Raw genomic sequence first — 139,981 nt, forward strand, 5'->3', positions numbered from 1 at the left:
TGTACTTTTACAGGCTGTTTTTAACCACATGCTATTGCTCCTCCTGCCTTTGTCCTATCTCAATAAAAGGGGCTACCAGACCCCCAATCTGGGTCGCTCCATCCCGAGAAAGGTCGTGTCCGTGTCTTTTCTCCACATTGGCCTCATGGACGAACCACGGGAACATTACAAAAGGTTAAAAAGAAGATGAATAAAAACTAAGAGATCTCCTTAATGTTTCTGAACAAAATATTAAGTAGACCTTAGTTTTTTTTTCATTCATATTGTTGGAAGTAGGGATTGGCGTTAACGCCAAGCAAAACTTGACAGATTCTTCTTCGTTTAAGAATATGAATATTCTTAGCATTCTTCTTAATGCTAATAACGCCGCCCTGTGAAATGATGCCAAGCAAAGACAATCCTATTTATGGCTTACCTTTTAAGAAAGCTTCCTGGGGCAGCCCGGTTTAATATTTTTTCTGAGTCTGAAGGTTATGAGCAAACTCCATTCTAGACCAGGGAGGTTTTTAAAGTCAGAACAACACATTCAGCAAAGAAGCCCAAAGCGATAGAGTCTTCTTGCTTGCTCTGGGGCGGGGAGAGGGAGGGACGGCCAAGTGGTGTTGGTGGCTGGTTTCGTATTCTCACAAGCCCTGCTTTGAGACTATTTCCGTGGTCTGCAGGAGGCTAAGGCAGGGGTGAAATTCAGCAGGTTCTGGAGAACCGGTAGCGGAAATTGTGAATAGTTTGAAGAACCGGCAAATGCCACCTCTGGCTGGCCCCCCGAGTGGGTAGGGAATGGGGATTTTGCAGTATCCTTCCCCTGCCATGCCCAAAGCCACGCCCACAGAACCGGTAGTAAAAAAAAAAAGATTTTCATCACTGGGCTAGGTGTTGTAGCCCGGCAGGTGCCGTTGGAGCTGCCGCCATACTCTGACAGCGAGGGGTCTTATGAGTCGGCCCTGGAGGAGGTGGAGGACCCTGGACAGGGTGCCGACACCAAGCAGGGCGAGGAGAGACTGGTTGGCCACCAGGTGGCGATGGAGCCTTGGATCAGAGGGAGTGATCAGGAAAACACTTGTGAGTTGTTTCGGGATGCACGCCGTCGAAGGGCTACTCGGCGGCAGGAACAACTGCGTAATCATAGGAGATGATTACGCTCAGTTGATGCTTATTAAGATCCTCTCCTGATTATAAAAGAGACTGCTTGTGCCACGCAGTCTCTTTGTTTATGTGGCTTGCAGCCAACAAGAGTCTTGACTGATTAAAAGGAACCTTTTTATTTACGTGGATTTTGGCTTTCATTCCTGGACGGAGGAGGGGGGGCAGAACATCTAGGGGTGTGTGTGTGTGTGTTTGTGTTTGCACCAACTCGGGCCTTGAGGCGAAGGTGGGAAGGCAATGAAAACACAGGGATGCAAGCTGCCCTCCCAATATAATAAAGCTATATTACAAACTATACATCACGTATTGGGGAAGGAACGTTAGCGCACAGAGGAGGAGGAGATAGGATACAATTTGATAAAAAGGCCGGATAGAGAAGGACGCCGTGGCCTCTCACGCCGAGGTCGGGCACCCAGACCCCCGCCATGGGGAGAAGGGGATCCTTCCTTCCTCAGGTTCCTGGATGGCCACCATCATGAGGTCAGTAACTGAATGTTCTTCAGCATCTCGTCAAAAGCTTCCGGCGAAGGCGCCTCGGCGTTCTGGAAGGAGACTTTGATCCGGCTGTAGAGGCTGAACGACTGCAGCTCTAACCAGATGAAGCCGAAGCGGTCATCGTCAAACAAGACGAAAACGCCGGGGGTTCGTTCGGGGCTGGTGAAGCCGTGTCCGGCGATGAGGCCCGTCCCATAGAAGCTGCCAGTGGCGGAAGGGAAATAAAGACAGCGTGAGCGTTTCCCACGTTCCATTCAGATAGAAGAAGCAGAAACTTTTCCAATAACTTTCTTTTTGCTTTTTCCAAAAGGCAACTGGATTTTCTTGGGGAGTTTTTTCCCTTTGAAAACATCTCATTTTCAGAGAAGGGAAGAAGAAAGGGGGAAGGAGAGGCGGAAAGAAGAAGGCAGAGAAGGGAGGTTGAGAAGATAGAAGGAGCAAGGTTGTTGCAGAATAAGATGTTGGCATTGGGTGGCAAGAAAGTCACCCATATATATTTGTAAGAAAATAATGATAAAGATTAATGATGAATAAATAAATGCTAATAGCAACTATAAGGATGTATATTTGTGAATGAATCTGACAGAGGAAAAAAAAACTTTATTTGAAAACATTTCGCTTCTCATCCAAGAAGCTTCTGAACGGAACTGGAGATGTTTTTTGGACAAGAAGCAAAATGTTTTCAAGGGAGAAAAAAAAAACAAGAAAGTTCAATTGCCTTTTGAAAAGCATCTTTGGGACAGGACCAGGATGGTTGAGAAACACGTTCATCACAGCCTTTAAGCAGAGACCGGCCACCAATTTGTTTTGATCCTCCATTTCCAAAGCGGTATAAATCCCTCCTCCCAATTTACATTACTAAATCAAAATATTGATGCGGTCGTGGTTAGTTCTGCAAAGTGGGATTTTGAAGCTTTCCTTCCAGTTTTGACACAGAACAACAAAATGTCTTAAGGTAACGATTTAAGAGCTGAACAGCTGCTTTAAGGCTGTAAAATTGGAATGATGATGCAATGAGAAGGAGTCAGCAAGGTTTTTTTTTGGCTGATACGACTTTAAGAGGCTGTATATACAAGAGAGGCCCTGTGAGGGCATCTCTGTTTCTTTCTCAGTGGGTGCTTCTGTGCTATTGCTGATGATTGATTGCCTAACTTTGCCTAGTATGTGTATGTATATATTCCTTGTAGATAAACCACTGTTTGAAAGACAAACCTCTGTTTACTGTATTTTGCTCCTGGGTTGTCTCAGATTACGAGTTCCTGGCAGGGGCAGGAATTTAAAGGACTCTCACTCAATATCAACATTATTCATGGGAATCCCCCCCCCCCTCTCTCCCCCAGCCTTTAACATTACCATGCTCTGCAGGTGCGGGGATAATCCTCGTTTCGGGAGGCGATCCCGCCAGGCAGGACGAAGGGGCAGGGCTCAGGTGGGGAGACAGAGGCAGCTGCTCCTTCTCCCGCTGCCGCCGATCCAGCCCCGTCCTCCTCCTCCTGCTGCTGGCCTGCGGCTTCCGGCCCCGCCTCCTCCGCCGAGCCTTCTTCCTGCTGCTGCTGCTCCCGCCGCACCTGTTCCCGCACCTCCAGCACGATCCGGGAGAGCTCGCTGAAGTTGCTCAGGTTTTCTATGTCAGGCAGCTGGATGGGATGGGCAAGGTCGATCTCGACCGTCTGCTGGCCGGCTGGGATGTTGGGATCGCCCTGGAGATCCGAGAGAGGAGCAGGTGTCAAGCTTTGTATTTGCAGAAGTGGCCGGGCGGGTCTTGGTCCACCTCTCTCCTTGCCACTCTCCCAGAAGTTCCCGCTTAGGTAGCTTCCTCCCAGACACCTTCTGCTTCTCCCCATCTCTCATCTTGAACCACTCCACAGGTAGTTGATTTGATTTGATTTGATTTAATAAATTTATAGGCCGCCCAATCCCGAAGGACTCCGGGCGGCTTACAGAAAATAAATTTTTAAAAAGTAAAAAGTTAAAAAACGGAGGAAAACAGATTAAAAAAACACAACATGCACCCACTCTAATCGGGGCTGGACCTCGGTCAAGAGGTCAACAGCCCCAGGCCTGCCGGAATAGCCAGGTCTTGATAGCCTTTCGGAAGGCCATGAGAGTGGGTAGGGTCCGGATCTCTGGGGGTAGTTCGTTCCATAGGGTCGGAGCGGCTACAGAGAAGGCCCTCCCCCGGGGAGCCGCCAGCCGACATTGTCTGGCTGACGGCACCTGGAGAAGGCCCACCCTGTGCGATCTTAGTTCTCGACTTATGACTGGTCACTTGGTGACCTTGAAGTTACAGCTCACCTGGAAAAGGAGACATATGGCCCAGATTCAAAGTTCTGACAGCCGGGTCTTCTCCGCCAACTTCAAACACTCGGCAACATGGCCCTTTGCAGTGTCCCATTGTCACATGGCTGCATTTTACGGTGGTTTTGCTGGAAACCAGTACTCAAAACCGTGGCCCTGTAGCAAACCACTGGTCCGCTTAACAACGGCTGTGTTCGCTTTATGGCTATCGTGTTTGCTTTACGACCATTGCAAAACAACAACAACAACACTAAAATCTTATAATGAAAGTAATATTAGGCTTATTAGATAAGCCTAATAAGATAATATTAAACTTGGGTTGCCTCGTCTGGTCTGCCTTGAAGGCTGAAAATCTGTGGATCTTATAGGCAAATGGTCAGCATAGCCGGCTGGAGAATTCCACAAGTCTTAAAAGTTGCCACGTTTGGGGACCCCCTGGCCTAGGACTCTGTGAGGCCGGCCCCTCGGTGCTCACCGTGATTTTGGTGCCCTTGGCCTTTTTCCCGTGGAAGCTGAGCATGACGATTTCAAGGCCATGGCTCCCATAGGTCCCTTTGAAAAGGCCTGGCTGGATCAGATACTCCGGGCTGCGCGGAGGGAGGTAAATGCGCCGGTATGTTAAGCAGTTGCTGGAACAGAAAAAGCAGTCCAGGATGACCAACGCAGAGAGGGCCGGTTGGAACAATTCACCTTCCCCTTTATCAATTCATGTATTTATTCTCGTTCATCAAATTTAGGTGCAGTGATTCTAAACCAGATATTGTGGTGTGAGCTTTTATCATTTAAAATAAAGGTGTCCCAAATTAAAGTTTCTAGGCCTTTAGTCAGACAGGTAAAACAAACTAGGAAACAAAAAACTGATGATTAAAATACGAGGAGAAAATTCTCACCGCTGGGCTTAAATTCCCTGAGAACCAGAAAGGCTGCATCCTTCAACTTAAGGGTGGTTCTCCTTCACCTGATGCTTCCTAGGTAGACACGAGTGGGGAAATATGGGAGCTGCAGTCCAGGATTTCTAGAGGGCCTTGGGGAGGGTAGTAGCTTAGGGGGAGGAGGAGAGAGCTGGGGTAAGGAAAGGGAGGAGAGCTCTCGGCTGAGCCCTGAAGAGTTTCCCCAGGTGTCAGGCCTGGAGCCATCTTTCCTTCTGGATCTCTGGCCTGCCACACTTTCTGTTATTCTACTATGCATTTTCTATGGTGGGAAAATGGGAGAGAGGATTGTACGGAGTTAGATGCTATGTAGCCATAACAACATTCTTTCTAGAAAGCCAAGGTCATCTTTTGCCTTTGCACCTCTGCACCTGACCGGAACTGGATGGGTGGAAGCTGCCAGCATGGCAGTGGGAGATTGGACGATGGGATGGACTTGTGGGTGTGGGGGCAAGAACTTAAACTTTCAACTAGGTGGGTTAAACTGGGAAGCTTTATAGAAATCCCCCAAATTAGAAGGAGACTAAAATAACTGGAGGGAGGTGGGGGAGAAGAGGATACGGATTCCCCCTAGGGACACAAGGCTGCTAGTACAACAGACTAGCTCTCTCCCAAAGGTGTTTTTTCAAGAGGCAACTGGACTTTCTCGTTCGTTGAAACCGTTTCACCTCATCCAAGAAGAGCTGAAGAAGCTTCTGGATGAGAAGTGAAACATCTTCAAAGAAAAAACAGAAAGTCCATTTGCCTCTGGAAAAAAAGCACCTTTGGGGCAACCAAGACCTGGACGGCTGAGAATCTCCATCGACATTCCTAAATTAGCACCTTGAAACTGTCCCTTGACTGTGTTTAGCAATAGCACTTATTTATATACCGCTTCATAGTGCTTTTAAGGCTCTCTCTAATGTTGTAATATAACTCCTTGTGTAGGCGTAGCGGTCACCCATGGCCCAGTGCATAACAGGGCATGCATAGCCACGCTGAACCACACAGGAAAGAAAACAAACTGCTAAAGAACATAACATCCTGATAGTACTCCATAACATCCTGATAGTACTCCATAATATCCTGATAGTTCACTCTAGATGTGCCTTACCCAACGATGCCCAGGATTTGACCATATATAGACAGAACTTCCCTGAGCAGTAGATTAGCAATTGTAGTTTGACAGGCTGTCTTAAATCACATGCTGATTGCTGATTGCTTCTCCTGCCTTTGTCCTATCTCAATAAAAGGGGCTCCCAGACCCCCAATCTGGGTCGCTCCATCCCGAGAAAGCTTGTGTCCGTGTCTTTTCTCCACATTGGCCTCATGGAGGAACCACGGGAACATCACATTTGGTAGCAGAGGATGGTTACTTCACATTTGGTGACCCTGACCCCGACTCTAAGCGGTTTACACAGTCAGCCTCTTGCCTCCAACAATCTGGGTCCCCATTTTACCCACCTCGGGTAAAGGGAGGCTGAGCCAACCTTAAAGCTGCTCAGAATCAAACTCCAGGCTGTGAGCAGTGAGTTAGCCCTGTATTAACACCGCATTTTAACCACTGGGCTACTAGGGCTCCTTGAGGGAAGAAACCAGATGGCCCCCTTTCCACCTACTCGTATTGGCTTGTGTAGATGAACTTCATCAAGATGAGCTCCTGCATATGTTCATGGAAAATGTCCTCCAGCGTCCGGCCCCATTCTTCTCGTAGCCACGTCCGGAATTCCTGCAGAAACAGCCGGGAGGAGAAAGTGAGGCCCACAGGTTGGATATAAGCCCCTCTGATCCTGTTGCACCTCCCACTAAGACCTAACCATCTTTTCTTTTGGATCTTTGGCCTGCCACACTTTCTATTATTCTGCTATGGTGGGAAAATGGGAGAAAGGACTATGGAGTTAGATGCTATGTAGCCATAACAACATTCTTTCTAGAAAGCCAAGGTCATCCTTTGTCTCTGCTTCTCTGCACCTGACCGGAACTGGATGGGTGGAAGCTGCCAGCGTGGCAGTGGGAGATTGGACCCTGTGATGGACTTGTGGGTGTGGGGGCAAGATCTTGAACTTTCAACTGGGTGGGGAAAACCAGGAAGTTTTCAGATTCGGGTTTTCCCAGATGTGCCAACACGGCTCTCTTAATAAATTGGAACTTTGAGCAATACTTTGCCTTGGACTCTGATTTAATTTTCGATTCTATTTGGAACCCTGACGAGACCACCACTTAGGGAGTCGTTCAGAAAACCAGCCGGAGGTTGGGTGAATAAACGCCACCATTATTTGGAGGATGCCAAATTAGGTGGCTTTATTTGGGTGCGGGAGGGGGTTTACTGAGGCCCAGCTCACCTCTTGTCTCCCTCCTGGCATACGATGGTGATCTGTCTGGTTGCACTTGGTCGAAAACTCGTCCTTCTTCACAATCTACCCGTTTTGGAGAAAGGGAGGTTAGAAGCCAGAAGCCCAGTTTGGAAATGGAGCCCCCTGCCTGGACGAAGAACCTGGGGCCCCTGAACAGAGGTCTCGTGGGGACGGTGCACTTCTCCTTCCTTCCATGGGAGAGGGAGAAGAGGGAGGGGGAGGGCCTCACCTGGATATGCCCACTGTGGGGTCCCTTGTGCCCATACATGCACTCGACGGTGGCGCTCTGCCTCTCCATGAGGTGAACTCTGAAGAGGGGCTTGAAGCGCATGGGGCCGTCCACGTGAGGGTCATGCGGGGTCAGGTACATCCAGCCAATGATGAAGAAGCCGTCAACCTGCCAAGGGCAAAAGAGGGTAGTGGTGGGTGAGAAAGACCCCGAGAATTAAGGGGGAAGGGATGCTGCCTGCAGACGGATGAGGCCAGGGAAGTTATAGCCTGCAGCTGCGTAAGAGACAGAGAAAGGAGCTCAGACACAAGGGACCCTCCTTCATTTCTCAAGACCAGAAAAGAAACGGTGGGAGATTTCTACTTTCAAACTCTCAAGAAGAGTGTTTCTCAACCATGGCAACTTGAAGATGTCCGGACTTCAACTCCCAGAATTCTGGCTGGGGAATTCTGGGAGTTGAAGTCCGGACATCTTCAAGTTGCCAAGGTTGAGAAACGCTGCTCAAGAATATGTCAATGTAGCCTTGCGATCAAGTAGAAGGTGTCTCACCAGGTGTGGTCTACCTGGGAAGACTGACTATAGGGAAGGGCCTCCAACCCCACTGGAGTGGTACCTTAGCCCCAAGGCCTATATCCAGGCCCAGCTACCACTTCGGCTGCATCCCTGCCTTCCTGCTCAGCTCCCTTCGCTGTAGTTTCCCCAGTTTTTAATCGCTTTCGTCCACTCGGTTCTCCCTGCAAAATGACTCTCCTTCCCAGCTCACCCCCCCCCACTTCCAAAACCTTCCCAAGTGTTTTAAGCTCCAGTGAACATTTGTGCTGCCCAAAAATGCCTCCAGAAGTGGAAGGCTCCCAAAACTGGAAGCAGAAATGAAGACAGGGGAACAAGGATCCGTCCCAAGAGAGCCCTACAGGAAAACTGCCTTTCATCACCGCGGGAGAAACCACCTGTTTAAGTAGGCAGCCACCTGCCTGGAATGCTGCAGGGTCTCCTGCTTGAGCAGGGGGGTGGACTAGGAGACCCTCCCCCTCCCAAGGCCCCTTCGGGTACCGTCAACTGGGCAATGCCGGTTGGCGACTACTTGGGGGAGGTCTTTCTCTGTAGCTGCCCCGGCCCTGTAGAATGATCTCCCCGCAGAGATCCGGACCCTTCCCACTCTCTCGGCCTTCCGTAAAGCCACTAACACCTGGCTGTTCCAGCAGGCCTGGGGCTGTTGACCCCAAAATACGGTCCAGCACCACTTAGAACGGAGTGCATGGTGTGTTTTTAAATCTATCTTTTCTTTCCTTCTCTTCTTTTTGAATTTATTTGTATTGTTAGCCGCCCGGAGTCCTACGGGATTGGGCGGCATACAAATGTTATTAAACTTTAAACTCTTCCAGCCCTATTCTGATTGATTGGAGAATGTCCTTCTTCAGATACACCATGCTCAGGCCTTGGCCGAACCATGAATTCCTTCCAGGACGAGAAAAAGAAAAAAAAATATGATCTTATCCCCAGAGAAAAGCAGAGGAGGAAAGCACAGTGGCCACCTATTCCTGAAGCTTCTGGACTTACCACCACATTTAGGAGGCCCCCATAGGGTCCAATGTCTGGTTGCCAGAGACCTAAGATATGCCGGTACTGGTGAAGGACTAAGGAAAGAGAGAAACAAGGAATCAGGTATGACGGAAAAGGAATTCCTCGGTAGCAATAGCAGTTAGTCACAGTTAGACTTATATACCGCTTCATAGGGCTTTCAGCCCTCTCTAAGCGGTTTACAGAGTCAGCATATCGCCCCCCCACAGTCTGGGTCCTCATTTCACCCACCTCGGAAGGATGGAAGGCTGAGTCAACCTTGAGCCGGTGAGATTAGAACCGCCGAACTGCAGATAGCAGTCAGCTGAAGTGGCCTGCAGTACTGCACCCTAACCACTGCGCCACCTCAGCTCTTAGCAGAACTAAGCAGAAAGCTTGGGAGGGACAGGAGCAGCGCATTCTGCTTCCTTCGTCCATACAGACCAGGGGTGAAATCCTCCCACTTCAGCCCACTTCGGCCGAACCAGTAGGGACAATTGTTGTTGGTTTTGCAAACTGGTAGTTAAAAAAAAAAAAGCTTCCGAGGGATCGCGCAGCTCTGCAATCGTCCCGTCAGCTTTTTAAAGCATTATTTTCCCCTGCTGGTTCAGGCGAATAGGCAGGGGGGAAATGCTTTACAAAGCGGGGGGGGGGGGACGTCTGATGATCGCGCGGCTCACAGCTAACTATGTGATAATGGAAAGCTCTTTTTTTCACTTTTTAAAGCATGTATTTCTTGCCTATTCGCCCGAACCAGTGGGGGGAAAATGCTTTAAAAAGTGGGGCACTGCCCACCCAGCCACAAGACTCCCCCCCCTCTCCCCAAGCCACTCCCACAGAAGTGGAGTTAACTAGTGTTTCTCAACCTTGGCAACTTGAAGATGTCCGGACTTCAACTCCCAGAATTCCCCAGCCAGCGAATGCATTCGCTGGCTGGGGAATTCTGTGAGTTGAAGTCCGGACATCTTCAAGTTGCCTAGGTTGAGAAACACTGAGTTAAGTTAACTAACTAGGAGTTAAAGGCCATAACGCCTCAGAGGTGCCAAGGCCAGGGTTCTAACTGGTTAACTTTTGCTAATTCCACAGTTAGGCAAGCAAACTTCATGCGTTCACGGCACAGAAACCAGTGGTCAGTGGGAGGTACATACGGCGGGCGTAAACATCCCTGTATTCCATGTGCTCGTAGTCAGGAAGGAGTTTCATAAAACGCCCCGACTTCACTCGCGGGTTAATACCTGAGCAGACACAGCAGGGGATGGTGAAAATGCCGCTCACCGCCATCGACAAATAGGCTGAAAAACAGCTTCCACCCCAGGGCAGGCACTATACTGAATTCTACTGTATAGTGCAATATGAACGCAATATCAGGGGTTTTCAATTCAATGGTAAAGAACGTGAAGGATGATGCGTGCTTTTATTTTTTATGCATAATGTACACTGAAGATGGCATTTAATTCCGTTGTACGAGGGGCAATGGCAATAAAGTAAACTTTAAAAAACAACACCAGAAGCTTAGGACTTACGCTTGGCATATACATCTCGACAAGATACGCCGGTGATCTCCAACTTCCGCAGGTTCTCGCAGACGCCATATTCTGAAATTCAAGGGAGGGAAAAAGTGTCACCGAGGATTAAGTTGCGCTCTGATGCCATTCCACCTGCTTTCCAAAGGAACCCTGTGTTCCAATGGAGCCTCCTGACCTCCACTTAAAGCCCGTGTAAGTTTTAACCTTGGACCAGCCCCACGGAGACAGCCTCCGACACCACTGTTGTGTACCTCCTGTTTGCCATTCCAGTTTACTTTTCACGTTGAGGCCACTTTAATCTCCACTTCTGTACTCACAAGCCAACCTCACATTTAGGTATTTCCCCAGGAGAAAAGCCAACGGGGAAGGCTCATCCCTTGGAAGCTCCTGCCAGTGAAGAAAACCTCCTACAATTTCAAAAGCTTGTCCTAGGAATCCATGATAACAATCAGGAAACTCTCTCGAAAAGCCGTTATGATGTTACAAGAAAGAAAAAAACACCCTCTGGTCCATCAGATATAATGCAAGGAAGAGAAAGATGAAAGTGGAGGAGGAGGAGATTAAAAAACAACCTCTCCCCGCTGCAAATTCACCAGAGGAATTAATTATTTAGGATGCTCTAAAAAGTGAATGCAGAGGGAAATATATATATAACTTTGGGCCTTTTTCTCACATTTCGCAATCTAGATGCGGAATGTGGAACCTCAGGTCCCAGCAACAAAAGGATGAATATTCATAAGGAGAAATATCCCAAGATTTATTGACTGTATAAGCTCTAGAAATTCTCTACTAATATTTACTGGCGTGAACTGGAGTAGCTTATCTTGCTGTCACTTTCGCAGGAAGTGGGCGAGGCAGCAAACAAGACAACGTGAAGCTGGGAGGAAGAGGAGGAGGAGGGAAGAGGAGATAGCTGTTAAGAGTAAAGACAGACCTCTTCATCTGACAGCCTAAATTAAAGCTTGCGTTTGGGGGAATAAAACAGCTGCAACCTCGCCAAATCCCGAACCCAGTACTCTGCGCATGGGCTGAGATCATATCCCCATGATATTTCCCAGGCAGTGTTGTTGGAGAGGTGGGAAGCATGTGCCAATGTCCGTGCACAAAGGAGAAAGCAGATTGCTGGATTGCAGCCTGAAACAATACTGGCTGCTCTCCTCAAACACCTCCACCACCACCCCCAAAAAAAACTTTCTAAAGGCAACATGATATTGCACATTATTTATTTGTCTGTTGCTGGTTCCCTGGGACGCTCTTAACATTCAGATTGGTAGAAAGACCCGACGGCTTCCCAGCAGTTACGAAAGGCAAAGACCAGGCTGGCTAACATTGAGAAAGAAAATAAGAGGGTTCATCAAAATAATAAAAGCAGGAGGGTAATTTGCTAATTCAGTCCATGCAGCAGTCATGGGTATCTATTTATAGCCCCATTGCAACCTCTGGGCCCACAAAGTCATATGAGAGAGAGAGAGAGAGAGAAAAGGCTATTTATTCCGAAGACTAAAGGCGAAATCTATTGGGGTTGACAACGGCACGGAGATCGTAGCACACAAACCAAGAAATCTGGAGCCGGTTGGCAAAAATGGCGCCGCCGTGACTGGTAGCCAGCCTGTGTTGGATGAATCTCAATTACCTGCCAATTACCTCCAATAGACCGATCAGATCCCACAGATTAGGCCTCCTCCGAATCCCATCCGCCGGCCAGTGTCGACTGGCGACTACCCGGAGGAGAGCCTTCTCTGTGGCTGCTCCGGCCCTCTGGAACGAGCTCCCTGTGGAGATTCGAACCCTCACCACCCTCCAGGCCTTCTGCAAAGCCCTTAAAACCTGGCTGTTCCAACAGGCCTGGGGCTAAAGAGCTGTTGCCCCCGTCTCAAATGGTATGACTGTTGTGTGTTTTAAATTATGTATTGTTTTGTGTCGTTTTTAATTTTTGTTTGTATCCCCCTTCCCTGGTTTGAGTTTTGAGCCGCCCTGAGTCCCCTTCGGGGAAAAGGGCAGCATATAAATAAAATAAACATTCAAACATTCATCGTGCTGAAGCAAGAAAAGCTCTGTGATAAAAGACTTCATTTCTCATCGTTCCAGAGTTACCGGCTTCCTTGCAGTGTTTCTACAGAGTTAAATAAACTCAGGGTCCTTTCTACATCCCGAGGATGCTGCTTCCCTTAAATACACCCCCAAATAGAGAGCCAGTAGTTTTAAAATGTTTGTTTAATAATTAAGGTGCTGGGCTAGAAGAGAGACCCCAATTCCAGTTTTCCAGGAAGCACAGAAGCTGCCTGGCTGACTTTCCACCAGTCGCTCTCTCTTGAGCCCTAAAACTAATGATCTGTCTTACACATTCCCTTGCCTCTGCACACCCAACCTCTCTTACTTCCTCTTCTCCCCACTTCGCCCCAATTTAAATCTGCCACCGGTTTAGCAATTCCACGCGTCAGAGCTGCAGCTCAGGGAAACATTTTGCCTTTTAATGAAATCTTCGTCGGAGAAAGATGCTACCGGGCCCCTCCTGATTTTTGCGGCTGTGCTAGAAAGCCTGCCTCCGCGCCCTCCGAACGTACTTCAGAAAAGGGGTGGGGGGAAAAAGAGAAGGACCCCCATCAGTCTCAGGATAGGACAGGCTACCTTATCAAGCGGTAGCACCTTGTCGAGCCACGGAGCTGAAAGCTGCTATATCAAAATAAGATAGGAACCCAAAGCAGAAGGTTCAGGAAGCAAATTACATAACTAGTATTTGGCTTGTGACAGTGTTTTTTTTTTGCCTGCTGTTTGCTCCAACAGGCTCTGAACCACAGCCAGGGTCTATAAACAAAATGGATTGGTTTCCCAAAGATTTAGGTTTCGTTTTATTTATATGCCACCCTATTCCTTGCGGGACTCAGGGCGGCGAACAACTCAAAGGGGGAAAGGGAACACAAAAGTACAAGACAGGATTTAAAATAGCCAACAGCCACACAAGTCGAGAGGGGAAGGGAAACTCATCAACCACAGGCCTGCCGACACAGCCAGGTTTTGACGGCTTTTCGGAAGGCCTGGAGAGAGGTGAGGGTCCGAATCTCCGCGGGGAGTTCGTTCCAAAGGGCCGGAGCTGCCACAGAGAAGGCCCTCCCCCGGGTAATAGCCAGATGACATTGGCTGGTAGACGGAACCCGGAGGAGGCCGACCCTGTGCGATCTAATGGGTCTGTGGGAGGTAATTGGCAGCAGGCGGTCTCTCAAGTACCCAGGTCCAATACCATGAAGGGCTTTATAAGTGACGACTAGCACCTTGAAGCGTATCCGGAGACCGATCGGTAACCAGTGCAGCTTGCGGAGGATAGGTGTTACGTGGGTGTACCGAGGTGCACCCACCATCGCTCGCGCGGCTGCATTCTGGACGAGCTGAAGTCTCCGAATGCTCTTCAAGGGCTGCCCCATGTAGAGCGCATTGCAGTAGTCCAGTCTTGAGGTCACGAGAGATATATTACTGTACAGGGGTGGGGGGGAAGGATGCCTTGTTTTAAGAAGACCAGATTTAGAAGAGGTGTGCTTTAAAAAGAGAGACAGTGTGGTTAAAAGGTTAGAAAGTTTTGCAAGGCTGGTCAATGTTTAAATCACCATTGAACCATGTATAGGTTGATTTTTGACCAATGGTTATTTCTCACTTTAATTAATAAACTTATAGCTTTATTCTGTGGGGAGGGAGGGAGGGAGGAATGTTGTCTCTTTGCTTTCTGGAGGAAAGGTAAATAGTGAACTTGAGAAAGAATAAACAAGAAGAGCGAACTCCATTACACCTGATCACAGAAGTGGATATACTACAATGTTAAGGTTTGGATTTTACTTAGAGAGAGAGAGAGGGATCAAGAGAGGAAAAACTGGCTCGCCAGAACTTCAGAGAACCATCTGCCAAAAAAAAAAGGATTAGGCCAGGGGTGTCCAACCTCAACTTCAAGACCAGTGGATTTTAACATGCTGGCTGGGGGAATTCTGGGAGTTGAAGTCCACAAGTCTTTAAAAAGGTACCAAATCTGGACACTCCTGGATTAGACAATTGAATTCCTGGCCATTCAAGAAGCTGAACCTCAAAAACAACGTCTTACTCTGTGTCCAGACCATCGGATGGAGCTGTAGAAAGAAGGAAGAGCTGCCACAGAAGCCTTCTAAAGCAGTGTTTCTCAACCTTGGCAACTTGAAGATGTCCGGACTTCAACTCCGAGAATTCCCCAGCCAGCATTCGCTGGCTGGGGAATTCTGGGAGTTGAAGTCCAGACATCTTCAAGTTGCCAAGGTTGAGAAACACTGTTCTAAAGCCTTCATAAGATCAAATATGGGGGAACCTATGGCACGCCTGCTACAAGTGGCACCCAGAGCCATATCTGAGGGCACGTAAGGCATTGCCCTGTCAGCTCCAGCGAGATGCCCAGCTGATTTTCAGCCTTCCGAAGGACGGCGGGAGGCCGTTTTCGCCCTCCCTAGGCTTCAAGGAAGATTCCGGAGCCTGTGGATGGTGGAAAGTTCATTTCCAAACTTCCTGTAGGCCCGTTGGCCAGTTTTCTGTCCTCCCCAGGATTTAGGTGGTTTTCCCTGAAGCCTGGGGAGGGTGAAAAAATGGCCCAACGGGCTCACATGAGGTCTGGAGGCTTCAGTGAGGCCTGTGCGTGTGTGTGTGCGGGGGGGGGGGAGCGTGGGAGGGAGGGTTATGTGCACATGCACCGGTGGGGAGGGCATTGCATTATGGGTGTGGGCACGCACACGCGTGCTCTTGGGCTCACATGTGCCGAGGTGGCGCAGTGGTTAAATGCAGCACTGCAGGCTACTTCAGCTGACTGCTAGTTCTGCAGTTCGGCTGTTCAAATCTCACCGGCTCAAGGTTGACTCAGCCTTCCATCCTTCCGAGGTGGGTAAAATGAGAACCCGGATTGTTGTTGGGGGCGATATGCTGACTCTGTAAACCGCTTAGAGAGGGGCTGAAAGCCCTATGAAGCGGTATATAAGTCTAACTATTGCTATTGCTATTTTGCCACCCGAGCAGAAAAACATTTTGCCACCACTGCCATATATAGTCTCTTATCGAGAAGGAGAGAAGAAAGGAGGGAAGGAAGGAGGGAATGTAGGAGAGAAGGAAGGGGGGAAGGAAGAAGGAAAGGAAGGGGGAAAGGAAGGAGAGAAGGAGAGAAGAAAGGAGGGAAGGAAGAAAGGAAGGAGGGAAGGAAGGAAGGAGGGAAGGAGAGAAGGAGGGAAGGAAGGAAGGAGGGAAGGAGAGAAGGAGGGAAGGGGGAAGGAGGGAGGGAAGGAAGAAGAGTAGGAGAGAAGAAACGAGGGAAGGAAAGAGGGAGGGAGGGAGGGAAGAAGAAGTAGGACCGTTGTAAGATAAGATGGATCTATGGGATGGTAAGAAAGCAATCTTCAAGTATATTGTCAACTGTAGGGAAAAATTGTTATAAATACATATTATTAATAACAGTTATGAGATCATATAATTGTGAATGTATATATGAAATTGATTTACCTAAATAAAATTTAAAAAAATATATAGTCTCTTATCTTGTTTTCCTGGTAATAACCACCCTGGACTAAGATAGTGCTTGGCCCCAATCATCTCAGGCCGGAAAGGTTAATGCAATTTGAGGCTCAATGAAGTCCCTTTGGAGAGAATTCTGGGCCTCCTCCGGTCCAGGAGGATGAGTCAGTGCTATCATCTTCCCTACCCCGAGACAGAGCTCTCCCCCCCAACCCGCCCGCCCCCAGGAGGAGAGAGCGCGGGCACAGGCATCCTGCACGCATTGCCAGGCTCTGCCTTGGGCAGAGACAGCTGTGCTCAGGCGTCTGCCCCCCAACCTCCTCTCTCTGGCAACTCCAAAGGCATGACTTCATTGCAGGCAGTAGACGCAGCCACCGGGAAAGCAGGGGAAGGGACGGGCTGCATTAAGGGGCCGAAGGGCAACACTCCAACTGCAGTGCTGAAAAGGGAAGAGCAAGAAAATGGGCAGGAGAGAGAGCAGGATCTGGCTGGGCAGGGGCTGCGAAAGGAAAGGAAAAGGTTCCCCCCACCCACCCCCCAAAAAGAAATCTGACTTGGGATCTACGCTTTGGCAGTGGGAGAGTGACACCCATGGCCGTCATCCACTCATCCTTCACGCCGCCTCTTAAACCTGAGCAGGACCACTGAGGCAGGGCACAAATCTACAAGCTACCTGGATGCGCTGTTTTTTTTTTTTAACACGTGCACACTTCGCTGCAGATTCGTTGTGTCGTTTGTGTACATTTACCCCACTACAGCTCTTGAAAGAGGCAATTAATCTTCAGAGGGGGCTAAAATTGGGGTACCAAAAGGAGGTACAAGAGAAAGAGGGATCGTGGGCTTCTTTTTAAACCACTTGGTTAACCACTTAAAGACCTACCAAGATTAATTGTAGTAGTAGTAGTGTGTGTGTGTGTGTATTAGCACACTGCGAGAAGAATGTGACTGTTTCCGATTAGGTGGATTCATAAAACGAGTTCAATCAATCATTAGGTTCAAGATACTCTGCGAACTGCTTGCCACCCATAAGTGTGGAGTTATTTTGGAGTTTATAGAGTCAGAGGTCTGATTATTTTTGGCCACTGGCTTATAATCGCACAGCTACTTTCTACCGGGTTACTAACTGGCTGAAAGGGAAGACTTCTCGGTTTACTTCCTAGAATTGATCCAAAGCAACCTTTACCCAACTCTGCTCGGCCTGCCTCTCCCTGAAAGTCCCCTGCTGCTCCGTTCCTGTCCTTTTGCGACTTTCCTCCTGGGGTTGGTTGGGAGATCCCCCCCCCACCCTGCTTCTTTGCAAAGATCACTAGATCACTGTCCAGGGAACAGGATCTTCTCTGCCACCCTGGCCTGGGAAGGATTTTGAAAGCAAAGAACAAGAAAGGGTAGTAGATTGGCAGAGTTGCCTGGCAGAGGGATGGGCGGCAAATAAATCAGATAGATACAGACAGACAGATAGAGATATGGATGGATGGATGGATGGATGGAGAGAGAGAGAGAGAGATAAAGACAGATGAATGGATGGAGATATGAGAGGTAAAGATAGATAGATAGATAGATAGATAGATAGATAGATAGATAGATAGATAGATAGAGATAGATAGATAAGAGAGAGAGAGAGAATATGGATGGATGGAGAGGAGAGAGAGAGATAAAGATAGATAGATGGATAGATAGATAGATAGATAGATAGATAGATAGATAGATAGATAGATAGATAGATAGATAGATAGATAGATAGATAGATATAAGACAGAGATAAGGTAGAAGGATGGATGGAGAGATGAGAGAGAGAGATAAGATAGGTAAAATAGAGAGACAGTCAGACAGATAAAGATAGATAGATGATAGATAGATAGATAGATAGATAGATAGATAGATAGATAGATAATAGAGATATAAAGAGAGATGACAGAGATGGATAATAAGAGGTAAAGAGAGAAAGATAGATAGATATAGATAGATAAGAGAGATAAGAGAGATGGATGGATGAAGAGATGAGAGAGAGATTAGATAAAATAGAGAGAGAGAGACAGACAAATAAAGAGAGATAGAGAGAGACAGAGAGAATATAGAGATGTAAAGAGAGATGATAGATAGATAGATAGATAGATAGATAGATAGATAGATAGATAGATAGAGATAGATAGATAGATAAGAGAGAGAGAGAGATAGGATGGATGGATGGAGAGGAGAGAGAGAGAGATAAAGAGATAGATAGATAGATAGATAGATAGATAGATAGATAGATAGATAGAAGACAGAGATAAGGTAGAAGGATGGATGGAGAGATGAGAGAGAGAGATTAGATAGATAAAATAGAGAGACAGACAGATAAAGAGAGATAGAGAGAGACAGAGAGAATATAGATATAAAGAGAGATGACAGATAGATAGATAGATAGATAGATAGATAGATAGATAGATAGATAGATAATAAGAGATAGGTAAAGAGAGAGAGAGAAGGATAGATAGGTAAATATATATATATATAGACACACACATATATACACATATATAAATAAAGGGAGGGGGGAGAGAAGGGGGATATAATTTCAGAAAGGAAGAATAAAAGGCAGGGACCTTCTGCGCTCTGCAAGCGACGCCTCCAGGCGACTCTCCCTTGGGGGATCCTTCTCTCCGGAGGCCGCCCGGGGGTCCCCCCCCCTCCCCTTCCCCTCCCTCCCTCCCTCGAGGGACGCCCCCTCCCCAGCCGCCCCCCCTCCCCTCCCCGCCTGACCTTCCTTGCAGCGCCGGCGCCAGATGGTGTCTGTGCTGAGGATGCGTCGGAAGGCGCCGCAGACGAGCGCCAGGCTGGGCAAGTCGGTGCCGGGCAGGGAGCCGAAGATGTGGACCAGCAGCTCCGGCGGCAGCTCCAGCAGCGAGAGCGGCGCCCGGCCCGCCGCTGCCACCGCCGCCGCCCCTCCTTCTTTCCCCGCCGCCTCGCCAGCGCCCTCGCCGCCTTCCTCGGGGTCGGTGTCCGGCTCGCTGCTGTCGCCCGCCGCCCCTTTGCGCTGCGAGCCCCGCCGGCGGCAGCCCCGCGCGGCGCCCACCCCGCACAGCCGCGCGCACACCGCCATGGCCGCCGCCGCCGCCGCCGCGACTCCCTCCGCCCAGGCTGAGCCAGCGCCCGCCGGCCCTCGCGCGGGGATGCGGCGCCGCGCCCAATCGGCGCCCGCCGCCCCGCCACGGACCCGCCCCCCCGCGCGGACGGCCGCCAATCGCAGCCCGGCTCTCTATCCTTCTGCTCCTGGGAGTGGGGAGGGGGGGGTGTCTTGCAGACGTTTCATGACCCAACTAGGGAACCTCATCGGGGATGCAGGAGGAGGAGGAGGAGGAGGGATATTGTCCTTGGTGCTCTCTGAGTTGGGTGGTTTTCTTGCAGGCGTTTCATGACCCAACTAGGGAACATCAGTTTTCAGAGAGGAGGAGGAGGAGGAGGAGGAGGAGGAGGAGGAAACTGCAAACTGATATTACTGATGATAGCAATAGCAATAGTAGTTAGACTTATCTACCGCTTCATGGGGCTTTCAGCCCTCTCTAAGCGGTTTACAGAGTCAGCATATCGCCCCCAACAACAATCTGGGTCCTCATTTTACCCACCTCGGAAGGATGGAAGGCTGAGTCAACCTTGAGCCGGTGGGATTAGAACCGCTGAACTGCAGATAACAGTCAGCTGAAGTAGCCTGCAGTGCTGCATTTAACCACCTCGGCTTTTAATAAATGATGTTACCTAGCTGGGTCACAAAATGTCTGCAAGAAAACAAGCAAGCTCAGAGAGTAGCAAGGACCCCACAGTCGTCGTCCTCCTCCTCTACTCCTCCACTCCATAAAGTCTTCCACCTTCTAGCAGTGATAATGTTGCCTAGTTGGGTCAAGAAATGTTTGCAAGAAAACCACCAAGTTCAAAGAGCACCAAGGACCCTTTAATTGTGGTCATCCTCCTCCTCCTCCTCCTCCTCCTCCTCCTCCCATACCTCTCTCCCTTTTAGCACTGATGCTATTACCTAGTTGGATAGTGGAACCTCTTCAAGAAAACCACCAAATTCAGGGAGCACCAAACACCCCACAGTCCTCCTCGTCTCTGCCAACTGATAGCACTCATAATGTTCTCTAGTTGGGTCACGAAACGTCTGCAAGAAAACCACCAAGCTCAGAGAGCACCAAGGACCCCACAGTCCTCCTCCTCCTCTCTTCATACCCTACCTTCTAGCACTGATGATATTACCTAGCAGGGTCATGAAACACCTGCAAGAAAACCCCCCCACGCTCAGACAGCACCAAGGACTCCACAATTGTTATTATCCTCCCACACCCCCTCCTAACCCTGATGATGTTCCCTAATTGGATGGCGAAACGTCTGCAAGGAAACCACCAAGCTCAGAGAGCAGCAAACACACCACAGTCCTCCTCCTCTCTTCATACCCCTCCGTCTAGCACTGATGATATTACCTAGCGGGGTCATGAAACGCCTGCAAGAAAACCCAGACAGCTCAGACAGCACCAAGGACCCCACAATTGTTATTATCCTCCCCCACCCCCTCCTAACCCTGATGATGTTCCCTAGTTGGGTGGCGAAACGTCTGCAAGGAAACCCCCCGAGGGCTGCAGAGAGGACCCGGGAGGACCCTGCCCTCCTGTCAACGCTGAGCTGCGAACATTCTCCTTCATTATGTCTTAGTTTTCTGGCCACTTAGACGGGCGGGCCCCCCCACCGGGAGCCCCGCCTCCTGGGAAAGGCGAGGGGCTGTTTGCAGCCTTTCTCCCCCCCCCCGCCCCCCGCGCGCCGTCCTGGGGGTCGCGCAGCCCTTCTCCCGCAAAATGCATGGAAGGGGGTCTTCCTCCGGCTTTGCATGGGGAGGGGGGAAAAAGTAATCCAGGCGTGCCCCGTGTGAGGCTCGAACTCACGACCTTCAGATTATGAGACTGACGCGCTGCCTACTGCGCCAACGAGGCTCCTGCCGAAAGCCTCGCTCCGGAGCCTCCTTGAAGCCTAGCCTGTCCTTTCCGGTTTTTTTGCAGGGGGCAGATGGGCTGCGGCGGTCCCGGCTCACCCCTCCATTCCCCCCACTCCCGAGCGCTGCTCCGAGAGACCCCCTTTTCTCCGGGATTCCGAGAAAAAGAGTGCGAGGCAGGTCCGGTCGCTGGAAAGCAACTCGTGGCTGCATGAAATCCTTTGGGAGGGGGGGGAAAAAAACCTCATTTTCATTCATTTCAGCCATGGGACAAGAGTTGCCTTCAGAAGTTGTGGGAGCTTCATCGCTGGAGGCTTTCAAGAAGAGGCTGGACATCAGTCAGAAATGACGTGGGGTCTCCTGCTTGGGTAGAGGGGGTTGGACTAGATGACCTACAGGGTCCCTTCCAACTCCATTCTGATTGATTGATCTGGAAACAAGGAGGAATATTCTGATAGGGAGAACAATCAACCCATGGAACAGAAGTTGTGGGAGCTTCATCACGGGAGGCTTTCAAGAAGAGACTGGGGTGCCATCCGTCAGAAATGGCGTAGGGTCTTCTGCTTGGGTGGGAGGGTTGGAGTAGATGACCTCCGATGTCCCTTCCAACTCTGTTATTCTGTTCTGTATACTAATGCAACAGAAGACAAAATTGCATAATATTTGCCTCTGCGCAACCGGCGTATCGGTGCCCACAGGCCCCAGGGCTTGTTTTTAACGTCCCAGAGATTTTTCTCTTATTTTTACTAATGTTTTGTATTCTGCATAATCCACATATTCTTTTTTTTTTAAGTTAATGGTCTTTTATTGGAAAAAAGACTAGCATTTACAACTTGGAATGGACATAACTGTACTATCTTGAACATCGATGTTGATAGTTGTGCTGAAGTCCACAGGCCCCTCTGCCAGCTCCAAGTCTCGGTACAGTAAATTTTAAAACTGCAAGAGAGAGAGAGAGAGAAACAGGGAGAGATGAAGAGGGAGAGAGAGAGAAAGAGAAAGAAAGAGAGAGGGAGAGGGAGAGGGAGAGGGAGAGAGAGAGAGAGAGAGAGAGAGAGAGAGAGAGAGAGAGAGAATAATCCACATATTCAATGCCTGTTGATTGGGACCTGTTTAATGGCACTGCTTTTAAAAATACAGCTTACGGTTAATAACGTTCTAGTGTGGCCCGGAACTATTGCCAGGCTCAGGAACGGGCTGTGGGTTCAAAACAGGTTGATGCTACACAGCTGGATTGTAATGGATGACAGTGAGTTTCAGAGGATGGATAATCCTTGATTTAGAATGGCTAAACGAAACCTTCGTTTAAGCGAGTTTTGCCCCGTTGGGTAACCATTCTTGCCACAGTCGTTAAATGAATCGCTGCAGTTGTTAAGTTAGTAACACGGTTGTTAAGTGAATCTGGCTTCCCCCCGTTGACTTTGTTGCCAGGAGGTTGCGAAAGCTAAGCGCTGCAACCGCCATAAGTATGAGTCAGTTGCCCAGCATTTGAATTCTGATCACATGACCATGGGGGAAATGATGCTGCAACGGTCATAAGTGGGGGGAACAGCCATAAATACCCCTTTTTTTTTGGTGCTGTTGTAACTTTGGTCACTAAACAAGCTGTTGTAAATTAAGGACTCCTGTACAATACAACTTTTCAGCCGAGAAAGAAAATCACAGCAGTCTGACTAGAATCACTGAACATAAATATAGACAGTGTTTTTCAACCTTGGCCACTTGAAGATGTCTGGACTTCAACTCCCAGAATTCCCCAGCCAGCATTCGCTGGCTGGGGAATTCTGGGAGTTGAAATCCGGACATCTTCAAGTGGCCAAGGTTGAGAAACACTGATATAGAATCTGATGCATGTTCAATTAGGAGTAAGTTCTTCTGTCTTTGCCTATATTCAGTGGGGTTCGCTTTCCTTTTTCCTCTGAAAATGCAATTCCGAGCACTTTTGCTTTGGGATACAATTCCACTAACTCAAATGGGATTTATTTCTGAGGAAGTCATATACATAACGGATGGCTTGTTGATAGGCTGAATCTTGCTTGTTTTATTTATTTATTTATAAAATTTATATGCCGCCCAATCCCGAAGGACTCCGGGAGGCTTACAAAAAAGAGAGAGAGAGAGAGAAAAGACACATAACGAACACATAACGGAAAAAAAAAAGACATTTCATGACCCAAACTTGCTAACATCATCAGTGCTCGTGATGTTAGCACTGACTAACACTGCTGGTGTTACACAGTTTGGGTCTGCAAGAAACGTCTGCAAGAAAACAAGCGTGTTCAGAGAGCACCAAAGACCCCCCCCTCTCATGTCAACCCTGAGCTACGAATATTCTCTTTTATTAATATACAGGTTGAATCTCATGACGTCACCGCCAAGGCAGGCAGCCAAGGAGCCTTGTGGGAATGACTCATCATTGCTCTGACTCAATGCATTTTTAAAAATCGATCGTCATTAAAGATTCACCAGAGTCTGTCACATTGCTGCCACGAAGAAAGAGCCATTGCTATCGGCTTATTATAGCATCTGCAATACAGGACTCTCAATGTTTCAGGTTTAGCCACAATTAAACCCGAAAGATCACAATTAAAACCTTGCTTGATGTCACCTGCACGCTTTGGTTTTCAGGGATGGTCCAAAATTTTGTGGGGGGTCAAATGCTTCCTCCTCACCTCTCCACCCCCTCCCCGACGGAAACGTACACCAAAACAAGTCAAGTGATTTTTAGGATGTGAAGTCAGACAATACTGCAATCTTTTCTTCCCATCACTGGGAAATTAAGCTATGGGAAGAGCTATGGGCTCTCAACCTTCAAAGGTGAAACTTGGTGGAATTTAATGCTAACGTCACAGATGTTTTCCATACTCTCTTTGAAAGCTCAGTATCTTCTATCTTATACTATCCTTAAAAGGATATTTTCCAATGCTTCAGGTCTGAATTCTTCTTAAACCAGGCTTTCAAATAGTTATTTCAATTAATTTATTTAATTTATTTAATTTATTTCTATAAGCCCATTTTATAACCAATGCTGGACAGCTCCCAATCAAACCCTCCTCCTAAAATTCATACCAGTTGATGTCAAACATCTAAAATGTGCCTTTTAGCCCTAATAGATGCTGAAGGCGGGGAAAGGAATTGAGTTTGTAGAGTGCATTTGATATGTAATAATAGATTATCCGATAGGGACAGGAAAGATGGCGCTAAGCCCCAACAAACCAGCTATTTCATGGTTTAACGCAACACTTGCTCCAGGCTTCCTAGTTCAAAAGCAGCTAAATTTGACAGAGGTGTGATTCATTGCAGGTGGTGGACGTAGGCATCCAGGGCAATTTGCAATCAACTCACGTGTGTGATGTGCCATATACATGACACCGCTTATTAGCAATTGCAGTTCTTGCATACGTCTGTCAAAGTCATCTTCCTTAATGTGCACACTCACTCACACACCCATTCTCTTCCTGCCAGATGAATATGCCCTTAAGTAGAAACCGGGTCAAACAGCATCACATAAAGAATGCCTAAGGTTGGATACATGGGAAAGAATATGGGTAACAAATGTGAAATTTACACAAGCTCAAAACTTGAGAGAAAATTTTTATAAGATGTTCTATAGATGGCATTTAGATCCTAAAAAGTTGGCTTCTATGTATCCGAATGTACAGCCTAAATGTTGGAGGTGTGGTTCTCTCGATGCTACATATTTTCATATATGATGGACCTGCCAAAAGGTTAAGGCATTCTGGATAAAAATATGGTGGATCATGCAAAATATCTTTAAAAGAAGGATAAAGTTTACTCCTCAGTTATTCTTACTAGGTATAAGTACTGACTTTACAGTGGTAGAGAGTAACTTGACTCTGCACCTAATAACGGCAGCAAGACTGTTGGTGGCGCAATACTGGAAGAAGGAAGACTTGCCTACAATTCAAGAATGGGCATTGAAAGTTACAAACTTAGCCGAGATGGCTAAAATATCAGCATATTTTAAAGATCACTCAAATGAGAGATATAAACGAGACTGGAAAAAATGGATTGACTATATACAAAATAAATACGGGACCAAGAAATTCCAGTTAGCCTATGCTTAAGATCAGAAATGATTTAAATTGTTTAAAGTTAGCTCGGCAAGAAGAAGCTAAGGTCAATGTAGAGATGTCATTAATTTCTTTATTTCTTTTTTCTCAATAGATTTTAGACTGTGTTTGTTAAAAACCCATACTGTGTACGGGCTCTGGGAAGTAGGGGGGGGGGGGGGACGGAGGAGGGGGTTGGGGTGGAGGGTGGAGGGAGGGAGGGGTATACATTAGGCTAGACAAGAATTTGGTGGTAGACTAGAACTATTTTGACACACAAAAAAATTGTACTCCGATGTCTTATTGATTGAGGAATGATGAAATGTTTGTTTTAAAAGAAAATAAAACTTTTGAACAGAAGACCTCCGAGGTCCCTTCCAAAAAAAAAAAAGAAGAAGTGATGCCAAGGAGCGGTCCATTTTATGCAGCAATTTCTTTTCGATTCTTCAGATGCGAAGGAAATATGCCAAAGGACTCTTCAAGTCTCTGTGCCAACAACAGCAGCCTTATGGCTTTCGTTATTTGTTGGGTTGTGTAGTCTTCCACTCTTGAGAGGAGTCCTGTAGCAACCTGCCCCTTTGCTCCAAAGGGGTTTGAAGGATGGGCTATGACTCTCTTTGGGACAATCCGGGTATGTTCCCCCCCACCCCACCCCCCAGGCCAGTCCTTGCAATGAGGATCTGCAGGTCCCATGGAAGAAGAAGCAGATGACGAGCATGTCAGTTGCAAGCATTATGGAGCATTATGCGCCACAGGAAATCCTTGGCTTTTGAGTAACCAGGAATGAAGAGCCGGAACATGGCAGCTGCCCTAGGGATCCCCAGTGGGGAGGCAGATGGACGCCAGAGCATCCCATGTGGGCTTTCAGCAGCCAGAAGTGAAAAGCTCTGAATGATGGGCAAAATAAAAAAGCAGAGGTGAACGAAATAAATAACCCGAAAAACAGAATATGCCAAGGAGAGGAGCCTGGGGTGGAGTGAATCTTCCAGCATCTGCCGTAGGCCAGGCTAGTTGAGGATGAGGATGATGGGCTCTGTAGTCCAGGCCCCTGGAAGGCAAAAAAGGGGAGTGCGTATATAGCAGTGTTTCTCAACCTTGGCCACTTGAAGATGTCCGGACTTCAACTCCCAGAATTCCCCAGCCAGCGAATGCGAATGCTGGCTGGGGAATTCTGGGAGTTGAAGTCCGGACATCTTCAAGTGGCCAAGGTTGAGAAACACTGCTATATAGGGACACTTTATGCCAGAGCGATGGGGGTTGTACACTAGGGTGTTGGAAGTTGCATTTGTAACATAATCAACATCCTGGAAACTGAGGGAGGATGGAAAGACATCAGGACACCTAGCCGGTTCAGCACGATGGGCTTGTGGTTCCCCAAAACCTGGCACGTCAAAAGGGCTAGGCCTCTTCCTCCTCTTCTGAGTCGCCATGGTAACCACGGCGGCCGGGAGGAGAGAAGCTTGGGCCCGACCTGCGCAAGCGCGCTGGCCTCCTCCTCCTCCTCGTCTGCAGACGCAGGGCCGGGGACGGCCGACTGCGCAGGCGCAGCTGAAGCCCAGGAGGAGCCGCGGCCTACTGCTTCTGCTTCGTCCTGCCTGTGACGTCAGAGGCCGGGAGGCGGGGCGGCCCGGGTCAGCTGACCGCGGGAGGGCGGGGGGGGCAGGAGGAGGAGGAGGAGGTCGGGCGCCGCTGAGGAGGCCGCAGAGACGCTGAGGGGAGCCGCCGCCGCCGCCGCGATGCCCTCGGAGAAGAGCTTCAAGCAGCGACGCTCCTTCGGTGGGCCCGGGGGCAGGCGGGCTGGGGTGTGTGTGTGTGTGGGGGGAGGCTTTCCCCGTCTGGGGCGGCTGCGGGCGATGGGAGTTGGAGTCCTCCCTGAGGAAGACCGGGGGGAGGGGGAGGAAGGATTGAGGAGGGGGCTCTACGCGTAGCTCTGGCCCCGCTTTCCTTGGATCCCAGGCCCCCACACAACAGCCCTGCGGAGTAGGCCGGGAGGGAGGGGAGGGAGGGGGAGAGAGGCCTCCCCCCCCGCCCTTTTTGCCTGGCTCCTTGACTCCCCTCCCCCCCCGGCCAGAAAGGACCGAGGGGGGGGGGTCAGTGGAGGAAGGATCCCCCCCACTGGGCATCCAAAAAGACCCTCCCGCCCGCACGACCCCTCCTTTTCTCCAGGAAGCCCCCCTCCCCCCAGCCTGGCATCTTCTGCCCCCCCCTTCGCTCCCCCTGAGACTATTGAGGACTGCAGCCCCCTCCCCAAGACCGACTGCCCCCCCCAACTTCTCTTGGTGTGATGGGGAGACAGATAAAAGCCCTCCCAATGTCCTGACACCCCCCCCCCGCCCACTGTGCCTCTCCATGAAGATCCCCCCCCCACTGGGCATCCAAAAAGACCCTTCCCCCCCCCCACGACCCCTCCTTTTCTCCAGGAAGCCCCCTTCCCCCCCCTTGGCATCTTCTGTCCCCCCCCTTCGCTCCCCCTATTGAGGACTGCAGCCCCCTCCCCAAGACCGTCTCCCCCCCAGCTCTCTTGGTATGATGGGTAGACAGCTAAAAGCCCTCCCAATATCCTGACACCCCCCCCCCCCCGCCCACTGTGCCTCTCCATGAAGATCCCCCCCCCACTGGGCATCCAAAAAGACCCTTCCCCCCCCCCACGACCCCTGCTTTTCTCCAGGAAGCCCCCTTCCCCCCCCTTGGCATCTTCTGTCCCCCCCCTTCGCTCCCCCTATTGAGGACTGCAGCCCCCTCCCCAAGACCGTCTCCCCCCCAGCTCTCTTGGTATGATGGGGAGACAGCTAAAAGCCCTCCCAATATCCTGACACCCCCCCCCCCCGCCCACTGTGCCTCTCCATGAAGATCCCCCCCCCCACTGGGCATCCAAAAAGACCCTTCCCCCCCCCCACGACCCCTCCTTTTCTCCAGGAAGCCCCCTTCCCCCCCCTTGGCATCTTCTGTCCCCCCCCTTCGCTCCCCCTATTGAGGACAGCAGCCCCCTCCCCAAGACCGTCTCCCCCCCAGCTCTCTTGGTATGATGGGGAGACAGCTAAAAGCCCTCCCAATATCCTGACACCCCCCCCCCCCCCGCCCAGTGTGCCTCTCCATGAAGATCCCCCCCCCCACTTTCAATTAAACCAAGCCTGGAGCTGGCGGGGGGGGGGGCATGCCAGTGCAGGGCCTGTTTGTGCGGCTTCTTGGCATCCAGGCGTAAACAGGTCTGGTGCCTGTCACTTCCGCCTGGCAGGCGGGCATCATGGGCTGCCTGGCACACCTTCCCTGGGAGCCTGGAGGGCAGCGGGTTTGCAAGTGCCGGTCAAGGTTAGGAGGATGTGTGGGTCAGTCGGGTCATCTGGGTTATGGGGCGGGTGGCAGGGGCTGCTCCTGGCACCTTTTATTTGCTCTCCTTCCTCTGCGATGGGGGGCGGGGAGAATAGTCCTGCAGTTGCCCAGGGGACCATCTGCTTCCTGGGCAATGCCAGGGCTCCATGAAGCGAATGCAAATCCTTTCCTAGTAAGAAGACCTGATGGGCACCTCTGAAGCACTGGGTTAGTTGTTGTGGTTGTGGAAAAGTTGAATCACAGGTGATTATTTCACTAATTGCCTGGGTGACGGCAATACTCAGTGGCAGGTGACTTCTGACGGGGATCAGAGGCTGAAAAGCGGAAGAAAATATTGAGCGTTATACCCTCCTCCCTAAAAGTAAAAAAATGGGTTTAACGATTGGGAGGAGAAAGAAAGAATTCAACACCTGCAAGACTTGGGAATTGGTTTGTTTTCCACCGGAGTTTGAATTTCAGCTGCTAAATGGCATAATCGATGCTTTAAATGTGATTTTCTTTCTCTTCCTCCCTCTCTCTTTTGCATAAGAAGACTCTGTTGTGAGCAGTTGATTTTGTTTTTGTTCTGCCTAAACTGGTTTTCCTGCTTGTCTGGCAAGGCGGAAGAAGGGCTGGCACTTCGGTTTGTTTTTGTGCTGCTGAAAATGAAAGTAAAGGTCACATTTGCTGTTTGTTTTCTTTTAGGAAATGAGCAATGCAAATAGGCCCATATCAGGGGGCGGGGGAGGAGGAAATCTTTCTTAGAATCTCTGGGGCAGTGTTTCTCAACCTTGGCAACTTGAAGATGTCCGGACTTCAACTCCCAGAATTCCCCAGCCAGCATTCGCTGATCTGGAGCATTCGCTGCTGGGGAATTCTGGGAGTTGAAGTCCGGACATCTTCAAGTTGCCAAGGTTGAGAAACACTGCTCTGGGGCATAGCAATACAAATAACCATTAGCCACCTTTATTTTTTGAAGAGGTTCATATGTTAAAGTGTGCAGTTGATTTTAAACAAGCTTAATTGGTTTCTTTTTGAGGGGTAGAACTTGGCAATGACTTTACTTTTTCCCTTTTAGAACAAAGAATAGAAGATGTCAGACTTATTCGCGAACAGCATCCAACAAAGATACCGGTGAGTTGGCTTCAGCCTGGTCTGCCTAATGGTGAGACTCAATTAACAGTATCGGCAGTATTTGGGGGGGGGGGGCGGAAGGGGTTAACACTTTCAGTTGATGTAGTCGTAATTAGTGGAAGATACTTTGCCCCTGCCTTGTTTATCTTAAAGAAGGATATGCATTTGTTTTGCTCCAGAGCTCAATATCCGATTGCAGCTGGCTTTTCTTTTAATGTGTAACTGACTGGAGAAAGGAAATGGACTGAAATAACAGGGAGAACTGCATTCACAAGCTTCTGATTTATTTTGAGAGAGGACGATCTAGGGGTTCCCAACCTTTTCCATGCCCCACACCCCTTGAATGCTTCTGATATATTTCTCGCACCCCTTACAAAAGTAAATAATTATACCCATATAATTATGCATATACGCTATAATTTTGAAACTTCTCAACCCAAGTTTTTCCACCCCCTGGAATGTTGTCTCACATCCCTGGTGGGGGAACCCCTGATCTGGAGCAAGAGAATCATCCCTTCCTGTCTTTCTCCTCCAGGGCAGTTTGAAGCTCCTTTTTGCTAATTCAGTAAGACGTTCTTGATCATGTTTCTGTGGACTTTTGAGTGAAAACTCAAAGATTGCGTGCCACAAAGGGACCACAAGTATTCTTCTATAGAACCATCGCAAGACAGCAGCAGAAGCATCACTGCAAAGTAATTTTTGTAGTAGCCCATCCAAATGAATAAAGCCCTATTAGGTGTTGAAGTGTCTGGGAAAGAAGCGATGCCAATGCTGAAAACTGGTAGCCCTTCTCAATAACAACATTCCCAAAGAGCTGTTGCAGATCTTCAGTAGTTGGGAAGGAAATACAGAAGACTTCCAAAACTTTGAGAGCTTGTGTGGGAAATAAGGAAACAATGCTAAGGACTGGGCAGGTCAGGCAGAGGCAATAACAGAACAACATGAGTTGGAAGGGACCCTGGAGGTCTTCTAGTCCAACCCCCTGCTTAGGCAGGAAGCCCTGTATCATTTCAGACAAATGGTCGTCCGGTCTCTTCTTAAAAACCTCCAGTGTTCTTGAGCACTGAATCCGAAGCTCCAAATAGTTCTGTCCGCAAGGATTTCCCAAAGACCTTGGGGCCCCATCCGCTTCTGTTGACTTCGGCCTTTTGCTTGCCCCTGTGCCAAGAGGGGCTTGGGCAGGCCTTGGCAGGGGCAGAGCATCGGAGTTAAGGGTATTCTCTGAATGGATTGCCTCTTTCTGGGTTAAACTGGCCCACATTTCTGTGCTGTAGGTTTGTGTACCTAGCATAGAAGTGGGCCGCTATGTTACCCATTTTATCCTGAGCCTGTTTCAGGGAAGGGATGCAGCTGCTTGAAAGAACATCTGGCGGGCTTTGTTAAGAACTTGCAAATGGAAGGACCACAACCAGCAAGGACAACATTGAAAGGGGGGAAATTAAAAGGGGGATTTCCATCCTCCTTGCCAAAGCAGAATGCCTCTCTGGTCCACTGACAAGCCCATAGAGGGTGCATCTGTGCTTGCCTGATAATGCTGGCTCAAATGTTTGTGCAATTCTTGGGTAAATCCCATTGCTGGCAGTGTGCAATTCAGGGAACCAGAAAGTGGCCACTATTTTTAAGTTCCCCTGCTCACTGCAAAATATGAAACACTCATTTTCCAGTCATGTTCCCTATCAGAGCAAGGAGCAAAATCCAGAATAGCCTGACTGGCGTTGTCAGCATTGTAGACCAGCTGGGGGGGACTTAACCTCCACCCCCTTCCTACCCTTCTCTCTGGATTGTCCAGATCAGTGGCTGATTAGGCTACCCCTCCCCCCCCTTAAGGGGGGTCTTCCATGGAGACCAATCTGCAGAGTCTTTTGCCCCTGATCTGTTTGCAATTTCAAGGAAGGAATTCAGGTCAAGCTGCATGGAGAGACTCCTGAAAGGCCATTGGATGCAGCTGCTGAGATGGGCCTTGGCAAGGTTTAAAATTTACTGACCTCTCCATCATAAAAGTAACCTAGCAGAATCCGCCATCTTTGAGAATAGCTTGCTAACCGAAGAGTGCCTGGAGTTGGATGAGGGAGTAATTTTCTGTCGAATAAAGCAGTAACTAATTAAGGAATCACCGTGCATTTCTTCATCTTCTTTGTTAACACAGTACTTAGAATCCACCCCATCTTCAGGGATCGTGGGCTGTTTGCAACATCAAATGGGGGGAAAACAACAAAAAACTCTAGATGAGAATTAGTACAAGAAAACAAAAATCAAAGCCCGGTAAAATTCAAGATAGGTATCATCATCAGCCAAAATTAAAATCAGCTTATTTAAATTTTTCCTTTTTTCCCTCAGTGCCAAACGCAGCAGAAAATTATCCAATTCTGTTTCCTTTCTAAACACACAGCCTTTGTATAGAATCAATGAAAACTGTTACTTTACAGAACATTGATCTTGAGGTTTGAAGCCCAAATAATCTCTTTTTGTTTCCTTTTCTTTCCAAAAAGAACTTAACAATGGAAGAAGGAGTTACATCTAGTTCCATTTTTATACCTGTCATATGATCTCTTTAGTCAAATCAACACTGGCCTATCTTAAGTAATGGTAGCAGTTCTGCTTTAAATAGGCTTGCATAATCTCTTTCAATGGCACTTTTCTGTTTCTCAATGACAAAAACGTAAATTAAGACAGCCCCTCTTTTGCTTAACCATTTATAAGGAACAAGCATTGTCCTGTTAATAGCATTCAGATTTGATTTTTCTTCTGGGGCTGTATTTATAAACGGCATCATTTCCTCAGTGGCCTCAAAGTGCAAAGATAATTTCTTTGCAAATGTTGGAACGATGAGGAAGATCTGTGGTGCTTTTGATTTAAAACTGTGGTGCTTTTGATTTAAAACGTCACTTTTGCTACTTCCATGGTTTCTCCTGCAATCGCCTCTTTCTTCTCTTGTTTTAAACCTATTGTGATCATTCTGGACACACTTTAGCAGTTTTCATTAAAATAAAGGCAACTATGTAAATTCATGAATATCAATTCACTTTTTGTGTTGTTCAAGGTGTTGGTTTTAAATACTGCTGTGTAGGAAATCACAGAAAATATGTAGTACCCATTGGCATGGTTTGGAAAAACGTCGTTGCATTTTGTGCCAACCCAGATATAAAGTGTGAATTTAAAGTGGCACGTCTATCGCATTCCAACGTTTGTTTCTACTCTTGGCATCTTTTCCAGGTAATTATCGAAAGATATAAAGGAGAAAAGCAGCTTCCCGTTCTGGACAAAACAAAATTTCTGGTCCCAGATCACGTCAACATGAGTGAGCTTATCAAGATAATCAGGTATTTAACCCGTAATCATTTGCATGCAGATTCACTTTTTGCGAGGCCTAAGAAACAAAAGGCTTCCTTACTTTGGGACCATCGGATTTTATTGGGACTCTGTTGTCTAAGAACTTTTAAGAATTGTTGTTCCACACTATTAAGCCGGTGCTAAGCCAAGACCAGCTACCGTAGTGGATAACCCAGCTAGGATTCCACAAGGCTCAGCTGACTTGCAGCAGAAGCCAGATCTTAAACACGGCCTATCCTCTGCTTACTCAGGGGTAAAGCTGCAGAGGCACAGGGCTTTGATTTTAAAAAAGATTTTATTTAGTTCATGGTTGCCCCCAAAGGGGCTTTTTCCCAAAAGGCAACAGGACTATCCTTGGTTTTTTTCCCGTGAAAACGTTGCACTTCTCATCCAAGAAGCTTCTTCCGCTCTAACCGAAGAACTGTTCCACACCTATTTACACTCAGATTGAGGTGACTCTGAGGATACAGATAAACCCCCAAGCGGCCTCAACAACTCCCAGAGAGCCAACACACCCCTTCGGAGCAGATGACTGCGAAGGATATAAATCCTTCCATTTCCCCACCAGAACTGAAGAAGCTGCTCGGATGAGGAGCGAAACGTTTTCGAAGGGACAAACCAAGGAAATCCATTCGCCTTTTGGAAAAGAACCTTTGGGTGCTAAACAAATAAGCTGAGCTAAATAAAAGCTCCACAGACCACTGCTGCTTGGGATTGAGAAGGGACCCGGGGGTGGGGGGGAATCTATTCCAACCTGAGTGAACAAGATGGAATCTGGGGGAAAAAATCCCAGGATCCATTCAATGTATTGATGGGAAAGGGAAGGATTCTGCTTTATCAGCCCGTTCAAAATCTAGTGAGCGGCCTTTGTGAGCCTGCCTGGCTTTCGTCCTGGCGGTGGCAGGTACCGAGGTGGCGCAGTGGTTAGGGCGCAGCACTGCAGGCCACTTCAGCCGACTGCTATCTGCAGTTCAGCGGTTCTAATCTCACCAGCTCAGGGTTGACTCAGCCTTCCATCCTTCCGAGGTGGGTGAAATGTGGGGGCGATATGCTGACTCTGTAAACCGCTTAGAGAGGGCTGAAAGCCCTATGAAGCGGTATATAAGTCTAACTGCTATTGTTATTGCTATCTGTCTGTCTATCTATCTATCTATCTATCTATCTATCTATCTATCTATCTATCTGATTGTTGGGGGCGATATGCTGACTCTGTAAACCGCTTAGAGAGGGCTGAAAGCCCTATGAAGCGGTATATAAGTCTAACTGCTATTGCTACCCAGTCCCTGGAGGGCCACTAAAAAGGGAAAGGCTGAGAAATGCTTGGGAAGAGCACCTTAGTTAAGTGGTCATTTCTGGATGCGATAAAGCGGAGGAGGCGGTGGTCATCCTCTCGGGAGTTCCCGAGGCCAGGCCGAGCGCTGCTGGGGCCGCTGTTCAAGGCCCACTTCTCCTCTTCCCTTCCAGACGGCGACTGCAGCTGAATTCCAACCAAGCGTTCTTCTTACTGGTGAACGGACACAGCATGGTGAGCGTCTCCACGCCCATTTCGGAGGTGTACGAAAGTGAAAAGGATGAAGACGGATTCTTGTACATGGTCTACGCCTCTCAGGAAACGTTTGGCATGAAGCCCTCCGTGTAAACACCTTGCCCCCTCGGCCTTGTAGCCTAGCCTAGTTTTTGCCCTTTCCCCTCCCCTGCCCCTTCGCCCAGGAAAAAGAAAGGGATGTCGCGCCACTGATCTGCTCAGAGTAGTTGTGCTTTGCGGGATGCTCTCAAATGTCTTTTTCCTTTTTTTGTTTGTAAATATTTAAGAGATGAGCGCCAGTACGGACAAGCGGCCCGGCTTCGTAGACTCGCTATTCCTTTGCACAGGCATACTTGCTTTTTAAAAGCCTCTGGAATTGGAGCAAGATTCCATAACCTGCATGTTGACAATAGTAATAATAATTTTAAAAAATATGTTGGCGTTACTCTCAAATCATAGGAACTGGGCTAAGTGTTAAAAAAAAGTAGCCAACTGAAAATACATCTGTGTGATATTATCCTGTTAATTTATGTTTCAGCTCCTTAAAAAACTGCTTTTCCTCAAAAGGTAGGAAAGTTTGCCTCTTCCGGCTTCTTGGTGTTTGGAAAAATCGGTGCACGTGGGGGTGGGAGGGGGGGGGAAGAAGAGAGAGAGGGGTTAATTCCCTGGTATTGCTACTTCAGTCAATATCAGCAAAGCACCGGATTGCTAACTATAACTATAAAGCAAGCATAGCTTTAGTTTAGGAAGTGTGTATTTTAAAAAAATTAGGCTATGTATTTAACAGTTAAGAACATTACTCTAATATATTTGTATTCTGTCATGCATCTTTTTTTTTTTAAACCGAATCCGCCCATCGGGCCCTCCCGAAGGGGGCTTCCTTTTATCCTTCAAATGATGATAACAGATGCAAGCCATTAGGCGCAAGCTTTTTAGCCATTACAATTGTGTCTTTTTTGTGCACATCTATGTATCTTCATCTTTTTACCCGGAGTTCTTGAACTGGGACAGGTAGAAAGAAGATTGAATCTGCGTTGCATCCGTCACTGAAAAAACCTTGGTTTCCTTCAGCTTTAATTTCACACTGAACATAATTTCACTTTATTAAAGTCTAGACTGTATCTAAAATGACCCAAGAGTGCGTGTGGATTCGATGGCTACAACTACGTACCTGAGGCAGGTTAACTGGATTTCCATTTTGTTGTGGAGTCCTGTGCGGAATCATCTGAGAGATCCGCTTGGAATCCTCAGAAATGGCAAGGTTGGTGGGGGTGCGGGTGGGATGGGGCTCCAGAGAGCTCACTTCCATCAAGAAATCCTGCTAAAATCTCAGTCCATTGAAAGACTCGGCCTTCTAGCCAGCTTGGGATTCACCTATTCAGGCTTTGGTTTCAAAGCCCGTGAGATCTCATTGTGAACATGCGATGCCTCCTGCGCAACCTAGGTTCTCCATACAGACGGCCCTTCACAAGTACGGGACGGCTGCGTCTTGTTGCTTTCTTTGGAAAGAGAGCTGTCGTGGGTGCTGCACCCCAATTGGTTGCAAGGTGGTTTTGAAGAAGCCCACCCAATATCTGGCCCCGTTGTTCCTGTGTTATGAATGTGGCTGTGGACTTTTTCAAAATTGAAACCCAGTTATGTTATTTAACACGGCACCGGGAAATTGGCGCAGCTGCCTCTGGCCTGGTTGCTTGGAAGCAGGACTGCTCAAATCTCTACATGGGGCTGCCCCTGAAGAGTGTTCGAAGACTGCAGTTGGCCCAGAATGCAGCCATGCGAGCGATATTGGGTGTACCTAGATACACCCATCCTCCGCGAGCAGCACTGGCTCCCCATTGGTCTCCGGACGCGCTTCAAGGTGCTAGTCGTTACTTTTAAAGCCCTACATGGTTTAGGACCTGGCTACCTGAGAGACCGCCTCCTGCCATTCACCTCCCAACAACCAACAAGATCGCACAGGTTGGGCCTCCTCCGGGTGCCGTCGACCGGACAATGCCGGCTGGCGGCTCCCCAGGGGAGGGCCTTCTCTGTAGCTGCGCCGGCCCTGTGGAACGAACTACCCGTAGAGATCCGGACCCTCACCACTCTCCCGGCCTTCCGTAAAGCCACCAAGACCTGGCTGTTCCGGCAGGCCTGGGGCTGTTGATCAATATCCAGCCCCACTTAGACAGAATGGATGGTGTGTAATTTTAATAATTGTATCTTTTATCTTAAATTGTTAAATGCTTCTTTTATCTTGCCTGTAAGCCACCCAAAGTCCCAAGGTAGTGGGCGGCATACAAATTTTATTAAATTGAAAATTGAAATCTCGGGCCACTGTTGCTGCTAACTGGGCTGGGTGGGATTTCTGAGCCACGAGTCCAATGCAACAAGAAAAAAGTGGACTCCCAAAGGCTGCAAGGAAGGACACGCCAGGCCAGAGGATTCCGGCAGGGGTCCCACTTCCTGGGCCACGGATTGGTACGGGTGCGTGGCCTGTTAGGGACAGTGCCACACAACTGGAGGTGAGCAGGCGGTGAGCAAAACTGCACACGTGGACTGCAGGTTAAGCCCTCCTCTCCCTGTCTGGTGGTCTGTGGTGCCCAAAGGGTTGGGGGCACCCGCTGGATTACCGTACAGCCCAGGCTGCAGCCTGGCCTTGCCTTCTCCTGGGGAAAGCAAAGCCAAGTCCAGTGCAGTTTGCCTACAAGTCCCACTTGTGAAGGTGCCCTCTGCCAGTCTGTGGCTGACAGCAATTAGCCAGCTCCAGGCGTTATCATCTTTCGCCCCACGGGGAGTCGGGGGGAAAAACCCCATCAACAAGGATAACTGGAAAGACACTGCGGTCTTTTATTTGTTTTTCAGTACATTAAATTTACTCGGATAAAAACATTCTAAAAATGTACAATTTTACCTTTTAACAAAGTATAATAAAACATAAAAATCCCAATACCAGAATACTTGACATTTACAGTTCAAAATCATATTAGGTAAATATTAAATATTTACAAAACTTTTTGATATTTATATAAAGTTCCGTGCACATTTTGTAATACTAGGAGTAAAAGAAATGGCTCGAAATGGGCAAAAGGCGTCCCTTTTGCTCCAAACGGAAAGTTATAACTGGAAAACATGTTAACCTGCCATTGGGGGGGACATAAAATGTTTCCTATTAACAGTTAGAATTCAGTTTACGGAGAGAGATAGTGGATAGTGGTAGCGTTCTGAATTGCTGGCTTCTTTCATTCCTGCTCCCAGGTAGAGCCCATTAATAAGAGGGTGCAGATACGTCATAAGGAATCTGACCGTTTCAGGGCCAGAATGAAGCGCATCTGCTAAAGTTTCTCCTCTGGGTGTCTGGGAGTGTTCGTTTCAGGACAATGTGGAAGGCATTGTTTTCAACAGAAATTAGAAAGCTGCTCTCGTAATCGGAGGCCAGCTCAGAGTCTTGTAGTGCTCCATTAGGTTCTCATTAATTAAACCCCATATCTGGCAGGTATCCTACAGTACAGTCAATGAAAATACTCTTCCTTCAGTGGAGAAAGTCTGGTTTTTGTTTTTATTTTCTTTCTTTTTTTAAGCAAGGAAAAGCTTCGTCCCCCTCTAGGCCAGGGTTTTGGGCAATCCTGCACGATGTGCTGTTTTCGTTAACAACATGAATTGAGTCACATTCCTTCAAGTCCTTCAGTGCAAAGTTGCAACCAAACTGAGGCACGCGGTTAGTTACGTTCTAAGAAAAGTGTTTTTAACTGTTCTTGCACGCGAGGCCTGCTTGTGGGCATCTATTCCTATATGACACACTGCCAACCGCTTCTGAATACTGGAGCACGTGAATGGAGAACTACAAGGCAAAGCTGATACTTTCAAAGCAAGAAAAGTCAGAGCAGATTTTTTCTTCTGGGGATTCCGCTGCATTTTTCTCTGCAATTATATTATCAAAGCGGTTCTCTCTGAAAGTTGGATAGCTGAGCGAGAGGGTCTTTTTTTTTCCCACGGGAAAGAAAATCACTTTTTTTTTTAAATGCACAGATGTAACAGAGGCAAATTCCTAGGACAGTGGCTCCCAAACTTGGCAACTTTTAAGACTTGTGGACTTCAACTCCCAGAATTCTCCAGCCAGCAGAGCTGGCTGGAGAATTCTGGGAATTGAAATCCACAAGTCTTAAAAGTTGCCAAGTTTGGGAGCCACTGTCCTAGAGGCTTCCCAATTAAGAAAACCAGTAAGGTTTTTAGCCTGCTAAGCTTGTGGGATGATAGGGATTCCTTTTTAATGGACATTTGGCTCTTAGCGTATATTTCAGACTATTAAAGATATTTTCAGCTTTAAAAGTAAACATGAAAGATGTAATAACCAAGGCAGGTCGCTTCCACTCATGGCAAGATTAAGGCCACGTAAGTTGCTGACTTCCCATCATCTTTGAATACAGTCTTATTTCCCTAACAGGTGACCATGTATAGCAGCAGCCTCCGTCATTCAGGGCAACTACAAAATGAATTGTACACGTTACGATCTCGGCACACTGATTTTAACCGCAGCCGCGTTACTACCCCAGAGTTCGGAGCGAATAACGTTCAACTAGCTTAAGTCTATCTCGCCCCCATCTAACTTAACCCTGTTTTGGTGAAGCCAAAAGTGAGGAGATGGAAACTGAAATACTCCATTGCATAGAAATAACGGACGTCAGACGCAGGCCGGTTGGAATTGACCAGTGTCCAAGGCAATAAACCAGCACAGGAGGGGAACTCGCCACTGCTTTACTGAAAGCAGAGAGAGACTTTTGACCCGGCCACTCCTGCTGTTCCGAAGGGGGGGGGGGGCTCTCTTCTACTATAAAGCAGCACATTAAAAAATGTGGAGACCCAGCCAGTCCTGTCCTGCGTGACTAAGAATTGAGGCAGCCCAGATCATGAAGCAAAGGAGTGCAGCAGGGAGAATGGATTCTTTGAAATAAAAAAAACATTGCCTCCCTTAGAGAGGTAAAAATCCACATTGTTTCAGCCCCCTTTGGATAAGCATTACTGGTTGCTACTTAGCTACCAAAGCTAAAAAAAAAATTTTTTTATAGCCCACATCAAATGGAAAAGAGGCAAACTATAAAACTTTCCTAAATAACGGAACGGTAGGCTACTGTACTTCGTATTTTGACGCCTTCTAAACCCAACAAATTCCTGGAAGAGTCTGAATTTTAAAATTTATTACAGATGCAGAACACTATTTCCTACGGCAGAAACCGCTGAATTGTTAACACTTCCTTAAATCGTAGAAGAGAATTTTTTAAAAAAAGAAACCACTGAGTCTCTGGCACTAGACTCTTGTGAGACTTAAGTTTAATCCACTGCTGGTTAGTCCTACATTAAGAGGAATTCCTGACCAACGTGGTACATAAAAACTGTTTCCAGAATGAAGCGTTCACCTCTGTTCTTTGGGGAGAAAAAGAGGGTTACGTTTGTTTTGTTTTCCTTTATGAGACGACCACGTAGCCTGCTTCCAATCTCTCTTCCCCTGACCTCAGTTCGCTAGAAGTGCAGATAGTCAGAACAGAATTATACATTCTTCCGTAGTGCAACCCTTTAAAAATCCCAGAGTGTAGTGCCTGATTTATTTTGAGAGGAAGAAAATTTAAAGAGGAGATAATACGTTTTAACTAGCTTCCGGAGCGTCCAGCGGGCGAAATGGCAACGGTTGCACCACCGGCCTTTTAGCTCTCACTCCAACTCCAGGTTATAACGTAGCTGCCCAGGAGTTTAATTTTCCAGCATGGAAGGTGAAATTATGGCAACATTCTTCGGCAAAAGTGCAGCAGTTTCTATACAACAAGAAAAGAGAGTTTGGCCAGTCCCGCCTATCTTCGGGGAGATCCAACGTTAAAATCTGTTTTGGCAATTCAGGAAAAAAAAGGGGGGGGCTTGGAAACCCCCACCCCCCCGCCCCCCTCTCCTAAAGTTTCAGTTCCTTCCTAGGGTTGAAGTAGAGCACCTTTGGATTAAAAAAATAACATTAATAAGCTCAACAGATAGACTCCCAATCTGAAGTTCCCTAATTATTTCATGGCCATTTTGCCATCACAAAATATTGCATCTGAAGTTAATCTCAGTCCGTGGACTCTAAACTCTCAGCCGGGGGAGCGTATTTTAACCGAAATGTACCTGAAGGAAAAAGAAGGAAGGTTCAATTAGCACAGTTTTTGCAATCCAGGTGGTAAGAATCCCAGTTCAGATTCACAGATTCTTCGGGGTATTGGGGACACAATACAGGCAGCCCCGGACTTGCAACCACAATTGGGAACAGAACTTCCACTGCCAAGCAAGGAAGTTGTTAAGTGAGTCATGGCCAATTTTACAACTTTTAGTTGAGCGAATCCCTGCAGTTGTCAAACGAGACCTGCGGTCGTTAAGCGGATCTTGGCGCCCACAGTTGACTTTCCTTAGCGGAAGCCAGCTGAGAAAGTTACAAGTGGGGATCATATGACCCCAGGAAGCTCCACCACCACCCCACCATAAATACGTGCTGATTGCCAAGCGTCCCAATTTTGATCACAGGAAGGTGGGGGTGCTACACGCATTGTACGTGTGAGGACTGTTCCCAAGTCACTTCAAACAGCCACTAAAGAGCCGAGGTGGCGCAGTGGTTAGGGTGCAGTACTGCAGGCCACTTCAGCTGACTGTTATCTGCAGTTCGGCGGTTCTAATCTCACCGGCTCAAGGTTGACTCAGCCTTCCATCCTTCTGAGGTGGGTGAAATGAGGACCCAGACTGTGGGGGCGATAGGCTGACTCTGTAAACCGCTTAGAGAGGGCTGAAAGCCCTATGAAGCGGTATATAAGTCGAACTGCTATTGCTATTGCTAATTGGTTGTAAGTCAAGGACTCCCTGTAATTGTTCATCTTGTTTTCGAGACATCCTTATGAGCTGCAGTGTGATGCAGGCTCCTGCTGTCTGCAATTTGGCAGTTTGAATCTCACCAGGCTCAAGGTTGACTCAGCCTTCCATCCTTCTGAAGTGGGTAAAATGAGGACCCGGATTGTTTGGGGAACCATAGGTTGACTCTATCAACCGCTTGAGGTGGGCTATAAAGCACCGTGAAGTGGTATAGAAGTCTAAGTGCTCTTGTTATCTTGGGGGCTACACTGACTGCCTTCCCTCCTCGGCCTCCTCAGCCAGACCCTTTCAGCTATTTCTATTTCTATTTATTAAATTTATAGGCCGCCCAATCCTGAAGGACTCCGGGTGGCTTACAGAAATAAAATTTTAAGAAAAAGGTTAAAAAACAGATAAAAGAAAGCAGATTAAAAGAAACACATCGTGCACCCAGTCTAATCAGGGCTGGACCTCGGTCAAGAGGTCAACAGCCCCAGGCCTGCTGGAATAGCCAGGCTTTTCGGAAGGCCACGAGAGTGGGCAGGGTCCGGATCTCTGGGGGTAGTTCATTCCATAGGGCCGGAGCGGCTACAGAGAAGGCCCTCCTCCTGTTTTACAGAATGCTAAAAAACGATGTATTTTTAATATTCTGCCTTCCTTCTGAGTTCAGGAGACTGGTCCTCATGATAACCTCCTGAAGCAGACAGGGCAGAGAATGTGGGACTGGCACCCAGGCTGTGTCCTTCACAACCACACATCAATGCTTCTACTAGGGACATTCAGGGACTGGATCAAATCTGGCAAGGAACGGCAAATTCACACTTGTGTTTTCAACAGGGTTTTTTGTCCCTCCCGGTGCCCAGAACCACAGTCCCTGGCTGCCTTTTTTTTTTTTTGGGGGGGGGGAGCAGCCCCATCCATCCACCTCCGACAAGCCACGTCCCTCCTCACCTTGTCGATTGAAATCCATCGGTGGCTGCTTGCAGTCTTGAGCTCGGTGGCCGCTGGCTCCACAGTTGTAGCAGGAGAGGTTCCCGGGCTTCTTGTGTCCCGAGCCGCCGCTGTTGTTCACCATCCCCTGGGCCTGGTACACCCCTGCGGTGCCGGCCATGAAGCTCTGCATGGGGGGCACCGCAAAGGCCGACTGTCCGCTCATGAGGGAGTCCGGCGTGGGGCCGCCGCTGTACGGAGAGTGGACCATGGGGAAGGCCGAGCTGCTGCTGTACTGCTGGGGGTTGACGTAGCCGTTGCTGCACAGAGGGTTGAAGGGCAGGAAGGGGAACGTAAACATGGACGGCCCTGAAAAGGGATGCTGGAAGTAGTTCGTGTAGCTCACAGTCATGCCGCTGGAGCCGCAGTTCCCGCTGCAGCCGCAGGAACTGCAGACCATGCAGCCAGGCGGCTGCTGATGCTGGTGGTGGTGGTGGTGGTGATTGTTCTGGTTGGGGACGGGCATGTTCCCCGCAGAGCCGCCCCCACCGTAGAAGCTGTTCTCCGCGGCCGAGGAGAGCGTGGGGCTGGAGCTGGGAGGGGGGCAGCTGGGCAGGCTGCCCATGTTGGCGAAGGAGGTGGCGAGGTGGCTGCTGGAAGACGCGGCGGGGTTGCTGTTTGCGCAGAAGGTGCTACTGGGCATGGGGGCCACCGGCATGCCGCTCATGGCGGAAAAGGCCACTTTGGTGTTGGCGGTGTACAGAGCTGTCCGGGGGCTGATTATTGCTGGGGAGACGCTGAATTGCATACTGTTGGAGCAGGACGGCTGCCCCGCCAGGGTGGCATCGGTGGGCACGGATGAGGAGACCAGCAGCTTGATGGGGGGGCGTGCCATGTGGAAGACCGTGCTTGAGGTGACGGTGGCCGTGGTGCTGGTTTCCACCAGGATACCCGGGGGCTGGGGTGGTTTCGCCATTCGGTCCAGGGCGGGCGCGTGGACCAATTTGGATCGGAGGCCGAAATGGATGGAAGGCGTGGAGGGGCCGTTTTCAGGGACCGCCGAGAGCACCTGCAGGGGCTGATGTGGAGGCACCGGGATCCGATCCGCCAGGGTGTTTCCAAAGCTCTTCTCCATCTTGACGCTGTTCTGAGCGGGCCCGCCGGGGAACTTCGTCCTCTCCTCCAAAGGTAAAAGCGAGTGCATAGGCGAAGAAAGGAGCTTCAGGTCCGCATTTCCGCGCTCGGGTTTGTGCATAGAGTTTAATATTCGGATCGGAGTGGCCGTCATCTGCCCTGGCAAGGAGTGGTGAGCCGCCGGACTAGAGCCCGACTCGTTCTGTACGGGCAAAACCTGAGCGGTGGGCCGGGCCGAGCTGGAGCCGAAGTGATTCAGGATCATGACCGGCTTCTCCTTCTCCGAGGGCTCCGGGTGGATCTCCACACCTGCAAGGCAAACGGGATCAGCTGCAGCACGCCGGCCCAGGGAGGCCCGGGGGCTGCCACAGAATGAAAAGGAGCAGCCCTTACGCCTCTCGTTCTCCTCGGCGCTGTCCGAGCTTTCTTCCCGGGGCTGCATGCCCATGGGGCTGGAGGACGAGCTGGAGGACTCCGAGGAACTGCCTTCCCGGGGGGGCGTGGTGGAGACGGCCTGATCCACGTCCACGTGCAGTTCTTGGGGGAGAGAAGCAGAAACCCTCATCAGAAACAAGGAGGGGAGGGCTGCGATTAAGCGAGCTGCTTTCTGAGGGAAGCTCCCCACCTCCCTTAAGAGGCAGGGGAGGAAAGGCTCCAGGCAGCAGCACTAATGGGAGAAGCACACTCATCTGACACGGGGGACCCGTTTACCTGTGGCATGGTTCCCACGAATGCTCTGTATGGGGTTGATGTGAGTGGTGGGAGGAACTCTGGCCACCCCAGAGCTGACCGGTGGGGAGGGGGCTGGGTTCATGGTCCGCTTCTCTGACTTTTCTCTGCCGTTAAGAAAAGGTTGAGAAACACTTGAATACAATCGCCCTGTCGCCTAGCCAGACTGCAATTTTTTTCGATGCGTATCCATGGGTAACCCCTTTCCCAACACCAATTAACAGGTGCTTTTTCTGTGAGCATGAAATCACCCAGAGCTGTTACAGGTACAGATCCTTCAGAGGGCAGTTCAGAGTTGCGGTGAGCCCGCACAAAAGGGACTTCTGACGGGTCCTCATGCTTCCAGATATTATCTCATTCCCGCCGTCACATGACTCCAACTCAGGTGCACGGAGCCTGGCTCACTATTAGGGGCAAACACTGCAGTCATGTGACCCCGATTTTCAGGGTTCCCCACCGGCTTCCCACTCAGTCAACGGAGAAGCTGGCAGAAGTCGGAAGTTCTGGTCACATGATGTCCTCTCGCTGGACAATGGCAACCGGATGGCCAGCATAACCATTGACAAATGCTTTACAACTGTGTTGTTCGTGACAGCACTGCCTTTGTAAGTTAAGGAGTACCTGAACTGGCCACGGAACAATGGCATGCACACACACACACACACACACACACAAATCCAAGATCAAATCTGCCCCAGTTCTTTTTTAAGAATGTACACTACATTCCTAAGTTGTTGGGAATGATGTCTTAAAAAACAAATTCATTTAGTATTAGTTACAAATCACCTGGGGGGGTGGGGGGGACTGCTTGTCTTTCTGCGGCTGATACTTACTTTTCCAATTCCAGCTGCGTCTTGAGTTTCTTCTTCGCTCCCATGGTGAGTGTTTCAAACTTATTAAGATCTTCTTCGGTGAGGCTCAAGAACTTGTGGAGAAAGACAAATAATCAGCACGTTTTCTAAGCGTAAAAGCGGTTTTGGAATTGAGAATACTAAGGCAGGCATAATGAACTGGGATATATTCCAATAAAAAAAGAGAAAAATATTAAAAGAGATTAAACTCAGCCTTGCACTAAATTCAATTTATAGCTAAAGGCATACCAAAAATACTCAGATTACTAGAAGATGCCCGTTGGAGCTGCTCTGGGTCTAAATGGCATAATTCGCCTCCACCAGAGGGCTCCCCACTATCATTTTTAAATCAGAATAAGATGGTCATAGCTTTACAACATCCTTCTGCAAAGAAGTACTACATTTTAACTAGTTCTTACTAAGCCATTTTAAAAGTAGTATTCCTCTAAGTCAGTGTTTTTCAACCTTGGCAACTTGAAGATGTCTGGACTTCAACTCCCAGAATTCCCCAGCCAGCATTCGCTGGCTGGGGAATTCTGGGAGTTGAAGTCCAGACATCTTCAAGTTGCCAAGGTTGAAAAACACTGCTCTAAGTTAAGCCTACGCTGGCTTTACCAATAATTTCCCAGATTATTGAGAAATTCTTCTTGCTAGAAATACAGCCTGTGAATGGTGTAACTGAATCGAGAAGGGAAGAGCAGGGACGGGGAAGGGAGAGGGGAAAAATAGAAACAGGAAAAAAAAGCACTATATGCTTCTGGTGAGGCCTGCATCATACCTTCTCCATCGTCAACTGTTTAAAAACCGGATAGTATTTGTGCAACCGCAGTTTCCGCAGCCAATCTAAAATTCCGTTTTGCTCCTGGGCCTGGGGGTTTTGTGGGCTTGGAGACATTAAAACAGGGGGAGGGTTTTCTCTCTGGCTGCGGCTACATGCTAACGTAGGCCCGGCCCCACCTGAATGAGAGCAGTGGGAGAGGGCAACGGCTGCCGCGGACGGATGAGGCAGGTGATGCTGAAGAGTGTTCTGGGCGGCCTGGACACCTGCAACCCCACAGATGGGCCTGTAAGAGAGGAGGAAAGCCGGATAGGAATGAAGCATTCCCTAGGAAGTCATGGGTACCCCAGATAGTCCTCGGGTTATGACCGCAATTGAGCCCCCGCAATTACTACCATGAGTCGCGACAGTCGTAAAGCAGGCCGCGTGACTAAACCCGAACACATGACCTTTTGGCAATGGCCATAAAGTGAATGCTGTGGTTGTTAAGCGAACCCACTGCTCACTATGGGGGTGTTAAAAGCCAGCAAAAAGGAAAATACCTCAGCAGGGCAGGGAGGGAGCCTTGCTCAAACGAGGGGGACGATGTAATGTGAGCAGTAAGAAGATCTCATATGAATACAAAGTATGTAATTCATAAAAACGAGAAGGCTGTCGGGGAATTAGAATTTATTGCATTTATATGCCGCCCTTTTCCCCGAAGGGGACTCAGCCAAATTAGCCAAAGCCGTTTCCCCTAATTACACAGGAAGCGGAAGAACATTTCAATTTTTCTGCATTCTACCCGCTCCCTAAATTCACCTCACCTTCCAGAAGCACCCAGCGTCGTACCCACTTTGTAAAGGGAAGAATTGCCAGGACCTAAAAACAAGGACATAACAGTATTTAGAGAGCTATTATTTGACTGTCTTTTTACATATACATAAACATACGTACACACCCATTTTAGGAGAGGGTTGAGGTGGCATTTTGCTCTTTAAACTCACTTGAACTCAGATATTGTGGGGAGTGACATGAAGTGCTGAAAAATTTCTTGACGTGGTCATTTTTCCAGATGTGGGACGGTAAGGATGCCAAATACCTGCAAAATTATTGTGATGGATGATATTTTCCCAACTTCAGGCAAAACAAAACTAAGATTGTGAAAGTTGTCAAAAACGAAGTCACACCGCACAGAACTCATTAGGAAATTGCAAATATATGAAGTATTGAAGTCACTGAAGAGACAACTGGGGGCAGATTCCTGAAACAGCCACGATCCTCTTTATCTGTGAGTTAAATCTGCCAAGACAGCTGACTTAGAATTAGAGGCAGACCTCGACTTATGAACCATTTGATCAGTGACCGTTATAAAGGCACCGTTCCTCACACTTGGAACTGTCCCAGTGTCAAGAGATGAAGCTGGAATCTCTTAACGACCCGTGATTCGCTTAACAGAATCACTTAGGGACAGAGGTTCCTATGACCCAGCTGTGGTCATAAATTGAGGGCTACTTATAAGTGGTCAGACTAGAACTTTCTTGCCTATTTATATTTCCTGTAAGCAAATAATACTGCTCTTGTAATTTAATTAATTGCTTCTGCCAGCTATACAGGAGTTTCAATTGTTTCGAGACTGGCTTTCCGCTGATGCGCTACCACTATTATTTTTAAAGCAGATTTGGCTTACCCAATGCAACTGGCCCTCAAGATTTATTTTTTCTGCCCAAGTTATTCATTTTCCTCATTACTCTACCCACGCAATACCTCTTTTTAAGGTCTTTGCAACAGCTTCCTGTCCGCTCCCAAATCTAGTACAAGCTTCTCAAACTCCGCTACATGTACAGTAGGTTAATTAAATAAATAAAACGCTTCAGAGTGATCCGTCCTGTGATTCTCACTTGTCCGGCTCTTATCAGCTTCAATCATCTCAAAGCCTTCTTGTTTCCTGAAATAACCCTCTCTTTTTTTTTGTTCCTTTTTTCGCTCTTCCCATCTGAGGTTGTCCCTCCAAGCTGTTTTTCTTACTTTTATTCCCTTTTCAAAGCTTGCTTTATCTGGGAAACTTCTCAAGTAACTCTCGAGTGCATGTATTTTTGTCGCTTTCCCAAAGCATTGGAATTAAAACAATGGTAGGCACCTCAAAGGGAAGACCTATTAAACCCGATCCTGCACAGCGCTAATTAGGAAGATAGACCTGGGTCTGAAATTATGCACTTCCAAGGAACCAACAGCCCCCCCCCTCCCTCCCTCCCCTAAAGGGACTGCATGAATTCCTACAGAGTAGAATTGTGTGAGGACTCTGGCACAGAATTACAGAACTGGGCATTGTTAATGAAAGCAGGGTGTGAGAACCTGAAGGTAGAGGAGCCATACGAGAATCTAAGCAGGGTTTCATAATTTGTGCTAAGAAACTATTACTAAGTAACTGCAACCGAAGCGAGTGATGAAACAACGGCAATTAAACCAGAGTTATTATTACTTACTGAAATAGTTAAATTTATTAACTGAACAATAAAATAATAACTGAAAGTCACACACACCCGCACCCAGACAAATTTCAGAAACAAGTTCAAAGTATACCTAAGGTCTGATTCCAAGTCCATATGGCTTCTTTCTAAGTAAAATGATTCTGGACCAGCTAGAAAAGGAATGAATTTCTCCAAATTTTCTTCTGGACACAACTGACCTAACTAAGAAAGAAAACGTTGGGTTTTTTATTATTGGTACTGTACCGCACTGCTTGTCAGAATCGAGCAGCACATGGATTACTTAAAATATTCAATATGAAACTGACATACGGCATGCAAAAAGAAATTTATTCTATTTTTTTTAAATAAAAAAAAAGCTGTGCAAGATACAGCGTATAGTTAGTTATATGTGCTTCCAAATGTACCTTAAAAACACCAATTGCACAAAATCATTTTTTACCTTTGAAATGAAATCAGTCACTTCGGCAGAAGACTTTTTTACCACTGTCACTGAAGAATCAGACCATAAGACCTAAGGAAACGAAAAAGGACCCTTTGCTCACCTTCATCAAGCAACTTTAGAATGGACGGTCAGTCAGACGGACGGGGCTGGGCTGAACCCTTATACAGCGGGGCAAAATTCTCACTGCGTTTCTGAAGGTTACAATGTTTTCCCCAAAGTGGACTTAAACTTAATCCCACTGGCATGATGCTTTTATCCCACCACCGCATGAAGCAAAAAAATTGGCTTGGGTTTGTTAATCGGCATTGTTAATGCTCATTTTAAAAACATGGCAATGGCCGGGCCTCTCACGTGTGCCGTGTAAAAATTAGCATAGTGGGATATTCTACACCAATCCTTGTTTTCTTCATTGATTTTTATAGTACTGTAATCAGAAGACGGTGGGCAACATATCCCTTTGTTGCTCTCTTGTATATATTTACTACCCCTGATCCAAGATCAGAACTACAAAACTGTTCTTTAAATTAACAAAATGTACTTTAGAAGCATATTTGATCTCGTCATGGTGAGACAGGACATTTTGGTAGCAAAGTCAACAGGGGAAACCAGGTACGCTTAATGGGCGTGTGATTCACTTAACAACCGCAGTGATTTGCTTATCAACCATGGCAAAAAAAGGTCATAAAATCAGGCATTTAACACTTAAAATAACTGCTTAGCAACGGAAATTTTGGTCCCAATTGTGATTGTTGAAGACTACTTGTATATTGCCCTAACCCTAACCCTTTTCAAAGCTCGCACATGGGCATCTGGTGTATTCCAGACTCCTATCAAGAGATGAGCTGCGTGTGCGTATGCGTATTTGTAAGAGGATGTGCCAAACCCCCTAAATCTGTATCTTTTTCTTCCTGCAAGTTCAACCAGCTGTCTGAGAGCCCCTCTTGGAAGTCCACAGAAGCTAAGTGATGACTTACAATACAAGACAGAGGCGAACCCAGTGTGAGTTTTGCACGTATCGTATCTAGAGGACAGGTGGGGAAATGCTCCCACTATCCTTTTTAAAAACAAGCAGGGGTGAGATGAGCAGGATGTTTCCACACTATATTAACCACCAAAATGCATGCATTTTTCCAGCCCTGAGGATACTGCCAAAAGCACTGATGGGAGGAAAGAGTTTCAAAATACATTACGTAATTCAGGAATTTCCTTTTTCCAGCCTTTGCTTAACTTAAACTGAGAAACAAAAATGGGCAGGCAGCGTCGATTCTTCCTGGGGTTTTGTTGATTTCTTTTGCTTCCCCTGGCGCGCGCGCGCTCTCTCTCTCTCTCTCTCTCTCTCTCTCTCTCTCTCTCTCTCTCTCTCTCTCTCTCTCTCTCTCTCTCACACACACACACACACACACACACACACACACACACACACACAATCACACACACACAGCATGCAGGGGAAACAATAGCACTTTTGGATGCGTTTAACTGTGGTTCCATTTACGTGGCTTTTTGCTTGCTTTTCCAGATATTTACAAGAAAGAAAAGTGCCCTCAAAATCCACCCCCACCCCCCACTTTCTGTTAGCTTTCATAATATTCCTGTTATTTATGTGTCCCTGTGAAGCAAGGTAGTTCTGCACAGAAGTTCAGGAGTCCCTTTTCCTCGGAAATCTGTTTCTGCAGATTGAATTAAAGCTCAGAGCGCACACCTTTCCCTCTTTTAAGCTCTCAGACTAGAGAGAGACCAGTTGGTGCCTGTCTTGCCCCTCAGGCTAGGCTCTCAGGGGATGGAATGTGTAGTCTAAATATATCAAAACAAAATCACGGGAATTACGGGACTTTCCCTATCCTGTGAATAGAGCTCAGTTATCATACTGTATTATTTATAGTTTTAGGTATTCAAAAATCTTCCGATATTTTTCTCGCTGCATTTTGTATGATTAACCTCAAGGCACGGGGACAGATACCCAACAACTTTAATGAGTTATTATTTAATAGGAGGGCACAATTACTGTATCGCTGCTTTATCGTGGTTTCTTTAGAATCGCTTGTTATGGCGTGAGGGCTGCACATTACGTTTTTCCTTGTATGTACGCAATTAGACTGGGCTATGAGCAAATGATTGACATTCTTTTAGCACATCTTAAATGAAAATGAATAATTAAAGTCCTTTCATTAAAAATAGCAATAGCAGTTAGACTTATATACCGCTTCATAGGGCTTTCAGCCCTCTCTAAGCGGTTTACAGAGTCAGCATATATCGCCCCCACAGTCTGGGTCCTCATTTCACCCACCTCGGAAGGATGGAAGGCTGAGTCGACTTTGAGCCGGTGAGATTAGAACCGCTGAACTGCAGATAACAGTCAGCTGAAGTGGCCTGCAGTTCTGCACCCTAACCACTGCGCCACCTCGACAAAAAGATATAAGCAGGCTATTTCCTACAACATGAAGTGGTAAATGTCCGAGACACATAATTTTGGAATCAGAGGTAATGTAAAATTGAATATAATATGTTTTGAGAGGCAAACTGTTATTTTAAAGAAAGCATGCTGAATGCTCCACATCTGGTTTCCTTCATCTCATTTGTATTTCTTTGTAAATCGTTGATACTCACCTCAAAAGAATATTCAACAATCCTATCATTCTTCTTGTGTGACAATCCCTTTAATTCCACCTTTTCGACGCTTACTGTTAAGAAAAAGAAATACGTGTTACATACGGAAGGGCTGCAGGCCTGTTTTCTTTGCTTGAAAAGCAGAGAGGGCTGCAGGCATCCGTGATCACTCCTACTGGCCCACATCTGGATGGCAAATTCCATCCATGATGCCTGGATCCTTTTTGTTAATGCAACATGTGAATAAGTACAAGCAACCCAAAGTCATGGAACCAGGTTTACCGAGGGGTCTATGGAGATTATCAATTGTCCAGGTTACAGTCGTCCCAAAGGTATTTTTTCCAAAAGACAACTAGACCGTCTTGGTTTTTTCCTTTGGAAAAAAAAAAAGCTGCTTGGATGAGAAGCAAAATGTTTTCCAAAGAAAACAAAATCTAGACAGTGCAGGTACCTTTTGGGGAAAAACCACTTTCGGGATAGGTTCACCAAGTGTTTGAATTTGAATGGCGAGTTCTAGCTTCAAAAACCAAGGTGGCTCCTTAGACCTTACAAAACACGAAACAATCCGTTTGCTCTCCTCTTCTGCTGCTTTGTGAAAGAAGACCCAACCAGCAGACCGGATCAGCGAGGGAGCCACCTCGAGATCCCTCAGGTCCCCAGCCGGTCTTGGAGGGGCTTCAGGAGAACAAGAGGTAGAACTGACCTCACTTGGTGGGGTGGGGTGGAGAATGTTCCATAAGGCAGGCGCCATGGCAGACCTCCTTGGGCATGCCAACTTAATTCCTTAACAGATGGGACCCACCGCATGCCTCTTTTGCCAGATCTGATGGGCTAAATATTTTTTAAGGCAGGCAACACACACATGCCACAGTCAGTGCCTTAAAGGTTTTTAATGTGTATAAAATGCTCATCTTTGAAACAAGAGTTGATTATCCCCTGGAGCAAGATTTTTTAACGTTTGCTGAATAACATGCCAGCAGCTACAAAGAACAAGTTTAAAAATACCCATGTGTGTATACTGAATATTAATCTTGCTTGGAAAAGCTAAAATTGTTTAAAAGCACTTTTCCTAACTAACATTCCCATTATGTTCTTTCTCACTTGGCTCAAAACACATTTTCTCCCTATGTGGTAAATTAACAGTTTTAAGGCTTTTAAAGTTCCTATTTATTCTATCTTTCTACAGAAAAGTCATATGAACTGAATCCAGTTGAAGCATCAACTGGATTAATGCTTACATTTGTGTCATAATTAAATGTTCTTAATGTTATTTTTCATCTTTTAATTCATAGGAGGTAGTTTCCACTTGAACCTTTATGAGAAATTGAACTAATAGGCAAACAGATCATGCCCTCAGTAAGCAAGTGCTGTATATCAATTATTATTTCGATAACCACATCATAGGCACCCTAATAATACCAAGAAAGAACTGATTAGTTTTTAAAGAATATAGAATAATTGTTTTATTGATATCAAATAGCTGCTTGATTGAGAGAAAGAGAAGCGTATCCATATTACTAACTTTGCACTAGCTACCCCTAAAAGTGTCACATGGTTTCATTAACACTTCAACACAAGAGAACAGAAAGACAGTTTTACATGGATATATATGAAAATATGGGCAATTTTGAATGTTCAGTAGCTCAGAATTGTTACTAGCCAACTAGTGAACAGGCAACGAGATAACACTTTTAGACTTCTCATAAACTAGATTATAAAATGTAAATAGCTATCCATTATACAGCAACATTTATGGATTATAGCAGGAAAATTGGATAGTATTCTCTAATATTTCAACTTGTTTTATACCTAGTTTTTATAAGGGCTCCACCATAAAATGTGAGAAACAGAAATTTAGCAGCTTTGTAAAATGGCCACAGTAAAGGGCAATATTTTGTCCAGCTCTGATCTGCCAGAATGAATTTTTAATAAAATATTGTAGCAACGGAAACTCGTCACAGTTGCCATTTCTTACTTCTTTTTCTCTGTTCTTACACCAGGAAGATGCTACATATGAGACAACTGCCAGAGAGACCTACACAAGGATGGCAACGCTAATGTATCTAGTTATTACCTTTCTGCCACAAATGCAACCATAGATTCATGAAACACACACTAGAAACCCACTAAACTCCATTCATGTGGACAACATATGGAACATTCGGTTCCAATTTACAGTACTAATAGACTTAATTTCCTGTCTGATTCCACAACTTCATTCCTTTTTGTTTTCAGACTGTGAATAACTTTTTCATGTATTTCCAAAAGCAGGTTCAAGATTAAAAGATCTTGGGCTTCTTTTATTATATTTGGTTTCCTTTCAATATTAAAGAAAGTTAAAATCAAAACAAAATACGAGTTCAGTGACTAGACAAATAGTGAAGTCAGCATCTTAAGATAACCACAATGCCCATTAAGCATATTGGGAATTATGAGAAAAGCATATAACTGCTATTTTAAAAACATGAGTAATCTCTGGGACAGGAAACTAAAACTCAGATGAACATTATTTTTGCACAAATAGCCGGACTTCAATTTATTATGCTCTCAGTTAAATGACATTCTTAAAAATGTTCTCCAGATAACTGGGTTGTATATACTAGTTTATGTATGTAGACTTATCAAAAACCACATATATTTTTTCAACAAAAAAATATTCTACTGGCCTAGATTAGAACTAAGTAGCGTATGTCTTTCAATCTTCAAGGGAAAAAATGAGTCTATATTCACATCATTGTAAACTAGGTCTACAATAGGATATCACCTGCAAGTTCCCACCCTTTACATCAACTACAAAAACAATAATAGGTTCTGTTCTGTCTCTTTTTAAAAATCGATCAGTCAATCAAATAATGTTCTTAGGACGGTTTGATCCCAATATACTTGAATTTCTGTAATAATGCTTGACATATCTTATCAAGTTAATCTGAGCTAGTGACGGTATCTTCACCACAATAGAATTCCAATCTATGGGGTCACACTTAGGCAGTCATTTGCTGTATGTATTGGTTTCACAGTGAAGACCCACAGATTAGAAAGGCCCTAGGGCAGAGGTATCCAACTTTGGCAATTTTAAGATCTGCAGACTTTAACTTCCAGATTTCACCAGCCAATTTTGAGGATTGAAATCCACAAGTTGGTACCCCTGTCCCAGATGATATCAGTACTGTAGTATAATTGCAGAAACACACACACACACACACACACAAAGAAAGCAACAGCCCTCCCCCAAGCTTGGCAACAATTGTAATAGCTGTTAGGAGCAAGTGACTGGACAACCTTCTGCAAATTAGTTGCCCCGACTTGAAGCACTGAGTCACCCATTACAGAACACTCGACCCCAGTAAGCGCCAATGAAAGCTTCCTGTGAATTTTGCAGAGATGAATGTTTTTACCCACTTTGGAGGAGGGTGGGAGTGGGCAGCTTGCACCTGTACCACTTTCGGAAGCAACTGAACTCCTCCGTCTGCTGAAGCAGAGGAGGAAGGAGCCGCGTAGGCCCTGAGCTCCCTCCAAGAGGTGCAAGACTTGCCTCCCCTGTCTCTGTACTAGCAGGCCAACGTTGCCCAAGCTTGGTTTGGAGCCCTATGATTCCTGACAACATCGGGAGAGCTTGCAGAATAACACAGCAGTCCAGAGCAACTTCCTTAGGATCTAGGGAGGGCTTAGGACTGCCTACTTAGCACCTTCGTCACCTGTCATCATCTCTTATTTCACCCGGGCATCAAACCTCTGTCTCTGAACAGCGCACGATTGCATAATTGCATGCGAACTCTTTATTTTGGCATTACTGCATTGTTACTTTGGTCTGTGACGGTCAATGAAGATTGACAGGTAAGCCTCGAAGAAGATGCGGCAGATCGGATGACAGGCCAGCACAATATTATGCAGAAACAAGGACAGTGCCTCCAGGGGTAATCTTTTCAAAATCCGGAGACAAAAGGTGTAGGTGCCACAATATTAGAACCGTGAAAAGACAGGGATTTCATGCACTTCAAATGAACATGGATTTCCTTAGGAAGGATTTCAACTCCTAAACCACCTCTGCTAAGTATTTAACCTACTGCTGAAAACAGCTTTTTCCCCTCCCTAAATATTCTTCCTCTTTTAGCCAATTCTACACTGTACACATTAATTCCAATCTTAACAGCAACAACCCCCCTCTCCCCAAACCACCAATCGTATGCATTAGAGGAAGGGGGGGGATTTATACTCAAAAGAGCTTTCATAAGTAGTACTAAACCAACAATATTCCTTAGGGGTCAGGTACAACAAAGTCCATATTGCTGTTTGTGGGGAAGCAACGGCCTGAAATAATCAGCCACCACCTCTTTCAGATTAAAAGCTGGCTGCTTCCATGTCTCGAGGCAATTCACATCCCCTGTTCAAGCATTTACTTCAAATGCTGGATTCCACTGGTAGCACCTTCTCCAATCACCCGAAAAAGCAGTTGTGGCCATAAGCACAATGAACACAGTAGCTTGGTCTGGTGATATCCTTCCACAGATTATGCGTATTTTGTGGAACTCGCCCTCATCAAAATATAACGTAACTATTCCTACTAAACGACTTGCAAGAAGGAAGTATTTAATCGGTAGCCTTATCCAATCACAACCTGAAAATCGTAAGTAGTTCAACCGAGTCGCGGGGGGCTTTTTGCAAGCAGTCTTTGTGACCATACCGCTTTTCTTTCAGCTGGGAATCAAAATAATGTAATTTCATCAGCACTGTCCCTTCAACTTATTGTTAAAAATAGCACAAGCATGATACACTAATGAAATGGATATGCTCAATGCAGTGAGGTAATGCAATAAATCAATGGTCTTTCCTAAGAGGTGTAACACAAGTGGTTGTACAGAAAAACAGCTGTTTTTTCCCCCCTTGCTTTTCTTTTTTCTTTAGGAAAAAAAAAACAAAACGCTGTTTCAGGGTATAGTTGCAAAATCAGAAATATTTTCCGGTTGGGAGATACAGGATTACAGCTGTTGCTTATTTCCAATTCAGCTAAGCAAGTCCCTTTACTGCCTTCTTCAACTAATGACTTTCACTCCAAAAGGCCTGCTCTGAGGAGAGAAGCTGCAGGAATATGTTGATAGCCTAATCTAAAAGATATTAACTGTCAATGTTACAGGGTGTTTCCTACTGTAGAGTCAGTGAGTTATAATGAAGGCCAATCTTATTAAAAATAGAATTACCTGACAAACAACACTCGTGTTCACATTTTAAAAGTGCAATCATGTGATCAACTTTTATGGCCTTCTGACAACCATGTTACTAACTTAACTGCAGGGATTCAACTGATTAACAACTGTGACAAGAAATGTCATTAAATGGGGCAAAATTCCCTTAACAAATGTCTCACTTAGCAACCAAAATGTGGGGCCCAAATGTGGTCATAAGTCAAAGACTACATCTTTATTAGAATATGGACATAATCCATAAAATCATCTCAATACTTCCAAAGCAGAAACAGATGTCCTTCTCCCACCATAAATGAGCAATTCTAATCTGTATCAATTTTGTAATTACTGCTTGTTTGTTATTCTTACGAAATCCAGTAAGTTTTGCTTTCAATATTTTGGAATAAATGCTAATGGGAAAATGTAGATGAGGCTTCTTCTCTACATAGCATTGACACTGGTGAAATATTTTAAAGGACAGAAAATCGTATATGCTGCCATAAATAAAACCTCAGGTTTCTTTATCACTGTGATTCTGGAAGGCCTGCAGTTAATTCATAAGAACATACGTAGCTACACCTTGGAAATGTCATTTGAGCTTTACACAATGAGATAGTCATAAGGATACTTCCATATGGATTTGCCATTTCATTAAAATATTGTAAGAGCTTATGGAGTGCAGAGTTCATTTCAACATCTGGTTTAATGTATTTTATCCCACACTATGCTTTTGGAAAATATGCTGTGGTCAAGACATCTGGTAAAGTTCTAAAAAGGCATGCTGCACAGAGAATATAATTGTTTGTACAAGAGCTAAGAATAAATAATTGTGATCTTTTCATTTAAGCGGCATTGTTTTCAGGGAAACAAAATAATATAAGAGTTGAAATGTCCATACTTTATCAAATATTGAATTAGATTTCATCCCAGAAGCACGATTTAAGTAAACTATTAACACTGAAGATTCTTTAGATTGTTTAAGCAAGACTGGGGTTTTTTTTGTGTGTTTTGCACATGATCAACATGTCTGAATAATTTCCAATATTTTTGGATGTTAATTTAGTGTTCCAGATAAATCTCAGAACATCAGCACACAGTAAACTTCCTGGTCATAAGTAATAAACTGTCAGATTATTTGTTTCAAAATGTGATTTAGGAAGCCTTTATCCATATATCTAACTAGCAGGAAAAAAGAGTATACTACATTGTCTGTTTTTAAGTAAAACCAAGCACGGTTTTCTATTATGAATGACTGTTTTACCAGCTATATGAATCCTTTTATCTGAATTAAATTGCATATATGAAACATTCTAATCTAGAGGTTCCAAAATATTCTGAGGTGTAGCATTAAAGAGCATTTGTACTGCCGTGTCAGACAGAATGCTAACGCCTCTCAATGCCCTTTTAAAGTGCAAGCAATAAGGCCTGCTTAATGAAATGTCAGATCTCCACACAATAGGACAGTCTAATCCTGAATAGATGAATCAATATCATAACAAAAGAATTACAGCGGAGGTGAGAAATTTCATTTAAGCACTGAAAATTCAACACAACAGGGCTCTGCACTGCATGAGTTACAGGGACAAGCCTATCCGTTGTCCTTTCTTGTGGCGTGGTGTAACTACAGCAGGTAGCAGAGCTTGGCAGTCATGCTACTTGAAGAAAAGAGATTCTTACATGGCCACGAGAATGATCTTCTGAAGGCAAATGGGGAAATGAATGAAACTCGTGTGTAATAAATCACTCCCATCCATTAAACAGAAACTTCCTGCTCAAAGGCTACCATAACTGACAGAGAATGTTCTCTCTCTCACACACATACACACACAAATAGGAATATTCGGCAAAACCTTGGGATGTACCTTTGGAGTGCTTCCCTGAAGGCCTCTTAGGCAATGACTCCTCAATGGAATGTGCTGATGTGTGGAGTGCGTTCTCTAAACTGTTACCCACCACGTGGTTTATGGGGGTCTCAGATCTCGGAGTGACCTAGGTAAGAGAAAAAGTACAAAAAACAAACCTGTCAATTTGGTTTACGTGAGTTAAAAATATTCTTAAAGTCCAGTTATTTCTAAAACAACATTCTTATTTTCAACTTGCTATCTTTTAGAAAGCATCTTCAGGCCCCCCAAATCTCATTACAAAACATCAATGGTCATATTTTTGTTATACCTGTGTTAATTTGCGTTCTATTAAAAGTAATTCTCAAAGCAAAACTACCTGCTGTGTGTCTCAGACAAGCTCCCGAGGTCGTCACATTTCATTTTGTTTGAAAAGGCTTAAATCTGGCCCTAGTCTCACAGACTTCACTAATCAAGTAATTCCGGCGACTGACTAGCAAATACATGGACCAAAAAGCACCAAGTACTTCCAAGTGCTGCACTTAAGATACCAACTATTGTTCTACTTAGCTATCTAAGAACCGCTTCTGCTGAGTCAATAGCCTCAGATACATTGTGTGAATTTTCTCAGCAGGAAATGCAACGAAAGTGTGCTTTATAGCAGGACACGTTTCTTTTAACTCAGTGTACTCCAAATCCTTTTTACTACAGGTAGGTGGGTTTTTTTTTTAAAAAAAAAGCAGACCACTGGCAAAAGAGGTCCCCTACATGCCACTTCCTCTGTAACCGAGCCAGCCTGCCCAAGGTAGGATGCTAGGTGATCTAACCTATGTTTGAAAATTGGCCTCAGGTTGCTGTTCATCATCTAAGCCTTCTTGCTTCTCTTACTTCTCCTGGCCAAGATCAAATGCCTTCCATACAGTACCAAGCCCATCATTTTCTCCCATTCCTCAGCCCAGGGGCAATGCACAGAGCTGCATCTGGCCATTCACTATTACTACACTTTTAATGCCCAGGGCAAACCATTTATTTCCAATACATACTTGACCCTATTGCCACTCTAAACAGACTTTAAAAACAACAACATCGAAGCCTTTTTATCTTTTTACCAAATATACTTGCAATGGCTAAGTAAGTGAAAGTGAAAACAAACTTTATTCCAAATGAGGTACGTGTCCATCAACCATGCAGAAATTGGAATTTATAATCTGGTAGATACCAAGAACTCCAAAGCTTCTTCAACATTGAATAAAAAGAGGCAAGTATGAGATTTGCTGTCAATGTAATTTAGGCTACAAGGTTATCTGCAGTAAGGATTGTTGTGCTAGGCACAAAAATGAATCATGTCAAGGACTATTCATAATCCCCGCAATCATTTTATTTCAACTCCATATAGCACTAATGCCTCTCTGTGGAATAGTAAGCAAACCTACTTAAGACGCTGATTTTACAAACTAATCAGATCAGTTACAGCAGTGTTTCCCAAACTTGGCAACTTTAAAGATGTGTGGAATTCAACATTGTATCAGCTAGCCATGATATAACTACCAAACCTAGGAAGCTAGAGGTGAAAAAAGGAGAAAAACCTATGAAGGATTAGTGAAGAAGAACACTTATCAAATGTGTCAACTCAGCCTGCTTTTGCCTAACATCCCAAACTTGTTTTTATTCACCTTTTTTTCCTTTTGAGACTTTCAGGTTTAGGGTTCATTAATACCAAATTAAGCATGTTCCGCATGCAACCTTTTCTTTGAATGAGCCCATTTTTCCTCAAGTCCTAACATGCGATTTTCTTTATTATTATTTTTTTGTAAACATTACAAACTTTTAGTTATCAAAGTTATCAGGAAAGATATTTTCCCAAACTGTTACATTCAGCTCTTGACAATGAGTATATGGACAAACTTTAAATCTGTTCCATAAAAAACACTGAACATGTAGGTGATCTCTTTCTCTCTCTGTTTAATTAAGTTAGTGCAACTTGGAAAATTAATGCCATCCTTTAAGTTTATTATGATCCAGGAGGACTCTCATAAAGATCTTTAAAACCAGAAATGAATACTAATCTAAAAAGAATTGTAGCACAAAGTCCCACTGAATGCATTTATTCAGTCAAGAGTTAACTGGTGTGTGAAGACATTAGAATTTGTTTTACATAATACCTACAGGGTACTCTTTGTTCAAAATATTACACACCACTTCGGGATTCCCCTTTAAAAGCCACAGTTCATCTCAGTGTATTTTCTGGCTACTCATGCAAGCCCCAGCTCTCATTCAAAATACTTGAATTTGGCAAAGCGTGAAGTATGAATTAGACTTATTTTTTTAATCCCCATAGACAGATTGTTATAGAAACACATAAAGACAGATGCAGATGCTTACAAATGGCATTAAACAAGTATTCAATCAAGTCTTTATATCTACCAGCATCTGAGGCATTGTTGGCCGATTCAGTTGCTTATGTAAATTGATATTTAATTCTGTGTTTTTGTTTGAGAAATGAAAAAATGCCCAGGGTATTAACTTTTGACAGTTTAAGCATTGGAGTTTATACTTTAGCACACAGGATGGTAACAAAAATGTCCTCACACTGAGTTCTGTTTGATGAAATACATAACATAGAATGTATTAACAGTACCCCAGATCTTACTAGATCAGTGTACCCCAATTTAATCATGATCTAGTTGCACTGTTCTTTATTCCAACACTGGAGGTTTTAAAGAAGAGATTGGGCACCCACTTGTCTGAAATGGTAGAGGGTTTCCTGCCTGAGCAGGGGGTTGGACCAGAGGACCTTCAAGATCCCAACTCTGTTTTCCCTATATCCTCAATTTGAACAGCCAGCGGGGGGGGGGGGGGGGATCCACATATGTATCGAAGCAAGACTGTGAAGATTACGTTCAAATTTGTGTAGTCCAAATGCAGTATAGTCTGAAGAGCATTTAGAGGACTGAGACCACAAACGACAAGAGCAACATGCTTGCCTCAAGCCACTTCTGAGGAATTAAACAACTGTACAACTTCCTTCCTTCTTGAATTGTATCTCTGCATCAGCAAATTTAAAAGCATTCATCTCTGCTTATTTTGTAGCACCAAAAGCTAATATGAGGTGCGCCAAAAACATATAAAAAGACTTACTGAAAGTTTTACATCGAGGACGTTTGAAATACACACACTATTGAAGGAAATTAACTTTCGTAGGTCCACGTTGCATACTTCCAATGAACTATCAAAAGTTGTGAAATAGTTTTAAACAATTCTCACTGATGATGGCCAAAACATCTGTCCAGTCTCGATTCCTGGTTACTAACTCTATTTCACAAGACCAGGCTGCTTTTTCAGCCGAAAAGAAGCCCCAAATCAGCTCCTGGGGCCAACATTTATATTACAATCCCTGAACCCAAAAGGCTGGACAGCTGCACAGCTTAGCCACACCAGTATCTTCTTCCAAAGATTGGAGATGCAACTCTTGACTGAAAGATGCCATTTTCTAAGGGGAAAGGCAGTGGGAAGAGGCACAGGGGTGGCCAAGAGACAGTTGCAGACACAGAAGAGGGGACAGGGTGTAGAGCCCAGGACACACTGGGGATCTTCAGGCTACTTCAGCTGATTGCAGTTCTGCAGTTCAGCGGTTCAAATCTCACCGGCTCAGGGTTGACTCAGCCTTCCATCCTTCCGAGGTGGGTAAAATGAGGACCCGGATTCTTGTTGGGGGCGATATGCTGACTCTGTAAACCGCTTAGAGAGGGCTGAAAGCCCTATGAAGCGGTATATAAGTCTAACTGCTGTTGCTATCTTTCTTTTCCATCCCCTCCAGCCACTGTAAACCATGGTTTGCCCTCTAGCCACCATAAAGCATCAGCTCCACCTATCGTAAACCATGGTCCATCTTCTCTCCATCACCTGCAGCCACCATAAACCATGGTTTGCTTCCTCTCCATCCCCTCCAGCCACCATAAACCATGGTCCATCTTCTCTCCATCCCCTCCAGCCACCATAAACCATGGTCTATCTTCTCTCCATCCCCTCCAGCCACCATAAACCACAGTCTGCTTCCCTTCCATCCCCTCCAGCCATTGCAAACCGCTTGGCCTCCACCTCCCAGCCCAGGACCCACCTTGTGGCACCCGGGACAGGTGGTGGCGGCCGCTCCCGCTGTGGTGGTGGCGGCGGAGGCAGCGGCAGCGGCGGGGGGCCCCTTGGCGGTGCAGGCCAGGAGGCTCTGGATCTTGGTGAGCTCCTGCCTGAGCACCTGCTTCTGGTGGAAGCTGAAGGCCGGGTGGTTGGAGGCCATGGTGAAGAGCAGCAGGAACTCATCGCCGGTGCGGCCCTCGTTGAGCTGCAGCCCGTAGTTGTGGATGACCGAGTCGAGGTGCGTGAGGGTGCGGAAGAGCACGCCGGCCGCCTCGCGGTGCGACGAGCCCAGCAGCGCCAGCGAGACCAGCAGCTTGCTGCGCACCACCTCGTCCGTCAGGTTGGTCAGGCCGCCCAGGTCGGCCGCGTTGTTGGCCTTGATCTCCGAGTCGCGCAGCGAGTGGTAGTCCTTGCGGGCCAGGTCCTCCAGGCAGGCGCCCAGGAAGCGCAGCTCCAGCGGGATGCACAGGTCCAGCAGGCCGCACAGGAACTCCACCCGCTGCGGGGACGGCAGCTCCGAGAACCAGCGGTAGACGCTCTCGCGCTGCAGCCGCGGGCAGCGCTTCTCCACCATGCTGGCCCGGCGCACCCGCGGCCCTCGACGACCCGACGACCGCCCGACGAGCCTCCGACGGAGCCCGGCCGGCCGGGGAAAGAGGCGCGGGGAGGGCGGCGAGCGGCGGCGGGGGGGGGGGGGCAGAGCCACGGGGTCGCCCGGGAGGGCGCGAGGGGCGGGGCCTGGGAAGCCCCCTCAGGGAGGAGGGCCGAAGCCTTCGCGGGCCTGGCGGCTCCCCTCAGGGGGCGGCTCCTCCTTCCCGCCGCCGCCTCGGCCCGGCTCCCTCCATCCCTTGCCCGCCGAGGGGGAAGAAGGCGAGGAGGCGGCAGAAGCAGTAGCGGCAGCGGCTTCTCCTCACCTTCGCAGCAGCGGCCGCCCGCTCGCCGCCTCCCTCCTCCTCCGCTGCCCGCCCGGCGCGCGACAAATAATCCCGCGCCAGGAGGCGACGCTGCCGGGCGGTGCTTTTCCCCCGCCGCCGTTATACGTGGGAGGGATTCCGCGTGGCGGAGGGATCCCGATCCGGCGGAGAAGGTGAAGAGGCCCGGCCGGCCAAGAGAGGAGCGGCGGGAGGCCGGATCTTGCCTCGCCTCGCCCACGCCCCCCCCCTCCTCCCTCTCGGGCGCGTCACGATTGGACCGCCTTCCCCTCCGAGGCCCGCCCCTTCATGCTGGCCTCCCTCTCACCACCCACCTAACGGGACTCCGCCGGGCGGCCGCCGCTGTCATTCACGGCTCTTTGCCCCCCCCCCCGCCTCCCACGTCCTCAGGCCCCGCCCTTCGGCGGGTCGCGATTGGCTCTGGCGAGGCCAAAGAGGTGTGGCCTGGAGAGAGGGCTGTTTCTGCGCGTGTTTCGGCCGCGTGCTAACTTGCGCTGTCTGACAGGAGCGGGGGGGGGGGAGCTCGCTGGTCAATCGCTGACGGATGGGGCGGGGCATGGGTAACCTAGCAACGGAGAGAGGAACGGCTACGGAGAGTGAAGAGGGATGGGAAGGAGGGGGGGGTAAAAGCTCGGGTTGCCTAGCAACTGGGTCATTAGCATGGAGGGACCAGGGAAACGGCCTGAGGGCGGGAAATTCCCTCATGGCCACCATCACCCAGCGACCCTCTGGGGCCAGACAGGCCTACCTACCTCGCAGGGTTGTTGTGAAGGCGAAAAACGGGATGCTACATTGTATGCAAGGAAGTGGAGACTCTGGAAAGAGTTGCAGAGAAGAGCAACAAAGATGATTGGGGGACAGGAGGCTAAAACATATGAAGAACGGTTGCAGAAAATGGATATGTCTAGTTTAATAGAAAGAAGGACTATGGAGACAATGATAGCAGCCTTCCAATATCTCAGGGGTTGCCACAAAGAAGAGGGAGTCAATCTATTCTCCAAGGCACCTGAGAGCAGAACAAGAAGCAATGGGTGGAAACTAATCAAGGAGAGAAGCAACTCAGAACTGAGGAGGAATTTCCTGACAGTGAGAACAATTAACCAGTGGAACAGAAGTTGCCTTCAGAAGTTGTGAATGCCCCAACACTGGAAGTCTTTAAGCAGTTGTTGGATATCCATTTGTCTGAAATGGCATAGGGTTTCCTGCCTAGGCAGGGGGTTGGACTAGAAGACCTCCAAGGTCCCTTCCAACTCTGCTATTGTATTGTAAAAGAAAGAGTGCAGAGAAGAGCAAGAAAGAGGATGAGGGGACTGGAGACTAAAATGTATGAAGAACAATTGCAGGAACTGGGGATGTCTAGTTTAATGAAAAGAAGGACGAGGGGAGACATGATAGCAGTCTTCCAATATCTCAGGGGTTGCCACAAAGAAGAGGGAGTCAAACTATTCTCCAAGGCACCTGAAGGCAGAACAAGAAGCAATGGGTGGAAATAATCAAGGAGAGAAGCAACTTAGAACTGAGGAGGAATTTCTTGACAGTGAGAACAATTAACCAGTGGAACAACTTTCCTCCAGAAGTTGTGAATGCCCCAACACTGGAAGTCTTTAAGCAGTTGTTGGATAACCATTTGTCTGAAACGGTGAAGGGTTTCCTGCCTAGGCAGGGGGTTGGACTAGAAGACCTCCAAGGTCCCCTTCCTTCCAACTCTCTTATTCTATATTCTAAAGACAGGCGCCTACGTACAAGTTAGATAAGAAGCCATCTGCTCCGATGAAAGGCACCAGGAAAAAAAAACCAAATAAGAGATAGGCGCCTCTCAAGAAATTGTCAAGTTGACCCCACGGAATGGCGAAAGCCGTGTGGAGGAGAGAAGACGAGAGGAATGCTAGAAACTAATGTGCCAATAAAAGTAAAGACATCAGTAAAGAGCCCAATAGCAATAGCAATAGCAGTTAGACTTATATACCGCTTCATGGGGCTTTCAGCCCTCTCTAAGCGGTTTACAGAGCCAGCATATCGCCCCCAACAACAATCCGGGTCCTCATTTCACCCACCTCGGAAGGATGGAAGGCTGAGTCAACCTTGAGCCTGGTGGGATTTGAACAGCCGAACTGCAGAACTGCAGTCAGCTGAAGTAGCCTGCAGTGCTGCATTTAACCACTGCGCCACCTCGGCTCCAAGGGTGGGAGGGGTCTTGAAGACTCCTCCTCTCCTTCAGCCAGCGATCCAGACTGGCCTACCTAGCAGGATTGTTGTGAAGCTAGGGAAAAAAAAGGGGTTACATCTATCCCAGGAAATTTATTTGACCATGTGAAGGAGGGAAGGTGGAAGCGATCAATAAATACAAATCAATGGAAGCCATAAATGCTTCCCAGGTACCAAAAGATACCACAGTGACCGAGACAGCCGAGTGCTGAACCACCAAGGAGAAAGTCCGCATTGTTTTTTGAACTTGGCACCCTGAAAGGAAGAGGCAGTGTGGGGGGGGGGGGCAGCAGCCAAGCTCTGTACCTCCCCCTCTTGTTTTGAGGAGGGGCTGCTCTGAGTCCTCCGGGATTGGGCGGCCTATAAATTTAATAAATGAAATGAAATGAATGGGAGGATTCTGCATTTCATCCCTGGAGGACTCCACCTGGGCACCGACATTCGAAGAGCCTGCGACCCAGCGGTTCGTGCAAACCAGCGTTCGGGCAATCTTAACCCAAATGGAGGATTCTGCCATCCTGTGCGAATTGAGATTTCCTATTCAAGGTATTCAGCAGTTTCTGATTACTTACCTTTTCAAATAATTCTTTCCTTTCCTTGCTTCTTAACCCTGGTAAGTTTTAGGAGGCGTGGGCTTCAACTCCCAGACTGGCTGGGAAATTCTGGGAGTTGAAATCCACACATCTTAAATTTTGCCAAGGTAGAGAAACACGGATTAAGAATCGAGGAGATCTAACTTTTATTTTAGCTGAACAATTCCCCCCCCCCCCTGCTTAGGCACATGGCTTGATACTGCTACATTCTGTGATCTGTTTCTTTTAAACAGTAATGCAAAATCTCCCTTTCTCAGGAATGTGTGTCTTTTCAGATAATCCCATCAGCGAGGGGGGGAACGGGACTTCCATGGAACAAATATGCTTTAAAAATCTGTTATCACAGATGGGCACTGAGTTCACACATTCCGCTAATCTCCATGTGGCGAATAAACTGCTATTGAGGGTTTGTTCCACAAATGGCCTTTAAAACAAACCAAGGTGGATTCAGTAGGTGGATTAAGACAAAGAATGCTATTGCTTCCACGTGCTCTGTATGTTTGGACTTTTATAGGAAAAACTGTGATAAAAATTGATTAGGTCTGATTGGTAATCTGTGAGTTGTGGTTCCAGATGATCAGGTGTTTGGCTGGGGATTTCTGCTTGCCGTCTTCCTCTTTGGCTACTGTGGGGAAAAAAGGCTAAAAGAATAAGAGAGACTTAGTTTAGTTTTGGCCAAGAACTTGCATTTCATTATCTTAGATGCCATTAATATAATAAACAAGGTTGTGTGTCTATTTAAATCTATATATGCATGTATGGTGAGTGTCCTCTAGCGGCTATTTCAGTGATAACATCATGCTACAGTACAAATTTTCCTTTCCTTGTCCATGAATAGGATGGAGGGGAAATAATAATAATAATAATGCCTGTACTTGGAAGAAAAAGCTAGAGAAGCAAACAAGGTTTTAAAAAATAATAATAATGTTAGCGGATACAGCAAAATACCTAATGTCCCCTAAAATCCATCTATCTGAACGTGGCTGAGATTGAGAAGTAGCCTTAAAAAATACGATGAATGAAATCGTCATACATCTGCAAACGGTTTTCTGACTTGGTGGTACAAATCTTCTTTTAGACTACTACTATTTCAGACTGGCAACCTGTGATTACTGGATAAAAATAATGAGACATTGCTGATTACCTAGGTGTGAATTAAGTATCTGAACATTTCAGTTATAAAAACCTGGTGAGACAATTCAGTCATTGCTTTCTGAAAATAACCGAGTGCATCTCCCAATGATAAACGGAGGCTGCACAACTCAGTGGGTTTCGTCGAGGGTAAAACCCCAGGGAGAAAGACTATGATTGCACAGCATGGCTTTGTTTGAAGAATCTGTTTCCTTTCAGTTAGTGGAACAAATCTTGAGCTGTATCTGGGACTCTTGAAAACAGCTTTGATGTTTGTATTATGTTTTTTTCACGATGCAATGAAATGGTTTTGTTCTACCCTTAAGTGTTTTAGTGCTATACAGGGTGTTTTTTTTTTGGAAAACTATTTCCCGAATCTGATGCTGGGAATTCAAGAATCAATATTTGCTTTATGTATGTATATTCTAATCAGACAACGCACCACACAAACTCACAATTTTGTTTTGACTGTGGTGGACTTGAACGGACATTCAGATATTGCGTCTTGTATGGTTTTAGCGTGGTTTTAGCATGGTTTTAGCCTGTGTACCTTTCAAAAAGTACACATCCACTGACAGACGTGACAGCTCCAAACTGGGATTTAGCCCCCATCGCTTGTCAGTAGCCGGATGGCTTCAGATTCCAGCCAGATTTTGTGTACGGGTGATAACGTCATTGACTATAAATGAGTAAAATTACTCATGAGGCCACCATCTTGTCAAATGCCATGTCATGTCTCAGCAAGCCACCAAATGGAAGAAGGAACACTCAGTCTGGTTATTCCCACCCTCATGTCCAGCAATGCCACAGTCCCTTCTTTGTTCCCCATGTGCTTTTGGGGGGGGGCTGCATTGCTAATAGCACCAATAGACCAAGAAGGTATTTATAATTCTCGGGCGATCACAATGGGTTGCTGCCAGGGAAACAGGAATGCTAAAATCATTCCAACAATTTGTTTGGGGAGATTGAAAACCAGCAGGCCTGAAGCAGCAGGCCAGCTTTCCCCCTAGGAGAGTCCTGAGTTCAAGAGTCTGTGTTTCTCCCCCACAAGGAGCTCTGCTAACTGTAACTAGCAGTAACAATAATATGCCTTCGTAGGATTCACATGTATTCTCAGGAGCAGCGCATTCTTGGCCGGTGCTCAGGAGCCAACAAGGCAGCTGTTGCAGCCCTTCTAAAGAGAGTGTTCTGGCTTGCTTCCCTGCACTCTGCGCATCATGTCAGTCGTCTTTCTCTGGTGTCGCTGGAATGTCGAGAGGAGGGAGCCAGTTGGAAGCGTTTCTAAGGGCCTCCTGGCCAGCTTCGGCCCCTTTTCCAACGACGACATTCTGCTTTTCCTCTGCATACCTCAAACCCAAACTCTTAACTTTGTGGCCTAGAGCAGGGGTGAGAAGAGGTGAGGCAGTAACCCCCAGCATGTGGGGATGAGCCTTTGGTTTCATGATGAAGGCACCAGGGTAGAAACCAGGAGTTCTAGTTCCTTCTTAGGCATGAATGCTGGCTGGGTGACTGTTGGAAGAAATGCCCGTCATGCTAACTTCCTACATGACTTTGGGCCAATAACTAGGAGACAGTGAATTCTGGTCTTGCATAGGCATGAAAGCCAGCTGGGTGATTTTGATTTTGGGCCACTCACTCACTCTCTCAGCCCACCCACTTCACTGTGTTGTGGAGAAAATAGGAAGAGAAAAGAGTATTAGATATGTTCACTGCCTAAAAGTCGGCATAAAATAATCTTTAAAAAGAAAAGCAGAGCTGGGTGGTGGTGGTGGTGAGATTCCTGGAACTGTGGACTGTTGATATTTATTTCATTATGGTAACTATACGTTAGGACTTTCAGGAGCGCTTTCTGTCCAGTGTTGTCCCACAAGAATCAGTAGTCTTTAAAAAAAAAAAACCTTTCCATCCACGACCTTAAACCTAGACATCTGCAAGTTGGTGCTGATTTGCAGAGTGATATTTATTTGCTCAAAGATGCCTGCTCTGTTTGGTCAATTGCAGTGTGAAGGAATGCAATCAGGTGTATTTTGGCCTCTTGGTTTTGCAAACTGTCAGGAGGGTGGTATGGTACCTGGATGAACGCCTGATAACCCATCTGTTTGGGCCCGATATATAGACTTGCCCACCCATAAGGGAGATAGGTAAAACGTAGCACAGAAACGTTGAGGGTAAAGCTTCAAGGGCTTGCAATAGCTCTTTTTCCCCAGGCGGGGGAGCCTGGCTCCTTCCCTGCAAGGTGGTTCTTACAAAACAGGACTCTTAATCTGGAATTATTACCTGCATCCCAGAAGGGAATTGAGCCTCTGTTGGAGGGCAGCCTCCTTCCGTTTACTGTGCCCCCAACCAAGGCCTTAACCAGCGGCCAGACCACAGTGTATTTTGTGAAGAACCTCAGGCTTTATTCCTGAGCTCAAAAATATCTTGAGTTCAGATTTCAGCTTCCCATAAGAGCTTTTGTGTCAAAGATTTCATAGTCTATTTCAATGTTTCAGTGTTTCTCAACCTTGGCAACTGTAAGATGTGTGGACTACAATTCCCAGAATCCCCCAGCTAGCCATGGGGAATTCTGGGAGTTGGTCCATGCATCTTAAAGTTGCCAAGGTTGAACTCCCACGCTCTTAAGATGTTTAAGCCTGTGTCTGTGGACATAAAAGGAGATGGGGAAATCCTTACTTTCCCCCCTTCTTGCTAAGAAGATAAATCTGGGTGAAACCCAACCACTGTTGCCTCTGCTCCCTCCTCACATTCCCTGTGACCTACCAGTGAGAATGACTCACACCATGCTTGTAGCAAGCCCATCCCTTTCGAAACACCTCTGTTTTAGCTGTGGCTCTTAAAAGCAGGAGGAAGAAGGGAAGAGTCTGCCTGGACATGTGCATTCTTTTCATTGATCCTAACTCCTAGCTAGGCCTGCAGTTAAACATCTCAAATGATGACACATCCACGAGAGAAGTAATGGTATTACTTCTGAGGGCATTTGGAAAATTCTCTCTACAGTAAAAGACAATTCATGTAACCTACAGTAACAGTATTCTGATTTTTCTAGTTTTCCCCGGAGCAAATGATTTTATCAAGAAATATTGAGGGTCCCGTCCCCCCAATCAGGCTTCCTTTTGTGGAAAATCCACTTGATGAGTTTATTCCTTTTTAGAGGATGGAGGATTGGCAGCTCTGGTTTGTTTTATCTGGACTTGGTTTGAGAGCCATGTGTGACTTTGTACCTTTTTCTCTCCTGGAAGCAAAAGGACTTCCGGAATATGATAAAGCTTACTAGCCCTTGGCTTGTCTCTGAGCAGGATCAGCTCTCTGCTGTTGAGTTTCTTGATTTCACTTTGGAAACTAGCTGGAATTTTATCTGGCTAAGGAAGATCAGATTTGCAGTGATTGGAAGGATAAACACTACCAAGATCGTACTGAGATACAGCTAGTGGCCAGCAAAGCCCCTTTGGCTAATTTGCTGCACTTATGCAGATAGCAAGAAGATTAAAAGCTTTGATCTCACGCATCCGTTGCATGGCGAGCCTGTGCGAGAGGGCTCCACATTATCTGTCTGTGCACCACAAAGTATGTAAAGAGCATGCAGTTGTCAAGAATAAGTAGAAAGCCATTTGAGGCTCTTACCAAAGCTTTTAGCAAAATGGTTTCAAAGTCAAAACGTGTGTCAGAATTTCACTTTTCAGTTCATTATGTGCTGACTTTCTTAGCCTGAGAAAGTATACACCCCACCATCAGCAAACAGAGATGCTCTTAAGACCATCTGCTCTTCTAGCTTCCAGTTAAGCTAGTTTATTGTCATGCTGGTACACAAGAATCACAGTCAGCACTAAACTGGTGCTAGATAAAAGTCAACGGCATTCAAGAGGGGTTAGTCTTAGTCTTAGGACATTTGTGGGAACATGGGAACTGTGGGCTGATCGCTGTCTTGACTCCACCCCCAGCTCTGCCTGCTCTCGTCCTGCAGTCGATGTTATCTTAGCAGTTATATCAATAGACAGGAAAGAGTTCTCTAAACTTATTTTTCTTCAGATGTCCTGGGCTTCAGTTCCTCTAAGCCAGTGTTTCTCAACCTTGGCAACTTGAAGCATTCGCTGGCTGGGGAATTCTGGGAGTTGAAGTCCAGACGTCTTCAAGTTGCCAAGGTTGAGAAACACTGCTCTAAGCCATATGAAAATTACAGCAGAGAGGAGAAGCTCTCAGGCCTGCCAAGGTCCAGGGGGACATCTTCCCCAGCAATATTTGGAGATGCTGGTGAGCAGTTCTGAAGTTTGCTTCCTCCAGAGTAGTGCTGGCCTGAACCCGCATTGTTCCCTAAGAGAACAAAGTTAACCTTGATCCCGAAGGCCGACCCAGTTTTCTGGATGAGCTTTTTTAGAAATGATCCTTCCCTTCGGTTGGGTATCATGTTGGGTGAGCAGATCCCCAGGTCCTTGTAGAGAGAGAGAGAGAGAGAGAACTTTTAATCTGGTTGGGAAAGGTGAAACAAGCACTTTACAGCGCAACATGGCCTGCATCAGAAGAAGCACTGAATTCTTGCAGTTGTTAGAAACCAAACCTCTCATTAATAGTAGGCAGAGTACGGAAGGGTCTACTCAAGAAAGAATCTCAAACCCTAGAAAGATGTTCCTCAAGTCAGAACATCTTTTTGCATAAAAGCTACACACTGTCTTGATCCCGTTAAGATGTCTCTTGGGCCAAGCCTTTTGCTCTGTTGCCTTGATTCAGCAAATATTCCCTATTTCCACAGAAGATTTAAACCCTGATACACCAGAGCACCATTTTAAAAATGAAAAAGGACTTAATTTCATTAGTTGAACTAACTGCTGGTGAGACGGAGGAGACAAACCAACCCCTCTTGCTATCATATCAGGGTGCTTAAAATGGTCACTTTCATTGGGGCCATCTAGAAATGCCCACCCAAGTCCTTTTTATTTTATTTGAATGACGGCATTGTCATTGCTAAGAAGATCAATGGATTGATTGCTGGGTGGGCACGCATCCCTTCAAATCTATTTCCTCGCAGATTAGGTGGGTTGGGTTGGGACTGCCTCTCCCAGAATCCTCAGACCCGGCCTTTGTGCGTGTGTGACCAGTGAGAGTTGTAGTGCTAAGATGCTTGCAGAGAACCAGTTTTGACTTCTCTACTGCAGATCCATGTTTACAATATTCAGATTTTGCGGGGCAGGTTGTTTTCGTAGCCTTAAAAAAACCCCAGTGTGGAAAACTGGAGCAATAGCCAGACTACAGTTTTAATTGATACTAAATCAATGTTGCTGCTTTCTTTCTTTTTAATGTGGAGACGTAATACTTAAAACATCTTCCAGAGTTGGAAGAAAGAATAAAAAAAGGAAAAGCCGTCCTCAGCACTTAGGTTAAGATTGCAGTCCTAAGCAGGCTCCCTTCTCATTCTCTAAAACCAAAGTCACTTAGGAAGCAGCATGAGCCATAGATGTGAAAATTCATCTCGGGCTACAGTATCTCCTTCCTAGAAACGCCAGACTGCTGCAGGTTGATAAGATTCCACCCTCTCCAGTTCTTTAAACTTAAAAATAAGTATTTTTTTTGTGTGTGTGGGGGCATTGTATCCCTTTGGCCTGATGGAGCTGTTTGGAGGTTTTTGAGCCCTCTGCCTCCAAGGAGGGGGAGGGAAGAGCGGCCGAGATCTGTGTTGGGAGGGGGGAGGGAGGACTCTACCTTCTGCAGTTGCTGTACCTTTAAATACAAGAAGCTGGCAGGGGGGGTGGGCAGAGACAGAGATGCTGGGCTCCCTTCCCCTTAATAAGCCAGTGTCCATCTAGTGGGGAGAAGAAGAGGGCGAAGGGACTCAAGTGAGTCGGGGGTCCAGGGCGGGGGAGGAGGCCGGAACGATGCGAGGCGCTCCTCGCCCCTCCCCGCTCGGAGCTCCAGCCAAGGAGCCCCCTTCCCCCCCGCCGGTCTTCCGCCTCTTCCGCCTCCCGCATCCCTTCCTTCTGCCGCCACCCGGCTGGTGCCAGGGCCCCCTCCCCAAAGGACAGCTCTGAAGGCCGGCATGGGCCAGCTCTGCCCGCCCGCCAGCCGGAGCCGAAGCGAGTGAGCTGCGAGTCGCAGCGGGGTGGGGCGGCCGGGGGAGGCGTGGGGAAGAGAATGAAAACAGTCTTTCGGGGTGGGGGGGCTCCGAGGGAGACGGAGCGCGCGCGGGTGTGTGTGTTTGTCTGTGTGCGAGGGAGGGAGTGAGGTGGGGGGGCGAGAGAGTGCGTGAGATCGAGACGGTCACAGACACTGCATTGCTGCTGACCCGGAGGCTCTCCCGCGAACACGCCGCGGGCAAAATGCTGCTTTGCCCAGGAACGGCGGAGCAATTGTGCCAGCCGAGCGGCAGCAGCAGCGGCAGCAGCAGGTGGAAGGCACCGCGGGGGCTGTGAGACCCTTTGTCTGGTCTGTGGCGTTGCTTTCTCGCTTCCCCCTCTCCCCTCCTGCCGATCCAGGAGCCCCCCCTCCTTATATGTTGGCCGTTGGCCTTTGCCCGCGCCGCCCCCTCCCCTCTCTGACTATTGCCCGGGGCGGCTCGAAAGGACCCCCGCCGGCGCCCCCCGGCCCGGCCCGCTCTGCCCCTCCCGGCCCCCGGAACCCTCGCTGCTCCGCGGGCCCAGGAGGGCTTTCTTCCCCCCGGCAGTAAGGCAGGAGGAGACGGATCCGGAACCGCTCCCCCCCCCCTCCCGCCTCTGGAGAGAATGTGCCAGCGGCCAAGCCCGGCTCCCTCGGCGGCTCTGGGCGTTTGGTGCATCGTTTAAGGGGGCGGTTTTTTTGTCTCCCCGGCTTTCGCCTCCCCCCCCTCCCCGCCCCACCTTTTTGAGATTTTGCGAACTGCGTTACATGCATGTCCAGTGGGGGAAGGTTTAATTTTGACGATGGAGGGTCCTACTGTGGAGGTTGGGAGGACGGCAAGGCTCACGGCCACGGCATCTGCACCGGCCCGAAGGGGCAAGGCGAGTATGCGGGCTCCTGGAGCCACGGCTTCGAAGTGCTGGGCGTCTACACCTGGCCCAGCGGGAACACCTATCAGGGCACCTGGGCGCAAGGGAAGCGCCACGGCATCGGCGTGGAGAGCAAAGGCAAGTGGGTGTACCGAGGCGAATGGACTCACGGATTTAAGGGACGCTACGGGGTGCGCGAGTGCACCGGCAACGGGGCCAAGTACGAAGGCACCTGGAGCAACGGACTGCAGGATGGCTACGGGACAGAGACCTACTCGGATGGAGGTAAGCGGCGGCGGCGGCTTCCCCACCTTCTCCTGCCGGCTGAAGCGCTGCGCGCCGCCCTTTTAGACCCACCTGCTGGGTGGGGATGTTTTTAAGAGGCGGAGGAGGAGGAGGGCATGAGGTCTCCGGCCTTGCCCTGCGTTGCTAACCTCCGTCCAGTCCTTGAAGTTCAGCCGGCGCCGGAATTAAATCTTGCTGGTTGAAAGGAAGGCCTCCTTCCAAGCCGGGTTTGCAGGCTGGAGATGGCTCAGACTCCTCCTCGTTCAGCTGCTAAGAGAATGTTGTCTCTCCACCGAACCCAGGACTAATTGGGCATAGAGAAGGTGGGGACAGCAAATAGGTCTTGTGTGTTTATGTCTGTGCAAAGAGTTCCCCTTCCTGGTTCTGAAGGCTCCCGGATCCAGGGTGGGTTGTGGGAAAGGAGGAGAAGAATTACAATCAGAAATATGCCATCAGGTTCCCCTTGCTGCCCTGAGTCTGGGGCATTTTGGGAAGGGCTGGCATAAATCTCCTTCAAGGGACAGGTGGCTTCTGTTCAGTAGGATGAGATTTGCTCAGGGAAAGCCTCTCTGTGGATTCGGTCTCCTGGACCAGATCTGGGGGGCTGCGGTTTTATTGGCCCCGTTCAACATCTCCCTCCAGAGAGGAGCATTGGGCCTCCATTCACCCCCACCACTAACCCCACATGGGACGGAAGGGTTAAAGTCTTGCTCTTAAACCCCCCCCCCCCCCCGCCTTGGCCAGGCGATTCTCTCCAGGGTCAAACTGTATTGCAAACTCTTTCCCCTTTTTTAATTTCCCTCCAAGTCTGGCGCTCCACTCCATGGGTCCGCAGTTCATTTGATAACCAGTTGCAATTCACAGAGGCTTCTTCTTGTTGAGACTGCGTGGCTGGGTGTATGTGGAGCATCCAGAGGCTGGTAGGAACAGCTGCTTCTTGGCTTCAGGAAGAAGCCCCAGGGGTTATTGCAGAGGGAAGGAAGGTGGAGATGTGGACTGACTAAGCGGAAGCAAAATTAGCCAAGGCCAATGGAAGAGAGAAAAGCATGAGGGCGAATGTAAGATTAAGGTCTCGCTAGCTCGCACAGAGCAGCTTTCCTCTGGAATGGCCTGAAATACTCCACCTCCGGTTAAGTGGCTGTTTCCTCTGTTAACCTTTCGGTGTGCAGGCGCCAGTCCTACTCACCCCATCCCTGGAGGAAAGCAGGTCTTTGGTCTTAATGTCACATATCAGCCTCTATCAACGCAATCCTTCCTTTTGCCTCTCTGCCGCCCTCCCACTCTCTCTCCCTCTCCCCGGCATGCCTGATTTCGAGCCGTGTTCGGCCAAGAATACATCCTCTGCTTTTCAAAGGGCCTGCGGGAAGAGATCCGGAAAAGAAAGGCCAAAGGGAAAATGTATTTCTGTGAAATAGAATTTGCTGATGGGAAGCAAAGAGGGGAGGGCAGGAACTGAGCAAACTTTATTAGATTTTTTTTTTTACAAAGGCAGGTGGCTGCGTCTGGGGATCCGTTTTATGAACTGCACTTGCAATGAAGCAAGGGAGGGAAGCCGAATGGGATACACTCTTCATCTTTTGCTGTATTTACATGGCTTATATCAACTCCCTCTCCCCCCCGCCCGGAAACCTTCTTTCGTTCTCAGTGCCCAGGTTTCTCTGAACTCAGTGCTGAAGTTCAATCTGCATTTAATACCTCTGAGTGAATCCTCTAAAACTGCTCTTCCTGATCTGGTGCCCTGAAGGAATGTTGGGAGTCTGGAATGTCTTTCCACCCGGTGGGTTGCCAGGCTGAGGAATCTTAGTTCCCGAGTAGACGCTAAAAGAAGGAAGGTGGGCTGGAAGTATTCTTGGCCTACCCATGCCTTTACGCAGAAGCCATGCAGGCACGGTGGTACAAGTACTGCAGTGCTGCAATCCCCAATGAAACCTGAGGGAAAAAATGCAAATATTCAACCAAAGAGGAGATAAATGTGCAGAGCCTCCATAACCTCGACGAGGCCGTGGCCTGCTTCAGACTCAGAAAGAATCCGAGAAACAGACCTCAGGTTGATGGTGAAAATTGGCTCTGGGGAGTTGGAAAAAATCTACCCAACCCCATGGAGAGCTAATTGTGGGGAACATTGTTCAGGGCATGGAGTGGTTCTCATCCCACTGGTGTTCAGCCCGGAAAGGGGGCTACACAGAGCCCTCGAATTTATGTCCTGCTCAAATTCTCATCTCACCTATTTTGTTCCTTTATGTTCATGACGGTGGCAAGGGAAAAGAACCCATTTGAATTGTGGGAAAGCGCAAGGGGGGGTCCCGCTGAGCATGAAATCTCTCTTGGTCAGAGCCTCTTCTCTGGCCCTTCTGACAGTGACTTAGCAAACCTCCTACCTCTGGACAATAGAATTCCAGATGTATGAGGGGTAGTTGCATTACACTGGGAAAGGATGGCTCCCCGCCTGCCATTCAAAACTGAGGCAGGTCCTGGAAATTAAGATTCCTGTAGTTCCTCAGCCCATCCGCTGGGAGCCTTGTTGCTTCCTGAGATGTCAAAAATAATCTACCATATGCCATTTTTAAAAAAACTACAGACAGATATCAGTCTAATAAGCAGATCCACCTGCGCTGAGGATTTAGTAATATCAAAATAAAAGCTGTCGTGCCTTAACTCAAAAGTCTAGGAGGTAGACATACCGGCAAACGCCATCCAGAGGCGTTTGTTGTCAAACCAGGACGGCCCACGTCCCTCATCTTGCTGTTGGAATAAAGGCTCCAAACAGCTCTGTTTTCCCCAGTGGCCCTGGGAAAACCTCACGGTCAGGAGGTTTGTATCTTTTCCCACACAGCAATTCTCAATGTCTGGGCATTTGTCTCGCACCCAACCTATTCACAGATGCTCTCATCTCTGTGTTTGAGTTGGGTTTCAGAAGCAAATCGTGGACGACTCTCCTGGAAAGGCGTAAGAGAAGTAGGTTTTTTTTCAGGGGCATCAGTGTAGCACAGCTCAGGCCTCCCCCACCCCCACTCCTCTTTTCCAGACCCAACTTTTGGATCTCATAATATTTATCTTCACTCAAGCCCATCCTGTGTAAAGTGTGTACATAACATCCCATCCTCCCGTTGACTCTTTGGGAAAAAAAGAGAATGGTTTCCTAGACCCACTTCCTCGTGTGTAGACAAAAGGTTGGCTTTGTGACCCCTCCCTCCCTCCTCGTTTCTCGGCATTTCCAGCAGCGCCGTTTCTATCTTGAAAAGTGGGTCTGCATCACCCCAAAGTCAATTTTCACATTTCCAGGACGCAAATCATTGGAGCAGCCCAAACAATAAGAGAGGAAGTGAAGGAGAGCAGGTCTCCCTTTATAGGTCTCAGAATTACAGTCTGCTTATTTAAAAAAGAAAGCCTTCCAGCAGTTCATGTGTCCTCCCAATCTCTATTTTAGCTGCTTTATATTTGGAAGTTCAAGCATAGCTGGCAGAACAATACCAAAGAGCCCCACTCCTAGAAATGATAAGACAAGGCTGGAGTAATTGAGTCAGGCTGATGCAAGCGATTTGGATTAACCGGAGGCCGGATCCCTAGAATATTCAAATCCACTTCAGTTGAATGTCCAGCAATGGGAGCTTTTAAAAACAGGCTTGTTACAGGATTTCCTTCTTTCTCCTTTCAATCCTTTCCACGGCTCAGGACCTTGGAGAGCACCTAACTCCCAGCCAGGCTGGACGGAGCATTTTTTGCCCTACAGCACCTGTAGACTTACAATCCGCACTTGAGCTCAAGAGACGGCTGTTAAGTGAGCCTGCCCCATTTTATGACCCCTCTTGCCCCAGTTGTTAAGTGAATCACTGCAGTTGTTAAGTTTAGTAACTCGGTTGTTAAGTAAATCTGGCTTCCCTATTGACTTTGCTTGTCAGACAGTCGTAAAAGGTGGTCCCATGACCTTAGGGCATTGCAGTCACCATAAATATGAGTTAACCAGCATCCAGACTTTGATTATGAAACCCTGGGGATGCTGTAATGGTCGTAAGTATGAAAAAGGTCATACCTTTCAGTGACTTTGGTCACTGAATGAACTGTTGCAAGTCAAGGAATAACCTGTACTTTCTCTGCTCATTTGAGCCTCCCTTTCTGAAATGGATGGTGGGCGAAGTCCTGTTGGGACAGTGGTTCTCCAGAATTCTAGCCAGCATGGCCTTTATCCATGTTTGCTGCCAAACATGGCAGTTACAGTCTCCAGACATGGCATCAAGATGTGGGAGCTGCTCTCTTTTCAATCAATCTCTTTTCAAGCTGTGACACACCCAGGTGGCAGCTGTGAAGACAGCTGCAATAATAATAATAGCAATAACAGTAGACTTATATACCGCTTCCTAGGGCTTTCAGCCCTCTCTAAGCGGTTTACAGAGTCAGCCTATTGCCCCCAACAACAATCCGGGTCCTCATTTTACCCACCTCGGAAGGATGGAAGGCTGAGTCAACCCTGAGCCGGTGAGATTTGAACCGCTGAACTGCTGATCTAGCAGTAGCCTGCAGTGCTGCATTTAACCACTGCGCCACCTTGGCTCAAATCTATGTCAAGAGGTGTATCGGGTGGGCTTGGGTCCCTTGCAGTCCACATGGTGTCAGTTCCATCCTTCCGTGGCCCCTGGGGGTCCAGAGAACAGCAAGCATGGAAGAAATGGGAGGCATATGAGAGGCAGAGGAGCCACCAGGGTTCGTCCGGTGCTCTTTTTGTAGAAGGTGAAACGAGCAGTTTGTGGGATTTTTGATGGGCCACCATAAATGACCGCACTGAAAGTCACAAGTCACAAGGGTCCTTCCTTCGCATCAGAAGGTGAGAGATTGGGAGCAGAGTCCATGCTCTGCAGACCATAGATGAATGTTTCAAGGGTAAGGTATGGCATGGCGTGTGGTGTCCCAATAACTATGGCTGGGCAAAAAATTACATTGGATTAAAGTCAATTTAATTAAAATGATAAGAAGACTGCCCTTGGATTTAATTCTCCACATCCCCACCCCCACCCCCCATCATGCTCAAATGCTGCAGTCCAGGGTTTCTGGTGGGGTGGTGGGTTGAGAGCCCCCAGAACTCTCCAGCACCATATTGGGGAAGATTCTTGCAAATGACATGCAGTTTTCTTCTTATCTCTCAGCTATGTTTCTTTTTCCAGTAAGGCAGCATTAAAATAAAACCAATGCAAGTTTTTAATGTAAATTGGTGCTTTCCAACTTCGGCAACTTTAAGGTGTGTGGAATTCAACTCCCAGAATCTCCAGAATATTGGGAGTTGGAGGACTGTTTGGGAAAGGATGCCCCATGAGAAGCCCTTGTCTCTCTCACCATGCCTCTTTATATTTCGAGGCTTCTACGGAGATTAAGAGCTTAGTTTAACTAAGAAATGGGGCAAGATTAGAGAGTTTATGATGAGGATTACTGAATTTGATGATTAGCAAAGAGAAAGGGAGAGAGAGAGAGAAAATTAGGCAGATTCTCCTGTACTTTGTACAGGAAGCATATTAGAATTGATTAGCTCAATGGACTGAGAAGCTTTCAGCATTCTATAGCAATAGCAATAGCATTTAGACTTATATACCGCTTCATAGGGCTTTCAACCCTCTCTAAGCGGTTTACAGAGTCAGCATATCGCCCCCAACAATCTGGGTCCTCATTTTACCCACCTCGGAAGGATGGAAGGCTGAGTCAACCCTGAGCCGGTGAGATTTGAACCACTGAACTGCAGATAACAGTCAGCTGAAGTACTGCACTCTAACCACTGCGCCACCTCGGCCTGCTTGAGGATCCAACTTTGGATGAGAAGCCCCGATCTTGGTCTGAAGGGTAGAGCAGGTAGTGGACCCAGGTCATTTCACATCTGGGAACAGGTCTAGCATGTCGCAGTGGACAAAGCTGGTGGGGAAATCAGAGCTTCCCCGTGCAGAGAGGGTGCTTGACTTACAACAGTTTGTTTAGTGACCTTTTGGGGTTACAACAGCATTGAAAAAAGTGACTCATGATCCCTTTTCATACAAGCGTTGCAGCGCCCCCGTGGTCACATGATCAACATTCAGAGGCTTGGCAACTGCCTCAGATTTATGACGGCTGTGGTGTCCTGGGGTCATGTGATTCCCCTTTTTGCAGACCTTCCGGCAAGAAACACCAATGGTAAAGCCCCTTAACAACTGCGGTGATTCACTTAACAACTGGTGCAAGAAATGTTGTAAAATGGAGCAAAACAACTGTCTCACTGTGGTGCTAAGTCGAGGAATCTCTGTACTCACCGGCCATTTAAGTTTATTGCTCTTTTCAGAAAGAACCACAGAAACAATCGGACAATCAGAATTAGAATAGAGCTGGAAGGGACCTGGGAGGTCTTCTAGTCCAGCCCCCTGCTCAGGCAGGAGACCCTGCACCACTTCAGACAAGCGACTATCCAGTCTCTTCTTAAAAACCTCCAGTGATGAAGCTCCCACAACGTCTGGAGGCAACTTCTGTCCCACTGGTTAATTGTCCTCACTGTGAGGAAGGTTCTCCTCAATTCCAGGTTGTTTCTACGTCAGGCTCCAAGCGTGGTGCCCAACATCCCTTCACCCCCCCCCCTCTTCCCCAAGAGCTGCTGTGAGGTTCTTGGGCACAGCTGGCCCATGTGCCAGTGACGTTCCCCTCGGGCACACGGAGCTCCTGGGAATCCGCGCCTCGTGCCCTCCCAGCCTCTTGCTTCTGTAGTATTGCCATAGATACAGCTCGCTCTGCTTCAGCTGCTCCTGAATCATTCTGGCGAGGCCTGCCTGGATCGCCCACATGGCTGCCGTTCGCTGCTCAGCCTCTCCTATCAGGGGGAGGGGACAGGGAGTCCTCGACTTACAATGGCTCATTCAGCGACCGTTTGAAGTTGCAACCGTATTAAAAAAAAGTCAGTTATGACCACCTGACCCTTGCAGCAGCATCCCCAGGGCCACGTGTTCAAAATTCAGATGTTTGGCAGCTGACTCATATTTATGACGGTTGCAGCGTCCCGGGGGTCACGTGATTCCCCGTTTGCGACCTTCTGACAGGCAAAGTCAATGGGGAAGCCCGATTCCCTTAACAACTGTGTTACTATGCAATGGTTCGCTTAACAGCTGGGGAAAGCAAGGTCGTAAAATGGGGCAAAACTCACTTAACAACTATCTCACTTAGCAACAGAATCTTTGGGCTCAATTATGTGGTCATAAGCTGAGGACTACCTGTACTGGTGGAAGAATCTTAACAGTTCGTAGCAATCTTGGGTTGGAACCTGGCACTCCAGCCCATTTTCCCCCTATACCACCCAGTGTTCAACAATGGCTTGTTGCTTAATCTTGGTCACCCTGTGGAAGCCACAGGAGGACTTCTTCAGGGTTCAATTGAGCCATAGGAATTTGTTGACCAGCCTGGAGGCATGGCCACCTGGGGGTGGATGGGGGCAAATGATGGCACATATTTTGGTGATTGTACAACAAGGTCATGATCTGCAAAAGGTGCCATGCTATTTGCCTTGAATCTCCATCAGTGTGTACAGGAGAGGGATGGTGAAGGGCCTGCTCAGCTGTCCTTCACTTCCTTCCATAAATGGCCACTCAAGAATATCCATTCCTGGCTTAGACCTGAAGGGAGTTTCTGGCAGTTTGAACAAGTATTTGCTCACCTTTATGTACAGCTGAGTCTCTCAACCTGAGCAACTTTTAACATGCGTGGACTTCAACCCCCAGAATCCCCGGCCAGAATGAGTACAGTGATGTCCAAGCAGCCTTCCGCACAGGTCCGGGTTTCAACTTTTCGTAACGTCCTGACCTTAACCTTGAGACTATTTCTCAAAGCAGACCTTCCAGACCAAGTTTCCTCATGCAGGAAATAAAATTAAAAATTGATGATCTTGTCTAAAGGGAAGATGGTAGACAGACAGACTCAGGAGGAAAGAAAGAGGGAAAATAAAGCTTAATCCATATTCGGAGGCCGACTTCACAATGGAGAACACTGCGTGGTTCAGTTCGAATATCAAATCCATCTCCCATCAGGCCAGAAACTTTCTAGCTAATCATGAGCAGGATACTCAAAAGCCTTATCTGGTTAATGAATTCGACCATGTCCTCACAGGCTGTGGCAAAAAAAGAGAAAAAAATAGGTGACTCTTCTAGACTCTTCTACAAAAATAGAATCTTTGATTACTGAATTCAGAAGGGCATCCAAACAGGCCTTAAAATCATATTCTGTGTTCTGAAACTTGGATGGTACGTAGTGAGACTACCCAACTGTCCCTTGTGGAAACGGATGCAAACAAACCTCTTCGTTCTCTCTGGAGGGTGCAAAGCAGAAAGCTATACATGTTTCAGCAAACAAAGAAAAGGTGGAAGAATATTGACCCCAAGTACAGTATAGTGCAAGAGACTACATTAAGCAGGGTTTTTTTCCTAATCCAGCTTCCAAGCCCATTAAGGAAGGTTGCAGAAAGGCCTTCCCGGATAGCTACCTCTCCTTTCCTCCCTCCTTCCTCCCTCCCTCCTTCCTTCCTTCCTTCCTCCCTCCCTCCTTCCTTCCTTCCTTCCTTCCTTCAGTGCATCTGTCCCTCCTTTAGCAGTGCTTCAGAGTGAATGTCAGTCCTTGAGTAGTAATTAAATGGCGCCACACAAACATTCACACTGACACACAATATTAGCTAAGCGTGGGAAGAACAAATAGGAACAATAAGATTTTCGGGACTAAAAACAAGTTTAAAAATAATTAAGGGAAAATACACACACACACACACAAACACACACACGTACCTCGGCTTCAGGACAACTCAACATACTCAGTAGAGACTGAATCCTCACTGTGAAGAATCCTGGCTGGGAGGATAGAACAGCCTTGCCTGGCCAACTCTGCTATTTTGTGCCTCGGAAGAGATATTGGTATTGGGTATAGAACAGCTATTGGTGTTATGGCGGAGGGCAAGCCTGGTTCTTGCCATATCTGCTTGCCATGCAAAGAGAGAGAGAGAGAGACAGACAGACAGACAGACAGACAGACATACGCATGTGCATATTTTTACCATCTCTACTTTTCAATGGCTAGCAAGCTCATAGCAAGTCCCCACCCTGTCCTTTCTCAGCCAAGGTGTCCTGGGTTGCGATGCTTCTCAACTGCCCCTTTTCCCAGAAACAAGGCTGGCTTCCCCATCCCCTGTTGGATGCCGATGGAGCAGAACCCCAGCCCTGCCCCTCAAAAACCCAGATTGAAGTTCTGCTAGATTGGCATGTGGTGGTTTCCCTTTGCATGCTCAACAACATTTCAAGCCAAAGTCTCCTGCCATTTTCGTCCTGGCATGCTTTCCCCCCTGGGTTCACCCTGGCCCAGATCCTGGCTTGCTCAGCTCCCCGGTGCCGATGATTTCTTCTTCATGTTCACGAGGGCATCTAAGGTTCTTGCTCGGCTCCCAGAGATATATTCTCCCTAGTTCTTCAGATACTATGCTTTGTTCCTTTACTATCACAGTGTCATTCTTGTTCAGCTCAGGTTCTCTCTTTAATCCTCTCCCACTTATTCCAAGCAGAGAGGAGCCATGCCAACACCTCTGCCTTCGGCGTGAGTCTCCTTGGCACCTGCTGCCCGCCAGCCTCTGGAGGGAGAGAATTCAGTGCCTTGGCCTCTTTGAAAGGAGTAGGTGCCAAGGATATCCCCACCCCTTTCCTTTCCTTCCCATGCCAGGCCAGGTGGCGAGTCACCTGGAATGTAAGTAAAACAGCTAAAAGGAAGAGTAGGAAGAGAAGATAAAGACATTTGGTGGCAAAGATTCATAATTCTGTCCTCTTCATATATGGCGACCCAAGAAGGGGACACCAGGATGGTGTGTTGGACCATCGAGTCACAGGAGAATAACCTGGATCTCAGGCCAACTCCACCCACCATCAAGCCACATTTTGGCTGAGGGTATTGTGTGATCATGGACAACAACTGGGGATGCAACTCTGTTTATGACCTCAGCTCTTGCTTAGCCTTCAATGCCTCAGCAACGCCTTCTTGATGCTTTAGTCGCCCATCTGTTGCTCCTCTTCCTTGCTCCATTTGAATTATCCATCCATGGCTCTTATTTATTTACTACATTTATAGGCCACCTATCAAAACAGAAACAAAGAGAAAGACAACTCCTGGGGAGAAAGGCATCCAGTGGTTTCTTATATGATCCACTTTCTCTGGTTCAGGGATGGCCTGTTGTTGGTCAGCATGGAGGCCCAATGTTGTCCCCATTTCCCGGAGAATTGCTGGGCGCTTGAGTCAACCATCTCAAGAAAGGCTACACATTCCTTCCCACCCACTTCAGGCCACCTGAGAGCCAAGTGCTTCTGACAATTGGATTTTGCCCAATACAGAAATGCTTGTTTTGGGGGGCTTAACATGCTTGTAAACCCAACCATTCGGGGACCCCTTTTGAAACGAGTGTACTGTAAGAACTCAGCTGCCTGTGGCTTATTCATCCAAATCTTGGTGAGGCCGCCATGATGAAGGAACCAATTTCTAAGACTCCCTTAAGATGCACCTAAGAAGGGCCTTTCATAAGGTTAATTGATAGTTTCCTGTGGAGTCCTTGGTGCTTCTTGATCCTTGGCTTCTATTGATAGTTTCCTGTTTAAAGATTCAGCTCGGTTTGTCCTTTCTCTGACCAGCATTTGGGGATTATCCCTAAATTACCCTTTAATTAATCAGCTTTTATCTCTTCATCATCCACTCGGAGGGAAGAGGGACACTGTGTCATTAACATTTTTCAGTTGGAGGCGCATAGATCTTCTTTCTGTTATAGTGAAATAATTTATTTACACACACACACACACACACACACACACACACACACAACCCAGAAACAAAATTCTGCTTTGTAATTGTTTTTACTATGGAACGTGAGCTACAAGTCTCGGGGTCTTATGCTCCAGAAAAGTAGATGCCCAAGCAAGGTTGCAGGTTTTGGGATCCATGAAAGTGCAACAGATGTTGTTATTTTGCCCCTTGTTCTTTGCTAGGGAATAGGAAGAGATAATTTAGGATTTCCTGCTTTTGAGAAGCTTGATTGGATGAAGATGAACAGATGCACCAAGGAGCCATTGCCAGCAACCTGCCTTGTCCCGACCCTGATAAATAAATGTAACTGCGAGTCACAGTAGAAATGTACCTGCCCACCCCTGACTGCCTGTTTGTTGCTGGAATGAATGCTTTGCAAGTTCACAAAATACTCCCGTCCCAGATTTTAAAAACGGCACCATAAAAAGGAGTAGCACAGAAAATGCTGGAATGCAGCGATTAAGTGGGGGGGGGGGAGGAGTCTGGGCATTCTCTGTCCTAAGCAAGTGAACAAATCATGGCATCTCCCAAGACGTGTGAAAAATAGAGGAATTGCACTTTTATTTTCTAAAAGCAGCTTGACCTGGTCTGTGCCTAAAATCAAGCCTGTGTTAGTTTTTTATTCTCTGAGTCTCTCCCTGACAAAAGCTGTCTGCTTTTATCTGTTATTTGACGGTTGAATCTGTACATCTTCCTGTCGTGCCCAGAGGAGACTGAGCAGAACTTTTACATTTATTCACAACACTAGACCTATTTGCGGTTGGAATAATAGCTGGCGGGTGGTCGAAATGTGATAAACGTAAACTTAATTTGAAGCTGCATTGTTTCTTTCCGGGGATGGCCTTACAGCTCCTTGAACTCTGGTGCAGTACCATTTTCGTTTTGACCCAGGAACGCAGCTGAACCTGGCAAAGATTTCCATTCCACTCCCCTTCTGTTTGTCCAATAGGTTTCTGTTGAGAATGGATCGTGGTCCTTTCGATGGTTGCCGGGAAGGGAAAGAAGGGGGGGAGGGAGGGAAGGAAGGAAAAGGGAAGGGATGGAAAGGAGGGAAGGAAGGAAAAGGAAAGGAGGGAGGGAAGGAAGGAAAAGGGAATGGAGGGAAGGAAAAGGAAGGAAGGAAGGAAGGAAAAGGGAAGGAAAGGGAAAGGAGGGAAGGAAGGAAGGAAAAGGGAAGGGGTGGAAAGGAGGGAAGGAAGGAAAAGGAAAGGAGGGAGGGAAGGAAGGAAAAGGGAATGGAGGGAAGGAAAAGGAAGGAAGGAAGGAAGGAAAAGGGAAGGGATGGAAAGGAGGGAAGGAAGGAAGGAAAAGGGAAGGGATGGAAAGGAGGGAAGGAAGGAAAAGGAAAGGAGGGAGGGAAGGAAGGAAAAGGGAATGGAGGGAAGGAAAAGGAAGGAAGGAAGGAAGGAAAAGGGAAGGAAAGGGAAAGGAGGGAAGGAAGGAAGGAAAAGGGAAGGGGTGGAAAGGAGGGAAGGAAGGAAAAGGAAAGGAGGGAGGGAAGGAAGGAAAAGGGAAGGAAAGGGAAGGAGGGAAGGAAAAGGAAGGAAGGAAAAGGAAAGGAAAAGGAAAGGAGGGAGGGAAGGAAGGAAAAGGGAAGGAAAGGGAATGGAGGGAAGGAGGGAAGGAAAGGAAAAGAAAGGAAAGGAAAAGGAAGGAAGGAAAAGGGAAGGAAAGGAAGGAAGGAAGGGAAGGGGAAGGAAAGGGAAAGGAAGGAAGAGAAGGAAAGGAAAGGGGAAGGAGGGAAGGAAGGAAGGAGGGAAGGAAGGAAGGGCAAGTGAGATGAGTAAAAGCTGGATCAGAGCTTTTGGGAGTGGTGACTCTTAGCTTAAGGTTAGGGAGAGAATGCATCAGCAAGGGCAACTGGGTTGATGGGTTGGGGTATTGAGCAGCAGAGGCCAGTGAACGGAGAGATTGAACGAAAAGACCCGTCTCCTTCCAGAACTCTGCCGAGGTTCCTTTGGATTCATCCTTCCTGGACTGCTGGCCGACTGCTTTTGCAGCCCTAAGTTCAAGCCCTCACATGACCCTTCAGCCCAGGGAGAGGTCATGGTGAAAACCAGCCTCCTAGGCCGCAGTCACGGATGATGAGACTAATCACATGGGGGGAAAGAAGCCATGGCTTGATCCAGAATTTGCAGGAAGGCTGCCAGAAATATCTATGTAAGCTGGGCTGAGGGGCTCCTTGGAGACGAAGAGGATGTAAACAGGATGAAGAACTTCTAAGATATTGTTGGTAAGCAGATGCTAGGAGGTGCAGAGTACTGACCCCTGCTGGACTAGCCAGGAAGTGCTCTGCGGTGGGTTTTCAGCAACAGAGCCCTGGCACAACCCCTCCCTCCTCGCCCACCCACAGCCACCTGTCAAAAGCTTCATCCCACGTTCTAGTGGCAAATTATTTTGGCTTCGCTTGCTGAGCCGAATTGCCCTCCCCCACGCCCAGCCTGCAAAAGGAATCAGCAGGCCCTTCCAGAAATGGAAGTTTGGACAAAATTCTTCTCCGCAACTGGAGAAAAGGCAGCTGAGGGGTCCTTGGTTGCTTTCCTGGCATTTCATCACCCAAACTAGGGAACATCCATCCGTGCTAGTTTTAAGAAGAAGCTGCTTTTGAAATAGAAATGAGGAGAGATTTTCTGACAGTGAGAACAATCAACTCATGGAACCCAAGTTGCCTTCAGAAGTTGTGGGAGCTTCATCAAAGGGAGATTGGACTGCCATTTGTCAGGGATGGTGTAGTGTCTCCTGCATGGGCGGGGGGGGGTGTTGGACTAGATGACCTACAAGGTCCCTTCTAACTCTGTTTATCTATCTAAGTTAAAATGTACCATGAGCTCCAATGTAATGGAATGTCGTGAAGGTTGTGGGCGAATAGATCCGTGACCCCACAGTCCTACAGGACCGTGTGGCTGAGAAGGCTTGGTTGTGACTCTCTTTCCTTTCCTTTCCCCCCTCTCGCTCGCAGGGACATACCAAGGCCAGTGGGCCGGAGGCATGCGCCAGGGCTACGGCGTTCGGCAGAGTGTCCCATACGGCATGGCTGCGGTTATCCGGTCGCCATTAAGAACATCGATCAACTCTTTGCGCAGCGAGCACACCAACGGCACGGCATTGCACCCCGATGCGTCCCCTGCCGTGGCTGGGAGCCCCGCCGTCTCAAGGGGGGGATTTGTCTTGATGGCCCACAGCGACGCGGAGATCCTGAAGAGCAAGAAGAAGGGCATATTCCGGCGTTCCCTGCTGAGCGGCCTCAAGTTGCGCAAATCCGAGTCCAAGAGCTCGCTAGCCAGTCAGCGGAGCAAGCAGAGTTCCTTCCGCAGCGAGGCGGGCATGAGCACCGTCAGCTCCACCGCCAGCGATATCAATTCCACCATCAGCCTGGGCGAAGCCGAGACCGAGATCTCCGTCATCGAGGATGACATCGACGCCACCACCACGGAGATTTACGTGGGCGAGTGGAAGAACGACAAGAGGTCCGGCTTTGGCATCAGCCAGCGCTCCGATGGCCTCAAGTACGAAGGGGAGTGGGCCACCAACAAGCGCCACGGCTACGGCTGCATGACCTTCCCCGACGGCACCAAGGAAGAGGGGAAGTACAAGCAGAACATTCTCGTCAGCGGCAAACGGAAGAACCTCATCCCCTTGAGGGCCAGCAAGATCCGCGAGAAGGTGGACCGGGCCGTGGAGGCAGCCGAGCGGGCAGCCACCATCGCCAAGCAGAAAGCGGAGATTGCAGCTTCCAGGTAGGTCTTTGGCAATGGCCTTGGGGGTTGACGAGCAAGGAGAAAGAGGAGGAGGAGGAGGAGGAGGAGGAGGAGGAGGAGGAGGAGGAGGAGGAGACATGCATTCTTGTGGTTAGTGTTTTTGAAGGCGTTGAGTTTGGAATCCATTCTTTAGATCCTCCATAGGATCTGAGTTTTGAACACCTGTGAATAATTCTGATGGAGAACTGGTGGAATTCTGCTTCCAGTAAGTTGGAGAAGGCTGTAGGTAGATTTTGTTTTGCTGAGTTGGTCATTGTGTGCAACTTGCAAGCTTCGTAGTCCTCTGTGACAGTCTATTGCAAACAAACTCAGTTATGGAATTCAGCAAGCCATATCATCATAGCTTCTCTTCTCCTCAGCTAGGAGACGGAAAGTAAACAAGGGAACAGCAGCAATTCCTTGAGTGGCATCCTCTAAATCAGAGCTCGGAATCCATCACCGTCCAGGAACAATTTGCTGGGGGGGGGGGGGGGCTTCTTTTTCCCTTGATACAATCACCGTCTGTGTTAGAACTGCCTGCTGGGTGTATCCTTTGCTTGAATCCACTCCTCTCTACTAAAAACCAAGGTTTTACCCTCGGTGCTTTTCAATGGCACAACGGGCCAAATTCCACAGAGCAAGGATTGTGCAGGCCAGGCTCCTTCTTAGGCAATTCTTTCTCTTGCTCAGCATAATGACGGGGAGCAGATTGCTTAGCATAAACTTGGATTTTTGTAAGAATGCAGGAGGATTTGGACTGAGATCGCCCAGGCTCCATCACTGCCTGGAGAAATTGGGGCTCCGCTTCTCCTCTCAGGGTCTGAAAGCCCCATGAGCAGATAAAAGAGATGGGGCTCCATCCCCTAAGCTTTTTTTAAAAAAAACGTTGTAGGTGTCAGGGTTCCAAACAGCGTCCAATATAAGGGAGATTCGGGTTAATGTCAGGTTTACAAATAGAATCCAAAATAAAATCAGAGTCCGATGCAAAGGATTCCTCAAAGTTCCAATTTATTAAGAGAGCCATGTTGGCACATCTGGGAAAACCCGAATCTGAAAGCTTCCGAGTTTTCCCTCCCAGTTGAAAGTTCAAGATCCTTCCCCAACACATGGTCCAATCTTCCACTGCCACGACGACAGATTCCTCCTATCCAGTTCCGGCCAGTTGCAGAGACAAAAGATGACCTTGGCTTTCTAAGAAGAATGTTGTTATGGCTACATATCACCCAGCTCCATTTAATCCCCCCCCCTCCCATTTTCCCACAGTAGAAAGTGTGGCAGGCCTGAAGTGCCAAGAGAAAAGATGGCTTGCAAGCATGACAGTAGGATGTTTTGGAGTGCAGATTCTACAGCGGATTTAGCCCCACTAATTTAACTTCTTGTCTCAAGTCAGTGGGGAAATTGTGCCATTGACAACATTGGGGCTGCCCTTGAAGAGTGTTTGAAGACTTCAGCTGGTCCAGAATGCAGCCGCGCGAGTGATTGTGGGTGCACCTCGGTACACCCATGTTACACCTATCCTCCGCGAGCTGCACTGGCTTCCCATTGGTCTCCGGACACGCTTCAAGGTGCTAGTCATTACTTTTAAAGCCCTACATGGTATCGGACCTGGTTACCTGAGAGACCGCCTCCTGCCAGTCACCTCCCAAAGACCTATTAGATCCCACAGACTGGGCCTCCTCCGGATTCCATATGCCGGCCAATGTCGGCTGGCGACTCCCCGGGAGAGGGCCTTCTTTGTTGCAGCTCTGGCCCTCTGGATCGATCTCCCCATTGAGATCCGGACCCTTACTACCCTTCCGGCCTTCCGCAAAACAACTAAGACCTGGCTGTTCCGGCAGGCCTGGGGCTGTTGAATTATCCAGCCCCATTCGATGTTATGACTGTTGCTGAATTTTTAATTGTTGTTTTTATTTTTGTACCCCCTTCCCTTCTTATTGTTAGCCGCCCTGAGTCTCTCGGGAGTAGGGCGGCATACAAGCTAAATGAACCTAACCTAACCATTTCAGCCATGCAGTCAGGGATATTAATGGAAGGAGGCAGAATGGCCATGCCTGGTTTACAGATGGACGACTGAATATTCCCATTTTTTGGGGGGGAGGGAAGGCTTTCTGTTAGCACTTAACAGGTGGCGGCGTTAATAGCCATATTATCATGCATGACAGTTGTCAAAGCCTTGGGATGTGTGAATAAGTAATGTAAGAAAAGAAGTGGGATGTCTCTATATGTTATTTATTGATTCACCTTTCCGTGTCACTCTGTGTACCAAACAGATTCTGCATAATCCAGGGGTCTCCAACCTTGGCAACTTGAAGCCTGGGGGACTTTAACTCTCAGAATTCCCCAGCCAGCAATTCTGGGAGTTAAAAGTCCTCCAGGCTTAAAGTTGCCAAGGTTGGAGACCCCTGGTGTAATCTTACCTGGCCATCACAGAGCTTGGATTAACGGGTAGCATATTTGAAGGTCTTCTCATTCTAGGCCGCTGGGCTGAATGATTGAGAGAGAAGGACACCTCCTTTACAGGTAACAGCGGTAGAGAAAAATACTCTCAACCAGAGGATAAATGTAGATACGCCTTCTTCCTAGAGCAAGACTTAAGACTAAAGTCCGTGCTCCGGTTTGGGCAGAATCTCTATGAAGTTGCACACAAGGAAGAAGCTCAGGACTCCATTGGGATGATTAGAGAGAGTTTTTTCAGGGGGAAAACAGTAGGACAGGTGTTCCCACCTTGATCCATTTTAGAGGAGAGAGGGAGTGTCCATGAATGCAGGCACTGAAATGGGATGATAGCCGTCATCCAACGCTTGAAGGGATGAGCGCATAAGAAGTGTTGTTTGTCAATTGTGACCTCAAGTCTGGATTATTGTAATGCACTCTACATGGGGCTGCCCTTGAAGAGTGTTCGAAGACTCCAATTAGTCCAGAATGCAGCCGCGCGAGCGATTGTGGGTGCACCAAGGTACACCCACGTTACACCTATCCTCCGCGAGCTGCACTGGCTACCTATTAGTCTCCGAATCCGCTTCAAGGTGCTGGTCGCTACCTATAAAGCCCTACATGGCATCAGATCTGGGTACCTGAGAGACCGCCTCCTGCCGATTACCTCTCTCAGACCAATTAGATCGCACAGGTTGGGTCTCCTCCGGATTCCATCTGCCAGCCAATGTTGGCTGGTGACTCCCCGGGGGAGAGCCTTCTCTGTTGCAGCTCCAGCCCTCTGGAACGATCTCCCTGTTGAGATCCGGATCCTTACTACCCTCCCGGCCTTCCGCAAAGCCACCAAGTCCTGGCTGTTCCAGCAGGCTGGGGGGGAGCTGAGAAGCATCTACCTCCACGGAAATTGTGAATGTTGGTTTTGTTTTTAATATGTTGTCTTTGTCTCGTTTCCCCCCTTTCCCTTGTCTTTTGTGAGCCGCCCGGAGTCCTCCGGGAGTGGGCGGCATACAAGACAAATAAATAAATAAATCCCGAGAGAATTGTCAATCCCGAGAGAACATGGTAAATCTCCCAGCATTGCAAATGAGTTGTGTTTCAGAAACACAAGGCTCACTTTGGCACCCTTCTCTCTGGCCGCTTCCTCACAAGGGCCTCTCTGACATTGTCCTGGCCCAGTCTGGACATTCAGACGACCCCCAAGAGAACTGAATCGAGACACAAATAACAATGGAGAACCACTCTACGAACGGCACATAGATAAGAGGGCATCCCTGGTTGTGTTACATCTGAAAGGTCTCAGAAGAGGTCCGTCCATCTGTCCGTCTTTGCTGTCTTTAAGACTTGTGGACTTCAAACACACACCCCCCCCCCAAATTCTTCAGCCAGCCATGGGGGAATCCTGGGAGTTGAAGTCCACAAGTCTTCATGATGCCACATTTGGTGACCAATGTCTGTGGCGCCCTAAAGAGGGTGAGACCAAGGCCTGCAATGGTGGGTGAAGAAGAAGCTCAGAGCAGCCTTGGTTTTCCGGCAGACCCCCGGGAAATGTTGTTTCCGAAGCTGCCACAGGCAGAAAGGTTGGAGATGGGACACCTGCGGAAGGACACCTTCCCAGGCGGCAGATGTTCCCTGATGACACTCCCCTGGGGGGGACAGCAGGGTGGGCTCCTTTCTCAATGCACACAAGCACAGCAGAGGAGAGGGCCGGAAAAGGCTCCATCCCCCCCTAACCCAGTGAAATAAATTGCTCTGCTTGCCGAGAGGCTCCTGTGCGGAGCTCCTCCTCCTCCTCCTCCTCTTCCTCCCCCTCCCCCTCCTCGTTCACTGCTACAGAATACCAAAATAGTTCTGCAGGGTTTGCCCATCCTCAGCTCCTGGTCGGGAAGAAAAAAACGTGACGGCTGGGCAGCCTCTCGCCGATTGGATTCGCTCCCCCCGGTCCCTGGAATGAGGCCTGGGGTGCTGGGTACGGGGGGTCCACCCTGCCAGGGGGTCCCCCAAAGCCAAAGAGGTTGGAAGCGGGGCGAAGGAGGGAGCGTTTGGCGCAGAACGTTCTGTCCCTGCGCTCTCTGGGTGTTTTTCAACAACAAGGCCAGATGGAAGCCGGCAGAAGTGGAGCGGCGGGGTAGCGAGACAGGAAGGAGGCAGGCAGAGGCTCCGCTGATTCATCTTTGGCGAGGCGCTCCTTTTTCAGCGAAGGAGGTCAAGGCGGGGAAAGGGAAAGGGCCAGCCGTGTACAAGAGGGAGAAATGGGATTCTTTCCCCCCCCCCTCACACACACACATCTGGGACAAACCTCCTGCTCCTGTTCCTCCTCCCCCGCTCCTCTCCTCCTCCTCCTCCTCCTCCTCCTCCTCCAGCAATTTCTCATTGCTTCTTTTCCTTCTCTTCTCTTCCTCCTCCTCTTCCAGCAAACCTTCTCTTGTTGCTTCTCTTCCTCCTCCTCCTCCTCCTCCAGCAATCCTCCTCCTATTGTTCCTCCTCCTCCTCCTCCCGCCTCTCTGCCAGGCATCTTTCCTGCTGTCTCAGCCCCCATCCACCCCACGCCCAGCTTGCCACAGACGAGGCTGCTCAGCTACTAATCCTGCCAGTTTGATTGCAGGGAGGAAGGACCGTGTGGCCCCTGGGTGGTGGAGAAAGCGGCTTCCTCCGAGGAGAAGGAGAGGCAGCCCCCCCCCCCCCGTCAAGGATCAGGCTCAGATATTTTTGTTGGTTTAAATCAGGAGGGCCCTTCATTTGTTTTGGGGGTGTGAGCCTCCAGAGTCAACTAGCATTTCTAGGAATTTCCCCCAACCTGGCATTCTGCAGATGTTTTAACTGCAAACACCTGGAATCCTTTGCAACACATGTTGCTCCTTAGGGAATTTTCAGAAAGTTGCTCTATAAAATGGGTAGACATCCATGGACATCATCATCATCATCATCACCACCATCACCTAATTCTGAAATTCTGTGCATATGCATACAAATGTTAAAATAAATACGCTAACAATATGAAAATAGGGACTATTAATGAACTTCGCACAGGCGCCTTTTAGCTCAGGGTATGCGGTGAGGTGAGGTCATCCAAATGCCTGATTTATGGTTCCATATTTCACATAAATCCAGAAAGGTGAACTAAATCATGGTGGACGTAATGCGCCCTGCGATTATCAAACTTCTTAATAACACCGTGATATATTTCCAAAAGAGATTAATTTGGAGGGGAGGGGGGGGAAACCCCCGGAAAGATGGAAGAGCTAATCATGACTGGATATAGCGCTTAAGGCGGATGGCTCACATGAAACCAGGCAAAGATCCGTCTGGTGCAAATGCATTTGGATTCCAGAGCTGCCTTTGGGCTGCCTAAATCATTTCCCCTTCCTCCTCTTCTTTCCTCCTTCCTCTTTGTCCTCCTCCTGCTGCTGCTTTTACTGTCCAAAAACCAGAGACAGTAAACTAGTTTTCCTGCCATTTGAAAGAGAAGAAGAGCTCTATTCGTCCCCTCAAGTTCCTTCTTTTCAGGCAACTTGGTAGAATCATGTGCATTTCTGTGTTTCTCTCTCCTCCCTCCCTTCCTTCCTTCCTTCCTTCCTTCCTTCCTTCTCTCCCTCCCTCTGGAAGTATTATAAATGGGGCACCTTCCAAATAGGTTTTGGAAACAGCTTCAGGAAATTCTGGGGTGCCTGCATCCACCTCAGGTGCTCCTTTGAGGAAAGGTTCCTTTAGGGCAAAATTTGGGAGTGGAGACTTTTCAGATGTGGCTGAAAGACAATTCCAGGACCTCCATTTGGCAGGCAGAAAGTTGCTTTCCAGCAAGGCCTGTTGGGCCGTTGACTCTTCGCACCTGATTTTAGTGTCTAAAGCCAGAAAGAGTTTGTTCTAATCACTGGCTGCCTTAATGAGGGGCGCCATCCCCGGAAGCAGCCTCTGTACAAGCGTTGCTCCTTCCTGAGGAGGTTGGCCTTCCGAAAAGCAGGCTGTGTCTGATTCTACTTTAGGTTATACTGAACGTGCTCTGCAGCGGGAGGAAAGGATAGCTGGCCCTGGATTCTTCGGTAATCCAGATAATTAAAGGCTTTGCCCTCAGCCCCGGCTTAGCTAGACAATGAACGCCAATCCCTTTGATTACCCTTGTAATGTTGTGGCTTGTCAAGGTGGCATCATGCGACGCTTGGCAGCCCACTGGGTTCAACGAGACATGCGTTCGACGAGGCAGGGCACATGATGCCCGAGGTCTTTCGTGGGTTCCAACCTACTCAAAGGGTTCCCACTCGGTTGAGTTTAAAGGTTTTTTTCACCCTTTGGAGGGATGGGCAAAACAGCCTGTCCGTGAGCTGTTGTGTGTGTGTCGATCTAGATTCTAGGGCCAGGGGTGCAAGATGATGTTCCAGAGGGTACAAAAACTTGGGTTTAGAAATTTCAAAATTATAGCCTATATGGACAATTACAGGCATATAATTATTTACTTTTGTAAGGGGTGTGAGAATATATCAGAAGCGTTCTAGGGTTGCGGGGTATAGAAAAGGTTGGGAGCCCTGAACAATGTTTCTCAGCCTCAACAACTTTAAGATGGATGGACTTCAAGTCCCAGAATTGCCCAGCCAGATGGGACTTGAAGTCCACCCATCTTAAAGCTGGTGCTGTTGACAAACACTAGCTTAGAGGGCCCAGCCCAGTTTGCTTCTACTGATATTTTGTTGTTTGGAGGAGGGGGGGGGAAACGGGGTACAAAATGGATTTAAGTAAAGATTTAGAAACATATTTTCACTCTATGTTCCCTCAAACCTTTCTTTTTAAAGAAAAGGGTATTTTGATCTGTTTTGCCAAGCTGTATTTGAACATTTGGGAAGCATCAGAGCCAGGAGATGACTAAATCCTAATCAAATTATTTCAGAATCTGCCCATGTCAGATTCACCCAACAACACTCCAAACTGCGGGGCCTCCAGATGCAACAAACAGTGATACAGAATTGCTCATGATATGGAAAACCTTGGCTGAACTTTTATTTATTTTTTTATTTATTAAATATATTTATATGCCGCCCAATCCCGAAGGACTCCCTCTTGCGTGCCTTCACAGGCCCAGGGCTCTATGGGTGATTCCCATAGAGCCAAGGTGGCGCAGTGGTTAGAGTGCAGTACTGCAGGCCACTTCAGCTGACTGCTATCTGCACTTCGGGGGTTCTAATCTCACCGGCTCAAGGTTGACTCAGCCTTCCATCCTTCCGAGGTGGGTGAAATGAGGACCCAGACTGTGGGGGCGATATGCTGACTCTGTAAACCGCTTAGAGAGGGGCTGGAAGCCCTATGAAGCGGTATATGTCTAACTGCTATTGCTATTGCTATTGATTCAGGCTAATAAATCACGACCCGATTCGCCCTTCATGCCAGGCTGTGACCATTCACTAGTTACTGAGGAGCAGAAGGTCCAGCTGTCCATTTGGGGGGAAAAAAAGATAATGGAGACTAGACTCCTAAAATGTTATAAGAGGCTGCTGGTCATTATCTATAAATCCCTTCATGGCACAGGGCTGCATATCCATCTTGGGACCATCTGTCCCCAAGTGTCTCTGTTCCCCCAACCATATCTGACAGGGTTGGTGTGCTCCACGTCTCAAAATTTCCTTCTACCACCAGGAGAAGAAACTGAAACAAGAGGACAGAAACATGTCTACAAAGTCAGGTAGAGGTTCAGACCATCATCTTCATTATGGGGGGGGGGAGGTCTTCGGCGTAAAGAACAGCCATGATGGGGCTCTTCAAGAGAGGTAGCAATGATTTTCTGTCCTCCTAGTTCAGCTTCTTCTCCAACATCAACCCTGTCAGATATTGTTTGGGTGAGGAGAAACCCTTGGAGACAAATGGCCCCACGGATATCCAGACCTGTGCCATGACGGGCTTCATAGAGAATGACCACCCACCCCTCCTTGCAAGACTTGTTTAGCTATAGTTTATTAACGAAACTGCAGTTGGCTGGGTGTACTTGACTTGCTAAGCTATAAGTCATTGTTGTAAGTCACATAACACAGAGAACCAAAGAGAAGTAAGACTTGGCGTGTTGGTGGTCTTGGGTTAGGGAGCTAAAGATCTGGTAGTGAAAGAAGTTTCCAATATATTTGGAGTCTTTGAAGTATTTTGGACCATACAACCCAAGTAGGATGAGTTTTGCATAAAAGTTGGCACAGGGTGGGATGGTAGATGTATTTTTCTCAGGAGTCACATGTCAGTTGTTCTCGGTCCCAAGCATCCGTTACTGCCAATCTCTTTTCCGCAATAGCTCTATAAAACGTGTTGCTCCAGTCCACGCCCGGGATGTAACAATGGGAAAGAAAGCGGCAGATCCAGAGAAAGATCTTCCCAGCTTGATTTAATTCACGAGCCTCTCCTTGTTAGCATCTGATATTGTGTAAAAGGCGAGTGGAGATGAAAAAGATAGCCCTTGCAGATGCACCCTCAGTGGCTTGATTTCCTGCCCCTCCAGACATTTCCTGTGCATAATTTTTCCTGCCTGCCTTGTCTTAATCAGTCATTTCTTTGATGCCCTTGATAGTGTTTCATTAGAAGTGACAGATGGTGGGAAATGCAAGTCCCTCTCCAGATGTTAATTAAGTTGCAATCTGTAAATAACCAGTATAGACATATTTGGTACACGGGTTTTGTATGCAGAGCTGTCATCGCGAAATAACCCAAAAGCAGCTCCTTGGGTTCTGAAGCCCACTTACGTCTCCTGGTGAACATGTGCTTCGGAGGAGCGCCACTAGGATATGAACATACATTTGGGCCTAACAGATGTGACTAGAGACCACCCAAAGTGCACCTTGGGAAAAAGTTGCATATGGAGTCTGTTTCTTAACTCATCCTGATGCCCCTCTTAAGGCTCTCAGGCTGGGATTAAAAATGTGCCCAAAAGAAACGCATTTGGGCACATATTTTTCATGCACTGTGACGGAAGGTACCTAGACAGATGCCATGTTGCCTTTCAGATGGAGATGGAGTGATGTTCCCCCATCACTCCATGTCCCCTAAATGTTGCTTCGTCTTATGCTGAGCACATACAGGTGACTCATCCTGAGTTGAAAGTCAAAAAAGAATTTGCAGCATAGCCCCACACACCTTTTCCCTGCGTTACATACATCATCTCCTTTAATTCATATTTAATTTCACCTTCAAGAAAAGATACAACCATCTTCACCCAAGTTTCTCAACCTTGACAACTTTTAAGGAGTGTGAACTTCTGCTCAGGTTGAAAAGCACTGGTGTAAGCTAATCAAACAAGCACAAACTCCATTTCTTTCATCCACTGTGATGGAAGATAAGGCATGTATTCGATCTATTCTGATTTCATGAATGAGCAGGAAATACACGTCGGTCAAAAAGAAAGGGACTGCCATCCCATTGATGGAGTATTGAGAAGAACCCATTATGTCCTAAGGGAAAGTCCCCTTTGAATGGCATGGATGCTCTGAGAGACCAGAAGATTCTGGACCAACTTGAAGCACCCCAGATCCAAACTGCCCTATGACAGCATCACCATACTTGCAGTGAGAAGCCTCCATGATGGAACATGATAACCAGACCCCGCCAAAGTCCCTCGCCTCCTGCCACTCAGAACCAGACTGTTCACCACGGCAACTTCCTAGATGCCCAGGAGCAGCAGTGGCGCCCAGCATGTCCCCCAAGAACTGCTACTGAGAAAGGGGCTACTTCTGACGTCCCCTGTCCCTGTCTTCATCCCCATAGATTTGCCTAGCCTAGGTTGGAGGAGAATCCTTCCATCTTGCACCAGAGTGAGTTCCGCAAGTGGATCGTTACAGCTGATATTACAGGTACTACTAGGAGATAGATTCTGGTAAAGATGGGAGAGAACAGTCTCTGGCTATCTGGGAGCATCTTCTTCTGAAAGAGCCATCTCGCATCTGAGCCGCCTTTGCATGCTCTCCAGCCTTCCTCCAAAGCATCAATTAAGACGAGTCAATTGTCAGCCAAGAAGCCAGGCCTTGGCTGTTTGTAATTCAGGACACTGGCTTCCCTGTCTGGTTTCAGAGTGCCAGAGCAGATGTTTGTGTCATGCCAGAGGTTGCATTAGCTGCTTTTCCTTTCCCAATTAGAGATCCGGCTAAGATCCTCGTTCCAGGGAGCGAGCAGGGAATAATAGCACAGTGGTAACGATAGACGAGATTTGGAAATTGTCTACAGAAAGTTAATGGCGCTGGCTAATGGTTTACTTCCACAACCTGATATTTGATTACTAGTTTAATAAATTATTGATTAGGTGCTGATGGCAAGCTGCTGCGAATCGGATGAGGTCATAGATGTAGTTAAAGGTGGAATTTCAAAGATGGCGGGGGGGGGGGGAAACTTACCAGACAGTGGCGGTCTTGAGAAGGTGGAAACTGAACTGTATGGATGGAAATCTCTGGTTTCTGATTTCCCAAAGGCCCCCCCCCCTCATAATTATGCAGCTGGAGCATCCTCAGGGCAGGAAGTTCTAATGCCTACAATTTTAGAATATTATTTCAATTCTTCCCCCCCCCCCCCTTTCCTGACATGTATTTACAGTGAGCAGTGAGAGTCACTTACCTGGTTCATAACTAATGCCGTATCTTCTAATGTTGCTTCCTTTTGGCATTGATTGTCAAAAAGTCAACAAATCATGGCTGAACTCAACTTTGGTTGCAGTTGCCACACAAATCTTGATCATGACTTGTTGACTTTCGACTCCATGTGATACTTAAAACCTAGTTAACCTGGTTTGTATTTCATGGTCCATGTCATTGTCTTGTAGGTGAACCAGCCAACTATTGTTGGCCAGGGAACATACGATGCGCTTCCAGGTGATCTATTCCTGGTCGAGAAAATAAGATTAATACATGGCGTAGTAGCCTTCGTGAATCTAGCTCTTTGTAAGGGTGTTGCATTACTTTCCAGTTTAATATTGTGCAAGTTCAGATAGTTGTGGCATATTCAACAATCCATTGTGAAAAGGACTATGATTTGAAAGGCCTTCTGAACCACCAAACCATACTCTATGGCCCAAGAGTTAAGGGTAGAGAGGCTAACAATTCTGAATCACAGAATGTAAAAAGGGGGCTCTGAAGATTCGGGTTAATGTCAGGGTTCCAAATAGCATCCAAAAGTAAATTAGAGTCCAAGGCAAAGTATTGCTCAAAATTCCAATTTATTAAGAGAGCCACGTTGGCACATCTGGGGAAACCCGAATCTAAAAGCTTCCCGGTTTTCCCCACCCAGTTGAAAGTTCAAGATCTTGCCCCCCCCCCCCCCACACCCACAAGTCCATCCCATGGTCCAATCTCCCACTGCCATGCTGGCAGCTTCCACCCATCCAGTTCCGGTCAGGTGCAGAGGTGCAGAGACAAAGGATGACCTTGGCTTTCTAGGAAGAATGTTGTTATGGCTACATCGCATCTCACTCCATACAATCTCCCCTCCCATTTTCCCACAATAGAAAATGCATAGTAGAATAACAGAAAGTGTGGCAGGACAGAGACCCAAAAGGAAAGATGGCTGCAGGCCTAACATTTCCCACGCAAGGCCATAGGAACCAACAGCTGCTTCCTCCTTCCTTTGCCTCCACCCCCCCCCTCCATGGATCCCAGTCAAACAGGGCAGCCTCCCTTCTTGCATTTTTCCTCCTCCTGAACGGATGGCTCCTTAAGTCTGCAGGCAGAAGCCAACATCTGCAGTGGCACTGAATAATTCATCTCCCGCCAGTCTCCTTGCACCAAAGGCCAGGATGATCAAGCTCTCTTTCTTTCTCCATGGATTGCTTCCACCCAGAGAGAGCCAGAAACGATGGCCCTGAAGCTGGACAGGAGGGCCCGGGTTCTGATCCTGAACGGGCTGACGGTTGTGCAGAGAAGCCGATCCCCTTTGGGTGGACCCTCCTCTTGCCTCTTGCTCCTTTGGGGGAGCAACCCTCCCCATGGCTCTCTCTGATCTCAAGCCTGCTTTGCCTCTCCATCCTTCCTCCTCAGCACCCAGATGCTGTGCCTTCAAACAGCCCACAGTGGCTCAGTCTAAATTTGGAGGTGAAACCTCCCCCACTCCCTCCCTTCTTGCCTTCGGTGCCTTTGTTTCCAAGAGAGCTCTCTAGGAAAAAGAGAAGGTTTTGTGCCTTCAGCTCTAGCAGGAGTTTCTGCACCTGTGGCCTCTTCTGTCCCATCTCTATGGTAACCGCCTGGCTATTACACGGAGATCCTTCCAAGGGGAAGGTCTGCCCAGATTGGCCCACCAAAGGTTGGACCACAAAGATACCGTGGGAGGCTCTTCTGCCTGATGATGGCCTTTTCCTCTGAAGGTCTGTGGAGATTCTCAATCATCCTGGTTCCGATTCTGGTTTCAAAGAAGAACCAGAAGGTCCAAAAACCTTTGGGTTTTCATCTGAAGCTGCATCGAGAGCAGAACGCCTGTGGAGATTCTCGGTCCTCCCAGCCATGGTTATCCCAAAGGTGCTTTTCCAAAAGGCAGCTGGACTTTTTTGATTTTGGTTTTCCTTTGGAAATGTTTTGCTTCTCCTCCAAGAAGCTGAAGAAGCCGCCCATCCAGAACTGGAGAAGCTTCTTGGAGGTGAAGCAGAACGTTTTCAAAGAAAAATATAAAAAATGTCCAGTTGTCTTTTCAAAAAGCACCTTTCAGACATCAAAAGCCAAGATTGATTCCAGTGGCCCACTTTGGCTGGGGAATTCTGGGAGTTGAAGTCCCCCCCATCTTAAAGTCCCCAAGGTTGAGAAACTAATGTGTTCCTTTTGCAAAATGACGTTTACATGAAGCAGGAACAGGATTGTTAGTTGAGGGTGGTCCAGCCATCATCAGCTCCATTCCTTTCCCACCACAAATATCCACCGGCTGGCTTTTATATCACTGTCCTACCTGAATGGGACAGTCACTCAAGAAGGACTTCCTGTAGAATCGAGCAGGCCACCTGCTTAATGGCCTCCAACCGTTTGGCTCTGGTGCCAGTGTGTTTTTACCTGGAAGAGAAAGAATCATGTTGCTACTGATGCATCACAAGTGAAAACAAATTAATTTTAGCCTGCAGGCATATGTTATATAATTTGCCTTGGGAAGGATCATCCAGCTGTAGTACGGGAAGGATAATGGAACCAGTATGAATTTTATGCGATGCTGATTTTCATCCGTGGGGGATGATTTGTACATCCAGAGAAAAAAACCCACATGTGCGACACCTGATGTGGGACCGGGCCAGTGGTGTTTTGGAGCATAAGGGGAGACTGCAGCCCTAGACGTTCTCTCGTGGCTACAGAAACTGCTGCGGGTAGAAAAACGGGGGTATGTGCCAGGTTGAAGGAGAGCAGCCTTATTCTCCACCTCTAACGGCAGCCAATGTCAGCTGGTGACTTCCCAGGGGGAGGGCCTTCTCTGTTGCAGCTCCAGCCCTTTGGAACGAGCTCCCCGTGGAGATCCGGACCCTTACTACCCTCCCGGCCTTCCGCAAAGCCACCAAGTCCTGGCTGCTCCAGCAGACCGGGGGGGGCTTGTGAAATATCCAGCCCCACGGTAACTGTGAATGTTGTATATTTTAAAGTGTTGTTTTGTTTATTTATCCCCTTCCCTTGTTTATTGTAAGCCGCCTGGAGTCCTTCAGGAGTGGGCGGCATACAAGATCAATAAACTCAACTCAACTCAACTCTTAGACCACTCTTCTAGATGCCTTCCTGCAATTGAGTTTCAGCATTGACCCATGGGACTTGACCGGAAGGTCAAGATAGGGGCTGGGGGCTGAACTAGCCAGAGAGGTTGATGGCTGACGGTGTAAATTTGGCAAACTACATACATGCCTGTCCTCCTACCCTCCATCCAGCAGCCGTAGCCTTAAAATCAAATATTGTCCAGCTTTTTTTTTTATTGGAATTTTTTTAAAAAGGCCTTTACAAATATTTACCTCCCCTCCCCCACCCTCCCCACCTGAACCCAACCCCCCCCAACCTTCCCCCCCCCCTGACTTCCCAGAACAAATACAGGGTATAAATCTTTAACAAAGATGTTCTAAAATAAACTTTAAAAAAATTAGTATGACACGCAAATTCGTGAAGCGTTCCATATTTTTTTATTTCTGTTAGGTATAACTACTGATTGTACTGTTATAGAGACTAACTTGATTTTGTACTTAATAACGGCAGCAAGACTGTTGGTGGCGCAATACTGGAAGAAGGAAGATTTGCCTACTATTCAGGAATGGACATTAAAAGTAACAAGCTTAGCAGAGATGGCTAAAATATCAGCATATCTCAAGGACCATTCAAATGAGAGATATAAACCGGAGTGGAGAAGATGGATTGTCTATATTCAAAATAAATACGGGACTAAGAAATTCCAGATAGTTTATGACTGAAAAAGCGAGGAATGATACAATCTGTTTAGAGTTAGCCTAACAACAGAGGAGTTAAAGCTCAAATGAAAGATGATTGTCCAGCTTTTTGAGTGTCTCTAGTTTGTTAAATTTTGAACTGTTTTCATAACAGTCGTGATTCAAACATTTGCATTGGGATCTTGTCACCTGTTTCTTTTTTCCTCCCCTCATCTGCTGATGGGTGATTTACATTATTCCATTTTTTTCCTGATTCCAGCCATTGGCTTTGATCCAATCCCTTCAAATCTGCCGAGCCCACCACGCCTCTTCTGTTCTTTGGGTGAAATTTGGAAAGCTTCTCGTCGTTGATTCTATATTATCATTAACTTAGGTTCTTGACAATAAAATTGGCTGGGAAAGTATCGTGATCTGATTTGTGCTGGAAACTGTAACTCCACCTGTACACAGGCCTAAGTACATTTCTTCGCTGTGATTTTTGCCAAGGAAGTCCCAACAATGTGTGTGTTTTCCTTTCTGCCCATTGTCTTCCTTTTGGGCTTCCTCTTTCCCCTGTTCAGACATCGCCTGCTCCTTTGCCCAAGCCAGGCACCCTAACCGTTCATACCTTTGTCTTCCCGTCTCCCACAGGACCTCCCATTCGCGAGCGAAGGCCGATGCCGCCGTGACAGCAGCACAGAAATCTCAGGAGGAAGTGCGGGTTGCTAGGATCACTGCCAAAGACTTTTCACCTTCCTTCCAGCACCGAGAAAACGGTCAGTACAGCCCGGAAGAACCTCTGCAGAACCCTGGACTCAGCTTCTTTTCTCTCGACTCTACATCTAGGCTAGGCAGGCAGGGCTGTATTCCCACAGCAGGGAGCAAGCCATGTTTTGTGGACCCCTTCTTGTTTCTCCCTTTGGAGAAATGGAGAAACATCTTGATTCCCTTTGACTGCCTTTTCTTCTTCTTCTCTCCTCTCCTCTTTCCTTCCCTCCTGCCTCCTTCCTTCTCCTTCTCTTCACTTTTCTCTTCTTTCCTTCCTTCCTGCCTCCTTCCTTCCCCTTCTCCTTCTCTTCTCTTCTCCCTTCTTTCCTTCCTTCCTGCCTCCTTCCTTCTCCTTCTCTTCACTTCTCTCCTCTTTCCTTCCTTCCTGCCTCCTTCCTTCTCCTTCTCTTCACTTCTCCCTTCTTTCCTTCCCTCCTGCCTCCTTCCTTCTCCTTCTCTTCACTTTTCTCTTCTTTCCTTCCTTCCTGCCTCCTTCCTTCCCCTTCTCCTTCTCTTCTCTTCTCTTTCTTTCCTTCCTGCCTCCTTCCTTCTCCTTCTCTTCTCTTCTCTCCTCTTTCCTTCCTTCCTGTCTCCTTCCTTCTCCTTCTCCTTCTCTTCACTTTTCTCTTCTTTCCTTCCTTCCTGCCTCCTTCCTTCTCCTTCTCTTCTCTTCTCTCCTCTTTCCTTCCCTCCTGCCTCCTTCCTTCTCCTTCTCCTTCTCTTCACTTCTCCCTTCTTTCCTTCCTTCCTGCCTCCTTCCTTCTCCTTCTCCTTCTCTTCACTTTTCTCTTCTTTCCTTCCTTCCTGCCTCCTTCCTTCTCCTTCTCTTCTCTTCTCTCCTCTTTCCTTCCCTCCTGCCTCCTTCCTTCTCCTTCTCCTTCTCTTCACTTCTCCCTTCTTTCCTTCCTTCCTGCCTCCTTCCTTCTCCTTCTCCTTCTCTTCACTTTTCTCTTCTTTCCTTCCTTCCTGCCTCCTTCCTTCTCCTTCTCTTCTCTTCTCTCCTCTTTCCTTCCCTCCTGCCTCCTTCCTTCTCCTTCTCCTTCTCTTCACTTCTCCCTTCTTTCCTTCCTTCCTGCCTCCTTCCTTCCCCTTCTCCTTCTCTTCTCTTCTCTTTCCTTCCCTCCTGCCTCATTCCTTCTCCTTCTCTTCACGTCTCTTTCCTTCCCTCCTTCCTTTTCCTTCTCTTCTTTTCACTTCTCTCCTCTTTCCTTCCTTCCTGCCTCCTTCCTTCTCCTTCTCTTCTCTCCTCTCCTCTCCTCTTTTCTCTTCAAGAACGGGGTACATCTCCCCAGTGATAATCATTGGAGCAGCACGATAGATGAGGCTGAAGCCCAGCCACTGCTGAAAGCACAAAGGAATCTAGTGGATCTGATGTGATTCATTAGTAATTGCCCATTTATATACAGCCTAATTTTCTGGCTTGTGCGGGGTTGAAAATCATGAACATTAATACACAAACCAACAAAAAGAGAACCTGAAATAACGGTGCAAAATTCATTCCTTTGGAACGGAACAGCCCACGTCAGAAACCGCAGCCCAAGTCACCGCAAAGCTCGAATAAACAGCGTTTGGAGACCTACCTAACCCCAAAGGGTCTTAGCAGCCCTGCAGAGAGCCAGGAAGAGGGATCTGCGGAGTCTTTTGGCAGAAGGGCCTGCCTTAGCTCTGTGCTCTTTTTGTATCTGTCTTCTTGGGCAGGGCCAAAAATAGGATGGGAGAAAAGATGTCAGCTGCCTTCTTTAAGTAACCCACTAATTAGTACGCGTTTGCCACAACAAAACAATGCTCGTCTTTGCCCTGAGCTGAAGGCTTTTGCTAACTTAGTGAAAAAGGAAAGATTTAAGTAGTTTTAATCCAGGGTTCTTTATTATCTCTCTCCCTTTTGGGCTATTGAGGCTTTGACAAGTCATTTCGCATTGTGGTGAGAGCTGTGGGTGTGGATTGTACATATGTGCATAATCTACCCAAACAAGCTTTGCTCGTGGGAGTTTGCTTGCAAACGGGGCTGGTTCTCTGATGGAAGGGATTTATTCCTCAAACTACAAATACAAGCATTGGAATTTGAATTTTTGAAGGTTGTATTCAGGAGCAACCGCCGGCTAAAGGTCAGAAAAGTCAGGATCCTGGTTGGGGTTGACAAGGCTGAAAAGCTGCCTGTTTTTGATGGTGGGTCTCGTGAAGTGAGTGTAGGTCACAATTCCTCTGAATACAAGTTCTTAGTTGGAAAAAAACGTTACCCAACTCTTTTGATCTTCACTGGAAATGTATACCAAGCGCTACCCTTCCTACAGATGATTTTTTTTTCTTTGTCTTTGAATGACCCCCATAATCCCTTGTATCGGGCTGGAGTTGGGGCAACTGAATGGAGCCAAGTGTTCACTGGCCGGATGCCCTTCCCGTCACCAATGTGGAGTTTGCAGCAGATATTTTCTCATTGTGCCCAGAGAGAGAAGTATCTGCCGCTACCTAGGATCAAACTCACAGCCTCCTACTTGTGAGGCGAGAGCGCCACCTCTAGGCCACGCACCACTCTATCCTACCTATACACAAAGGAGTCAAAAAAATGGGTATGAGTGTCTTTTTTAGTCGTCTTCATCACGTTTTAGTGGTCTGCCAACCTTCCAAGTACTTAACATTTTCAACATTTTCTTTTCCCACTTATTTTTCTTTTTAGTAAACGTCGCTTCCCCCCATTTATTTGCCAAGACGATTTGAAGAATGTGGCAGAAATGTTACTTTAATTGCTTATTCGTTTATTTCCTAGAGAAAGTTCTGGAGAAAGCATACAGATCCCTTTGTGAAGTTTTGATTGGTCCTAACCAATGTATTGCCGTGCAGAAGGTGGTAGTACCCCCTTACAGGACCTTAAGTAATTTTGGAAAAAAATAGGCACGGTTGGACCTGGTTGATTTTTGGAAAGAAAACCAGGAGCATATCCAGAAGTGACTGCAGGCCAGAAAGTAAATATTCAAATCCTAGAAGACAGCCGTGGCAAACTTATTTTCTTACTGGTACTAAAAGAACTCTTAACCAAGGGCTGAGAGCTAAACTCAAGAGTCTATGTTTTTTATAAAGATACGACTATTAAGACTGGATTCCCCCCTTCCCTGCCTGGAGAAATACAGTGAGGATTGTGCAATGTCTTCAGGGAATCCTTTGGTGAGAGAGAGAGAGGTTTCATGAAAACGAGTGAGGCCATTAAACTGGCAGTCTTGAAGGGACCTCCAGACACTTAGCTTTGTTTTGTACAAGAGGTTAGCCTCTCTTGTCACCAGTCACTAAGATCTCTGCTTGACATAGAAGATGGGCAGGCATTCTCCTGCCTCCCCCTGAACTGATAACAGGAAGGGGGTCCTTATGAAAGGACCACCTTGTTGCTCATTTTCTCATTATTGTTCAAGGGGGCTTTTTTTCAAGAGGCAACTGGACTTTCTGGTTTTTCTTTGAAAGCGTTTCGCTTCTCGTCCAAGAAGCTTCTTCAGCTCAGAGCTGAAGGAGCTTCTTGGGCGAGAAGCGAAACATCTTCAAAGAGGAAAACGGAGTCCAGTTGCCTCTTGAAAAAGCACCTTGGAGACAGCCATGGCCGGGAGGACTGGGGATCTCCATAGACATCTTCTGCTCCTTGTTCACCTTCTGCTCCTTCTTCACCTTCTAGGGCTTGAGTGTCAGAGGCCAAAGCACCAGCATTCAAGCGATGAGATTGAGGTCCTGTCCACTGGGACTCCCCTTCAGCAGGAAAGCCCGGAACTCTACAGAAAAGGAACGACACTTTCGGACCTCACGCCGGACGACAGCCCTCTCCAAAGCTTTCCTGCCAGCCCCTCCTCATCCCCACCTCTGGGTCCTTCCTGTCGGAACAAGAATGCCCACTTCACCAGACAGGTCTCTGTGGACGAGGAGCGGGGTGGGGAGATCCAGATGCTGTTGGAAGGACGCGGTAGGGAGTTCATGAGGCCTAACAGCTGGGGCGAAGACAAGGAGGGTGGGCCTCATGGGATAAGAGGCGGGGTCTTGCGCAGCGGCCAATTGGAAGACCCTCGAGGCCGGAGTGGTGGTGGTGGGCCCAAGCATGGTACCGCCAATCACAAACCACGGGAGCGGTGGGCAGACCCTCCGACCATGGTTTCGTGGACTTATCACCGCCCGCACCACCACGGCTCGGGGAGCAACAAGCTCTCGGAGCTGGATGAGGAGAAGCTGAGCAATTACGAGATGGAGATGAAGCCCCTCATGAGGATGGACTCTTACATGCAAGAGATGCAGTCCCAAAAAAGGCATCACGGCAAAATGGGCCTGAGCAAGAACCTGGCTGAAGAACAGCACCCTGGGGAAGAGCGGGGCTTTGGCGTCCAGAGGCTGAGGTCATCCTCCCAGAACAAGGAGAACTTCCGGCCAGCATCTTCTGGTGAGCCAGCAGTGCAGAAACTAGAGAGCCTGAGGTTCGGGGATAAAGGTGAACCCCGGCTGTTGAGGTGGGACTTAACTTGCTCTCCACCACAGAAATCCTTACCTGTTGCACTAGAATCAGAGGAGGAAAATGGAGATGAGCTCAAATCCAGCGCGGTAAGTGGAGCACTCTGGATGGGCTTGTCTGTGAGACCTCATAAGTAGTGATGCTGAAGCCCCGGGTGGATGAGGTCCCTGGCGATGAGGACTAGGCCACTTGAGAGAGACTCTGGGCTCTGCATGCATACAAAGTATGCATGGAATACGCGAGCGGCCTCTTGCATGCTGTTCTTGGTTCATTTCCCCATTAATTCTATATTTCAAACTTTGAACTGAATTTACCTTCTGACTCTCCACTCAGACCAAATGGTGTCCTCCGACTAAGATAGGCAGCAGAGGATAAGAGATTTTGGCCTCTGCTGTGGTGCGCAGTGAGACTTGTTGTGTGGAATTTTGAAAGTGTGTCAAGGCAACGCAAGTATCAGTCACCTTTGGGGTGGTGAGAGGCAAGCTGAAAGCAGTCTCATCCATTCATGGGCATAGGGGACAGTAACCAGGTTCGAGGTTCATTTTATTTATATGCCGCCCTATTCCCGGCGGGACTCAAGGCGGCGCACAAACCCAAAGGAGGGGAAGGGAAACACAAGAACTACAACAAAAAGTTCAGGGAATTTAAAACAACCAACAGCCACACGATTCGAGAGGGGAAGGGAACTCATCAGCCCCAGGCCTGCCGACACAGCCAGGTTTTAACGGCTTTTCGGGAGGCCTGGAGAGAGGTGAGGGTCCGAATCTCTGCGGGGAGCTCGTTCCAAAGGGCCGGAGCTGCCACAGAGAAGGCCCTCCCCTGGGTAGTAGCCAGATGACATTGGCTAGTAGACGGAACCCGGAGGAGGCCTAATCTGTGTGATCTAATGCGTCTTTGGGAGGTAATTGGCAGCAGGCGGTCTCTCAAGTACCAGCTCCCTTAAAATTATCCATTCCAGCTTAAAAACCCTCAGCATTTCTGCTTAGCAACTGAACGGACGGTTCTTGGACTGGTGTGGTAGCTCTTATTTGCATCCCACATCAACCAAGATAGAATGTGGTTTGTTGACAGTCAGGGATGGAATGCGTAACTTTCAAGTCATTCCTCCATGATCTTTGCCGTAAAAGAATATTGGAGGCAACCAGGTTTCCCCTCCCACTTGGTGGCGTCCTTGTTCAGCGCTAGTTTATTTGTCTCTGGTTTTTTTCCCCATCATCTGTAAGAACCAATTAGGGGGATCTAATTTTAAAAACAAAGGCTGTTGAACATGATTTTTTTACAAATCCTTGTCTACTATGCAAAGTAAGCAAGCTGAGAATTCTCCTTTTTTGATTTGCTTAAGAAAAATAAATAAACGAAGCAGTTTCCTTAGAATAGGTAGCACTATGCAACGTTCTTAGCAGTGGCTTTTGGTCTGAGGAAGCCTTTGATATAATAGAAGGGATTGCCTTGGTTTACTCAGCCATGAGATGCCCCAATAGCCCTTGTCCCTCTGACGATGGGTGCCCTGAGGTTCTTTCATCTGCAAAGTTTTGCTGGCCACTCACAAGATCTTTGCAATGTGCTGGAAGTCTAGGTTACGTCTCATATACGTATCCTATATACATACATAGGAGTGTCAAATAGTGCTGAACCTGATTTGGTTTATCCAGTGAGTCGTAGCCAGTCGTGGGGTCCCAGTCCCTTTGCAAGGAATGACTGCCCAACTTCCCTTTTGAGTTTGTGCCGAGGGTCAACTACCCCTTGTCCTTTACCTTGGAGTCTTCAGAGCTCGCCTGGTGGTTTGTTCTTTTATTTCATTTATATACCGCCAAATCCAGTAGCCCAGCGCATGCCCTCTTAGTCCTAGTTCAATTTCAACTTCAATTTTTAATGGATTTGTATGCCGCCCAATCCCGGAGGACTCCGGGCGGCTTCCATAAAAACAGTTTAAAAGAGAGAATATTAAAAATTTAAAATATAAGACAGAACGAATTAAAAAAGGACACAACATGCACTCGATCTTAGTGGGGCTGAAGCTCAGTCAAAGATCAACAGCCCCAGGCCTGCCGGAACAGCCAGGTCTTAACAGACTTTCGGAAGGCCAAGAGAGTGGGGAGGGTCCGGATTTCAGGGGGGAGATCGTTCCAGAGGGCCGGGGCAGCTACAGAGAAGGCTCTCCTCCGAGGAGCCGCCAGGCGACATTGTGCAGTCCTACTCGGGAAGAGCACCCTCTTCGATGTGAGTTGGGCGTTTAGCGCTCAGGAGGCGGCCCTGGGGAGTTTCAAATCTTTACCTTGGCTTGTTCAAAGCTCCCTAGCCTGGAAACGTAGAACCTAGAAGAGGAAGAAACGGAGACAGTTATGAGGAGGGGTCCACTTGAATGGCTTCCCCTCCCCTGTTTCATCATTCCATCTGCAAGGACAGGGACATCCTTGTGGCCCACCTGTTCTCCTCCTGAAACATCACTTCCCACCTCCTCCTCCTCCTCCTCTTTTGCACGTGGCTGTCCCTGCTTCCATTCCGCCGGGGCGTTTTGCAACGGCCGAGTTCGTGGCGCAATCTGGCGTGGTCCCTGCTCACCCTCCATCTGGCCGCTGCACATGGAGCCTTTGTGAGCCTACGTGTTGCAGCCCCAGACTCCGAATGCTCAGAGCAGCTCTGGAGCTGGCGAAGAAGGAAAACCCCAGCAGGTCCATTGCAGTTCGTGTAAAGTCTCCGTTTGCCAGCCGTGGGGATCAGGAAAGAGGGACTTTTTATGCTAAACTGAAAGGCTGCAAATACAGATTGAAGGGACAGATGGATTCTGAAAGGCTGGTAGGCAGATGGCCAAAGGGATGTGCATCTACCTGGATAAAGCCAAGCTTGGGCAGCCAGGTATTACTGGGAGGGGGGGGCAGGGGGGGGGAAGAGGTGTGTGAGCTGTTGATCTGGTTGGCCAGCATCCTAGCAGTGTGTTGCTATGCAGCAACAGGGATGTTTTTCCTACGTTGGAAAAGGGAAGTGCTTCTCTCTCTCTCCCTCTTTCTTTCTCTCTCTCTCTCTCTCTCTTCCTCCCTCCCTCCCTCCCTCCCTCTCTCTCTCTCTTTCCCTCCATCCCTCCCTCCATCCCTTCTCTGTCTCTCTCACACACACATTGAGACTCTGCCAGATCCCTTCCTCTTGAAATGCCAATCCTGCAGATATGTGTAAGGAAACTCCCCAAGTGCTCCTTGAAGGCATCTATCTGCAGGGCGACGCTGCAGCTATTGAGTACTTCTACGTGCTTTGCCACCCAAAAGCTGCTGCTTTTCCTGGATGGTGAGAGAGGAATGCTGTAAAAAAAAAGAATTCCTTCCATTTGGAGAGGCCACAGATTTCCCAGAGCCTCCTTTTCGCTCAACCAAACTCAGGAAGGGAATCTCTCCACTGGAGGATTTGGGCACTCTGAAGAGTATTTTGTGTGGGTGTTCTCGCGAAATGGGGCAAAGTAACTCCTGACCCAAAAGCCAGGTGCAGATGTTTCGCCTCGCCTCTTGGCTTCGACTGCCCAAACTCTGAATGTGGGTTAGTTGACTTTGGTGAGCGCGATAGAAGAATTTAGCCTCTGGGGCTCATGGCTTAAATTGTATATATTTAGTTCTGGGTCAACCAATAATGGTTTAATGCAAGGCGTGAAGTTTCTCAGTCCCATCTTCTGCGGTGGAAACGGGACGGAGACATCACAACTGGAAAAGTTGAGGGAGATGACTCAGGGACAATCTTTAAGGATCATTTTAAGTTGAGTCAGTTGAGCAGGGGACAGTGAAGAAAGAAACCTCCTAAAGGGGGAACTCAACAAACCCTTGCACTGGACCACACAGTGTTTTCAACCTTAGCCACTTGAAGATGTTGTGGACTTCAACTCCCAGAATTCCCCAGCCAGTCCACAGTTGAACTCCCACAACCTTGAAGTCTGGGAGTTGAAGTCCACCACCAAGTAGTCAAGTTTGAAAAACCCTGGGACCTGGGCATCATTGGTTCTGGGGTTCCCTGAGATGTGGAAATTCCAGCAGCCATTGACCACCTCACCTTCCCCCCCCAATTGATCTGGGGGGTCCCCCTTATAATCCTCTCCCTCTTTTTCTTTCCTCTGTTCCAGGGTTCAGCTCCCATCCTAGTCGTCATGGTGATCTTGTTAAACATTGGAGTCGCCATTTTGTTTATTAACTTTTTCATCTAAACCGAGACTGTCTTGTTTGCAAAACTCCAACCGGTTAATAATTAATAAAAACAACAACCACACACAAAAAAAAACCCCGCCCCCAAGCGGTCTGAAAATGGGGATAATGCTGCGAGGGACCCAACGGGAGAACGATGTCGTCGTTTTGAACTGTCCCGCGACAACTTTCAAGTCTTTTCACAGAAGATCCACCACCGATTGAGTCTCACTCACAGTTTGCCTTTCTCCCCCCACCCCACCCCGTCCCCTTCCTAGGTAATGTTTTTGGATTTCAGCCCAAAATTCTTTGCTTGCACAATCCTTTTGCTGTGTGGCATGGCAGAATGGTAGCAGCAGCATTCCCGCCCCTCCCAACACCAGACAGGACGGAAACCGTTCCTCCGAGTGGATTTAGCCAGGTCTAGGAAAGTGGTTTCATGTGAATTGCCTCCATCTTCAGACGTTTAATTCACGGCAACCTTCGGAGCGATGCGGCGGTCCTGGCATTGCTTGGTGATATGCACGGTGGGGGGCCTTTGAGAAGATCCCAGGGCGATCCCGGTGTTCGCATTGAGCTGGGAAAGTCTGCGTGGCCAAAACAGAGAACGGTCCGAGCAGATGGCACTCAAGGATGGTGATGTGGATGGTCGAGAACCATTTCTTGAATCATTTAAACAGCCATATCCAGCACAAAAGTCTTAAGCCCTTCCCTCTCCTCATCCAAAGTATTTTTTTTCCCCCACCCAATGAGTTAAAAACCATTCGTTGTCCCAGGCGACAATAGAAAATTATTTTATTTATTTGCAAATTTTATTGGCCATCCGTCGTACCAAAGTTTTGCATAAAGTCACCTGCAGGATGCTGAGGCTCAGGTAAAAATCCTGTATCTATAAACTGCACCGTCTTTTTTTTTTTTTAAAAAAAAATCTAATTCGACACATTTTTTTTTCATCCTTTCCGGCAGGTGTTTAAAATAAACTCCAGAAAGGTTTTGTTTTGTTGTGAAAGATGAGCAAGGTTTGTCCAGGAAACGCCTCCTCCAGAATTGCCAAGGAGTCGGCCCCTCTCTATGGGGGAACAATGCTTGAATGTTTCCCCCCCCCCTCTCCCCTCCCAAGAGCCACCGTGGCACCGCGAGGAACGGGGCGCGACGGGCATCCCTTCTTCCATCTTGCCATGAGCCATTTCCAGATGTCCCGCTTGGCCTCGGAGCATGTAATAGTTTTGCATTTTGTCTGCAGGATGTATATTCCAGCTTCCGACATAATCCCTGTACAAAAAAAAAAGGAAAAAAAAAACACACAACCAAAACCAAAACTAGAGAACAACAACAACAACAACGAAAACATTGTCAACAACAGCCTCTGAGTATGTAATGCTCTTTTTATAATTTGTTTTCTCTCCTCTATGTATCACTTAATTTTGGTATGGTTCAAAACATCTTTATAAGATGCCTGCATTGTTCTTCTTTCTTCTTCTTCTTCTTATTTTGGGGACGAGGGGGGCGTTTTCTGCCTCGGTCACTCACTGGAAATACACCTCCGTTCCTAAGGAAGCAGCAGTGCCCTTTGAGTTTCTGTTATATTGGGGGGGGGGGGGGAGGCAATAGCAATAGTTAGGCTTATATACCGCTTCATAGGGCTTTCAGCCCTCTCCAAGTGGTTTACAGAGTCAGCATATTGCCCCCAACAACAATCTGGGTCCTCATTTTACCCACCTCGGAAGGATGGAAGGCTGAGTCAACCCTGAGCCGGTGAGATTTGAACCGCCGAACTGCAGAACTGCAGTCAGCTGAAGTAGCCTGCAGTGCTGCATTTAACCACTGCGCCACCTCGGCTCATATTGGTGGGTCAAGTTAAGAAGGCAGCTGGGACCCTTAACCAAAGCACTAGCTGGTTTCCATGTGCGTTGCATTTAAAGCCCAGTCAAATCTTCATTCAGGTCTAACACAGTGTTTCTCAACCTTGGCAACTTGAAGTCCTGTGGACTTCAACTCCCAGAATTCCCCAGCCAGCTATGCTGGCTGGGGGATTCTGGGAGTTGAAGTCCACAGGACTTCAAGTTGTCAAGGTTGAGAAACACTGGTCTAACGGATGTTCATTTGTCAAGGTTGAGAAACACTGGTCTAACGGATGTTCATTTGTCAAGGCTGAGAAACACTGGTCTAACGGATGTTCATTTGTCAAGGTTGAGAAACACTGGTCTAACGGATGTTCATTTGTTTCTCAAAAGTCTGTAGAGATTCCCATTCCTCCAGGTCCTGCTTGTCCCAAAGATGCTTTTTCAGGAGGCAACTGGACTTTCTGGTTTTTCTTCTTTTGAAGATGTTTCGCTTCTCATCCAAGAAGCTTCTTCAGCTGTGACAGAACAGTGGGGAAATGGAAGGATTTACATCCCTTGCAGACAAGCTGGTCATTGGCATCCTTTCAGAGGGTCTTTTAGCTATGCAATTTGGGACGAAGACTGAATTGAATTGATTATATTTCTATGCCGCCCTTTTCCCCGAAGGGGACTCAGGGCGGCTCACAATCCAAGTCAAGGGAGGGGGTACAGATAAGGAATAAAAAAGACGAACAGAACAATACACAATTTAAAAGCACACAACAATCATACCATTCGGGGGGGGGGGCGAAAGCTCTTTAGCCCCAGGCCTGTCAGAACAGCCAGGTTTTAAGGGCTTTGCGGAAGGCCTGGAGGGTGGTGACCCTTGGAATGGGGGGTGGGAGTAGGAATGGATTTCCAGAAGAAAAAAATGCAGACTACGGGAACCAGGAAGCACCACTTAGGTGACCCTGAAGACACAGATAAACCTCCAGGTGGCCTCAACGACCCTCTAAAAGGATGCAAATGACCAGCGGTCTGCAAGGAGTATCAATCCGTCCATTCCCCACCGTCCTGTCAGAGCTGAAGAAGCTTCTTGGGTGAGAAACGAAAGTCTTCAAAGGAAAAAAAACAGGAAGTCTGGTGGCCTCTTGGGGGGGAAACAAAAAGCACCTTTGGGACACAGCTTTCTTTGCACCCTTTGCTGCCATGTTGACTTTTTTGACCATCGTGGGTGTCTCAGTTCTGTTGCATCAACCGAGAGGATCTTCTGTCCCCCATCTGGTTTTTGTGCAGCTGTGGAAGTTGACCAGGCTTCAAACAGGATGATGGGCTTACACTACTTCTTGTGTTAGGCTACCCGGGGAATGCTGGGAGTTGAAGTCCAGGAGTTTTAAAGTTGCCAAGGTTGGACACCCCTGATTTAATAATACATGACTTTAATTAAAAAAAAATCATTCACAGACACGAGACGAAGAGAAACCCACGGCTTCACCCCTAAGGTTCAGGGAAGGAGGAAGACGCATCTGTGTAGCTTTGCAACCCAAAGTGGATTGAAGAGGTGTGGTCAACAGCTGGGCGTGGCCTGGAACACCTGCAGCTGAATTCCCACGCCTTCCCCACCAATCCAAAAACGGCACAGCGGCCCTTCCCTGAGTCTCCAGTGGTGGACCCTTACTCAAGACACAGTGCAATTATCAAGAGCCACGGTGGGCCGAGTGGGACCCTCCTGATAGTGTTCAAATCATCCCATCGTCTTTTCCCATTATCTACGTGGGCAGGCATTGCCAGGAGCTGCTTTCGGACAGTCTTCCAGATCTGTTGGCTGTGAATTATGGGTCTTGGGTCCCAAGGTCCATGCGGAGAAGCAGTTGAGAAAGGCTGCTATCGATCTGTTTTCCTTTTTTCTCTCCTGGGTACGGGAAGCTTTTGACCTCGATGCTGTTAAACCAGTGTTTCTCAACCTTGGCGACTTTAAGTCCTGTGGACTTCAACTCCCAGAATCCCCCAGCCAGCACAGCTGGCTGGGGGATTCTGGGAGTTGAAGTCCACAGGACTTAAAGTCGCCAAGGTTGAGAAACACTGCGTTAAACTGCCCCTCATTTACTGTTAGCCATGTGAGTTGGGGCTGACAAGATTTGGAGGCCAACTTCTGGAAGGGCTCGTTTGTTTGTTTCTTTCTTTCTTTCTTTCTTTCTTTCTTTCTTTTTTTCTTCTTTCTTTCAAAGATTGTAAGAGGGTTAGAATTACACACAGAAAGAGCTCCAGGCTACAAGGGGTTTACAACCCTTTCCTCTACTAACGGCCCACACCCATACGTTGATGTGCTCCGAAACGAAGGCATGAGAAAACTCGTTCCACCACGCATTTACCCCACACCAGCTGACTTTTGCGCAAGGGCTTGCTACATCCTGCTCAGATAAATGACTCGTTAAATAAAAATGCCGCCCTCTCCAGCAAAAGCATTTTTATTGGTAAACTCTCTTAAAATGGCAAATTCCAGCCTCACGGCTGCCTCCACATGAGATGTGGCTTCTGTTCAACGTTTACGGTGTTAATTCCAGCTGCTCGCCCTCAAAACGCTTTCTATAACCGTACATGCACAGGGCCCATCAGCAAATCCTCCAGCCATTCAGCACCGGCACACCACAACACCAAAGTCCTCGGGAGAAGCAGGAATAACTGTGGCTCTCCGACAGAGCTAGCTTCACAACACAAGGACACCGTGGGGTGGATCTTCCTGGAGACCCTGAATCTTGGAGAAGCTCTCTCTGCCTGCAAAGGATTGCACCCCAGAGAAAGCCTGTCCCTCAAAGCATCGGCTTGGTTTACATCCAGCAAGAACAATTTCAGATTTTCTCGGCGTATGTCGGTCACCTTGCCTCTCAAATCCTTGACTGAAGTAACGTATATTCAACACAGGCCTTCTAAGCCATCAACTGCCAAGCCTTGTGAAGGACAGGATGGGCCAAACACAACCCTTTGGCCCCCAGTCATTGTAAGGCTTGCCTAGGTGTCCCCTTCATAGAAGGCCTTCGCCATGGCCTGCCCCACCTTCACCGCCTTCTTCTCTTTGGCCTCAGGGCCCAGGTTCTGGCGGGCCAGATTCACCCAGTACTGCTCTGTCCTGGAAAGGTAGTCGGCAAATGTTTCATCCTGTTGCGCAGCTGGATGTTCTTCCTTGTCTGAAGGAAGGAAAGGCAAGTGGTCAGTGGGGAACAGAGACTAGAAAGCAGTGTGGCACGACAAAACCGCGCTCCACTAAAGCGCGCCCGATTAAACCGCGTCGCTGACGTCATCAGCAGGGCGACAACAGCGACCGTGGAGAAAAAAGGGTGCTTTAGCGCTTTGAAAGCAAGCCAATTCAAGTTAAGGTTAGGGTTAGGTTTAGGATTAGGTTTAGGGGGGTTAGGTTTAGGGGTTAATTTTAGCTTTAGCGTTTACAGCGTGCTTTTTTCTCTGCACTGTTGTCGCGCTGTGATGACGTCAGCTACGCGGTTTCGTCAAGCGCGCTTTAGTCGAACGCGGTTTTGTGGTGGAACCGAAAGCAGTTGGCCCACTGATGATGTCATATTCTCTTCTTTGGATCTACTAGAACCAAGGGCAGCCCTCACCTGCAGGAATATCCACAGGCTTTGGTCTAACTATCCACCTATTTACCTAATTTACATTAGAATAGAATAGAATAACAGGATTGGAAGGGACCTTGGCGGTCTTCTAGTCCAACCCCCTGCCTAGACAGGAAATCCTATACCATTTCAGACAATGGTTATTCAACATTTTTAAAACTTGCAGTGTTGTAGCATTCACAACTTCTGGAGGCAACTTCTGTTCCACTGATTAATAGTTCTAACTGTCAGGAAATTTCTCCTCAGTTCTAAGTTGCTTCTCTCCTTGATTAGTTTCCACCCATTGCTTCTTGTCCTGCCCTCAAGTGCTTTGGAGAATAGTTTGACTCCCTCTTCTTTGGGGCAACCCCTGAGATATTGGAAGACTGCTATCATGTCTCCCTTACTCCTTCTTTCCATTAAACTAGAGATACCCAGTTCCTGCAACCGTTCTTCATATCTTTTATCCTCCAGTCCCCTAATCCTCTTTCTTGCTCTTCTCTGCACTCTTTCTAGAGTCTCCACATCTTTTCTACATCGTGGTGACCAAAACTGGATGCCGTATCCCAAGTGTGGCCTTACCAAGGCCTTATAAAGTGGTATTAACCCTTCACGTGATCTTGGTTCTATCCCTCTGTTGATGCAGCCTAGAACTGTGTTGGCTTTTTTGGCAGCTGCTGCACACGGCTGGCTCCCATTTAAATGGTTGTCCACTAGGACTCCAAGATCCCTCTCACAGTTACTACTATTGAGCCATGTATCATGTATACATTGAAGCACAGACGGGTGGGTGAGATACAAATTGTAGGTAGGGAAGGCACAACTCGGCTATGGAGGAAGCCATTCCTTTCTCTGATATTGTGAAGGACCTTTAAGAACGTCTAGGAACTCTAGGAATGCTACTGGAGAAAGGAAAAAGCAGATAGTCCTGATGGCAATGCTGAATTCTAGACAGAAATTCAGCTGAATTATGTAAAAGAATCTTTCCAACATTCAGCAATAGGTGTCAAAACCCATTTCTTTATCAAATAGATTTGGAAGACCAAAACTCCATGTTCCCCAACCTGCTACTCTCCAAGGAATACGAAGACTCCGAATTAACTGCCTGGCCTTTGAAGTTTCAGTGGAACTTCTGGAGAACATCCAGTTGGCGAGGCCTGTTCTGGCTGGCTTTCTTTTCCACTATTCACCATAGAATCCCCCCCATAGCTATGACCCATGAGAGTCACCCATGGGAAGCAAAACCCAAAGGTCCAGTGCTTTTTGGTGGCCTTACCATCCTCTCCGCTCTCCTCCTCATCCGAGCCCTCTTCTTCTTCCTCCTCTTCTTCCTCTCCTCCCTCAGCACCTTCCACATCTTCATCCGACTCAGATTCTTCAAGCCATTCCTGAGTTTCTGCCACAGCAGAACATATAAATGAACATCAAGGCTTACATGGGAACTCACACATGCAAAGACATGATCCTCGCATGCAGAAGAACATTCACAATTAACACTGTTAAGAACTTTTTAAGTTCTTAACAAGAAAAGTTCTTGTTAAGAACTTTTCCATCCTGAAATTACCATCACGTTAGCCTCTAAATCGGGGGTCTCCAACCTTGGCCATTTTTAAGCCTGGCGGACTTCAACTTCCAGAATTCCCCAGCCAGCAATTCTGGGAGTTGAAGTCCACCAGGCTTAAAAGTGGCCAAGGTTGGAGACCCCTGCTCTAAAGGACAGGCGATGCCCTCCAGATTTAGGTAAAAAGAGAGAGAATCCCTTGTGAAACTTCAGAATTTCATTAAAGACCCTCCTCCCAACCCCACCACTAATTCCAGCGACCGATAGGAAGGTTTAAAGTATTTCCAGCCCATATTAAGAAAAGAGAAAGCACTAAAATCCCCCGCTAGGATTAACAAACAAACAAAAATGTTCAGGACCCAAGATCAAGCAAGGCCAAGGCACGGTGAAGGCGTTCTTCCAGGGATTAAGCCCGGCCAAAATTAGCTGCTCTTGCACCGGCCAGTTGGTGACATCTATTCAGAGCCCTCTGCACGAAGGTTCCCTCGGCCACCGTTCCCATCACCTGTCTCTGCGTCGGTCCCAATAAGCTTTTGTCTCAGATTAAACGTGAGAGCTGGGATAGAATTAACCCACCCGCCACCCTCGCCTTTCAGCTCTTGAGGAATGACTTCCAAGCCAAGAATTCAGGAAATATAAATCACGTGTCGTTTGCTGATGGACAACCTCCTCCACCCCCACTCCACCCCCCCCCCGGCCCCTTTCAGTGGTCTAATGCAGATGGTGCTTCACCCAAAACTAGAGCTCTCTTGGCCTGCTGATGACAGAAGTGGGCTCGTAAAATATGCAAGCTGCCCAGGGGTGAAATCCAGCAGGTTCTGACAGGTTCTGGAGAAATGGTAGCGGAAATTTTGAGTAGCAATAGCAATAGCAGTTAGACTTATATACTGCTTCATAGGGCTTTCAGCCCTCTCTAAGCGGTTTACAGATTCAGCATATCGCCCCCAACAACAATCCGGGTCCTCATTTTACCCACCTCGGAAGGATGGAAGGCTGAGTCAACCCTGAGCCGGTGAGATTTGAACAGCCGAACTGCAGAACTGCAGTCAGCTGAAGTAGCCTGCAGTGCTGCATTTAACCACTGAGCCACCTCGGCTCTTTTAGTGGTTTGGAGAACCGGCAAATGCCACCTCTGGCTGGCCCCAAGAGTGGGGAGGAAATGATGATTTTGCAGTATCTTTCCCCTGCCACGTCCACCAAGCCACTCCCACAGAACCGTTAGTGGAAAAAAAATTGAATTTCAACACTGAAGCCACCTTGGAATGGGCCGCAAGAAGAGAAGATACTTAGCGGGGGGGGGGGGGGGGAGGAAGAGAAATTAAAGCACAAAAGTAATCACAACGTTGAACCCAAAAAGCAAAAATAAAATTAAGAGCAACTGCTATATAATGTGATTCTATCAGTGGTGAAATTCATGGTGGGCATGGCAGGGGAAGGATACTGCAAAATCCCCCTTCCCTCCCCACTCTGGGGCCAGCCAGAGGTGGCATTTTCCAGTTCTCCGAACTACTCAAAATTTCCACCACCGGTTCTCCAGAACCTGTCAGAACCTGCCGGATTTCACCCCTGGACTGTTCCCTTTCTGTGCCACAAAGGCCCCTCTACTGCTCAGAAGACCCCCCCAGCTCTTGGGGAACGCTGGAAGCTTTCTGGAGAGGGCCCGCAGCATTCAGCAAGGAAATCTAGTGGACCGAGAAGGATTCTGAACTGGCTTTCTTGGTCACATGCTAGTTTTGTACGCCAGCAGGTAGAGAATTCATTTGGGCGGATTCTGTGGGTCAGCGAGGATCCTGGATCCTGAGTCAGAAGCAAAATTTGGCGAACCCAGACTTTGTGCCACTTAAACCAGGGTGCGCAAAGTCAGGTGTGTAAATTGGTTTCTGCTTCCCCGGAGGGAAGGGAAAGGAATCCCCAGAAATTCAGATTCCTGATCCTAGAAACATTGTTCCAACCTTCCCAAGTTCTAGAACCTGATCAGATAATTTTGTTTTCTGCAAACTTCTCTTCGGCTGTAGTAAAAGCTAAAACATCTTTGAGGGGTTTCCCCCCCCCTCCTTTAAAAATAAAGGAAGAGAAGAAATTAAAAGGCATCTGCAGGTACAGAGAAGGAGGTGGAGACCCAAGACGGTCCTAACTCACTTGGGTCCATCTCCACCAGGACCTTCCACTCTTCCATTTTGTGGAGGTCGAGGGCGTAGAGGTCGTTGAGAGTGAACTGGCGGTCCCCCACCTCAAACATGCCCCCGTAGAGGTAGAGCACCCCGTGCTTCACGGCCAGCATGGCATTGGAGCGTGGGCAGGGCTCCACCGGAGGATTGGAGGCTCCGTTCCCCACATCCTCGTCTTCTCCTTCCGATTCCGGGGACTCGGTTGACTTTCCCTGGGGAGCTGAGATCAGCTGCTTGACAATCATCACAGTCCCGTCTTCTGCCACCACCTCCTTGACAATCTCCACGGGTCCAAGGGGAGGCTGTCCTTCCGCCTCGTCCACTCCACCACCAGCCTGATGGGGCTCCCCTTTCGCTGCGCCTCGTCGCCTTCTCTTTTTCTCGGACTTCAACCCCTAGCGGCGGAGACAAGGGTCAAGCACCAGAAGGACACGAGAATCCAAGCCAAGAACAAGAGATGTTCTAAAGAACTTCCGAGAGCATCACCACCACCACCACCGCTCTTCTTCTACGAGGCTACACTCATTTGCCTTGACTGATTTCAAGTTTCTGGGAGTCTCCAAAACCGACCCCCCCCCCCAAATCCTCAACGTCCATTTCAAATTAGAATGGACAACTTGGTAAGTCAGCATTTTTCTCCTCTGTTGAAAATGGAAGCTGAAGTAAACCAATAGCAATAGCAATAGCAGTTCGACTTATATACCGCTTCATAGGGCTTTCCGCCCTCTCTAAGCAGTTTACAGAGTCAGCATATCGCCCCCAACAACAATCCGGGTCCTCATTTCACCCACCTCGGAAGGATGGAAGGCTGAGTCAACCCTGAGCCGGTGAGATTTGAACAGCCGAACTGCAGAACTGCAGTCAGCTGAAGTAGCCTGCAGTGCTGCATTTAACCACTGTGCCACCTCGGCTCAGAAGCAGAAGTCTCCACAACCGTGGCAATTTAAGACACTACTGGCTGAGGAATTCTGGGAGCTGAAGTCCACAAGGTCTTAAAAGTTGCCAAGCTTGGAGACCCTTAAACTAGAGTAGTTGGAGATGGAGAACAATTGGGGAGGGGGGAACCCTCACTGTATGGGATTTTGCCACACACCTTTAACTGTCCAAGAAACCACCGATTCTTCGCCAGGTCGTAGAAATAAATATCGTTGAAGAAGTCTCCTTCTAGACGTTCCTCCTCTTCTTCATCGTGGACCCCACCAAAGAGAAGAGACCGGTTGCCGGGCCCCATGGCCACTGAGAAGCCAGACCTGGGGGTTGGCTTCACCCCAGAGGGACTCGCCCTGCTCCAACTCCATTTTTCTGCCAACGATAGAAAAAAAGCAGGAAGAGACGGATGAAAAGCATCATAAGAGGGAAACTTCTTAGAATTCAGGCTTGGAGGGACACGAGGAGGGTCTATACTCGTGAGAACCCTTCACTGCTGTAAGAGACACCCCCCCCCCATTGAACCCTCAGCACAGCAAAAGATTCAGCACTCACCCAACCCTTCAGCACTCAAGAGGAACATATCCGTGTGGAGGGTCCCTTTGTCGACGTCTTTCTTAATTCTCTGCACAATGAAAGCAGCTGCATTATGGAATCGGGGAAGTAGAACCAATTCCTATCATCACCAAGGAATTATCTCCACCAATCTTCCTTATGAATATTGCGCAATCCACCTAAGCCCTCGTTTTATGACTTCACCCGTAAGAGCAAAGCGTCAGGATCTTTTTACTGGTGGGATTCCCAGGGGCTTTCCTCAAATTTCCATAGTGTGGAAACATTTCCAAATATTTTCCTAGGGAGGGGGGGGGGGACTTGGACCTTCATCCTGCAAATTCTTCAGCCATTCCTTAGTGAGAAGCAGGGGTGAGAAAGGGCTCCTCCAGAGGTTGCTGAGATATAAGATCCAGCAATGCCCGCCAAGGTGAAGGTAGGTGGGAAGGGCAACCCCACAACAGTGGAAGACCACAGACCGATTTTATTTGTAAGCCGCCCTGAGTCTCTCGAGAGTGGGCGGCATACAAATCCTAATAAACCATAAACTGATCCAGAGTACCTAACAGCAGCTTCTGTGAAGCCCCTGAAGCGTGGCACGACAAAACCGCGCTCGTCAAAATAGCGGTGATAAAACCGCGTCGCTAAAGCCGCGACGTCATCACCGCGCGTCATCACCGCTGCGACAACAGCGCGGCGACAGAAGGGCGCTTTAAAACAGCGCAGTGGCAGAAAGCCGATTTAAATTAAGGTAAGGGTTAGGATTAGGTTTAGGGGTTTGCTTTAGGGTTAGGTTTAGGGTTAGGTTTAGGGTTAGGTTTAGGGTGCTGAGTGCTTCGGAAGGCGTGGATTTGCCCTCCGCGATTATGTCATCGCGGTAGGGTCGCGTTTTTCCTTAGCGCTTTGGACGGCGCGGATTTGCCCTCCGCACTTATGTCGGCGCGGATAAGGGCTTCGCGGTTTTGTGGTGGAACCCCCCCTGACGCTACACGTGTTGCAGAAAAGGCCCTCGTACTTTCAAACGTGCGCCAAACCACTCGGAAGAACTTCTAGTCTTAAAAGGCCAGCGACTCACACCAAACCCTAATAGCAAAAGGGTGACCCTCACCTGCTTGGAGTAGCCTCCATAGACTACGAGGTGGCCCTCAGGTGTGGAAGCCAGGTGGCAACCTGACCTCGGGGCTGGGGCAATCCCAGAAGGAGCCAGTTTGGACCAAGCGAAGGTGTCCAGGTTGAAAGCATGGACATCGTTGTAGTAGACGTAGTCCCTAGTTGATCAAAAGCAACAGACACAAGTGATGGGGGGCCCAGGTTGAGTTTTGGCAGCAGATCTCCAGCAGAGACAAAGAACCGCCTCCCACGGCAGCATGACCAATCGGGGCGCAGGCCTGGCCCTCCAACCTTCCATCTGTCATAGACCACCTGGTCTCCCTTGGCGACCCACCCCTTCTGCTAGGCAGCCCCACGTTCCGGACTCCACGAGCTTCCTGAAGGTTGACTTCTTATCCCTTCTACCTGCACTTCCCACCGAGAGATGCACTCGAGTTAAGTAACCACGATAAAGAAACCCTCAGCATCCGATGAAGATTGCCCTTCAGCGAGTGAAGCTGGGGCTCCTTCCTTGGATGAAAGTCGGGGCTGGGCAGTTTTTTGGGGGGAAAAGGCTGCCCATTGCGTTGAGGACACCATCCTCAACATCAGAATAATGCTCCTCCAGGGAAAACCCCGTGAAGATAGCAGGCGGAAGGAGTCAAAATCCGGACCACCACCTCCTCCTCTTCCATCCGCCCTGGGTTCCTTTGTGCTTGATGGAGCCATCTTCAATGGAAGGACAGGAGGGGTCCTGGGCTTAGTGGGGGCAAAATAACCCTCCCCCTCACCCCAAATGGACAGTGGGGCAGACTCACCGGCTACTTTCATGGAAGCCTCCAAAGACGATGAGTTGCCTCTTGCTGACGGCCATCCGGTGTCCACTCCGCCCAGAGGGCCCCCCGGAAGCTCTGAAATCAAAGAAGGCTCCCCTGGTTTATTCAGCGGGTCACGGCTGCTCCTCCAGCTTCTCCCCTTCTTGAAGGCTGCCCCTTCGCCCCCCCCCCCTTCCTCTTCCCCTTCCAGTCCAAGTTGTTCCTCCGAAAGCCACAGCAACAAAGGAGGGACAACTTCTAGAAAGCAACGAAGGACTTCCAGAGAGCTGAACATGTCTTGGGGCTGCAGGGAGGGACATTGTCGCCCCCAATTGTGACGTCCCCTGTTCTCGTGTGTGTGTGTGTGTGTGTGTGTGTGTGTGTGTGTGCGTGTGTGTAGGGCACCAACCGTGGGTCCTTCTAGAACTCTTTTCACTTACTTGACTTGCTCCCAAGTCCTGTTGGCCAAATGCAGGACCCAAAGGTCTCTGTAGTGGTAGAACTGCTCCCCATCCGGAGAAGCAAATTCCCCACCGAACAGCCAGAGTTGTCCGCCACCCTGAGCGACCACCACAGCCTGCCAGAAAAAAAAGAGGGGGGGGGGTGGGCAGCGTCTGTGTCCTTTTTGACATGTAAAACCCAAGGTTTTCTCTGTTCCGACCACGCGGTGTTGAATCACGACAGGTAGGTAGGCAAGAGGTAGAAAAGGGAGAGAGGGAGAGAAGAAGGAAAGAAGGAAGCAGAGACAAAAGGGAGGGAGGGAGAATGGAAGGAAGAGAAGAGAGGTTGAAAATGGAAGGAAGGAAGGAAGGAAGGAAGGAAGGAAGGAAGGAAGGAAGGAAGGAGAGACAAAAGGTGGGAGGGAGAATGGAAGGAAGGAAGAGAAGAGAAAGGTTGAAAGTAGAAGGGAGGGAAGAAGGGGGGAAGGAAGAAGAGACAAAAGGGATGGAGGGAGGGAGAATGGGAAGAAAGGAAGGAAGGAAGGAAGGAAGGAAGGAGAGACAAAAGGTGGGAGGGAGAATGGAAGGAAGGAAGAGAAGAGAAAGGTTGAAAGTAGAAGGGAGGGAAGAAGGGGGGAAGGAAGAAGAGACAAAAGGGATGGAGGGAGGGAGAATGGGAAGAAAGGAAGGAAGGAAGAAGGAGCAAAGAGAAAGGTTGGAAATAGAAGGGAGGGATGGAGGGAGGGAGGACCTCCACGTGCATTTACAGAACCATCATTTCTGGAGAAGAAGCTACATTAACGATGTCCCTTCATCAATCTCAACTCTTAGGAAAGGAGGCCCATCCTGCCTTAGCACAGCGGGTGATCCTAACCCCAGACTCTCACAGCCACCGTACCTGGTGAGCACAGCGCCGAGGCGGAGGACTCGGAATATCGACTTTGGCCCAGCTGTCCTTCCGGATGTTGTAAACGAAGAGCTCGTTGTAGAGGAGGGTCTAAGGGAGACATCAAAGGAGGAGGAGGGCTTTGCTAGAAGTGGAGGTTTTCCAGGAAAGGCCCATTTTACTGCACAACGTGATCTCTCAAAAGGGAAAACCCAGCCAGCATTTTCTAGCTTTGCAACTCTGGAAATGCATGAAATTCCTTGGGCGGCTCTAGCTGCTTCAGTATCCAAATCGGCACATGGTACCAGATCAACCCTAAACAGACCCTTGTTTTAATAAAGCAACTGCAAATTCTCCACTTGCAGGGGAGAAAAGGAGCCATCCCGAGGCCAGGAGTTCAGAAGCAAAACATAAGCTGCCTTCGACTGAGGTCCTCCACTCGCCAGAGGAAGATCAGGCCATCAGCCCTCCCCACATTTCCTTCCACAAGAATATTGGTTTGGAAGAAAGGCTGAAGCTCCATCTTGAGGCCATTTGGGTTCCTGGTCTTCGCAGCACAGTTGGGTTCTCTAAATGTGGCCACTTTAAGACTTATGGACTTCAACTCCCAGAATTCCTCAGCCAGCATGAAGACTTATGGGAGTTGAAGTCCACAAGTCTTGAAGCGGCCAAGTTTGGAAACTTCTGGATCATAGCAACCAGTTCTATAAATACGTTCCGTGCTATGGGACGAAGTTCTCCCACATCTGCTTTATATTTCCTGCCAAATAAACTTTAATGACTTGACCATGAAATCAATTGCTACAAGAAGCAGAGAGAAAGAACATTTTCTCGCCTATATGCATTATTTACATTTATTGATTTGAATTATATCCCTTTTTTTTCCCCGCTCAGAGAAGCTCCTGAAGGCATCCGACAGAATCAAAACGGATAAAATTAGCAATTAAAAACGAAGGGCTGTTAATGAGAAATCCATTCAGTCAACAGATATTTAGTAAAACCCTTTCTCCATCTTCTCCGTCGTTCTGTTCCCCCTCCCCCTGGGATAAAACCCACTTAATCAAAAACTCATTTAGCAACAGGAATTTTAGGCTCAATTGTCTTATTTCGAGAACGACTCATATCGATCAGTGCTGGGAATAAGTCATAGATCCATTTTGGGCTCTGCAATTCCTTAAAACTATCAAAATTTGACATGCAATTTCTGGAAGATTTAAAAGTGAAGCTGGGTAAGAGAAGAGAGGAGAGAGGAGGAACAAAAAAGGAATACTTTACTTTTTGGCCATTGAAATATTCACCTCCGAACAGGATGAGCTCGTCTTTCTCGGGGTGTGCAGAGAGAGAGGCGTTGAGCCTGGGAACAAGAGGAAAAAGAGTTTTGCGCAAACCAAACGCAAGATTCCAGGGGACAGAGTTCATGAGGACTAGCAGCTTTTCACTGGGGATTGAAGGGGTGCACACAAGGCGTTTTGAGGCCAAACTTTCCCAACTGCCCAAAATAACCTTCGCGTTTTCCATTCTCACCTTGGGGAGGGAGGGGCGCAGGGGGTCTCCAGCACCTGCGTCTTTGCAGCGTCCAGAGACTGGAACTGGGCGATCAGCACCTCCAGATCCTCCTGCAATCCCAGAAAGAAACGGCTTGGTTTTGCCACAAAAAGGGAGACAAACACTCCCCCACCCCCCCAAAAAAAACAGGGATCACTGCAGCTCATACTTTCAAACATATGTTTTGTGTGCGCATATAACTTTGGCGAAGGAGATTGTAAGGAGATCAAAATGGATACTGAAAAGAGACGGAGCAGATAAAGAAAAAAACAGCGTACAGCAGGAGAAGAAATTAGGGAAAAAAGAAGAAAAAAGGAAACATTATTAAAAAAACACCTTCCAATCTTCTTAAACAGGGTTGTAAATGCATTAATGTTTTACTCCCCTCTCTCTCTAAAGTCACATCATGCTTTCCTTCCATAAGCTGCCCTTTCTAACTCAAATTCGTTACAAATCACACATTCGTTTTTCTCTTTGTTTTTCCCTCCAGCAAAAAAAAAGAAATGGGTGGGTGGGAATATTTCACTGTTGCACGTTTCCTTCTCTTGCACTGATTTGTTGCACGCACTCACTACTCCTACCCTTCTCTTGCAGGGATTGCAGAGAGGGCAGGCAGGGACCCTCCTGCAGGAGAAAGTGGGAGAGAGAAGGGGTGGGGAAGAGTCTGGACCTGTTGGGTTCCTGCCTGCCCTGCAGCTGCCCCCCAGCAGCAGCCTTGCAAAATCACCTCCTCTTTCTTGGTCCTCTTGGAGACTTTCTTCTCCATCTTGGCAGCCGTCTTCTCGGCCCCCTTGGCCTTCTTCTCCTTCTTATTCTTCTTGCCCATCTTGGCAAGGCAGGGCAGGGCAGGGGGCTGGGGGAAGCTGGCAGGTGTCGCTCACATGGCAGCCCCAGCGGACTTGCAATCTCTTTGCCTTTCCTCTTCCCGGGGGCACTTCCTGCCAGCGAAAAGAACCAGGAGGAGGAGGAGAGGCCGAGACTGCAAAAAAAAAGGGTTGCCATCTGTGGGAGGGAGGTTTGCCTTGCAAGGCTTGACTGCAGCATTTGCAAAATAAAAGCATTTGCAAAAATCAATCATGGAGGCTCTTGGCAGCTCGGTTGACAGCGCGGTGTGTGTGTGTGTGTGTGTGTGGATCCTTGGTGGTCTCCAAGCTGGGCCTTTTTCTTGCAGGCGTTTATTTAATTTTATTTATTTATTTTGGTTTGTCAAGCCTGTATGAGAAAACAAGTATGAATGTAACGTCAACATATAAGTATAAGCAGTTCAGATCTGAGCCTGGTGCCGAAGCCACTGATGGAGGCCAGAACACGAGGTGCAGGTTTTCTGATTGCTTTTTATTGGGGTACTCCAAGGAAAATAGCAATAGCAATAGCAGTTAGACTTATATACCGCTTCATAGGGCTTTCAGCCCTCTCTAAGCGGTTTACAGAGTCAGCATATTGCCCCCAACAACAATCCGGGTCCTCATTTCACCCACCTCGGAAGGATGGAAGGCTGAGTCAACCCTGAGCCGGTGAGATTTGAACAGCCGAACTGCAGAACTAGCAGTCAGCTGAAGTAGCCTGCAGTGCTGCATTTAACCACTGCTCCACCTCGGCTCATAGCAATAGCAGTTAGACTTATATACCACTTCATAAGGCTTTCAGCCCTCTCTAAGCGGTTTACAGAGTCAGCATATCGCCCCCAACAACAACAATCCGGGTCCTCATTTTACCCACCTCGGAAGGATGGAAGGCTGAGTCAACCTTGAGCCGGTGGGATTTGAACCGCCAAACTGCAGATAGCAGTCAGCTGAAGTGGCCTGCAGTACTGCACTCTAACCACTGCGCCACCTCGGCTCAAAGGGTTCCTGGCCAAAAGTCCAAGAGAACCAAGAACAATGGATTAAGTGAGCTTTATACATTTTCACCAAAGGAGAAGGAGGGACAAGGCGGGATAATAAGAAATATCATCTAATAAAGATTTTAGTGATAATTCTACAATTTGTTCTATTGGTCTCTAGCCATCCCTATTCCTAAGCCTGGGCTAATGAATGCCCCAGGAATTATTTAATACACATTTCATTTGTTGCAGGCCAGCCCTAACTTTTAGCTGAGGTCTGCAAGTTGTCTAACTACCCATCATTGATACAAGCTTCAAACATGAATATTTCCTGTTGATAATCACTCTTTGTTCTTTCCAGACACACCCCACAATTACAGTCTTCCTGATTTACTTTCAAGTGGGGGCCATGACCTTGCTTTAGCAGCCAGCCCATCACAGGTATACGTATACACATAAGAAAGGAATGCAAATAACTGGGAACAGTATGGCAGGGACGATAGGCACGCTGGTGCGCTTATGCATGCCCCCTTTCAGACCTCTTAGGAATGGGGTGAGGTCCACAGCGGACAGTTTTAAGGTTAAGAGGAGATCATGAGGGCTAGAGGAGAATGGGGTTTGTAGTGGGGGAGGACTGTGGGGTCCTTGGTGCTCTCCAAGCTGGGCGGTTTTTCATGACCCAAATATCATTGCTAGCCAGGCTGGCACTGATAATGCTGTCTTGTTTGGGTAATGGGTAAAAAGAGCTGAGGTGGCGCAGTGGTTAGGGTGCAGCACTGCAGGCCACTTTAGCTGACTGTGATCTGCAGTTCAGCGGTTCAAATCTCACCGGCTCAAGGTCGACTCAGCCTTCCATCCTTCCGAGGTGGGCGAAATGAGGACCCGGACTGTGGGGGCAATTTGCTGACTCAATTTGCTAAAAATCTGTAAACCGCTTAGAGAGGGCTGAAAGCCCTATGAAGCGGTATATAAGTCTAATTAATAAATAATGAAAACATCTGCAAGAAAGCAACCGATTGCAAAATAGCACCAAGGACCCCTCCTTTGGGAAAAGACCCCATCCACCTGCTCCACAACCATCCAGAAACCTCCTTTTCCTACAACCCCCCCCCCCAATTGCTGGTTGGAAGTCTCAGATACAAGATCCAGTCATTAAAGAAACCCCACTCTTCAGTAAAAAGGGGTGGGGGGGAAACTGCAGGAAGGTTTTGATTTTTTGGGTAAAGCCCAAATGCAGACGACGTCAGGAAGGAAAGAAAAAATGACAGTTCCCAGGGAGCGGCTGTGGGCCGAATGAAAGGGACCCCACGCTCCCCCATGGATGCAGGAGTCCCTCCTTTTGCAAACATGCAGCTGATGCAATTTTGGCTGCGATGTGATGAGCTGCTGCAGCTGCAGGGGCTGCCAGTCGCCACCAGGTGGCAGACTTATGCAACAGACAGGCAGTTCCCTTTGCCCATCCCATCGCTGAGAGGATGGTGCAAGAGCAGCCGAGAAGTTGCGTCATGCCAGGGTGCCTGGTCTGCATTTCTGTGGGATGGAGAATGGGGCTGACCCCAGTGGGGAGCCAGCCAAGACCTGTCCCTGAGTCCTTCCCTCCCCAGACCCTTTCCTTTCCCCAGACCATCAAGAGGGTCTCCATGTAGGGAAACTTCACTGCCTCTTCCTGGGTTAACTCCGCTCAAATTCTCTCAGCTCCCAGATTCCTACTATGACACAATTAGATTCCTTTTGCATTTCCCTTCCCCTGGACACAAGGATTTTTTTTTTCCTTTATTTGTATGCCGCCCTTTTCCCTGGGGGGACTCAGGGCGGCTCACAATTCAAAAAGGGAGGGGGGGAAAGACAAACAGTATTCCAATATGGAAACAATACAACATATTAAAAGAGAGCACAACAGTCACACAATTCGGGTGGGGTTGGAATCTTAACCCCAGGACAGCCAGATCTTCAAAGCGGCGCGGAAGGATTGGAGGGTGGTGAGGGTCCGAATCTCCACGGGGAGTTGGTTCCAGAGAGTCGGAGCAGCCACCGAGAAGGCTCTCCTCCGGGTAGTTGCCAGTTTGCACTGGCTAGTAGATGGAATTCGGAGGAGGCCTAATCGATGCGATCGTATCGGTCTAGTGGAGGTAATTGGCAGTAGGCGGTCTCTCAAATACCCAGGCCCACTACCATGAAGGGCTTTATAGGTGATAAGTAGCACCTTGAAGCGCACCCAGAGATCGACAGGCAGCCAGTGCAGCTCGCGGAGGATAGGTGTAACGTGGGTGAAGCGAGGTGCACCCACGATCGCTCTCGCGGCCGCATTCTGGACTAGCTGAAGTCGCTGAATGCTCTTCAAGGGATTCAAGGATTCCGGTTTTCTAACTTATTCTCGGGGGGGGGGGCTTTAGGAGTTGTCCACATTTGCCTGGTCGTGGCAGGTGGTGGGAAGGGTCACGTCCATCAGCCCCCCCTTCTCCAACTCCCTGTTCCCCCGAGTTCAAATCTGAAAGGCAGCCATGGACAGGATGAGTTCCTTTCGGATGCTGTGGGGGAATTAAGTGAATTTTGAGGACACAGAAAACCCTCGGAGACCCAAACTGCTCAACAAAAGACCCACAACCCATTCTGAACCGCACCCTCATCAGGCCCTGAGAACTGGGCATTAAGGCAGAGTGTCAACAATTTGTTGGGTCTCCCCTTAGCTTCCCTGTTTCCCATCCATCTCTCAATGGGAAGTCACTGTGATGGAGCAACGGAGGTGTTAAACCTGGACTGGGGGGAACCAGATTCAGATCCATCTCAGCCAGGGAAATGAATAAGAAGTGACTCTCCCAGTCTCTCTCTGAGTTCCTCCTACCTCACAAACCGAGTTGTGGTGCAGATAAGATGAAGGAAACTCTCCTCCTTAAATTCCTGCAGGAAAAAAAAATGGAATGGATCTAACAAGTACAGAATACAGAATAATCTATGGATCACTGGAACAAACAGGATTTCGTGAACAACCTAGAATAACTAGAGTTGGAAGGGACCTTGGAGGTCTTCTAGTCCAGCCCTCTGCTCAAGCAGGGGACCCTAAATCATTCCGGGCGAATAGCAGTCCAATTTCTTCTTTAAAATCTCCAGTGTATTAATGCCTGTGTATTAAGTACTACATAAGGAATGTCCTTCTGTGGATGTTCACACTTGTAATGCATTCTTTCTGGCCTTGGAGGATCGTTATCTGAATATTCCTGACTATTTCCTAAAGCTGTGCTGATTCCCTGTCTCTGCAGTCTCCTTTCCTGTTTTAAAAAGCAGGAGAGAGAAACTGCTGTGCTAGTGAAATATCTGTGAAAGGGGTTCAATTGTCCTACCAGCCACCACTTCTCCACCTGTTTGCTCACTCTGCCTGCAGTTTACCTGGGAACAATGAGTGCAGGATGTGACTCTCAAACAGGTGTCTGTGTTGATAAAGAGACTAGCATGAGAAAAACTGCAGGTGGCAGCACCCGGGTGGAGGGGGAAGAGCCAAGAATTGGAAGCAACGGATGGTTCTTGCAGGACTTGGTCCACCGCCATTTTCAAAGTCTGCCCACCCACCCCCCACCCCACAGCAAAGACTTTGGACTTCCATCAAGATCTCACCATCCCTGTAAATCTCCTCTTTCTGTGCCTCACCTTCTTTTCTCTACACCTAGGATTACAACACCGATGTGCTGATGCAACATCGCAGCCAAAGCCATGCCTGAGCACCATTCAACAGCCCACGCCGTGCCTCTGGCAGTCGGCCCCAGCCGCGCTGCACAGTCTTGCCTCATGCGCTCCCCGGCCCAGAACTTGGTAACGGAGCAGCCGTCAGGGGTGCTGACGGCTAATTTCTTTACGCCAGGGGAGATGGGAAGAGTTTGGAGAAGATGCTTCGTCAGCGGCAACATAAAACACAGCGCATCCCATTCCTAAGCAACTAAAGAGGTTCCCGGGATAAGGATAAGGATCTGGCGGGGTGCAATTCCCGGAAATAAATAACAACTCGGATTCCTGAGCAAAGGAGATGCAACGATGCACAGGCAGTTTAAGCTCTCTATGTGCTTCTCCAACAGGAGGGGCCGTGCACATTGGTGGTATTTACTTATGTAAGGTGGGTTGGTGGAAACAGTGTGCAGACAAGTGTGCGCAACCAGAATGGGGGAGGAAATGCTTTCAAGACCGGGTTCTGCTCGGCCTCTTATCTTGATCTGCTTTCCTGCAGATGTGATATTTATAACATGCCCGGCAGCTTTTATCTTTTGGCGCTTGTATTTTCTTTGGCTCCCAGAGAAAGGAGCCGTTTGTGACCGCGCTGGGCTCAATTAAGTGCTTTCTGGAGAACAGAACACCCAGCGGGGCCAAGCTAAACAAACCCAAACAATGTCCTCAAAACATGGACGTGTCTTCGCCGAGGACAGGTAGGCCTAAGACAAGGGCAAGATAACCATCTCTGTGGCTTGTGAGAGAAGGGAGTCTGGGCTGCACACGGAGAGGAGCTGTAGGCACCGTCCTCGGTTCTTCTCCCGGAAGACAAGGGGTTCAGGAGGGTTCCACCACAAAACCGCGAAGCCCTCATCCGCGCCGACATAAGTGCGGAGACAAATCCGCGCCGTCCGAAGCGCTAAGGAAAACTCGACCCTACCGCGATGACATAACCGCGGAGGGCAAATCCGCGCCTTCCTAAGCACTCAGCACCCTAAACCTAACCCTAACCCTAAAGCAAACCCCTAAACCTAATCCTAACCCTTACCTTAATTTAAATCGGCTTTCTGCCGCCGCGCTGTTTTAAAGCGCCCTTCTGTCGCCGCGCTGTTGTCGTGGCGGTGATGATGTGCGGTGATGACGTCGCGGCTTTAGCGACGCGGTTTTATCACCGCTATTTTGACGAGCGCGGTTTTGTCGTGCCACGGTTCAGGAGAAGACACGTAGGCAGAGGAGATGCCTCCATTCCTCAGGCCCGTCCAGGCATGGCAGTTGGTTATGCGCTGGATAAGAAAACTAGGCTCAGAAGACCAGAGCAAGGAAGGTCTCCCACACCTTCTCACAGGACTTGGTTCCCAGAAGTCCAGATAGGGATGGAAATGTCCTGCATCTTTTCATCAGTCCTCACTCAGTTGATGCCACAAGTACAGAGCAGCGGTGTGTGTGTGTGTCCACGATATGGCCAGAAGTCAAGATGGCCCCCAATAGTGTGATCGAAGTACTATTTTTTCGGTTTCAAAAGTTTTATTTCTTTTAAGGCAAACATTTCATTATTCCTCAATCAGTAAGACATTGACGTACAATTTTTTGTATGACAAAATAATTCTAGTTTACCACCAAATTCTTGTCTAGCCTAATATATACCCCTCCCTCCCTCCACCCTCTCCCCCAACCCCCCTCCACCTTCCCCCCCCCCAACTTCCCAGAACCCGTACACGGTATGGATTTCTAACAAACACAGTCTAAAATCTGTTGAGAAAAAAAAGAAATAAAAAAAATTAATAACATTCTACATTGACCTTAGCTTCTTCTTGCGAAGTACTATTTTTTAGGTGCGCCACAAATGATTGCTCGAAGCATTGAGCAGTGTGGCCACAGATGTTTTTCTCACTCTTTGAATGATTGCCTTCCTTCACAAGCCAGGAACAAAAAAAACAAAAAACAAAGTCAGTTTCCTTGTATTTTCCTCTTGGACATCACGTTCCACCTCACATTCACAGCTTGCAAGCGTTGCCATTTTTAACTAAATCGGAACATCCCTTTAAATTGAGTCTCTCTGGTGGTTTCCTGCATTCAGGCACGCATCAATACACAGGGCTGAATTTGGGTCTTTCCAACTTGGATGCAGATTTACTGGGCTTGTCATCTTGCAACTCAGCACTGACTAATGCATGTTGTTGATCGATTTGCATCACTGAAGGACACGAGGGTGGAGTGAAGAATCAGGTGAAGGAATTTGATTTTATCCTCCAGCCCAGCTAAATAAGAACGTCAAGAGTATCTCTTTCGGTTATGGTTTCTTCCGATTGCAACTTACCTGGGAAGCTGGCTGCTCTTTGAAAAAAGAAACAAAACGGAGAGCAATTTGTCTCAGGCAGGTGATGCCTCAGAAAAGGGATTACGGGCTGAATCTTGGATTTTGCAAATTGCCAGGTATACCCAGAGCAGAGTTAGCGTAATTTGGAAAGCTCACCTGAAGGATCTTTTTCCTTCCTCCGTAAAATAGATGGAGGCAGGATGATTATTTTAGCAGAAAACAAAGCCGGGTGCCACCATCAAGAACTGGCTCTATTACAACTAAAGAGGGAGTTTGCCCACAAAATGCCATCTGTGAGGATTTTGCAAAGCTGCGAGTGGCATTTTCTTGTCCTTCTCTCCTTCTGCCCCTTCACGCTGGAGACTGTTGCAAAAAGATTAGAGCGAAGGTCTTTGCAGCTGCCCATTTTGGAAGCTGGGTATTTTGAAGTTAGATGTGCCCCCGATACAGTTCTCGTAAAGAAAACCTCCTTTAGCTATTTGCCCGCCAGGAATTGTACCCTATCAGATTCTTCCCGCCAGCCGCCCCAATGTTTGGATTATGGTTTGGATTTTCAGGGGGCCTAAAAAAAAGCTGAGCTTGCTGGAATCCAGTGTACAATTTCTGAAGTGCACTAAATGCTTCCTGCTTTGAAATCTGTACGTCTGCCTTTCTCCATTGGGAAAATCTTTCCCAACATTGTAATTATCCTGGGGAAAGAAATCTCCTGTTTTTATAGTACCCGTGTAAGCAAAGATCTGGTGGCTGCCTTCACACATGCTGAAACCACTTTGTTGTTGTCTTCCTGGCTTTGCACAGAGTTGATTAATGCATCCTTCAACTATTTTGCAAATTCAAAATTTGTACAAAGCTGGAGATTTTGGTTTGCAAACTTGTGCCGTGGCATTACGCACCCATGGCCCAATAGGGCTTATTCCAGGGGTGTCCAGCCTTGGTAACGTCTTCTGCCACATACCTCCCTCAGACCAATAAGATCGCACAGGATGGGCCTTCTCCGGGTGCCGTCAGCAGGACAATGCCGACTGGCGACACTTAGGAGTAGGGCCTTCTCTGTTGCCGCTCCGGCCCTGTGGAATGAGCTGCCCCCTGAGACCCGGGCCCTACCCACTCTCGTGGCCTTTCGCAAAGCCATTAAAACCTGGCTTTTCCAGCAGGCCTGGGGCTGTTGACCCCTTGATGGAGGTCCAGTCCCGTCTGATTGGGTGTTTGTTGTGTTCCCCTTTTTAACCTTGTTGTGTCCAATTGTTTTTAATAATTCTTTTAAATCTTTTTTCATTTCTGTAAGCCGCTCGGAGTCCTCCAGGATTGGGCGGCATAGAAATTTAATAAATGAAATGAAATAAATGAAATGAAACTTTAAAGACCTGTGGAGTTCAACTCCCAGAATTTCCCGTAGCACACAGCCTTTTCTCAACTCGGGACAGTATTCCCTGTTCACCCATACGGAGCCTCCTAAATAATCCCGATTTTCATTTTGGATTGGTGAAGAGTCAGAAATGGACATTCCCTGGGAGAACACCCTGCCGAGATCCACGTTAAAACAAGCGAACCAAGAAATACTCAACTCAGAACAGAAAGCTGGAAATTCAGAAAACTTTGTTCCAATAAAAACCAGAACATTTAAAATGGGAATAGCCATGGTTTATAATGAACAATAACAAATCCAGAAGGGGAGAGAAACACAGTAAAAAAAAAAGGACAGACTGGACTGCATTACACATCTTTTTACAAGGCAGAATTGACACTTTTTTTTACTACAGAACTCATAAAAAAAGCAGCACAAATCTTGGATCAACTCTATACGAACAAATGCAAAATATTAGATAATGGAGCTGCACTTTCTATACCGATAGTCACTCGTTTAAAATAGAGCACAATAATTAAATTAGTAAAAATATTTATTTTCCAAATGTAACAAAAAGCTTTTAAAATTATGTTTCTTTTTTCCTTAGCTTAAAGACTTTGTTATTTCTTTTTATTTTATTTAAAAAAAACTGTATTAAAAGAAAATATAGAATGCTAAGGAGTCAGATTTCACTCAGTAGTTATAAAGATAACAACCCTGTTGCTTGTGCAAATGTTGTGTGGTTAATCTGCTTCCAAGGAATTAAAAAGAAGACGGATTAAGGACAGAGATGCAGCCTAAGAAAAGCGAATTCCGCATGAACTTTTCAAGCAAATTGCTTAGAAAACCCGGGCCTGGAAGGCCACGAATCCTGGGGTTTTGCATTCTTCTGAAAAGCACCATTTTTTGGGAGCATGACTGGTCATTTGGCCGAGCACGTAACTCTTTTGAGTCCGAATAGGCTACAAGGCTTGTAGTCTTTCTGCATTCATCACAGAAAATCCCCAAATATTCCACTTCTGAAATGAGCCTCATCCACTCATAAGACAAACGGTAAGAGGGACCATAAAAGGTTGCCTAGATGGCCATTCCACTCTAGTTCAGGAATGTCCAAGCTTGGCACCTTTTAAGACTTGTGGACTTCAACTCCCAGAATTCCCCAGCCAGCCATTGCGCACAGGTGTCATGGTTCCCAAACTTGGGACAGCCCTCCTCTGCTCTGGGTGAAGAAACGCCACAGCTGGAGAGAGTCTTCTCCTCAGTCATGGGGGGCCTTGTGGTTTCAGAAGACCAGAGATGGCTTTTTGGCCCAGCGCTCATGAACCTGTCCAGCCTTCCGCTGAACTGCACCGAGAGCCTTTTATATCGAGGCGCGCTTCACATCAAGCACAAAGTTGACAAAAGAGACGCACAACTGGACTACGTGGCTGAAAGAAAAAGGATGGTGAAAGACACCTGGGCAAAACGCAACAAAACAATCTAACATTGTTAGATTGGCAAGCTGGTTCCTTTTGCCAAGTTGCAGCCTGCGAGGTTTGACTTTTCGGCTCCAACAGTCACGGTGAGCACAACTGAAACCCCTCTGCAGAAGTCCCAAAAAACCATAAGGCACAACTAAGAACAAAAGGAACGGGGTGGGGTGGGGACACACACACAAACACAAAAGCGATTCTACAAAGCTCCGCAAAACTTGAGTGTGCTTAATAAATACCTAGAGAATGCCAAGCATTCTTGAGTGGTAAGCAAGGGACATGAGTTGGGGGTGAAGCAGAGTGAAGCATATCCCCGGGGAAAGAGATCTTTGCAGATCTCCCCTGGGGGGTCGAAACTCCACACTTCTGCCCTCCTTTAGGGGAAAAAAACACCTCGCATACTAAATTGGTGGGTGGGATAATGTTCAAAGCCAGGGGGTTCCCACAGCAGGTGCACAATTTGGATGAGAAACTGCTACATGGCTCATTGTAAAAAAGTGTGATTTGGGTGGGCGGGGGATAATGGGTGTTGTAATGCAGCACATCTGGAGGACGGGAGATCTGGGTGCCACACTGTCCCCGGGGCAAAAGAGCACTTCACAGTAGGGGGAACCAAGCCTCTCGCCAGATGTGCTGAAGAAGGATAGGAGTGTCCCTCTTTGCAAAATATGACCACTACGATGACTTCAGCATTTCTGAACCGCCAAACTGTTTGGAAATTGTAAAATGTTAACGGCAGCCCATTTCCTTAATATTAGAAAATAAAAAGGCAGAAAAGTCATTTTGCAATAGGCAACAGATGGGAAGTATATTCAGAACAGCTGCAGATGGGACTCTAGAAGCCGCGGGCGAAAGGG

General features: G+C 47.8%; 5 protein-coding genes and 1 non-coding gene across 8 annotated transcripts; 2 read left to right on the forward strand and 4 right to left on the reverse strand.

Moving 5' to 3' along the window:
* Nucleotides 1-1,395: 1,395 nt before the first annotated feature.
* LOC116518026 (F-box only protein 31-like) lies at nt 1,396-19,094 on the reverse strand. The gene is made up of 9 exons (XM_032231240.1): nt 18,755-19,094; nt 10,508-10,579; nt 8,985-9,061; nt 7,428-7,595; nt 7,187-7,261; nt 6,464-6,573; nt 4,412-4,565; nt 2,992-3,338; nt 1,396-1,839 (listed from the first exon to the last, which is right to left on the reverse strand). Exons 1-9 carry the CDS (start codon nt 19,092-19,094, stop codon nt 1,617-1,619), a joined length of 1,566 nt encoding a protein of 521 aa, XP_032087131.1. The 3' UTR covers nt 1,396-1,616.
* Nucleotides 19,095-20,897: 1,803 nt separating this feature from the next.
* TRNAM-CAU lies at nt 20,898-20,970 on the reverse strand. The gene has a single exon. It is a non-coding gene; the product is annotated as a tRNA-Met (tRNA).
* Nucleotides 20,971-26,688: 5,718 nt separating this feature from the next.
* LOC116517760 (microtubule-associated proteins 1A/1B light chain 3B) lies at nt 26,689-35,471 on the forward strand. 2 transcript variants are annotated; one of them, XM_032230913.1, is made up of 4 exons: nt 26,689-26,818; nt 29,430-29,485; nt 32,699-32,805; nt 34,280-35,471. In XM_032230913.1, the coding sequence occupies exons 1-4, from the start codon at nt 26,779-26,781 to the stop codon at nt 34,452-34,454; spliced, it is 378 nt and encodes a 125-aa protein (XP_032086804.1). In that variant the 5' UTR covers nt 26,689-26,778; the 3' UTR covers nt 34,455-35,471. The 2 variants fall into 2 exon arrangements, with proteins under 2 accessions (XP_032086804.1, XP_032086805.1); XM_032230914.1 differs by lacking the exon at nt 26,689-26,818 and adding an exon at nt 28,427-28,579.
* Nucleotides 35,472-38,444: 2,973 nt separating this feature from the next.
* On the reverse strand, nt 38,445-62,940 carry LOC116517687 (zinc finger CCHC domain-containing protein 14-like). The gene is made up of 13 exons (XM_032230807.1): nt 62,258-62,940; nt 58,162-58,288; nt 51,120-51,193; nt 48,510-48,581; nt 48,162-48,271; nt 46,586-46,680; nt 46,406-46,460; nt 45,600-45,885; nt 44,804-44,895; nt 43,953-44,077; nt 43,635-43,778; nt 42,129-43,550; nt 38,445-40,466 (listed from the first exon to the last, which is right to left on the reverse strand). The coding sequence occupies exons 1-13, from the start codon at nt 62,846-62,848 to the stop codon at nt 40,411-40,413; spliced, it is 3,249 nt and encodes a 1,082-aa protein (XP_032086698.1). The 5' UTR covers nt 62,849-62,940; the 3' UTR covers nt 38,445-40,410.
* Nucleotides 62,941-73,988: 11,048 nt separating this feature from the next.
* On the forward strand, nt 73,989-113,975 carry JPH3 (junctophilin 3). The gene is made up of 5 exons (XM_032230254.1): nt 73,989-74,370; nt 88,142-88,919; nt 104,314-104,438; nt 108,086-108,993; nt 113,004-113,975. The coding sequence occupies exons 1-5, from the start codon at nt 73,989-73,991 to the stop codon at nt 113,082-113,084; spliced, it is 2,274 nt and encodes a 757-aa protein (XP_032086145.1). The 3' UTR covers nt 113,085-113,975.
* A 3,361-nt stretch (nt 113,976-117,336) lies between these two features.
* On the reverse strand, nt 117,337-129,399 carry KLHDC4 (kelch domain containing 4). Of its 2 annotated transcripts, XM_032231220.1 has the most exons (12): nt 129,203-129,399; nt 128,455-128,546; nt 128,206-128,284; nt 126,943-127,041; nt 126,045-126,181; nt 125,608-125,700; nt 124,809-124,968; nt 123,704-123,773; nt 123,315-123,523; nt 122,193-122,616; nt 119,769-119,888; nt 117,337-118,069 (listed from the first exon to the last, which is right to left on the reverse strand). In XM_032231220.1, exons 1-12 carry the CDS (start codon nt 129,299-129,301, stop codon nt 117,894-117,896), a joined length of 1,758 nt encoding a protein of 585 aa, XP_032087111.1. In that variant the 5' UTR covers nt 129,302-129,399; the 3' UTR covers nt 117,337-117,893. The 2 variants fall into 2 exon arrangements, with proteins under 2 accessions (XP_032087111.1, XP_032087112.1); XM_032231221.1 differs by lacking the exons at nt 128,455-128,546; nt 129,203-129,399 and having other exon boundaries at nt 128,229-128,284.
* Nucleotides 129,400-139,981: the final 10,582 nt, after the last annotated feature.

Source organism: Thamnophis elegans, chromosome 14, assembly GCF_009769535.1.
Source record: "Thamnophis elegans isolate rThaEle1 chromosome 14, rThaEle1.pri, whole genome shotgun sequence".
NCBI classification, from domain to species: Eukaryota; Metazoa; Chordata; class Lepidosauria; order Squamata; family Colubridae; genus Thamnophis; species Thamnophis elegans.

What these genes read in the sequence shown, in the direction of transcription:
- LOC116518026 (XM_032231240.1), bottom strand. Translation starts at nt 19,094, where the DNA reads ATGGCGGTGTGCGCGCGGCTGTGCGGGGTGGGCGCCGCGCGGGGCTGC. An exon ending in TCGAGATGTATATGCCAAGC is followed by an intron (nt 9,062 to 10,507) that starts GTAAGTCCTAAG and finishes CTCTTTCCTTAG; the next exon opens with TCCTTCACCAGTACCGGCAT. An exon ending in CCCACAGTGGGCATATCCAG is followed by an intron (nt 7,262 to 7,427) that starts GTGAGGCCCTCC and finishes CAAAACGGGTAG; the next exon opens with ATTGTGAAGAAGGACGAGTT.
- LOC116517760 (XM_032230913.1), top strand. Translation starts at nt 26,779, where the DNA reads ATGCCCTCGGAGAAGAGCTTCAAGCAGCGACGCTCCTTCG. An exon ending in CAAGCAGCGACGCTCCTTCG is followed by an intron (nt 26,819 to 29,429) that starts GTGGGCCCGGGG and finishes TTTCCCTTTTAG; the next exon opens with AACAAAGAATAGAAGATGTC. An exon ending in GAGCTTATCAAGATAATCAG is followed by an intron (nt 32,806 to 34,279) that starts GTATTTAACCCG and finishes CTTCCCTTCCAG; the next exon opens with ACGGCGACTGCAGCTGAATT.
- LOC116517687 (XM_032230807.1), bottom strand. Translation starts at nt 62,848, where the DNA reads ATGGTGGAGAAGCGCTGCCCGCGGCTGCAGCGCGAGAGCGTCTACCGC. An exon ending in TGACTGATTTCATTTCAAAG is followed by an intron (nt 48,272 to 48,509) that starts GTAAAAAATGAT and finishes TTTCTTTCTTAG; the next exon opens with TTAGGTCAGTTGTGTCCAGA. An exon ending in ACGCTGGGTGCTTCTGGAAG is followed by an intron (nt 45,886 to 46,405) that starts GTGAGGTGAATT and finishes CCTCTCTTACAG; the next exon opens with GCCCATCTGTGGGGTTGCAG.
- JPH3 (XM_032230254.1), top strand. Translation starts at nt 73,989, where the DNA reads ATGTCCAGTGGGGGAAGGTTTAATTTTGACGATGGAGGGTCCTACTGT. An exon ending in AGAGACCTACTCGGATGGAG is followed by an intron (nt 74,371 to 88,141) that starts GTAAGCGGCGGC and finishes TCTCGCTCGCAG; the next exon opens with GGACATACCAAGGCCAGTGG. An exon ending in CTTCCAGCACCGAGAAAACG is followed by an intron (nt 104,439 to 108,085) that starts GTCAGTACAGCC and finishes TTCACCTTCTAG; the next exon opens with GGCTTGAGTGTCAGAGGCCA.
- KLHDC4 (XM_032231220.1), bottom strand. Translation starts at nt 129,301, where the DNA reads ATGGGCAAGAAGAATAAGAAGGAGAAGAAGGCCAAGGGGGCCGAGAAG. An exon ending in CTCGGCGCTGTGCTCACCAG is followed by an intron (nt 126,182 to 126,942) that starts GTACGGTGGCTG and finishes TTTTTCTGGCAG; the next exon opens with GCTGTGGTGGTCGCTCAGGG. An exon ending in AGGACTTGGGAGCAAGTCAA is followed by an intron (nt 125,701 to 126,044) that starts GTAAGTGAAAAG and finishes CTTTGATTTCAG; the next exon opens with AGCTTCCGGGGGGCCCTCTG.